Source organism: Cucumis sativus, chromosome 7, assembly GCF_000004075.3.
Source record: "Cucumis sativus cultivar 9930 chromosome 7, Cucumber_9930_V3, whole genome shotgun sequence".
Classification (NCBI taxonomy): Eukaryota; Viridiplantae; Streptophyta; class Magnoliopsida; order Cucurbitales; family Cucurbitaceae; genus Cucumis; species Cucumis sativus.
The window spans coordinates 8,277,675-8,421,853 of NC_026661.2; the positions used below are offsets into that span (position 1 = coordinate 8,277,675).

Genomic DNA, 144,179 nt, shown 5'->3' on the forward strand with positions numbered 1-144,179 from the left:
TAGAACATTATGATGGAATAATTCGAATTGTTCGAATTAGGTAAAGAGAGAGAAACCGACAAATATATCTAATATATTCATCGGTTACAACTTAAGATAGATCTTCATGTTTAAATGTGATTTAAATATGAATATGGATGAGTTTGGAAGCTCGAAATTGATGAAAAAGGTCAAAGAAGTAAAAAGTCAAAATGTTGAATTTTGACTTTGAAAAATCAAACTTTGACTGACTTTATATTCAAATGTGATTTGAATTTTGGAGAAATGAATACGGATTCATGTTTGGGAGGCTGAAATTAGTCGAGACGGACAAAATGGAAAATGACATAACTCATTTATTTATAATTTTTTAATTCTCACAAATATTATGTGAGCTCATGATTAGTTAATTCAGTTTTGTTGGTTTTATGCCTCATCAATTAGGATTAGAATTTGAGTTTTTAGCCATTTGTCCGATTGAAATTCAAACAACTTACGTTGGTATTTTCTTTCTTGTTTTAATATTTCAAGTTTACATAGATATAATTTTAAACGGATTGATATGATATCCAAATCATATAATATTTGCCAAAACAAACTTAACTAGTTAGCATACTAATATATGTCAATCTAAAATTTTATATTATAAGGCGTACCTGTGTATAAGTTTAAAATTTTAATCCATATAGTTCTCAAACTTTGAGTAATATACTTATCAATCAGATCTCAAGTTATGTAGCTAATAATTTGCATCATACATGTTCTATTTCACAAAGTTAATGTAATTATTAGTTACAAATTTTAAATTTTAAGATTTGTCTAATACAATGATTAGTTTTTCAAACAATTTTTATATTATGAAAATTTTAAATTCTACATTGAAAGAGATATATCTAACATGCTTATTAGAGTAAAAATTTAAATATTTTAAATATCTATTTGTCCTAATTTAAAATACTAGGATTAAACTGGTACTAAATTGTAGGAGTGAGTATGATAGACTAAAAAACTAAGTCAATCGACCAATTTATCGAAGTTGGTCGATCGAAGTTGATTTCGAAAAGTTTCAAATCAAGAATTTCTAAAAAGTATTTTCAAATATTAAACTAATCCGTCAAAAATCGACCGACCTCTACTCATCGAAGTCGAGGTCAGTTTGACACTTTACTAAACAAACTATGGTCGATTTAGGGTAGTTTTTTTTTCTTTCAAAAACCGTCTTCCACCAACTAATAATCAACCTTACTAAATTGAATATAATTTTAAAATATTGATACAGTACATAATAAACAAATTATTTTATCACCTAACAAATAGAGCAAATACTTGTTTTAAATCAAAGTGAGGTCACTGACTTTATATTTAAACAGTACGGACATTCATTTATATATTTTATAAAAAAAACACAATATACAGTTGAGGTAAGGTGGGCACGTGCCACTTCCTCTTCTTAGATTCCCCTGTTTTAATGGTCTAATATGCTTCAAAAAAACACATTTACAATTTTTGTTATGTAAAATAAACTAATGTTGCTATTTTTTTCTTTTTAAATATATATATTATATATAGAACATATATAGTATTGAATTTTATGTCCTAAAATTCGTAGATAATATATGTCATTTGTTGACCGTCATTAATAAAATGTTATTTTTTTAATTTCAATAAAGTGTTATTGATTATTAGTTTTGTTTTAATAATCTAAATGTAATCAACTTAAGGGACACAAGTTTCCATAGTTACAATTTTAAACACACCAATATGATATTTATATCACATAATATTTGCTAAAGCGAACTTAACTAGCTAGCATACTAATAGATGTCAATCTAAAATTTTATATTATGGGGCATACTTGTATATAAATTAAAAATTTTAGTCCATAAACTTCTAAATTGATGTCATATATAGTTCTGAAACTTTGAAGCATATATTAGATCAATGAGATTGCAATCTGCATGTCTAATAATTTGTACCATACATGTTTTTTTTATAAAAATATTGAAATTGTTAGAATCTTGATTTGTATGTAAAGAAATACAAAAATTAATGTTCAAGATACAACTTAAAAGGGTATTTGAAAGAGGGAGAGGATTAGAGGAGGAAATGGTTATTTAACCCAATCCATGTTTGGGGGAAATGTAAGGTTAGGGTTTCTAATCCCATTTTGGCTTCTTCTCAACCCAGGTTCACTCTCTCACTTTCCCTTCTTATTCCTTTCTCCACCCGTCCTAGCCCCCTAAATTTCTCTTCTAAATTTATCCCGACTCCCCGAAAGTACTCTTTCCTCGTCATTTTTTGCTTCATCTTTCACTGGTCGAAGGTCAGTTTCTTTTTAACCGTTTTCAAATGCTCTGTCTTGTCCTCCCCTTCCAATAGTTGGTTTCATTTTTATGAACCCAACCAATTTTTTCCCTAAACGCATATTTGGGATATCAAAGGAGCGTTTCGTTGATGGAAGCCTTCGAACGTGTTGCCTTCGAAATGCTTCACCATCCATCTTATTTTGGGTTTTGCTGACTGACTTCTGTTGCGATGATTGAAGCCTCTGAACCCTTACCATGACCCACTTGTATGGCTGCTCGGACAACCCCTTCACAAGCAAATTTCCCTTTGTCGCTCGCCCTTTCCATTGTCGATTGAGGTTGCCTATTAGTGATAAAAATAGATACTACATCCGTTTGGTAGTGTTTGAGCCGAACACGGTAGAGAAGGAGGTGAGTTTTTCTTTATAGTTTTCCATTGTTGATGATGAGGTCCCCACTTTTTTCTTTTTTTTTTGATTCATTATCATTATTTTACCAACATATATTTTTTTAATTGGTGTGAATTTGTATTTTGCTATTTTTTTCATGTTTGATTTAGCTGTCTATATTCTATTTGCCCACTCATAGCTTAGCCATTACTTCTAGTATGTGTATGTTGTGAATATTTGTGCACTTTCCATTGCAGTATACTTCAATATATTTTTTCCCTAGCTAGCCTTCGATGTTTCATTCCCTTCATCTATGTAAATACACACCATGTGCATTGTGTGGCAGGTATACTGCATTTAACTTTGACAAAATTTTCTAGTTATCTAACTTTTCTTTTTCCATATGTTATGTGTTGGCTTTTCCATTATCATCAGTCTATGCTCAAATTTGGTTGTTTAGGGGTCTTCAATGCATCATTACTTCTTACATTTCCCAGCCATATATACTTGTTATGCCATTATGCCTTATGTGTGTTTTCTCCTCGGTTCATCTTCATAGAAACTCTTGATTACTCAATTCTTTGGTATGTATATGCATAAATGTGGTTTGTGTTCCATTGTGTGTTTGGTCTTCACAATCTACTTATGTACTTGTCATTGATTGAAGTTGTGATCCATGTTAGGCCACTTGTTGTTTATTTACATGCATTTTCATGTCACCAATTCCATACTACCCGCCTTTTTCCATTATTGTTCTCCATTCCAATAACTTTTATTTCTCCACATTTTCGACTATTGCATATTTGAAGCCCTTGGTCCATTGTTTATGTTCATTTTCATGCCTTTCATAGCACCACATTTGCTACTACTATATTTTTTAGCATTTTTTCCATATTTTTTGTTCATGTGTACGTCTTTCTTATCATCTAGCATTGCATATTGCATATGTGGTGCTATGAAATGTCTTCACATTTGTTCCACTCCATGAAATTCGATTTCAAATTTTGTGCACCTTTTTTTTCCTCCATCCACCAAGTACGTAGGAATATGTATTAAAATAATGTGTTTTTCCAAACTTATTAGATAAATAATGCTGATTGGAAACTAATTACAAAAATAATGCAGTTTTGGAAGAGAGAAGGTCGAGCATTGAACTTTGACCTTTATTTAAAAAAAAAGGAAGGGGGTGAGTTTTGAGTCTTCAAGACTTGCCCTAATTAAATATATATATATATATTCGAGTCATTTTGCGCAATAGCAGGAAAAACATGTATGGTCAAATCACTTCTTTCCCATGAAGCTTTTCTGTGGGTAGGTTGAGTATTTAAAGCTCCACTTAATTATATATATATATTTATATTATGGCCATTATGCGTAACGACAAGAAGAGTAGACATTCATGCATGGTCAAATCGTTTTTTTCTTGTGAAGAAGGGCGAGTACTCTCTCTTCTCTTTTATATCCTTCCTCTTCATTCTCATCTTACCTCTTGGCCATTCTTCTCCCATTCAGATCATCTTTCACAAAATACTCTCAGCTCTTCTTCTTTAATTCCCATCTTTCACAAATCCTCTCATCCTTCAAATTACCTCTCAATTTTCCTTCCCATTTTCCCTCCAATCCCCATCATATTTTCATCCTTAATATTTAAATCAGGACGTTGGCTGCTCCTCGTTGCAATCAGTCTCAATAGCTTGGCAACTCAACTGGAGAATTGAAAAATGATTAAGAGAGTCGAGTTGTTACATTTTTACCTTTTATTCTTATTTTATTATGATTTTTTGTTTTTTTTATTTGATTCATATCGAGTGTTCGTATTTTTTTATTGGTACATTTTTTAAATATGTCATCATGCATTTTACACACACTCACAAGTCCTCTACTCAGGCTACAACTTTATAGTATTAGGATTGAGGAATGAGTAGTGTTAACCTTCAAGAGATTTCGACTTCCGTGTAGGCACAAGAAAAATGTTCGTTCAGATTAATTCTTTTGTTATTTCTTAAATTAACATTAGAACAAGTTTGAGGGTCTTTCCCTTCTAGAAGTTTAGATGATACAAGACCGTAACATTTTCTATTTGGCATATTTTATCTAAAAGTCAAACGGTCAAAATTATTATTGTTTTTTTTTAAACAAAGTTACATGTTTCTAAAATTTGAAATCATACCATATTTCCTTTATTTTTTTAAAAAAAAGGGGTTAAATCACAATATTTTTTACATTATTTTTTTTAAGGAAAGTTTGATTTTAGTTATTATTTATCTTAGTTTCCTTGAAATTGGTTCTTTGGCTTCGATCATATATAGTTAGGGTAGTATTTACCTTGTAGAAGCACGTGAAAACGGTAACATCCCAAAACTATTAAGATAATTTTTAATTTTATTTTGTTGAAATTGGGTATTAATTGAGATTTGATGTTAGATGAGTTAAGTATTTAAGGAAGAATTGTTAATTATTTGAGAGTTTTGGTTATTAGTTGTTAATTATGCAATTAATTTTCGAAAGAGAAAAAAAAAAATATTTAAGGATAATATAATTATTAAAATGTTATATCGTGATTTTGGTGGAATAAAAAGAGGAAAAGTTGTTTTAATGGGTAATTAAGGTGGAGTGAGCTTTATTTCGAAACGTAAAAAGTGAAAGAAAAATTAATTAAAAGATATAATAATGATATTTATTATTATCATTATTAATAATATTATCATTATTAAATAAGCCTTCTCTCGTTTTACGTGCATCATCTTCTCCACCACATTGATTCTCCTTCACCATTCAACCTTAGTCGCCGCCGCATTGTGCGTCAGGTCACCACCGTTGCGCAATCATCGTCGGGGACACAACTCGCAGCCAGTCATCACTCGTTAGTCGAGATCTACTCGTTGGTTGCCAAATCGAGCATCTCTCATTGTCTTCATAATCACTTGAAACCGGCTGCCCCTCCTTCGTCGAAATTGTCGTCGGCCGTAACCCTCTCCTCCGTCGAAACCATCATGGGTCGTAGCCTCCACTTGCACAGTGTCGCTGGCCATCGTTGCGCTTGACGGTCAAGGACGCAAGCCGAGCTGGTCTTCTTTTCGCAAGCCATACGTCCAAGTTGCGTTAGTCTGAGTCGCGTGATCCACGATCTCTTGCACGAGTCGTCTTTGTTTTTCTGAGCCGCGCGCCCGAGCCGACTACCCTGCCGAGCTGTTCCCTGTTTTAGAGTCACTTTTAGTGAGTTTTGCTTAGTATTGATTGAGTTTGCTACCCCCATTAATTACTTATTTTGTCCCAAATGAATTAAGTTATGGATTTAAGTGGATCTATGTTTGCTTGAAGGATAAGTATAATCGAAGGAATTGAGGCTGTGAATTTTTTCATTTAAGGTTATGTTGGATTCAACTTTAATCTTGGGGTAAGTTTGGATAAGCTTGGTTGCTTAGTTAAACAATAGGGTGATGATTGACAAAAAAATTTAATTTTAATTTTGTTTGTGTTTAGAACTGAGTCTTGGAAGGAGTTGACTGGCAACCAACAAATTATTATCTTTAGCAAATCTCCAGGTAAGAGATTTTCCTATTAGACCCCATTTAGCAAATCTCCAGATATTGGATTTTCCTATTAGACCCCATTTTGGAAGCTGCATGTATGTTTTGTATTATTCAGTAGTGTAGCTAAGGGTGATAAAATATGACTATTTGACATGCCCTTATAAAGGGTTCGTTCGATAATCAGATTATAACTAATGTAAGTACGATTGAGGCATACCATGATTAAATATGTTATGTTTGAGTTATGTTTAATCGAGTTATGATAATGATGTTATGATTTATATGTATAGGCTATAGTGTTATGTTAAGTCTATCTGTTAGAGTCGTACCATATGGGCATCCCTCGGGATCACCACCTATGAATGCTTGTGTGGCTAGTTTTGATGTATGATTTGATGAGATCACTTACAGCCTGACTCTCCTTTAGGGTGATTCAGTCAGATTCATTGAGAGCCGAGATGTGTCTCTACGGGACCACTGGATATCGGGCATTCGAGAGCACAATAGTAAGAGGTACTTTATTATAGGATTCTAACGAGATGTTAACAGACACATAGCGGGATTAATAATGTGTCCTTACTGGGTATAAATTTATACTCATTCTTTTACATGTTTAATTTCTACTGGTAAAGGTAAAGGTAACAAGTTGGCGAATGACAAGAAGGGACCGTGGTTCACCGTAGGGAATAGTTTCAGATTTCTTCCACACTTACAAGTAATTACATTTTGGGCCTCAAACTAGTATTTTAATTAGCTATTTTGATTATTTAATTAATTATTTCATTCTCTTTATATATATTTTACTATTATTTTAACTAAATATTTAAAATGTTTAATTAAATTTTAGTATTTTCTTATTTTTAAAAATAAAAAGTCTATATTTATTTAAATGGTAATGAATCCAACTTAGTAGGAGAGTTGGTCATTTTCTTTACATTTTCTCCAATTAAATAATTTTTTAAAAAAATAATAAAAAGAGTAGTGTTTAAGTCGTAGAGGTACAACAAAAATTTGGAGATAGCATAAACAATTCTTCTCAAGTATCAGTACTATTTGAAAAGGTTTGAAATAATTTTGTATTGCTTGCATTTCTTAGTTGATAAGAATCGACATTTATACAAATTACAAATGAATGAATATGGTAAGAAATTATAATAGAATCAATTTACAATAAATGACAAAATAATAGGAGAAGATTATGGATCTTGAAATATCTCTTAATATCCTCCTTCAAACTGATGACTCAGGTTGAGTCAGTAGTTTGTCTCGAAGATGAAGAAATGTTGGAGACAACAGTGGCTTTGTAAGTATCAGCAAGTTGATTGGTGGAAGATATGTAACGAATGGAGATATCTTTGCGAAGAACTTTTTTCCGAACAAAGTGGTAATCATTCTCAATGTGTTTGGTTCGAGCATGAAATACTGGATTATGAGCTAGAGATATAGCGGAAACATTATCACACCATAATGTTGGTGAGGTCTTGAGAGGAACACATAGATCACAAAGAAGTTGTCGAATCCAGTAAAGATCGACAGTAGTAGTGGCAAGTGAGCGATATTTTGCTTCTGTGGAGGAATAGGATACTGTAGGTTGCTTTTTAGAAGACCAAGTAATTGGATTAGACCCAAGGAAGGCGATGAATCCAGAGGTGAAACGTCAATCAGAAGTGTCACCTGCCCAATCAGAGTAAAAAAAGGTCTGTAGAAAGAACAAACCTTTTTGAAATTTTATTCCAAGGGGTGAAGTACCTCGTAGATATTTGAGGATGCGTTTAACTGCTGAGAAGTGAATGACAATTGGTTTGTGCATAAATTGACTAACACGGTTTACAAAGAACGCAATATAAGGACGAGTAAATGTAAGGTATTGCAAGAAACCAACTAGTTTGTGATAGAGGGATGAATCATTAAAGGGTGGAGCAGTTGTATAAAGATCAAGAGAAGTAGACATGTGTGTGACACAAGATTTTGCAGAGATCATTCCTGATGTGTGAAGAAGGTCACTGAGGTATTTCACCTGGTTAACAAATATGCCATCAGTAGAGGAATGAATTTGAAGACCAAGAAAGTATTTTAAGGGGCCAAGGTCAGATATTTGGAATTCAAGGGCCAATTGGTTTTTGAGAAGAGAGATGTATGAGGAGTCAGGACCAATGACAATGATGTCATCTACATACAAAAGTAAGTAAGTGAGAAGATTTGACTGGTCGAATGAATAACAAAGGTTCAACGGTAGAGGCAACAAAATCCAAAGTAAATAAATAAGATGTAAAGCGTTCAAACCAAGTGCGGGGGGCTTGTTTGAGACCATAAAGACTCTTGTGTAGGAGATACACGTGATTTGGATGTGTTTTATCCTGAAAACCAGTAGGTTGAGACATGTACATAGTTTCTTGGAGAATGCCATGAAGAAAGGCATTTTTTACATCTAATTGGGTTAAGGATCAATTGTATTGAGCAACAAGAGCAAGAATTCTGCGTATGGTAGGTTTCTTAACAACATGATTAAATGTTTCATCAAAATCAAAACCTTGTACCTGGTGATAACCTTTTACAACTAGTCTTGCTTTGTGACGAGCAACAGAGCCATCAGGATTATATTTTGTTCTAAAAACCCATTTACAACCAACAACATTCATAGATGGAAGTTGAGGTACTAAGGACCAAGTACCTTGTGCTTGAAGAGCATTGAATTCCTCACACATCGCAGTTTGCCATTCGAGATACTTTGAGTCTTCTGTGTATGATGTGGGAGTCAAGAGAGCAGATGTGATGTGAAAAGCCTTTGGCTTAAAAATACCTGATTTTGCTCAAGTTTGCATAGCATGAGTGTTTCGAGGAGGAGATGAAACATGTAAGGTGGTTCGGCAACATTTAATTCATTTCCTGTATCGACTATAGATGAAATATTCAAAGACTGATCATTGACATTAATATCCATAAAAGATGAGTGAGTAATGTCAACAACGGGAGGGTGAGGAGGTGGGGTTTGGATATTGAGAATGGAGATAGAATTTGAGGGTGTATGATGTGGAATGTTTACTAAGGTAAGTAATAGGCTTGGATCAGAATTAGATAGATGTTGAGATGGGGAAGAGGTGGTGGAATTTGCATAAGTAAAGATGTTTTCATAAAAGATGATGTGTCGGGAAACTATGGTTTGTTTGGTTAATGGGTTGTAACAAATATAGCCTTTGAAATTGTGAGGATAGCCTAAAAATATGTGTTGTGTGGTTTTGGGTTCAAGTTTGTGTTTGGTGTAAGACTTGAGAAGGGGATAACATGCACATTCAAAAACTTTTAAATGATGCAAATCAAAAGTATAACCAAAAAGCATTTCAAATGGTGATGACATTATAAGTGAGGAAGAAGACATTCAATTAATAAGAAAAAGTGCAGTAGAGAAAGCATAAGGCCAAAATTCAAGAGGAATAGATGAATGAAAAATTAGAGGCATTGCAGTTTCAACGATGTGACGATGTTTACGTTCGGCGACACCGTTTTTTTTTAGGAGTATAAGGACATGATTTTTGGTGAGAAATACCTTTGGAATCAAAAAAGGATTGTAAGATAGTGTTGCAAAATTCACCACCATTATCTGATCGAAAGTTTTTCATTTTTTGAGATATTCGATTTTCAATAAAGGGAACAAATTTTTGAATAATAGATGAAACATCAGATTTGTAAGCAATAGGAAAGAGCCAAGTAAATTTGCTAAAATTGTCAATAAAACTAACATAATATCGATTTTCATTAGAAGAAATTATTGGAGAGGGTCCCTATACATTGCTATGAATAAGATCAAGTGGTGTAAGAGAAGTTGATAAAGACATTGGAAAAGGTAATTTTGTCATGTTTGCTTTTAAACAACTAATGCAATTGCAAGTAGAAATGGAAGAGCACATAGATAGACCAATGCGAGATAAAATAGAATTAAGGATTTTTGAAGCAAGATGACCAAAACGAAAATGCCATAATGACTAATCTTCCTGTTTTGCATGGAAATTAAAAGATTTGGAATGCATGGTAGGTGTGGATAAAGTAGAAGTACTGGGAATAGGATAGAGACCATTGATGCTTTCACCAATATAGAGAGTTCGGCTAGTGACTTTTTCCTGAAAGAGGAACCAATCAGTATCAAAAATAAAAATACAGAAAGTTTAGGAGTGTGGAGTATTTTGGAGAGATTGAAGGTATGAGAGAGAGTTGAGAGTTTACCACTGTTGGTATTTTTAATATGTAAAGGTTGACCATTACCCATGTGATAGTTTCCTCACCATTATAATTGTTGGACAGGTTGAGATTTGCCAACTCATTTGTCATATGAAAATTGCATCCACCGTTAGATAACAAAAAATTATTAGTATTTTCATCAAAGGTTTGAGAATGCATAGAATTTATCGCCATTGCTGATAATTGAGAGGGTGGATGTCAGCCTTGATAAGAGAAATTCATATGATTATAGCAATCGAAAGCCACACATCCTGGATTTTGACACATTTGACAAAAAAACATGGCCATTAGATCCAAAATTTGTTTCAGGCCCAAAATTGGGTCCATGTGAAGGAGAGGACCCAATGATGCCACGTTGGTTGGAATGGAATGGTCTGAAGTTGGATGTTGGGCGAAATGGGCCATGGTTGTTATTAGGCTGAAGTTGATGAGTATTTCCATTTCCACGTGATCCTATATTAAAATTGGAGCGAGATAATTAGGAGGATTTGGGGAAGAATGAAAATTAGGGTTACCGATAGAATGAGAACGTCGTCCTCCTCGTTCACGGCTGCTGCGATGTTGAGATGGTTGGAATGCAACCATGGCTGTGGGAATGGCTTCAATGGCTGAAGTTTTGGCCATAGTTGATTCCTCCAAAATGAGTAGAGTGTGAAGTTCTTCAAGGGAGATGGTGCTGTTGCGGGTTCGAATTGATGTACGAAAGGCATTGAAGGCAGTGGGGAGCCCATTTAGGGTGTGAACGGGAGTCTCTTCATCTTCAAGAGAGACGGATGTGGCGGCAAGTTTATCGACAAGGGCTTTAATACGAGAGGTATATTGTTTAATGATTTCAGAAGGAGTTTTTTTTATGGTGTAGAGTGCTGACCTGAAATCAAGAATGTTAGATCTGGTATTGGAGAGTAGTGTTTCTCTAGAGACAACCACAGTTCTTTAGAGGAGACAGAGCCAACAACGTGGGCAAGGGCAAAAGATGATAAAGTGGCATTTATCAAGGTAATAAGAGCTTTGTCACGGGATAGCCATTGGAGATATTCAGGGTTGATTTCGGGATTAGTGCCAACTATTGACGATGATAAATTTTATGGAGGACAGGGAAGGGAATCATCAATGTGTCCAAAGAGGGAATGGGCTTTGAGAATGGAGGAAACTTGATATTTCCATAAAACATAATTTTTAAAGTCTAGTTGGATAGGTACAAGATTGCAGATGTTGGATAGCAAGAAAAGAGTAGAGGTGGGAACATATGGATTTGGTGAGGATTCGAGGACAGGATTGGAAGATTCAATAGGATCAGATTGTGAGCTAGGAGTGGCCATTGAAATGATATATGAGGTATGTAAATTAATTTAGGGAAGGCTCTAATACCATGAAAAGGTTTGAAATAATTCTGTATTGCTTGCATTTCTCATTTGATAAGAATCAACATTTATACAAATTACAAATGAATGAATATGGTAAAAAATTATAGTAGATTCAATTTACAATAAATGACAAAATAATAGGAGAAGGTTATGGATCTTGAAATATCTCTTAATATAATAAGAGAAGATTATGGATCTTGAAATATCTCCTAATACTATCTAGGTGCCATCTCTCTTTTACATAAAATGATTTAGTGAAACTAAAGATGATTTGGGGGCATTGACACCTCAACGAAGATTTATGTTTTCGAAGAAGTATGGACATATAGGAGTTGATGTACATACCAGTGAATTATTTTGCCTTTAAGAGCCATAATTAATTTTTGGGATCTTAAGAGCCATAATTAATTTTTGGGATCCAGCGTATGGTTATTTCACGTTTGGGTTGTGTGATTTATTGCCAACCATGTAAGAATATCAAGCTATGCTTAGCATGCTTGAAAAAGAAAGTGAAATTGTTTATTTCTTTAACTCTAAGCAAACAACAAAAACTTATAGAAATCGTCCATTCCACAAGAATTCAAAAGCATATAAAAGTTAAGGGTGGAGAAGAGAATGTGCTATTTGAATATCTAATAAAGATGACACAAACTTAAATGAAGACAGAAGTCTTACTCTCTTGGTGTTGTGCATTTATGGAGTGATGATTTTTCCTAAGGCAGTGGGTTCTGTTATTGGGAAAGTGATCATATTATTTCTTGGAATAGAATGAGGAGTCGATCCTATTATACATATATTGGTTGAAACTTTTCGATCCCTTAACTATTGTAGAAATAAAGGGGAAGGAAAATTGAATTGTTGTGTTTCTTTATTATATATTGGGATACACATCATATCAAATTTTCGGTAGAGCTTAGGTGTCCAAGGTTAGATTTTAGTAGCCCATGGAACTTAATACGAAACACAGTTAGTGAGTTTGGTATGACAGTTTGGGACCCAACATATCCAAGGAAGGAGACTTGGGTGTCTTTCTTTGCAAGAATGAGTTTTGAAAATGTCATATGGAAGGCTCAATGGATGCCTTTGAAGGCGGTAATTTATGGATGTAGAAATTTTCATAGTATGCCTTTGTTGGGATCATGAAGATGTGTTAACCATACACCATTGTTAGTTTTGCATCTGATGTGGCTCAAACAGTTTATACCATCAACTCATAATCTACAAGACTCTGACTTTTCATACGATCTTGAAGATTGTTAAGGAAGAAAGCATTAAGTAGTATGTGCATGAAAGTGGATGCGAGGCATGACAGGAAAACAAAAGGAAGAATGTAATAGATACCTTAAGAGAGGTAGTTGAAACGATAGAAGAGACAAGCTTTGAACAACCAAATTAGTGGGTTGAGAAGAGCATAAAATTAGAAGCGAAAAATCGACTGTTAGAGCAAGAAAATGAGAAACTTCGTAAAGAAACAAATCAATGGATGGATCATGTGACTTTTTTGCAAAATGTGCTAAAAAAGCCCCAGAGTTTCTAAGAAATCAAGATAAGTTAAGAAACACTCTTGAGGTGTTAGATAAAGAGATGAGACGAATGAATAAAGCAAATAGAAGCTTGAAAAATGAAAAGACAACATTACAGGCTATAGTAAAGTCAAAAAATGAATATATTAAAGATTTAGAAAATGAAAGGAATATTTTCTCAAGCTTCTCAATGATTTGAATACATCAATTGGATAACGAAAAGCACATATAGTGGAGTTGGAAGCACATAATCATTCTCTATGTTAAACTCTTGATAGCCTACACTTGAAGGTGGTTGAGAACTATGAAGAGTATGAGATACTAAAGAATTATGTTGATTTCTTACACTATTACCTTACTGCATTTCAAAATTCAAGTGAGAGGATAGTGCAAGAATATGAGTTATTGAAGACAGATTACATGCAAATGAAGGTTGATTATGATTTGCAAATGGGAGATTTCCAGGTGCTAGTGGAATGTGTAGATCAGACGATTGAATTTCTCAGAATAGTGTCTAGAAGTGCAAATGATTTTGTAGAATGGATAGTTGATTTAAGGGTTAATTTTTTTTTCAATGCAACCTCATGCATATGATCTAAATAGATTCTTGAAGATGATATGCAAAGAAATTGAACATTTTTGTAAGCCCTCGTTCTTTTCTCCTTTTATTTATTTTAATATTTTCAAAGGTGTGAAGAACAAGTTTAAATCTATTTGTAAATTTACTTATGTATTGAATATGTTTGTTGGAAAAAGTTTAGAATCAATTTTATTTTGGCAATGACTATGAAACTTTATAAGTGATAGGAAAACTAAGATTTTGGCCAAAGTTGAAGTTTTGCTTTTGAGTTGAGGGCATAAATGTCCTTTTCTATTATCTAAATAAAAAGGAAGGAAAAGAAAAGAAAAAGATCTCAACTCTCTCCTTGAAAATCATTCGAAAAACATCAGCCACACCTCTCTTCATTTGCGATTCTTCTTCTTCTCTTCCTCTCCTCCAACCAACGCCACCACCTAGCCATTCTTACGCCATTCAACTTATTGGACGATGAACGACACATCGACACTTCCATCTCCCTCGTACTTCGACCACGACGCATGGCGACAACGCAACTCGTCAACGCCGATATTGACAACCAGCTAAACGCACTGCTGCCAGTCATATACGGTCGTTGTTAGCTAGGTTCCTCGAAGCCCTCACGAGTTGTTTGGGTTACAGATCGACCAGTTGAGCCAAGTTTGCATAAAGTCACCGTGCCGCTCCTCACGTCATTAGCTTGTTAGATTTGTTTTTTGTGGACATATTTGGGCCTTTGGGTGAGTTTATGAGCTTTTCTCAAAGAGTTTCAATTACCCATTGAGTTTTGACTTGATTTTTACATTATCAATTACCTTTTGTTGTTAGATTTAGATTCTTGGGAGATTTTAGCCATTGTCCAGCCCTTAGGAAGCTCAAATTTGAGTCTTTTCGCACAGCTTCCGTAAGATTCAAACTTTTTGGAGTGGGTTTTGAATACCCATTTAATTCTAGTATTAACATTGAATATCTTATGATGTTAGTGAAGGGATAAAAGCCCTATGACAGCGGAAGAATTTAAAGAACCATTATTCAAATTAATTTGAAAATATTAAAATACCAGTATGTTGGCAAAATTTTAGAAACAAAATTCTAAATAAATTCTAAGCATGCTTTTAAAGATAAGATACAAGAACTTACTTTCGATGACGTCTCTTAATTTACAAATCAATCTCCAAATTGGGACACCACCTGTTGGAGACTTTTCTATCCTCTAAGATGAGATTGGTTTGTGGGAACCAATTGGGATGGGAAGAGATATTTGAGGGAAACTCTTTTTGTAGAGAGAAAAGCTTTGACTTTTTTCTCTTAATTAACTTGGCTAAAAAAAACTGTTTTCTTCTAGATATTTATAGCTCTCTTTTCTTCTTGAAATAGGAAAAGGAGTAGGAGAGAATCATGAGATTTTTAATATCAAATCTACTAATTAATTAACAATTAATCAATTAGTTAATAATCAATTAAATCATATTTAATTAATATTTCATTCAAATCTTTTTTGAACAAATATCTATCCAATATTTTATAGATTTATATTAATATAATTAATTAAATCATATTTAATTAATATTTCATTCAAATCTTATTGAATGAATATCTTTTCAATATCTTATATATTTATATTAATATAATTAATTAAAACATATTTAATTAATATTTCCGCAATATCTTATAAATTTAATTAAATCAAATTTAATTAAATGAACTAAATTATTAATTAATTCTCCAATTAATTAATAGCTAAATTAAATATCGTATATTTAATTTAATTAAATTTGAATCATATTCAAATATAAGTTTCTCTCGTAACCAATAATTTTGAAATGAATCAAATTCACATTAAATTAATATTTGAACTTATTCAAATATTTTATCTCTCATAAATTAATTTTGAATCGTATCCAAAATTAAATTAATATAATAAAGTTTCACAAACTTTATATTATAATGTATCAGTATACATTAAACTAATTCTCTAAGTAAATTTGAACATTTCAAATTACAACCAATATAAATAAATCTCATTACCCTTTACGAGCTAGGAAGGGGACCTAATGGACCTACAGATCAGAAGCTACAACGATCTGAGATTAATTGGTTAAACTTATTAATTACATGAATCAATATTCGTTAACTGTGTGTACACTCCACTAAAGACTCATAGCTGAACTTTTCTCACTGTAAATATATTTCTGTGTCCACGGATATAGACCAATAACAGTAAGTTGGTCCTTCACGAGTGTTCGTAACACCACTTGGGTTTACCTTTAATACTTAAATATCAGTGCTCCTCCAATGAACAACCTATTTATAGTTCTACCAATAATCAGAAACCCTCTCGTGCCATAGAGAGGGTAGGATCCTTTGTTCAAGATTTGGAGACACCATTTAAGGGAACACTAATCTACTTACCCTAAAGTAGGGAAGGAGTGAATTTCATCTTGTGTAATTATGTTCCCAACTCTCCACTCGGTCTTGTCTGCAAAATGATAAGCTTATTGAGTCAGCGATCTGGCCACTCTCACCCGTACAAATCAAAGGACAATCCCTCGCGAACAAAAGTTCATAACACACTTAGGATTAAGACTAAGTTACGTAGGTCATCCTAGTGAAATAGAAACCTAACTATTTAACAGAGTTACATATATTGATTATTATTTCGCGATCCGGTCTTATAAAAACTCATTGTATAGGATACCCTCACTCGCATGTCAATTACACGAACGCGATTGATCATTGCGTTTGTATCAAATACAAAGTGAGACATATCAATAGTGTTACTAGGATAAGGTACCTAACCTTATTCCTATACTATAGACCCTTTAAACTGATCTTGAACATTGATCCCTGTACGTCTATACATACTGTTCCAGACTCATTAAACAACTTAGGATGTTATTTTATTGGATTTGAGTTATTAAGACAAAACTAATAATTTAATCAATAACAATTATTACAATAATAACACTTTATTAATAACGGTCAATGAATTATATTTATAAACTACGAGCTTTAGGACATAAATTCCAACAGTTAGTAGCTAGATTTCGAATTTAGAAGGTAGTTAGGGTGTTGTTTGTTGAAGTTGGTGTTTTATTAAGTTCTGGGTAAGGTTTGGAATAGTTTTCACAAACCATTGCTGATTTTTATTTTGGTTTGAATTACACAGAAATAATTAAAATGTAAGGTTAGATTTGTTTGGAAGTTAACTCAATTTCTAACGAGTTTCGTGAAGCTAATAAAGATTGAGAAAATTCTGAGGCTAAGTGAATGATTTATGAAGTAGAAAACATGTCATAGATTTTTCACGTAATTTTGAGAAGCCTCTGGATTTTCGAGTATTCTAGAGTGTACAGATGGAACTAAAAGCCCTACTAGATATGGTTGGAAAGCTTATTCAATTTTCTATAACTTTTATGAAGCACTCGTTAGCCAATTCTGACTGGAAATATGTTTAAATTTAGGAGGAAAATAGAATATTGCAGAGAACGTGATTTTGAAGTTCTTATTTTTCGGGCAATTTATGTAAGTCGTAGAGGATTTCAAATTGAAGATTTTGATATATAGTACATAATTATTTATTAAGTATTGAAAAAGTTATGAGTAGTTGAAGTTAGCCTATTGAAGATGGAAATTTCTGGAAAAGTATGGAATAAAAGACCCATGGAGCTTGAACTAAGTTGGATGCCCATTGGGTTAAGTATTGAGATTTCGAGTCTAAGCCGTATGTAAAAAGTTTAGTCTAATCCTAAGCGCTTTGAAAAAACCATAGACCTTAGAGGTATAAAATGGATTTAGGTGGCCTTATGAGGTATTTTGCAAATAGTTGTAGCCTCGTCTTATGTGAAGACAATGATGAAATCTTAATCTATGTTTCAGGTCAAATTGAAATGAAAAAGTGTATAATCTTGGGGGATCAAGTTATTAAGATGAGTGGTTTATTTTCAAGTATCTTTATTATAAATTGATATTTGTTATTATGCCATGATTGTGAAAACTTTATGAACTATGCGCTAGAAATGTTTTTTTAAATATGATTTTTAGTTTCCATGAACTCTTATATTCTCAAGCATGGTTGAAACCGAATTTATTAATTATGATTTATATGGTAATTGGTTTAAAGAATACTCGATCTGTTATTAAACGTGGATGTTTTGAATGAAAGGTTATTCTTAAAAGATGTATCGATCACTAAGGATTGAAAATGATTTTATAAAATGTGTTTCTGGCCATTTTTGGCTTTTAAACATGAAATATATAAGTCTATGAATGTTGGTGATTTCCCTATGGCTACGTGCATGTATTTTCGTAGCACCACCTATGGTTATCAGGTAGTTCCGAGACTGAAAGAGGTCGTGACCAGAGATCCGAGAACCTGAGCCTAGGTGAGGGAGGATATGGATTGAGGACCATGAGGTGGCTTAAGGCCTAGTTTAACCCATGGTGGATAGCTCCATGTGCACATAGGAATGGATGGATGTTACTGTGGTAGGTGCTAAGTATGCGTAAGCTTCATTTGGCCGCGTGTTTCCTTATGGATATGGATCACGTGTGAGCTATTTCGAGCTGTGTATTTGTTACGTTATCGTGATTGGATTGGATGGAGGTTGTTATTGTGGTAGTTGCTAAGTATGTGCAAGCTTCGTTTGGCTCTGCGTTTCCTTATGGATATGGATCACATGTGAGCTGTTCCGGACCGTGTATTTAGTATGCTATCATGGTTGGATTGGATGGAGGTTACTATCGTGGCGGGTACTAAATATGCATGAGCTTGTTGTGGCGCATGATACTTTGATCATGTGCGAGCTATTCTTGGTCGTATATTTAGTTACCTTGTCATGGTCGGATTGGCTACAAGTTTGTTGGTATTACTTATGAATTATGGCGATATATAATTTTAACATTTTAACTATCATTTCGTTATGGATGACACTTTTAAAGAGTTTGAAAGTATTGCTTTACGAGCTTTTACTTTTAAAAACTTGCCACTCACTGAGTTTTTAGCTCACGTTTTTAAATGTTTTCTCCCCCTAAGTAGTGGTCAAGGACCAAGCTATGGTTGAACTTCCCGTCATACATTGATTGTGAACTCATTGAATATATATACTAAGTTTATTATTACTTCATGAGATAGTTAGATGTAGCGAAAGTGACGCTAAAGAATTGTGTTTTGAGAGGTTCCTTGTTAGACTATGATTATCGTGTATGTAATGTCTAGATTGAATTTTAACTCTGCTTGAAACTTTGGGATAGTCTGGATGTGTGTGTGGTGAGACACACCTTTTATGTAGTTGAAGTCTATTTATATACATTTAGAAGTGGAAATCTCTCCCTTTTCAGGTTTGGCTACCTGAATTTTTAGGGGAGATGTTGTCGAAATTTTTGTAGAATTTCTTAATGTAATTTCTATAAAATTTAAGTTAGAAAATGTAATTTTCAAAAGTGGTTTATCATGCCACAATTTAGGTTAAAGAGGAAAACCTAGATCGGTGTTTGATAATTTTGATCATTTTCATTAGTTGTTTATTTTGCTATTAATAACAATGAGAGTGGTGTTCATTACATTTAGTTTATTTCCAGTTTTAGTTTGATTTTTATTATGTCAAGTTTATATTTTATTTCTTTGGTTTTATTAATGTATTTGAATTCATTATATAATAATAAAAAAAATCTCTCTTTCTCCCTTTCTCTTGATTTCAGAGTTTTTAAAATCATCAAAGGAAAATATAGCTCGTCCTACTCTAATTTTCCATCCTTACAATATGCGACATAAAAATTAAATCGTGGAAGAATATGATAAAGACGTTGATAAAATGAGACAAGAGATTAATAATTTTTGGGAACAAGTTTAAAAAAATAATAGAATTGCTTTCAACTGGAAAAGGAAAAGTTGTCGTAGATACAACACAATCAAGCAATCCGATTCAAGACACTGATAATCCTATTTATGCTTTAGGATTTATGTCGTACCACATGAATGTTCTGCAGTCTCAAACCACTAAACATTATGTTGCTATGGATTCACTCTTTGTTGTTTTACTTCCTCTCCCAGATATAAAACAATTGGAAGCTCAGGCTAAAATTCAAGACATGAGGCAGACAAAATGAAAGTATTCCGGCTAAGCAAAAACTAAATGTTTTGGAAGAAAGGTTGCGAGCAATTGAAGGGACTGACATTTATGGAAATATAGATGCAACAGAATTGTGCTTGGTGCTAGGTTGGATCATTCCAACAAAGTTTAAAGTGCTCGAATTTGATAAATATGATGGATCATCGTGTCCAATGAGTCATCTTATGATGTACTGTAGAAAGATGGCAGCGCATATTGGTAATGATAAATTGTTGATCCATTGCTTTCAGGATAGCTTAATTGGTCCAGCTACTCGATCGTATATTCAATTAGATAATGCACACATTCATGTTTGGAAGGACGTAGCTGATGCATTTCTAAAGCAATACAAACATAATATTGATGTGGCTCCAGATCGTTTATACCTGTAATGGATGGAGAAGAAGAGTTTAGAAAGTTTCAAAGAATATGCTCAACGATGGAGAGATATGTCCGTTGAGGTTCAGCCACCGTTAACGGACAAAGAAATGACATCTATGTTTATGAATACTTTACGGGCCCCGTTCTATGATCGAATGATTGGTAACGCAACAACCAATTTTCTGACATTATTGTTATTGGAGAAAGAATTGAATATGGGACAAAGCATGGGAGGTTAGCAGAGGCTTCAAGTGAGTATGGAGAGTTAAAGAAAGGAACAACATGTAAGAAGAAAGGAAAGGTTTATGCAATTGGTTTCCTAATTCAGGGAACCACAAATAAAATTTTTGGCCAAAGAAAACATGATCATAATTTTCTTTCATATATAAGCAAAGTTTCTCATATCCCTTATAACAACTATGTACAAGCTCACACCTTCTTTAGAATCCCAAACCTTGTTAACTCAAACTCTCCTCGTCCATTTGTACAAGGTCAAGGTAGCAAGACCAACTCAGATACATGGTGATTTGATCAAATTCTCATGACTTATAAAGAACTTTTACCTCAGTTAATTCAAAATTGATAGTTGGCTCCTATTCCATTGAATCCTATATAATCTCCTTATCCAAAATGGTATGATTCAAATGCTCGATGTAATTATCATGATGGAGGAGCGGGACACTCAATTGAAAATTGTTTGGCTTCGAAAAGGAAGGTGCAATCCTTAAATTAATGTTGGATGGTTAAGCTTCAACAAGCTAGTAAGAAGCCAGATGTCAACAACAATCAACTGCTTAAGCATGAAAATTCAAAAGTGAACATTGTGAATTGCCTTGTTGAAAAGTGTAAAAATGAAGTTCATGAGATGATGATGCCTTTGGAAGCACTTTTTAAAGATATTTTTGAAGCAGGATATGTTAGTTATGAATATTTAGACTCCAATATAAGATATGAAGAGTATGATGAAAGCAAACATTGTATATTCCATCAAGGAGTTATAGGTCACGTTGTCCAACAATGCTGCAAATTTAGATCCAAAGTACAACCTATGGATTCAAAGATACTTATAGTACAGAGGACAAGGAAAAGATGAGATGAAAAACAATAAAATATGTACATTAATGGATGAAGTTTTAAATAAAGAAGATTCCTTTTTACCAAGGACTTTGAAAGTCTTTTATCAAGAAAGTCGTAATGAGTCAACTTTCTACAATTCTACACTACTCACAATCCAAGTACTGAGTCTTTTCAAATTTAGGGATCTGAAAATAGTGCCATCGTGGTATGATTGTCAAGTCATTATAGGTCATTCAGTTGATAATACTACAGCAATCAGCGGGATAACTCGAAGTGGAATATGTTACAAATTAGATAATTTAATAACTCCTTCAGGTAGTTTGATACTAGGACAAGAGAGAAAAAATGAGAAAAGAAATGTGAATGAACATTGCAAAGAGTAGGATGTAGAGATGTCTATTATAGCAAAAGATGTAGAATACAAGAAGCCTGTTACAGATGATGAAGCAAACAAATTCTTGAAAATAGTAAAACAAAGTGTGTATAAGATCACAGAGCAAATGCATCACACTTCAGCTCGAATTTCTTTATTAAGTTTTTTAATTCAGAGCCTCAACATAAAGGGCTATTAGATACTTTGAACAAGACACATGTTATACACGACATTTCAGTGGAAAAGGTCAGCAAAATTATTAAAAACATTACATTTTCAAATTTCATAGTCTTCACGGATGATGAAATTCCTCCTAAAGGTTTAAACCATACAAAAGCACTCCATATTCAAGTGAAGTGCAAAGACTACGTGATAGCAAGAGCTTTAGTGGATAATGGTTCAATTCTTAATATAATGCCTAAATCTACACTATTGACGCTTCCAGTGGACATGCCACACATAAAATCAAGTATTATGGTTGTGAGAGTTTTCGATGGGTCACGTAGAGAAGTAATGGGTAACTTTGAATTAACAATCAAAATTGGCTCATGTACTTTCAATATAGTATTTCGAGACATGGAAATAGCACATCCTTACAGTTTTTTATTAAGACATCCTTGGATTCACTCTGCAAGAGTGGTACCATCCACGTTGCATCAGAAATTGAAATTTATTGTTGGGAGTAAGATGATTTTTTTATGGGAAAGGAAGATTTCTTGATAACAAAATCGATATCAACCACATATCGATTTGAGGCAGTGGAGGAAGCATTTGTGTTCTTTTCGCTCTTTCAAAATGATTCATTCAACTATGATGGAAGCAGCTACAAATATAGTAGTAAAGTTGTCACACAAGCCTAAAGTTAAAGTTTATGACCATTGGGGAGATGAAAGGTGAAAGATATTCTTTGAATCAAAACTTAAATACACTTTTAAACACATCGAGCAATGATGGGGGATTTGGTTTGAGCTATAAGTCATCCATATATGATAAGATTAGGTTTCAAGAAGAAAAGAAGAAAAAACGTTTAGCAAAGCTAGAGATGAGGGAGCTAGTTTGATCTAAGTCTAAAATTTATACTTTCAAGACTCTGGGTGTAAGTTACTCATCACATGACTCTGATTCAAAGGATTGTCTATTAATGAAGATGGAGCGTTTATCAATTGCAATAATGGGACAAGAAGCATTATGCATTTGAGGGCGACACAGTTTATGCATGTCCACCTGATTTCGAGCTTAACAATTGAGATATTGTAGATCTACCTACATTTTCAAGAGAATTTAAGGAGTAATGATTAAAATTTTATTTGTTAAATTTATTTAATTTTCGAGTGGCTTTATCCAATAGGGGTGAAATAAAGTTGGGTTGGGTTGTGAGACATTCTCAACCCAGCCCATATTTTTGGGTTATTTGAGTTGACAACCTGAATAATCTGAATTTAGTTTTTAACCCAACCATATGTTATGGGTTGGGTTGTCGGGTTATATAGTTTTTTTTTCATTTCTAGTTTCTAATGGTTATAAAAGTTCAAAAAATTGTTACATTTAAATTTCAAACATACATAATTCAAAATTTCATACAAAAAATTCAAAGTCTATATACCTGATTTTTTTTATTAAATTATATATATATTGTTGGGATTTATGTCTTAAAACTCGTAGATTGTAAATATAATCCATTGACTATTATTAATAAAGTGTTATTATTGTAATAATTGTTATTGTTTAAATTATTAGTTTTGTCTTAATAACCCAAATCCAATAAACCAACATCCTAAGCTGTTTAATGAGCCTTGAATAATATTAGAGACATATAGGGATCAATGTTCATAATCAGTTTAAAGGGTTATAGTATAAGGATAAGGTTGGGTACCTTATCCTGGTAACACTATTGATATTGTGCACTTTGTATTTGCTACAAACACAATGATCCAACGCGTTCGTGTAGTTGACATGTGAGTGAGGGTATCCTATGCAATGAGTTGGCATAAGACTGGACCGCGAATTAGTAACCACTAGATGTAACTCTGTTAACTAGTTAGGTTTCTATTTCACTAGGATGACCTAGGTAACTTAGTCTTAATCCTGAGTGTGTTATAAACTCCTGTTCGCGAGGGATTGTCCTTTGATTTGTACGAGTGAGATGGCTAGATTGTCGACTCAATAAGCTTATCATTTTGGGGACAAGACCGAGTGGAGAGCTGGGAACATAATTACACAAGATGGACTTCATGTGTCTTGAACAAAGTAGATGAGTGTTCCCTTAAATGGTGTCTCCAAATCTTGAACAAAGGATCCTACCCTCTCCATGGCACGAGAGAGGTTTTTGTTTATTGGTAGGACCATAAACATGTTCATTGGAGGAGCACTGATATTTAAGGATTAGAGGTAATCCAGGGGTAAAACGGTAAATTGACCCAAATGGTGTTACGAACACTCGTGAAAGTCTAACTTACTGTTATTGGTCTATATCCGTGGACACAGAAATATATCTACAGTGAGAAGAGTTCAGCTGTGAGTCTTTAGTGGAGTGTACACACAGTTAACGAATATTGATTAATGTGGTTAATGAGTTTAGCCAATTAATCTCAGATCGTTGTAACTTTTGATCTGTAGGTCCCCTTCCTAGGTTGTAAAGGATAATGAGATTTATTTATATTTGTTGTAATTTGAAATGTTCAAATATACCTAGGGAATTAGTTTAATGTATAGTGATGTATTATAATATAAAGTTTGTGAAACTTTATTATAAATTTAATTTTGGATATGATTCAAAATTAATTTATGAGAGATAAAATATTTGAATAAGTTCAAATATTAATGTGAATTAGATTCATATTAAAATTATTGGTTAGGAGAGAAACTTATATTTGAATATGATTCAAATTTAATTTAAGTTAAATATCTTATATTTAACTTATCTATTAATTAATTGAAGAATTAATTAATAATTTAGTTTTATTTAATTAAATTTGGTTTAATTAAATTTATAAAATGATATTGCAGAGATATTAATTAAATATGGTTTAATTAATTATATTAATATAAATCTATAAGATATTAGAGATATATTTTTTCAAATAAGATATTGGAGAGATATTTATTCAAATAAGATTTGAATAAAATATTAATTGAATATAATTTAATTAATTATTAACGAATTGATTAATTGTTAATTAATTAGTAGATTTGATATTAAGAATCTCATGATTCTCTTCTACTCATTTTCCTATTCCAATAGGGAAAAAGAGCTATAAATATCTAAAAGAAAAACAGTTTTCTTTAGCCAAGTTCATTAAGAAAAAAAGCCAAAGCTTTTTCTCTCCGCATAAAGAGTTTCTCTCAAATATCTCTAAACATTTTTCCATCCCAATTGGTCTCCGATGGATGGTGTCCCAATTTGGAGATTGATTTGTAAATTCAGAGATGTCATCAAAAGTAAGTTCTCGTATCTTATCTTTAAAAGCATGCTTTGAATCTATTTAGAATTTTGATTCTAAAATTTTGCCAATGTATCGGTATTTTAAGATTTCCAAATTAATTTGAGAAACGATTTTTTAAATTATTCCACTGCCATAAGACTTTTATCCCTTCATATATATATATATATATATACATGATATTAATTCAGATTGGGTTGGGTTGAACTGAATTTTTCAACCCACCAACCAGAGACCTAACCCAACTCAAAAAAATTAAAATTTTTTAACCCAATCCAACCTATATTTTAACCTAACCCAACCCAACCCATATTTTAATCTAACCCAACTAAACCCTTATAATATAGGTTGGGTAGTTAGGGTTATTCAGGTTCAATCCATATTCTTACACCCCTATTATCCAAGGCCATAGTATTTTGTTTGCTCTACAATATGAATTTATTGTTTTCTTGTTATTAAATGAAATCTTCGCATTTTTCTTTCACTCTTTCTAATTTCTTCTTCTTTATGCTTTCTTTCTTGCATTTGCAAATTAAACAAAAAAGTCCAAACCTTTTCATAGACAATATTCATAAGAATGAAGATGTTTGTAATTCCAGTTATACCCTTCAGACCTTAATATACACTATGGAATCTGAAAAGGAAAATGACGATGAAGATGATGTGGGAACATCCTCAGAACTGTTAAGAATGGTAGAAGAAGAAGATAGGTCCTAGGTCCTTATTAAGAACCAGTTGAAGTAATCAATTTTGGTTCTCAAGAGGAAACAAGAGAGGTAAAAATTGACACATCATTGACTAGTGAAACTTGAAAAAAAATGATAATTTGTTACGTGAGTGGTCAGTTATTTTTCCTTGGAGTTATCGGGATATAATAGGATTAAATACGGATGTTGTAGTACACCGTGTTCTTTTGAAACCATAATGCAACCTAGTGAGACTAAAGCTATGTAACATGAAGCCTGATATATTGATATAAATAAAGGAGAAAGTAGATAAGCAAATTGAAGCAAGATTCCTCACAACCTCCAAATATCCTGAATGGGTGGCAAACATTGTTCCAGTGCCTAAAAAAGACGAAAATGTGAGAATGTGTGGATTATAGAGATTTAAATCGAGCCAATCTAAAAGACAACTTCTATTTACCTTATATCGACATGTTGGTGGATAATATTGCATGATACTCAACTTTCTCCTTCATGGATGATTTTTTGGGATATAATAAAATTAAAATGGTTGAAGAAGATAGAGAAAAAATGGCATTTCCTTTGGTGAACACTCTACTACAAAGTACTGGCTTTTGGTTTGAAAAATGTTGAGGCAACATATCAGCGAGCAACAGCTACACTTTTTCATAATATGATGCATAAGGAAATAAAGTTGTATGTTGATGATATGATTACAAAATCCAAGGCAGGTGAAGATCATACAGCCATACTCCAAAATTTATTTGATCGGTTAAGAAATTATCAATTGAAATTAAATGGAAAATTACCAAAAATAGGCTAAAAATGGAGTAGAAATGAGTTTTAGGATTGATTTTGAAAAAGTAGAGATTTAGGACAAATTTGGAGTGAAATGTCCTAAATACACAATTTAATTTCCCCCTTTCCTTTTCTTCTCTTCAACCTGAAAACAAAACAACATTTAAAAAAAAAAGTAAACTTCAACTCTCCCGCTTTTGAACTCTCTCGCTTCCACACTTCGAGTTTAACTTTGATGCCTCTGGTGAACGTCTCTTCCATCCATTTCTTCTCCACCGCTCTCTGTTTTTAGTTTCAACTTCAACTCTGGTGAACGCTTCTCCACTCCTTTCTGATTTTAACTTCGTTTTCATCGGACCTCTCCATTTCTTCTCAACTCCTCTCCGTTGGCAGTGTCGTATCCATCCTCTTTGAAGTCAAGTGAGTAATAAAATCTGAGTTTTTTTTTATATATATAAATCATTCTTGTTTAAGTTGTCTGCTGAGATATATGAGATGTTTGTTGGACACATTTTAGATATACCATTAAATTTATAGAGAAGAAATGCATATGTCCTACATGCACACACATATAGAGAGCGTGGAAACATGAATTCTGTTTTTAGGAAGAAGAACCATATTGGATGAAGAATCATTTCCACCCACCACAAACTGTAATAATAGATAATTGGATTAATAATCCATTATATTTGTGCATGCTACAAATATATATATATATATATATATATATATATATTACAATTATATATATATATATATATATATATATATATATATATATGTATGTATGTATGTATACATACCTTGGAGTTTAGAACATGAATTCCAGCATATTTGGTATCCCATCTAAACTCAGCAAAGGTACTAGTAGAACATTGTTGAAAGACATTATTATTTTTAGAGTTAATCACATTAATATAATCAAAAGTTGCATTGTTGTTCTCTACTTTGTTGATGTTTTTAGTGATATAGTTCCAATAAAATACAATCTTTGTTGCCTTGTATAACCAAGCAGCTCCCCATATTAATTCGTCCTATGTCAAACCAGTTTATTTAGGATTCATTTGTTAGAGAGAATTTGAAAACAAATGATTTAATGAGTTTTGTTCCTAAACATAAGAATTGTAGGCTTTCCTCCTACTATTAATAATTTTAGTAAAGGTGTTACAATATATGTTTAGGAGTGCAAGCAATTTGATTTAGTAAGCCTCTTATGAACTTGTCAACCTCCTATCACATGTTTATTTAGCATGCCCTTTCACATATTTATTGCTATGGTAAGCCTCTTATGAACTTGTCAACCCCTCCCTAGCAATCATTTTAGTAAAGATGTTACAATATATGTTTATTGGGCTTTAATGTTTTATCTCGCACGTATTAAAATTTCAATAGGAGTTTCAAAATGAGATTGCTACACTTCTTAAACCGTTTAGAATGGTTCTATGCATGTTTAGCAAGTTTATTAGAATGTTTTAATGTTTTATCTTGCACGTATCATAGGAGTTTCAAAATAAGATTGCTACCCTTCCTAAACCGTTTAGAATGGTCCTATGTATGTTTATCAAGTTTATTGAGCCATAATGTTTTATCTCACACCTATCTTGCATGTATCTCGCAACTACCAAAATTTCATTAGGAGTTTCAAAATGAGATTGCTACCCTTCCTAAACTGTTTATAATGGTCATATGCATGTTTTGCTAGTTTATTGGGCTTTAATGTTTTCTCTCGCACCTATCTCGCACTTATCCAAATTTGAATGTATACATGTTTAATAAGTCTCTTATGCAATTATATTTTATTTGTTTCGTTTTTGTTGAGGCTTCAGTATGACTTCGATATCAACTGACGGACCCATGTAAAAGATTGATCCTTCTCATCATGTTCATGCTTTAGTAAGCTCTTTATCTCATTTAGAAAATATTACGCGTAATTGAAACCAAATCAGTAACCTTATTTGGAAATACAAAGTTTAGCCACTTTTTGGATCTTAATATCGTCTTTATTGGGCCACTCATCCACTACTTATTACTAAGGGAGGTGGAAGATGAAGGGAAGGATTATATCAGTTTCATGATAGGGAGAATTCTGTGTACTTTTGGTAGAAGAGAGTTTAACATCATAACGGGTCTATGAAGTTCTCCAACAAAATCTATTCAATTGGTTGGGAATAGTAGGTTGTTGGACAAGTTCTTCGAAGAAAAAAAAGTCTATTTATGTAAATGACTTAGATGACACATTTATGGAATACGAGGAGGATGACGATGACATAGTTAAAAATTAGCTTTAGTATACTTTATAGAGCTGTCATTGTTAGGAAAAGATAGGCTGACTTTGTGGACCAAACATTATTTAGGATTGCAGATGATTGGAACACATTTGACAATTATGATTGGGGAGGGTTAGTTTTTGGACACATGTTTTGTGCCTTAGAACGAGCCTTGGATATGCAACATGCCAAGGGAAAGAAGAAGTCAACTAAGACAAAATATACTATCATGGGATTTTCGCATGCATTACAGGTGTGTTACTTACTACTTGAAACTTATGCACATATTTATATATACATATATCTCGAAACACTTGCTAAACTTGTTTTGTCGAATATGGAATAGGTTTGGGCATATGAGTCTATACCAACCATTACTAGAAACTTTTCACTGGAAAAAATCCAAGGAATTTTTCAGAGACTTGTTCATGTGTCGTCGGTGGTTGGCGAATGAGGTAAGGCCTTTTCTTATTATTTCTATTATTATAATGTTTTCTTTACAGGTTTAGAGTTAATCTACATTCAATGTTTTCTTTTGTTTCTATTAGCATTTGGATGCACTCTTTCTTCTCATTCGCTTCAAGATTAAGACAACCATGATACTTTCTGCTAAAAACTTCACAACTATACACACACTCTTCATGGTTTGTATTCGCAAGCATACTTTATGTTATGAATTTGCTTTTGATATTTGTCTTCTTGTCTTATTGTATTTTGGTCTGACATAAATACATATACATGTGTATTTTTTTCTTTGCAGCGACTATTAGTTGCGAAGTGGCCCGAATAGCAAGAATGTATTAAAGAGAATCGACCGTTTGACTGGAAGGAGGAGTATCGGTTGGTAGACTATGTTGTCGGATCAAAACAAAACTTTCAAGATCCTTGGACAAGTGTTGATTACATTTACTCTTCATTCAATATCCATATCAATCATTAGGTTCTATTATGCTTGGACTTGGTAAGTTGTCAAGTCAAGGTATGGGATTCTCTTGAGTCGCTTACGAGTGTCGAAGAGATGAGAAGCATGTTAATGTCGATTCGAGAGATGGTGCCAAATTTACTAGATACTACTAGATTCTTTGCTAGGAGAGGTGGATCATCAACACACAAGGAACCTTGGCCACTTGTCATTGTTGACTCCATTCCACTGCAACACAACAATAGTGATTGTGGTGTATTTACCATCAAGTATTTTGAATACGAAGCTTCTGGTTTAGATGTAACTACATTAAGTCAAGAAAACATGTCCTACTTTAGAAAACAATTGACATTTCAATTATGGACCAACACTCCTATGTTTTGACTTTTAGTTGCAAAATTTGAAGGAATTTTATATCATATATGTTGCGAACTATGTACATAAATCGATTGATGTAAAGGAATGAGTACCATTGTTATTTTATGGTCTGAAAATTTTATTTTATTCTTTTGGAAAACTTTTCAAGTGTGTAGTATGTACAATCCCATAAATATCATTTGAGATGTGGTTATCTTGCATTTTGATAATATGAAAACTACACAAGTGATTTGTTTTTTGTAGGAGCTACTGCTATGGATTCTGGAAGAAAAGCTTTAGAGCTTCTAAGTTTGGTTAGAGAAAGAAATGGAACCAGCCATAATTCGCCTATTTCCCTGAAGATCATCAAGTACCACATATATTTAAGCTTAATTTGGATGTTTGTTTGTTCTTTCTAGGCGTTGTTTGATAATTAATTTAGCTTTTGATATTGCATTGCAGGAGGTTAAAGTTAATTTAGCTGAGTTTTGGTTGAATCTGAACTGAGTTCGAATCTGAAAAAGATTTCCAAGCAATGGATGTTGGAATTGTCTTTCAAACGGATTCTCGTGTGGATGTTAATGATGTTTTTTAGTAAAAATGTAATCAACGAGGGGATCATGAAATTCAAAGGTTATGTAATTGAAAGTAAGATCATTCAATGGAGAATAAATTTGATTGTATTCATGGATTTCTAATAAGAACTTGTCATGGTCAAGTTGACAATTATCATCAATGATAGACATGAATTCTTCTTTTAAAAAAAAAAATATTATTGTCATCAAATTTATTAACAAATTCTGTGTGGGTTTTTTAGAAATCAAATCATGATAGACATCATTGTCAACAAATTCATCGAGGGATTCATTGTAGATTTCATTAAAATCAAAATCAATTGAAGATGTATCAATCTTAGCAAAGTTATGATAACCATCATTGTTAACAAATTCATTCATAATCAAATCTTCATGTGATAAAGTCTTATGGTCCTGATTATCTAGAGAATTGTCAATCATGTCATTAAAGTTAACAAAATTCTCATGAGAGTTCAAATGAACAAGATCATCATTAAATCCTTCTAAAATCTCAAATTTTAAAATAGGTGCAAATTTAAAGTCAAAATCCAAAGCTAGTTCATCAAATATACCCATGTCATTTTCAGGATGTTTCTCATCATCAAGTTTAGAAACTATTTCTATAAAGTTTGTGTCAAGATTACTTTCAATGTCAATGCCTATGGAAAAATGCTCATCACTAATGTTAATGTTTCTTCTTAGATCATGCTCATTACTAAATGCAAAATCATTGTCTAAAGCATGTTGTTCATGTGTTTCAACATTATCACCAAAGCATGCTCATCATTTATACTAGTAACAAAGCCAAGGAAGATAGAGAGATCATCGTCACTAGGGTCGTTCTTAGCAGCTTCAATTTCAACATGTTCTAAAGTTGCTTGATCAACAATCTCATTGAAATTACCATGCTTTTCTAGTGTCTCTAATGATTCTAAGGTATCAAATGCACTTAATGAAACATGATCACTAGAAGGGTTTACGTCATCTTTATCATTGAAAATTTTTCTACTTTCTAAAGTAACATCGTTCTCATATGCATGGGCAAAAAGTTCATCATTTTCTTCTGTTTCATGAATGTTTGTTGCTAATTGATCGAGCTTATTTTCAATCTCAGATATGGATGCTTTCATGGTTTCTAAGTCATTATTCACGGCTCTAGTTGGACTAAGGGTTTGTTCATTCAACTTAGCTAAGTCATTTCTCATGCTTCCAGTTAAACTAACAGTGTATTCACTCAACTTAGCTAAATTCTTCTCAAAATCAGTTTCAAAACTATCTAAGCTATAAGCAATTCCTGAGATTAATTCTTCTAAATATGTACCTTGTGATGGTGATGAGGGAGAAGAAGTGTATCCAGAGTTGTGAGCGTTGTAACCTCCCATGACACTTACCTCTTTATACATTAGACATTGATTATTTTGGTGGTCTTGGAAGCCATATATTCCACAAGAGACATCTTTGGGAATCTCTTGCACAAGAGAAGTAAAAAGTTTAGTTAGAAAATTAACTTGAAAATTTAGGGAATCTTGTTCCATTCTAAGGTTCAAATGATTCTCTAAGGTATGTTCTTAAAGGTTCTCTAAGAATGGTACAAAAATTCTAGATCTGAGATTCTAAATTTAATGAATTAACTTGATTTTTCTTTGTTTTTTTCTTAGTCTTCTTTCATGCAAGGTTGTGTCTTCTTCATATTCTAGTCTAGGTGCATTGGACAACTTAGTCATGCATTAAAGAAAGCAAAGAAAAAGAAAATATCATGCATTTTTTTTATAACATAGAAAGATTAAAGATCTAATATGCTTTTCTAAAATTACTAATAAATATTGCAAGCAAAGATTCAAGAAATAGTATGTCGTGCCACTCCCCGGCAACGGCGCCATTTTTGACAAGGCGGGAATTGACATGCAAGAAGCAAAAACAATTATGCAAAGAGTAGGTAAGGTCGTTATCAACTAAGGGTACTTACCTAAACGCCTTGACGAAAATTTATTTATAGTTTACCCTTGATTTTACCAAGCAAGCAAGGGTGTCGAACCCAAGGGAGTGATCAATTTTTCCTTGAATGAAATGCTTGGAAATATAGAGATTAGTAACAAAAGGAAGATAAAAGTATTGAAAACAAATTGCGGAAGTTGTACGAGGGAATGAGAAGGGGAGTTTGGTATGCAAAACAACTCACAAAAGAGGGAGATACTAGATATTGAATACCAAGGTGGTAAGTGAGGAATGGGCTTAGGCTTACCTCAAATCTTATCATTGAATCAAAGAAGGTAAGGAAATGGAATTATGCATAGCTTAAAAGAGAATTTGATTCAAGATTTCCTTGCAAGATCAAATTGCTTGATCTCCGAAGGAATTCTTGAATCAAAATTCAAAAACAAGTAAAGAATTTCAAAGGGTTTAGTTTGATCAATTGCAATTTTAACTAAACCCATTATTCTTTTCTTTAAAAGAAAACAAAAAATGGATCAACAACAACTTTATATTCAAGGAATCAAAGAGAAATTAATTTGTGCACAAAAAAGTATGCAATTTAATTCTAAGAATTATCAAAAAACAATTGAAATCCAAAAGAGGCATTATACAATTCTAAAATTGGGAGATAAAATGAAGAATCATGGAAATTTTGTATATAAGCAAGCAAAACAACTAATCTTGCATTAATTGAAATATTAGGGGTAAATTGCTTACAATATTGAACAAAAAAAAAATCATAAAATCAAGAATCAAGATTACAAAATTTAATAAAATCGAATTAAACATCCAACTCTTGATGCAATTTATTGATGGTTCTCTTGCAAGCTACAGAATGCCTACATCTCCATCGCAAACCTTATATATTATTTCTATTTCACCTGCCCTTGTAGAAGATCAACACCTAAAAATCCAACATACGTTTTTCCACACTTCCATGGCAAATGAATAATATTTCTAGCTATAGAATTCAACACCTAAAAAACTAGCATATGCTTTTATACACTTCCATGGCAAACCAACAAAAAAAATTGTTGCAGACTTGCTAACTATAAAATGTCTACTACTCCATGGCAAACCAATAATATTTCTATTTCACCTCAATGCACAATATCCAACACCCAATATACCAACACATTTTTCCACAATTCCATATAGCACTACAACAAATACACATCATCCAACACCCTTTCAACATCCAACATCCACACTTTCATATCCAACATTCAACACCTAATATACCAACACACTTTTCAACACTTCCATATACATTTCAATATCAATAAACACATTAAATGTGACTACTATAAGTGAAAACTCAAAATCTAAAAATAATATGTAAGATCATGATATATTTAAAAACAAAAGTATGTGTACAACAAGCTCCTCCACTAACTAAAGTATATGTACAAGCTAAAACTAAAGTATGTACAACAAATACACATTTTCCACACTTCCATATAGTACTACAACAAAATACACACTGTAGTAAAAAACTACAACACAACACCTACTTCAAAAAGTAGAAAGCTACAAGCAGAAAAAACCCAAAAGTAAAGTATGTACAACAACTAGTTGCTTCACAAACTAAAGTCAACTAGTAACTTATATATTACAAAAAAAAAAAAAATGTAAAATTTTACACAAATTGGGTAACAAAATTGCCCATTTGGTTTGGATCTTGTTAATCTCCTATTGTCAATATGCATTTTTGGTATTGAACTACACAGAAAGAAAGCTACGAAAAGAATGAGTTTAAACCATTTATTTAATTGTAACGTCTTAAAAGTGAAAATAGAAACTTACAAGGCTAATGATGGGAGTACTAGAATTATACACTATTTCATGTATATATTTTTGTACATAATACCCACACCCTACAAAATTCAATTGACGAGGGCATTGCATGTATATAATTTGGATACAAATTATTCTTATGTTTCATTGAAAATAATTATGTGTTAATGCAAATTACCTTTACAGGTTTCCATTTTGGAATTGACTGATAATGTCGTAAATCGTGCTTAGTTTGGCATCTACGTATATTTGGAAACATTAGAATTAGAAGACAATAAAGTGAAATAAGAAGTAAATTGTAAGTATACTTAGATATTTATGACTCCATAAATGTCTTCGTTAACTTTACTTCGAAGAGAGTCTAAGACATAAACACAATTATCTCGAAGATCGATGACATGCAACATCCAACGAAAACTACAATAAATATCATCAATGTGAGTATACATTTAACCTCAATGAAAAAAAAATGTGTTCCTCTTATTTATTTACCCAGTATTATAAAGAATTAGAACTATATGTACCAAGGTAGCCGCTTCTAACTGGTTGGCTAAATTTCTGAATTAAAGATCACAATCCTTGATATGTGACGTAAATTTTGATTGGTCAATAACAAAAAACTTTCTTCCACAGTCATATTCATCCCAAAGATATCTAAGTAAAAGCAACCTTAGTTAAAAAGGAACAAAATAACTATAGCGATAGTATTTGATATAAAGATGAGTAAAAGATGTCTACTTACATAATGTATGCTAGTATGCATATATAACCTATTTCTACCATGCCGTAATAATGGAGCAAGTCCTCACGAGCTTCATAAACGATTTTTTTTACCAAATATTAGCTTGTTCATTGGGATGCGAACCATATCTACATCCTTCATACTGTTCACGACAAGTCCATTTAAGAGCTTAATAGTTCCATTAACATCCGTGTACTTTGAAGAATACACAACATCCTTCGAAGTTCAATGTTCCTACCACAAACAAAGCTCTAAATTTAAAGTACAACTACAAATAATATCAAAACTTCAATAGTGAAAGAAAAACTTACTAGTTTGTCATGAATAAAAAAACAAGCCGACAAGACCATTCAATAATGTTACCCAACACTTTATTTAAAGTCTCTTTCTTGCCCTTCACCGGAATAGGTATACTAAAATTTCCTCCCGTAAGCAAGTCCACCAAAACTTTAACATTGGGATCATCATTGTTATCATCAAATACGGTGGCTATTGCAACGATATTATTAATTGCGCCTATAGCTAATTTGCATGGTGTTCCCTTTACAAGTATTAAAAGCATCGTTAAGAACAATTGAGCTTATAACATTAAAATTTGAAAACTGACAACAGAGTTAATTATCTCCACTCCTTCATTGCTAGGTGTGTTGCCCAACTCCTCATTGGCATTGAGATCTATGCTAACAATTTTGATGGACGATCTCGAGTGATTAAGACTCTTCTTGTAACTTTTGCTTCTTGAGTCATCTTCTTTATGACATATTTCAACTTCAGGACTTATCATTTTCTCTTTCCCTTTCACTATTTTGAAATATTGTGATTGAGAGACAAAACCACCCACGCCTCTGACACGTCCACCGTACTCCTTAGAGCCCAATACTTTAGTCAATATGTCCTCATCTTTATGTGTTGCGACTAATGCATCCTATAAAACAATACAAGTATTTTCATCATCAACTAAGTTAACAAAAGATTATATATTATATATAAGTAAATCATAAGTAAACTTACAATCCGAGAGACACAATCTCGAGTAGCATCATCAAAATAATCATTGTTATTATTTCCTTTCCATGCTTCTTTCCAAAGAGTTGAACGATAGGAAACATCACACGTCATATTCTGTAACCAAATATATATACTTATATAGAATAACATATTAAGATAAATTATTTTATTCAATTAGAAAGACTCACTATTTCGTTGACAAGATTCACATATCCCTTACGAGCAACGTGATGATTGTATACACATTTTGACCTCCTTTCCCTTTGAATACGACTATAATCCTGTAGAAAGCATTAGTTTGTAGTTACATACCAAAAAAATATTAAAGTTAACATGCAATTATATTTATTTACCTCTCATTCTTTAGTTAATCTAGCATCTATAAAGGAGTCCCAATCTTCTTGATTAACATGAGAATAAATTTTAGGAGGAAACTGCAAGCGTTATGGTTGATCCTTAAACAAAAAGTATATACTTCTGAGTGAATGTGGTTTTAAAAGTTCGGTACTTTCTTGATGCAGACATTAGGATAGGATGTTTAGCATTAGGATGTAACTCAAACGACATCTAGACGAGAAAAAAAAACTTATTTAGACTTAAGGAAATCAAACTACATTGTATGAAAAACATAATTATAGAATCCATATCGATATACAATCATAGATTTTATCTTTCAACTCATTCAAAACTTGTTTCCAAGATTTGTATGTGAGAGGATGTTGTCGAATGCACACACCAATGTAAATTTACAGTTTCGTAGAAGTGACTCTTATAGGTTGCCCGTGTTCATTAAATTGAATGGGCAACCATTGCCCATAATTTCTTACTGATGCCAACTTTGACATAGTTGTTGGGCCACGTGGCACGAATGATCTATTTCTTACTTCGAGAATCATTTGCCTTTCATCCTCACTGCTAATATGTGAATTCTCCATCTATGAATCTGCAAAAAACATATATACATTAGTAAGCAAAGTAATGACAACATAGAAATTACAAACTCTAAACATAAATCTATATAAAGAAAAGTAAATGACATACCTTAATAAAAAAATTTATCACAATCAGTACTTATCAACCCATCTACCCTCACAATCATGTCTAATATATGATGAAGTTGTATCATCAATCATGTGGTTTTAAACTCTAGAAGCATATCTCTTATTTCATCTTCAAAGAAATGTTCTTCAATAGTTCTTTGTGGAGATGTTAAATCCACTGATCATTTAGGATTTGAAGAATCATTCACATAGAATACTTGTTTTGCTTAGGAGGCTAAAATAAATGGGTCTGATTTATGCCCAATATGTTTTCAAATCCACAATGGTAAACCCAAGTTCGTCCACTTTGACCCCATTTCTACTATTAACTCAATCACACTTAAATAAAACAAAATATAATCAATGGTAATCAATCTCCCATGTCTCTTGTATTATGCCATAAAATGTCATATCTGACATGACAGGGTTTTTGTCTTTAGAACTAGACACTTGCATTGTAGTGAATATTAAACTAACTTCACTATTTTGAACTCTCCTAATATCATCATGCCTTTTTGTGTGATAGTAATAACCATTGATCATGTAACCAGAATAAGTGGCCACATCTGGAGAAGGTTCGTGAGCTATCCATCTCAAGGAAGGTGTGATGGAATTTTTTGGAACTTTGAGAGCAAGGGCAACCTACAAAATATAATGGATCTGATTAGTTTAGGTCCAAAATAAACATGAAAGTGTATGGTTCTAGTGATTACCCTTGTGGACAAACACTAACTGAATGTGCAATTATGTTCTTTTTTAATCCATTTTTTAGTTCTAGATTTACCAGAGTTAAAGCTTACGCAAACTCTCCATATGTTGTCTGTCATAAATGACAGTTATTAAGTAATTACACAACCAACTTAAGTAATATGAGAATAGATAGGGTTTAAAATGTACTCGATGTATGGTAGAACATCATTTACATTATGAATAATGTAAAGATGAGCTTGATATAACTACTCCTTACTCGGTCTGATAAAAGAAGAATCTAATAATGGTCTATCCACTTTTAAATTCGCTTTTATTACAAATGAGTTTAGTCCAATAGAACCAACCCAGATATAAATTTAGCACAAAACTCTGTAGCCTCTTCAACAATATAATTTTCTCTCATACATCCTTCTGGTCGATTTCTGTTTCGCACATAAGTTTTAATGATGGTGGAAAATACTTCTCTAATAGGCATAGAGTGACAACTACATCTTCCTACATTCCTTTTAATTGTGATGAATCAATTGTCTTCTTACACATAGCATTAAAGAAGAAGCATAGTCGGACAATTACAAGTCTTACATGTTTCAGTAAAATACCACAAATTGTCTCAGGTAGCAACTATTGCATAAGAACGTGATGGTTATGAGATTTGTCCATAGAGTTCCAAATCTGTGAGTGACACTAAACTTTGAATGTTTGATGAAAAGCCTTTAGGTACTTTAAGTTCAAATAGTGTCTTACAAAAACTCATTTTCTCTGCTCGAGATAATATATAGCATGTTGGGATCTTTTTCTCCTCTACTTAATTTTATCTTTTGTTTTACAAAGAATATCAAGCAATGTGCCAATGAGATTTGCACACACATTTTTTTCAATGTGTATCACGTCTAAACAATGTCGAACATCAATGTACTTCCAATATTCTAATTAAAAAAATTAACTTCTTCCAGTAAGTACTCGAAGAACTCGCTTTACTATTCTTTTCCTTCATAGTTTCTTATCAAATGAATATTTGTACTTACTTGTTTGTACAAGAATTTCGTTCCCACTCAATAGTTCTGGAGCAGATCCTAATTCTTGTGCACCATTGAAAACTTTTTTCTGTTTCCTATGTGAATGATGACGTGGTAGAAACTTACGAGGTTTAATCATATGCCATCTTTCTTCCTTTTAGCAAATAAACGGATGAAGTATTCTCCCCACAAATTGGACATGCATGATATCCTTTGACCATACAAACACACAAGTTCCATATGCAAGAAAATATTAATGGGCCATAATAAAATAGCTTTGAACATGAAACATTGATCTAGATATACATCGTAACATTCCACTCCATCATGCCAAATTTTTTTCAAATCATCAACTAACGGAGCTAAATAAATATCTATTTCATTTATCGGTTGTTTGAAACCAGATATTAGTGCAATCAACATAAACAAAATTTGCTTCATACATAACCATGGAGGTAGGTTCTATGTCACTAACATCACTGGCCAACAGCTATATCTACTACTAAGATCTCCATGCGTATTGACCCCATCTATGGAAAGAGTAAGACGTAGATTTCTAGGTTCTAACCCAAACTCTGGACACAAATTGTCTATTTTTTTTCACTATAATGCATCTTTGAGATGTTGTAATAAACCATTCATTTCTGTTTTTCTGGCATTTCATGTCAATAATATTGATGTTTCTGTGCTTTGAAACATTTATTTCTCTTTTTCTGGCATGTCATGGCTTTCACCGGAACATTCTTAACCTCCTTCAAATTCTTTGGAACCTTCCATCTTGACATACCATAAGAGGGGCATACATTTGCATTAGAGAGTTCTTTCCTAAACAAACAACAATCATTCCTACATGCATGAATCTTCTCGTACTTCATTCCAAGAGTACACAAATTTTTTTTTGCTTCATAGGTCGTAGGGATTTCATTAGGAGTAGATACGATGTCACAAATTAATTATAACAACTCAGTGAAACTCTTATCACTCCATCCAAATTTAGCTTGTATAACTTTACCAAGGTAGACATCTTGGTAAATTTTTTACAATTAGAATATAATGGTTTCTTGGCATCATCTAGTAGTTCCTCAAAATTTTCTGACTTGTCATCAAAATAATTGTGTGCAACCCCAAACATTCCAATTGTGTCATCAACATCATCCTTATCAATTTATTCTCTTGCACTACTAAAGAGACTTTCATTGTTTCTCTTCATTGGTAGTGATTCACCATGAAAAATCTATACTTAATAACTTTGATCGATGTCGTTAAAAAAAAAAAGTGATCTCTAATTGTATTCACTTAAAAAGTCTTTGCATTTACGCACTCTAAACAAGAACAAGTCATAACATTCGACGTCTTTGAATGTTTCAACCCATTTTTAATAAACATCTCAACTCCAAAAGCATAATCAGTTGACATTCTATTCTTTTTCATCCATGACTTATCCATATTATATAAGGATGCAACTTAATCTACAAAAAAAAGTATAAAAAAATACACAACAAGGAGTAATTAAGTAATCAAACTTGTGAACTTAACTATAATCAACAATAATAACTAAAAAGTTATAATCAATGAAAATTTTTATATACACCCGAACAACAAAACAATTAAAATAAAGCAAGACTATTGAAAAAGCACATATGAAAAAGAAATTAAATTCTTACCCACTTCCAAAAGCGTACTAACAAGTTCTATATACACCCAAACAAACTAAAAGTTCTATATACACTCAAATAACTATAAAACTCACGATCTTATCACTCAATCAACTACCAATCAAATCTCAAATTAAAACCATCCACAAAAACCAAACACAAAATTCTAACTATCATTATGACATATAACTCCAATTAAATGAAGCAATTAGTTTGGTTTTCTTTTACCAAAAATTTGAGATGGGTTAAAAAATCCTCCCGCACGCCTAAATACGAACAACATATACCAAGTACCAACTATATCTACAGATTAAAAGACCAAATCAACAACTATAAAAGAAACTCTAATTAAATACAAAAAGTGCATATGCACTCATCTACATGAGTATATATATTCTCATCGCACAATCAATTGAAATATCTCAAAAAATATATATTATATTCCAAGATTTTGTAATTAAGCACAAACCAATTCAATAATTACAAATCAAAATTTCAAAGATAAATACAAGAAATGGATAAACAAATAAATAAAAGTATGAATTTAATTTTCAAGGATTATGAATCATTACCTCTCCTTAGGCTTATCTAAGAATCTCTTAAGCAACTTCTTCCTTGCAATTGAAAGATTTGTCGAGAAAACAATACAAATTAGCATAGAATGTCAAAGTAAACAAAACCATTCAAAGTAATATACATAAAAGGTATAAGAGTTTAAAATTTTTAAAAGCTACAAACTAATGGGTTCACGGGTTTCTCACCAAATGGGTATCTCATCGAATATGGGTATCTCATCGAATCTGGGTATCTTATCGAATCTGGGTATCTCACTGACACACTTCACCGGAGAGAAAAATATTTCTGATGATGGTGGTGAGAGTTGGGCACGAACAGACTGTGCACGATGGTGGTGAAAGTTGGGCAAGAACGTGGATGAAGGTTTTCAATGGTGGTGGCGAGCACAACATGAAAGAGATGAGGGTTCTGACGTTGGGGAAGAGTCGAGCGTGAAAGAGACAAGGGTTTCGACTTAGTGGTGACGAGAAGATCGTGAAAAATATGAGGATAGTGGCGAGGGTTGGGCACGAGCTGAGTACGACAGACGTTGTGGTGGTGGCAACAACGACTGTTTGGAGAAGAGAAGGAAGAGTAGTGTGAGATTTTGAGAAATGAAGAAGAAAAATCGTGAAGGAACGGGATGATTTGGAAAAAGTAAGAGATGTTTTTTTTAAAAAAAATTAAAAATAATAATAACTAATAAATTAAAAAGTAAAATGGGCATTAATGTCGTTTTTTAAAATGCAAATGATTAATATCGATTTTAAACCGACATTAAACCTTTTTTCATTAATGTTGGTTTAAAATCGACATTAATCATCCACATTTTAAAAAAACGACATCGTTGTCCATTTCTCACTTTTTTTACCTGACATTAAAGGCCATAATTCTTCTAGTGAATGAGGATTGTGAAGAAGCTTTCAATAAAATTAAGTAGTATTTGTAGAGCCACCTGTATTGATACCTCCATTTCCAAGGCAACCTTTAATCATATACTTGACAATATTATAAGGTTCTATGGATGGTCTAGGACAACATGATTTATGAGGGAAGAAAGAACATGTTATTTATTATTTGAGCAAAAACTTCACCCATTATGATTATAAATACTCAATGTTAGAGCAAACTTGTTGTGCTTTGGTATGGATTGCTCATCGTTTGAGGCAATATATGTTATACCATACAACATGACTTATTTAAGAAATGGATCCAATAAAATACACCTTTTAGAAATAGTCATTATCTGAGAGGATTGCAAAATGACAAGTTTTCCTGTTAGAATATGATATTTTCTATGTTACCCAAAAGGTAATAAAGGAAAGCACACTTGTTGATCATTTAACTACCCAACCAGTACCAGATTATGAGCCTATGAAAGTTGATTTTCCAGATGAAAACATATTTCTAGTTGAAAAGGATACTACAGATTATGAGACATGGACTATGTTGTTCGATGGTGCCTCAGATGAGTTAGGACATGGGATTGGAGTTGTACTAATTTCTCCATAAAGAAAAGTCTTCCTCGTAACAGCCAAGTTATGTTTTGAATGCACTCACAATATCGCTAAATATGAAGCTTACATTATGGGACTTCAAGCATGATGCAACATGAGTATTAAAAATTTGAAAGTTTTGGGTGACTCGATGCTAGTAATACATCAAGTCAAGGAAGAATGGGAAACAAGAGATGCTAAATTGTTGCCTCACAGCCAATACGTTACAAAACAATCTCAAAATTTTGAGAAAATTTCATTTGATCATGTTCATAGGGAGGACAATCGAATGGTAGGTGCATTAGCCACCCTAGCAATGATTTTTTATCTTAATATTGAGTGTGAACTTTAACCAATCCAAATTACAAAGCGAGATGCACCGGCATATTGCATGAATATTGAAAAGGATAATAAGCCATCAAGAAGTACATAAAGTGTAGAGAATATCCATATAGAGCTTTAAAGAATGACAACACACAATAAGAAGGTTGGCTATGAACTTTTTTTAAATGGTGAAGTTCTTCATAAAAGAAATTATGATATGATGCTCATTCGGTGTGTTGATGTAGAAGAAGCAAAACAAATTATAATAAAAATTCATGAAGGAATATGTGGAACACATACTAATGGACATATGATGGCTAGATAAATACTTAGATCTGATTATTATTAGACAGCAATGAAATCAGACTGCATAAAATTTGCAAGGGAATGTAAAAATTGTCAAATTTATATGGATAAGATCCATGCAGCAACATCTTTATTGCATGTCTTTTCAACACCCTAACCATTTTCTTTGTGGGGAATGGATGTTATTGGACTCATTCATCCTATAGGCTCAAATGGTCATCGTTTTATTCTTATGGCCTTTGATTAAGGATAATGCCAAGAACCTTAATAACAAAATTATGGATGAACTTTGTGAGCAATTTAAGATCAATCATAGAAATTCAACTTCATACTGCCCAAAGATGAATGAGGTCGTTGAGGCAGCCAACAAAAATATTAAAAGAATAATTGAGAAAATGACAACAACATACAAAGATTGGCATGAGATCTGTCGTTTTCGCTCCATGGATATCACACCTCAATTCGTACTTCAACAAGGGCAACACCATTTTCTTTGGTTTATGGTATGGAAGATGTCCTACCTTTAGAAGTTGAGATACCTTCATTGAGGGTTCTCATGGAAGCTAAGTTAGATGAAGCTGAATGGATATGATGTCGTTATGAGCAATTGTATTTCGTTGAAGAAAAACGATTGGCAGCATTAAGTCATGGAAAACTTTACCAAAGAAGACTAATGCAAGCATACAATAAAAATGTGCATCCTTGAAGCTTTCGAGAAGGAGATTTGGTGTTTAAAATGATACTTCCATTTCAAAAGAATCATCGAGGAAAATGGACTCCTAATAATGAATGTTCGTTCGTAGTGAAAAACAAACTTTTTCAGGAGGAGATTTGCTTTTAACGAATATGGATGACGTTGAGTTAAAAAATCAAGTGAATTTAGATTATGTTCGAAAATATTATGCATGAGGCATTTTCTTATAAGTTTTGTAGTGTTGAAAGAGGTCAAGGGTATTGCTAGAAAATTTACATTTAGTTCTTAGAATGTTATTTCCATATGTGTCAACTTTTCCTTACTTCCTCTCTTTGTACTCCTATTTCAAGCATCGTTGTTGTCTTGTCATTTGCTATTAATTATATTTATCAAACATTTGTATATTTGTCAATTCTTTCTTTTATCATTTCTAAAATGTCATCAAATTATAGTAAGCATTCTTTATCCATCAGTTTATTATTCTATTTGTTGTTAATTAACAAGGATTCAGTATAACTTATTGTATTTGCAAACCAAGTAAAAGCTATGATTTCTTTTGTTAAGAATTAAGGAAATATAGGTGTATCCAGACAAATTTCTCCATGATTGCAAATTGCCACAATTGGAAATCTACATCCTAAAAGGATTCACGTTTTGTGAATAGCAAGACTAAAATAACATTGAGTCTTTACAACATAGTGCAATCTTTCGCAGTTTTGTTCTATCCTATGACCATGGTGATAATTGTAAATAGGATTGGTAAAATGTAGTAGTGAGCTATTTAATTCTTTGAAAATCACAATATTTTATTTTCAAATTAACATAGTCCAAAAGTAGGATGAGTCCATTTTTTTTTTTATCAAACCTAGCCCTAAAGCTAAGGTTATTGATGATAGAACTAATTCATGCACAGCGGAAAAAGAATCGAATTTCTACCCTAATTGCCACAATTAACATGTAACCATAAACTAATCAAATTAGGGTTTTAAGAAGTATTACCTTTGAAGCTTTCAAAAGGTTTGATGTCTTCTTACCAATTCTACCCGAGACCACCACTAGTACTCAACTGCTATCCTCTAGACAAAGAACCGGGTTGTGGGACCCAATTTTGGTGTAGAAAGTAATGGAGATAAAATGAGATTGGAAGCTTTCTTTTTTCTTTTGTTGAGATTATGAAAATGATAAAAGAGGCAAAAGTCCTTCAACATTTGAAAACATCTCTATTTATAGCCTAATTACATGCAAAAATGCATGCAATTCAATTGCCAAATCTCAACACCTAATATTCCACTAACAATTAGTGGAACTTAGTGGGCTAGGTGTCTATATCTCATATAGCCACATATCCCACTAAGAGTTAGTGGGATTATCCAACAAAATGTTGGATTTTCCCACTAACTTAGTCCAAGGGTAAAATGGTCATTAGATTTTTCTAGTCAAAAGTCAATATTTTGACTTTTTACCATTTTGTCCGTCTTGACTAATTCCAACCTCCCCAGCATGAATCCGCATTCATTTTTCCAAAATTCAAATCACATTTGAATATAAGGCCGGTCAAAGTTTGACTTTTCAAAGTCAAAAGTCAACATTTTGACTTTTTACTATTTTTGACCAATTCCGAGCTTCTTAGTATGAATCCGCATTCATACTTATAGTATGTAGAACATAAAGCTCTATTTCTAATTAGAAGACCGACGACTATATCACTATATTTGTCGGTTTCCCTTTCTTCTCCCAATTCGAACAATTCGACTTATTTCATCACACTGTTCTAAGTTTAATCCATATGAGCTAGCAGAGGAACCTAATGGACCTATAGATCATGGGCTCCAACGATTCAAGATTAACTAGCTAAACTCTTTTTAAACCGAGTTAATCAACATTCGTTAACTAACGGGTCATTCCACTAAAGTCCCGTAGTTGCACTCCCCTCACTATAGATATATTTGTGTCCATTTGATAAAACCATAATCAGTAAGTTAATCCTTCACAGGTTGCTCGTAACCTTGGCTGGGTCAAAATACCGTTTTACCCCCAAGATTACATCTTGCTCCTTAAGTCCCACTAATCCACTATTGAACAATTGGTTTAAGGTTCAACCTATAAACTTAATCCCTCTCGGGCCAATGAGAGGGTGGGGCCCCTTGTTCAAGACTTGGATTCAGTGCTTAAGAGAGCAACCTATCTACTAACCCTAAAGCGGGTAGGAGTGAATTCCATCTTGTACCCTATGTTCCCAGCTATCCACCCGATCTTACCCCTGAAATGGGAGGCTTATTGGGCCAACGCTGATGAGCTGCCCTCACCTATGCAGATCTAAGGATAATCTCGTATGAACAGGAGTTCATAGTTAACTCAGGATTAAGACTAAGTTACCTAGGTCATCAATAATTGAGATAGTCAGTTTTAAACAGTAAACGGTGTTATAACGTAAAAATGACTAATTCATGGTTCAGTCTTATGTAAACATTTTACATAGGATGCCCCCACTTTCATGTCTCTACATGAACGATTAGGATCACCTCGTTTGTACTACAAAGTGGGCCGCATCCACAGTTTCTCTAAATAAGGCGCCCAACCTTTATTTCATATACTATAGACTATTTAGGCTATATACTCGAACTTGATCCACGTTTATGTTTACACATAAAGTTCAAGTTTATTCAAAAAATAGCCTTGGAACTTGATTTATTGGATTTAAGATTATAATATTTCATTTCTCAATAACAACTTTATTGAACAGAATATGATTTACAAACTACGAGTTTTAGGACAAAAAATTCCAACAATTGATGTCTTTTTCAATTTCATTAAATTGATCCCAGATCTGAAGTTGAGGTCAAAGCATGTCTATCTGATCCATTATTTATCAAACCTAGTCATAGAGCCCAGATTGATGACTTTTCAAATTTTGTTAAATCAAGCCCAAATATGAAGTTGAGGCTGAAGCCTGTCTATTAGGTCTTTTTTTTTTTTTTTTTTTATCAGACTAGTCCTTGAGCTAAGTATGATGTTTCAAATTTGATTAAATCGAGCCCAGATCTAAAGCTAAGGTCAAAGCTTGTCTATCAGGTATTTTCTTTTTTAATCAAACCTAGTCGTGGAGCTAAGGTTGATTTCATTTCAAATTTGGTTAAATTGAGCGGAGATCTGAAGCTAAAGATAAAACCTATCTATTAGGTCCATTATTTATCAAACCTAGCCTTTGAGCTAAGGTTGATATTATTCTCATTTGATTTTTTTCTCTAAAAATTAAAAAATATCGGTCCAAATACCTTATCTATTTCCTTTGTCTACCTTCACATATTTTTAGGATGGACAAAGGGGAGCAAGTTGTAGATACAACATTTTGTCCCATTTTTTATTTTATTTTTATAAAAGAAAATTGGTTTTGAATTTATTTAAATTTTAAATTCAACTTTAAATAAAAAAAATTAAAAAACGTTTTTCCTTTCCTATTATCCTCAGCCAATTCCCCACGTTTTTTTTTTTCCCTTTCCCTTCGTTACCACTCTCCCACCCTCCCACTTTCTCCACTACACGCTCAGAACGATACTCTACCTTTCCCACTCTAGAAAAACGATCAAATATTGGCCTTATAAAAACAAAGGAATAGATTTTCTTTGGAGTTTTTTCTTTTCTTTACGGTAAAAAGGTAGATTTTCTTTTTAGTGAAGGTACTTTGGAAGAATTTAAAAGGGTACATTGAGATTTTTTAGAAAAGAGTACATTGTCAATTGGGAGGATTGAAAAAGAAGAAGGAAACTTTTCATCTTCAAAGGCTTTTTTTTTATGGGGTAGTTGCAAATTTAGCAATTAGATTCAAAATAATTAAGTATATAGCAACATTTTAAAAAATTTGCAAATATAGCAAAATTTGTCAAATTCTATCAATGATATAAGTTTATCAACGATAGACAATGTTGCAAATATTGGTCTATCACTGATAGACCATACGAAGTGTATCAGCGATACAAGTCTATCAATGATAGTTTTGCTATATTTGCAATTTTTTTTAAATTTTGCTATATTCTTAATTATTATTGCTGAAATGGTTATCCATTCCAATTTCCTTTTTTTTTTTTTTATGATTTTCCTTTCTTTTCTTTCCAAATCGAATGTTCCTATCATTAATTCCAATGAATTTGGTGATTATTTCCGATGAATTTGGTGATTAATTCTGATGAATTTGGTGATTAATTCCGATGAATTTGGTGATTAACTCAAATGAATTGGGTGATTATTGTGTATTTGTGGCTTTTGAATTTATTTGATTTAAGTCAGACTAGTTTACAGTGCTTTAAATTTATTAGATTTAAGCCAATTGAGTTTACTTTGTGATAACACGCAGAAATGTCCGTTATTATAGCCCTTTGTATTAGAATAATAAGGTCAAAAACACATAAAAAGATGATCAGAACTCGTAACCTATGTTGTAAACACACAAGTATTTAGAAATATAACTTACATAGGTATCATGCCTGTTTTACGTGATTATCATGTTTAAATGCAGGATAAGTGGACAAGAAAGGAGCAAATCGCAAAGAACACCTTGCGCATAAGTCACGCAATGGGAACTCACCTGGCGAATAACACCTTCAGGCAAGGAACAATGTCATCACGTGCGGAAAGCTCACTACAAGACAAGAATGGTAGTTGGAATGATTTGACGTCCTAAGACCAAAAATGGTGCTAACAAGATCAGAGGAACAAAAGTTTTCCACCCAAAGTTGCCTATAAAAGCACTTCATCTTCCCCAAGACAAGGAGAGCGACGTCTGAACGAACTGCCACACACACAAAAGAGCTTGAATGAGCGAAAACCTAGAGAGCCAATGGCAAGGATTAGCCTAACCACCAGATGTACAATACTTCTTCATCTTTTCTGATCAGAGTGTAACACAAAAGCTTATATTTTGAAAGGAGAAGAGTCATCCCCCATTTCCCCATAACTTATGTTTTAGCCGACTCTTCTTTCCATCCATTTTTGCATTTCTGTGTAATATATGTTGTTCATATTGTACGATGACCTAAGACCTACATTATTTATATATATATTACATGTTTATACCTTTTCAATCCATCATTTCTTGACTTTTCACTTGTTAATGTGTTATTAGTAGTTAGGTTTGTGTTAAGTTCTTGATAAGGAGTCTAGCTTATACAACTTATCGCATTAGTTGGGCTATATTCATCACTTGACCAGTGATAATCGCTAACTTCCCGAGAGGACAAGTAGCAAGGATAAAGTTGATGCGCGCAAGGAGAATTTTGGTAATAAACCCTATCTTAGTGAGATAACTTTCAACTTTTATATCCCGAAAGGCGAATAAGTGCGGACATCAGACACTGAGAGGTTGTTGTCGTCCTTAAACGAGAAGTTCTATAAGTGTTATAAGTGAAGCCTTCTAGATATATCTGGTCTAATCAAGCACAGTCATTTGCATCCTGAAACGTGTGCAAGTGTGGCGTCTAAACACTTTGAGAGAAGGCTACCTTAAATCATGACCTTATTACGCAATTTATACCGTATCGAGGTTCTGGCGTTATTTAATTGCCTAATAGTGTGTAAACTTTCTTTTCTTTTTTTCTCGCATGTAAGTTAGTTCACTTAATCTTCCGTTTTATCAAACTTTACCCCCCTGTGCATGAGTCTCTAGGTGAGTGGAAATAACTTTCGTTTTATTTTATACATATTCTTTTACCATAACCAGCATAATGCTTGAAGGATGAGTAACACCCTAGAACTAATATCTTGAAACAATTTCACATATTCGACCCTAGATCACCCTAGGTAAACCTATGTTTCGCTTGCACTTGGGAAAGCAACAAAAAAACTTAGATTCAACGATGACTTAAGCTTCACACGATAAAAAGGTACATAGTGAGCCCATTATGCTATGATCATGATCCATAGCGTGTCGCTTAGAATGAACCACACAATACAGAAAGACATGGTGAGCACACTTAGTTGATGTGTATTGTAGTTGCATTACACATATGTTAAATTACTAAGACTAAGTCTAAAGTAACATTTGTGTATTGTTCCAACAAGAGAACAACACACATACACACACCCAACCAACAACACAAATACACAGACCCAACCACTATGGCACTTATTTTATTAGATTTAGGGTTTATTAGGCTTTTAATTTGATTAGATTTAGGGTTTAATTTAGCTTTTGTTGAATTGGATGTTCATCAATTTTGTGGTGTGAATGATTTACTTTTTACTTTAATTTGACTTTTGTTACGTTTTTTTTGCTGCTTATTAAATATGTTGCCAATATAATTGGTCATGTATTTATTTAATTAAGCACCTGTATTACATTTATTTCACCACTGTGTTACATCATTTTGTATTTATTTTACCACTGTCTTATATCATTATGTATTAATGTCACCATTGTGTTGTACCATTTTGTATTTATTTCATAATTCTAATTTATTTCACCACCTTTCTATTTCATTGTGGATTATATCACGCCATTGTATTTATTTCGCAACCTTTTCACAACCTGTTTATTTCATTATAGATATGGTATTTTGTCCTTTTTCTTTTATTTTTTTATATATTCATTTATTTACTTTACTTTATTTTTATAAAAGAAATTTGAATTTGAATTTAATTTTTATTTAAAAAGCAAAAGAACTAGAACAGAAAAATATATTTCCTCTCCCTATTTTCTCTCAACCACTCCCTCCATACACTTCTCCAAATTTTCTCTCCCAATGATCTATTTTTCCCTATCCCTCATCAACACTTCTCCACTTCCTCTACCTTCTGCACTTTTTTGTTTTGAGAGAGGTAGATTTTTTTACTGTAAAAAAAAAATCTTTCCATTTGTTGTCATTTGGGATGAAAAGACAGGAATAATTTTTTTATCCAAAATCAAAAGTATTTTTCCTTTCTTTTTCAAATTGGATGATTTGGATTATGATGGATTATGATGGAACTCGTAGCCAAATCCAACTGAGAATTCTATCTTATTGATTTAATGTAGCAGAACGTACAATCCTATGTTCCCTCTCTCCCAAGAAATAACAGAAAGATTCAATAACTCAAAAAAAATAAAGCCTACCCCTCCCTCTCCTAACAAACTTATTTATATGTCTAACTAACCTAACCTTACCCAACCAATTACTCACATATCCCTCCCTCTCCTAACAAACTTATTCACACGTGTCTCCCCCCTTAACAAACTTATTTCCCCTCCTCCGGTATTGATATAATATTGGGGGTCTAACATTACTCACCTTCTCCAAATTCACCTTGTCCTCAAGGTGAAAATCTGGAAAACGCTGCTTCAACTCCTCATATAGTTCCCAAGTTGCCTCATGTTGTGGAAGACCCTTCCATTGCACTAACACATCCCAATCTCCCGCTTTGTTTTTTGAATAACTATAAACCTCCTCGGGAGTATCCCTCCATTCATGATTTTCTGTTAAACAGGGAACATCATGCTTATCTTCCTTGTGCTCTCCCAACACCTTTTTTAGCTGTGATACATGAAATATCGGGTGTATGGTCGAATTCTCTGGTAATTCCAGCTTGTAAGCCACCGGGCCAATTTTAGCTATCACCTTGTACGGTCCAAAGAATTTAGGAGAAAGTTTTTCATTTCTTTTTCTTCTGATAGTCACTTGTCGGTATGGTCTTATCTTCAATAATACCAAATCTCCAACCTGGTAATGAACCTCCCTTCTCTTGGTATTGGCATATTTCTTCATCTTGTCCTGTGCTACTCTCAAGTGTTCACGTATGGCTCCTAACACCACATCTCTTTCTTTCAGCTGCTCCTCTAACATAGAGTTAGTAGTGTCCCTCTCTCCATAGTATATCAAGGGAGGTGGTAAACGCCCGTACATAACCTGAAACGGTGTGACTCCAAGTGCACGCTAATATGTAGTGTTATACCAATATTCTGCCCACGGTACCCATTTAACCCATTCCTTAGGCTTTTCTCCACAAAAGCAACGCAAGAATGTCTCCACTCCACGGTTAACAACTTCTGTTTGACCATCCGTTTGTGGATGATATGTTGTGCTGTGGTTCAATTTTGTTCCTGCCACGCGAAATAATTCCCTCCAAAAGTGACTTAAAAACACCTTGTCTCTATCTGAAACAATGGATTTGGGATATCCATGTAGCCGCACGACTTCCTTCACAAATATTTCAGCTACCGTCTTTGCTGTATATGGATGTTTCATAGGGATGAAGTGCCCATATTTGCTGAATCGATCAACCACTACCAATAATACTTCATACCCTGCTGCTTTAGGTAATCCCTCTACAAAGTCCATTGAAATATCCTCCCATACTCGAGTGGGTACCTCTAACGGAGTTAACAGTCCAGCTGGTGATAGTGCCAAGGTCTTCTTTCTTTGGCATATCATGCACTCTTCGCAATACTTCTTCACTTCCTGCTTCATTCCTTCCCAATGTAGCTCCGCAGCCATCCTTTTGTATGTCCTTAAGAACCCCGAGTGACCCCCAAACACCGAGTCATGATAAATGTGTAAGATGGTAGGAATCAACTTAGATGTTTTAGATAACTCTATTCGATCCTTGTACATCAGCAGTCCCTGTTTGATTGAATATCTTCCCTCCTCCAACTCATCGGTCTCCCTCAATTTCTGCATAACATTCTTCAGCCTCTCGTCTTGTGCCACTTTTGCCTTGATGACTTCGATATCGATCAACTTAGGGCCTGTCAACTGATTCAAGTGTACTGTCGGTGGTATTCTTGACAGTGCATCCGCGACTTTATTCTCTAACCCCGGTTTATACACCACCTCAAAGGAATATCCCAGAAGTTTGGATATCCACTTCTGATATTGAGGCTGTATCACTCTCTGTTCCAGCAGAAACTTCAAAGAACGTTGATCAGTCTTGACTAGAAAGCTCTTCCCCAACAAATATGGACGCCACCTTTGCACTGCCATTACTACTGCCATCAACTCTCTCTCATATACAGGTTTGACTTTATCCCGTACTGCCAGTGTATGACTATAATACGCAATTGGACGTTGGTTCTGGATTAATACAGCCCCCAACCCTAATTCAGAAGCGTCAGTTTCTATTTCAAAGGGCATATTGAAATTAGGTAGAGCTAACACTGGAAGAGTCATCATGGCTTGTTTCAGCCTATTGAATGCTTCATGAACCTCCCTCGTCCATTTAAATCCTCCTATCTTCAATAGTTGTGTCAAAGGGGCTGCAACTGTCCCATAATTCTGGACAAACTTGCGATAATATCCTGTCAGACCAAGGAACCCCCTTACTTCCCTTACGTTAACAAGAACGGGCCACTCCGTTATTGCCCTGATCTTCTCAGGATCCACCTCAACTCCATCTCCTGAAATAATATGTCCTAAGTAGTCCACCCGGGACTGTGCAAAGTTACATTTCTTCCTGTTTGCATAGAGTTCATTCCTCCTTAATACTTCTAATGTTGATCTCAAATGACTCAGATGATCTTTCAACCCCTAGCTGTAGATCAAAATGTCATCAAAGAACACTAAGACGAACTTTCTTAGGTAAGGTCTGAATATATTATTCATCAAGGATTGAAAAGTGGATGGTGCATTAGTCAACCCGAACGGCATTACCAAAAACTCATAGTGACCCTCATGAGTTTTGAATGCTGTCTTTTCAATGTCATCAGTACTCATTCTAATTTGATGATACCCTGATTTTAGATCAATCTTCGTAAAAACCGTGGCTTCATTCAACTCATCAAACAACTCCTCAATCACTGGGATTGGGAACTTGTATGGTACGGTAACATTATTCAAGGCCCTGTAATCTACACAAAAACGCCAGCTTCCATCTTTCTTCCTTACCAATAATACTGGACTGGAATACGGGCTTGTGCTTGGCCGTATTACTCCTGATGCTAGCATTTCTTCTACCAGTCTCTTCATTTCTGCCTTCTGTTGATATGCATACCTATAGGGTCGTACATTCACTGGATCGCTTCCCTTCTTTAGATGAATCTGGTGTTCTATTACTCTTCGTGGTGGCAAAGTTTCGGGCCACTCAAAGACATCTTCGAAGCTTTTCAGCACTGCTGCTACTGACTCCTCTACAGTCAAGACTTCATCATTCGAGTTATCCCTTTCTAAGGCTTCCCTTCTTTCTAAAGCTCTGCATTCGACCAAATATCCTTGGTCCTCGTCTCCCCAAGATTTCATAAGGGTCTTTAAGCTGACTCTTGCCTTTGTTAGACTGGGGTCTCCCTTTATAACAATCTTCTCTCCGTGGTGAGTAAACGTCAGAATCAAGTTTTTCCAGTCTACTTCGGTTATACCAAGAGAGTATAACCATTGCATTCCCAAAATTGCGTCCACGCTTCCTAGCTCCAGTGGCAAGAAATCATCAATAACTCTCCATTCCCCAATTTTCATTTCTATGGCTTCACAAATTCCCTTCCCTTTTATGGCTGTTCCCGAGCCTTGACTCCATAATTTGTAGTACTCTTCGTGCTTATCTGCAGTTCCTCCACCAAGCTTTCAGAAATGAAGTTATGTGTAGCTCTGCAATCTACTAATACAATGATCTCCCTTCCTCGTAATCTTCCCTTCACCTTCATAGTTCCTGGATTAGATAATCCCACGACTGAGTTTACCGACAACTCCACCACAGTCTGCTCTTCTTGGAGAACTTCAGCCCCATTTAACTCTTTCTGTTCTGCCTTCTCTTCTTCAACGATTTCATATTCCTTATTATCCCCCATCACTACCAACATACGTAACTCCCTCTGCTCCTTCATCTTACACTTGTGGTCATGAGAGTATTTCTCATTGCAACGAAAACAGAGTCCTCTCTCTTTTCGTGATTGAAATTCGACATCAGACAGTCTTTTCGTTGGACCTGTTTTCCGTGCCTCTTCGCCAGCCGTTCCTCTCAACGTGACAGTTCTCATCGGCCAGTTCCAATTTCCCTTACTTTCTCCAGAATTCCCAGCTGTGCTGGTTTTGCTTCCAGAATTGCTCAGTTTCGTTCCCGAATAACCCGAGAGGTTTGCTTCTCGTCTAATATCCTCTCTATTTTCTACTTTCTGCGCGATCCTCATCATTTGTGATAACCCTCGAGGCTCACAGAAATCCATCTCGGCCTGTATCCAGGGCTTCAATCCTGACATGAACGTCTCTTCCACCACTTTATCGGCCAGATCCAACAGAGGTGCTACTAATTTGTCAAACAGGTTTCGGTATTCTTCCACTGTAGTCGTCTGTTGAATGCGCAAGAACCGACCGTATAAAGATCCTTCCCTTGTTGATCGAAATCGAATAAACACTCTTTCTTTTAGATTTGACCAATCAGCGAATTTATCCCGTTCTTCTTGAGACCGATACCAATTCAGTGCGGGTCCTTAGAAGCTAATCGTTGCCACGGTCATCTTTTCGTAATCAGTTAGCTTATGAATTTGGAAATACCTTTCGGCGCGAAACAACCATGAATCTAGATCATCTCCATTGAAGATTGGCATCTCCACCTTTTTGAATTTGTTGCGGTCACTGTTAGCGTCTTCACTCAATTTTATTTCCTCCTGCTTCGGTTCGTTTTCGCGAATAGAAGTCCCTTCGTCGTCATCGTTGTTCTTCACCGGAGTACCCCGCATTGATATCTCGGTAAGCCTTTCGTTCATCATGGACCTCTCTAAGGCGGCCGACTCCATGAATCGTAACATCATTTGGTTCTGTTTTTCCATGTTTTTCGATATTTCGGTCAACGTTTTTTCGACAATTGGCATTTTACTCAACTCCTTCTTGATGTTTTGAATTTCCTGGTCATACGACTCCATCTTCTCTTCCAACCGAGTTTGCGCCATCTTTGTTTACTTCTTCCAAGATCACGCTCTGATACCAATTTGATGGAACTCGTAGCCAAATCCAACTGAGAATTCTATCTTATTGATTTAATGTAGCAGAACGTACAATCCTCTGTTTCCCTCTCTCCCAAGAAATAACAGAAAGATTCAATAACTCAAAAAAAATAAAGCCTACCCCTCCCTCTCCTAACAAACTTATTTATATGTCTAACTAACCTAACCTTACCCAACCAATTACTCACATATCCCTCCCTCCCCTAACAAACTTATTCACACGTGTCTCCCCCCTTAACAAACTTATTTCCCCTCCTCCGGTATTGATATAATATTGGGGGTCTAACAGATTACTGTGTATTTGTCATTTTAATTTTGTTTAGACATGGTTTCAAATTTATTTAGGCCCCATTTACTATGCTTCAAGTTCTTTTTTTAGATTTATGCCAATATAAGTACTGTGGATTCAAATTTTTTATCTTTAAATTCATTAAAATCACTTCATGTTTATTTGTTTGGCATCCTGTATTATTTATTTATTTGTTTGGCATGTACGTTATTTGTTTTTCTATTTGTGTTATTTATCTCACTGTATTATTTTATGTCATAGCATGCTTGCACATTATTTTATTTCACACCCTGCCTCCATATTATTTTATTTCATAGCCTGCTGCATATTATTTTATTTCACAGTTGTTGAATAGCAAAATTTCAACCAATTAAATTTCACTATGTCATCACACCAAACATTATGATAATTATAAATTGTTTGGGTTTAGGTAATTAAGTTTTATCCTAACAAACTCAATTTCAGACCCTAAATATAAAAATTGGGCCCAAGTCTAAGTTCAATAGTCAAATGAGTCCAAGCCCAAGCCTAGCAGTCAAATGAGCCCAAGCTCTAGCCCATCAAGCAAATGGGCCCAAGCACACCTAAAATCCATGAAAATTCTCTATAAATAAAGACATTTCAATTTATTTTAGGGATCTTTAGTTGAAGGAAGAATTGAAGTTTTGAAGAATTGAATACTCAAACTTCTAAAAATCTCTCAAGACACGCAAGTTCTTATCAACTTCGTGATCAACATCTTCTGAAATACTGAAGACTAGGAAGATTAAACTTTTCTTGAATTCCAGGAGATCGAAGCTCAAATTGACTTGCAACTACAACATCCTGATGACTGAAGATCAAGAAGTTTTAACTTTAACTTGTATTAGAGAGAAAACATCAAATGAGTAAAAATTAACGATTGTATCCACAACACCATATAAATCAATCTACAAAGTTCAATTCCATAAATTACATTTTCTTTGAAAATTTCATGTGAACAACTTGGCATACCCAGTGAGACCGTCTCTACCTTTCATCTCTTTATCTTTCTGAAGAACATCTAAAGAAATCACGACATCTCATGGCAACACTTCCAAAGCGCTAAGTGACATCAACAAGCAGCCTTACTAGCAGCCACCCAAGAAAAACTGAATCATCTGAAGATATGTCATCCTTTGAACTCACAAAGAATATTTGGGAACAAATGTCCAAGCCACAAAAAGATGGAATTGTAATTAAAGAAAATCTTGTAATTAATATAATCTATGGAGATACATTATAATATAAAGTTTATATTTTAATTAAAATTTATTGTAAGAATTTAATTTTAAATATGATTCAAAATTAATTTACTAGATAATAAAATATTTCAATGAGTTTAAATATTAATTTAATGTGAATTAAATTCTTAACACCATAGGTTCAAATTTAATATGTACATGACACATTAAAACTATAGGTTAGGTGAGAAATTTACATTTGAATATAATTCGAATTTAGATTAAATTAAATATAAGATATTTAATTTAGTAATTAATTATTGAAGAATTAATTAATAGTTTAGTTTTATTTTAGGTACATTTTTAAAAGTAGCAAAATAAATTAAAATATTTACAAGCTATAACAAAATTTTGATTATATCACTGATAGTCTTCTATCACTATAGCATATCAATGTGATAGAATTTGCTATAGGTTGTAGATATTTTGTAAAATTTGCTACTTTTGAAAATTTCTCTTTATTTTATTTAATTAAATAAATTAAACTAAAACTATAAGTTATTTAAGAAATATTCATTTAAAAATGATTTAAATGAAATATTAATTAAATTTATAATTTAATTAATTGTTTAATTTAATGTAAATTAATTAATTATTTGAAATATTAATTTAAATTAAATTACATTAATACGAAATGTGGATGGTTCTCCCACGTAATCCAGAAACCTCTCTAACTCCCTCTCTTCAAAATGAAAAAGCAGGAGGCAAGAGTGCGACAGAAAGGAAGAAGTGTTTCCGAAAAGAAAAAGGACTTTCGTGTATTCTCAAAGAAAACAAATATAATTCTCTATGCAATATTCTCATTCAAATTTTGGTTTCCATAAACCAAAATGGAGGTTTAAAATGGTTGTACTTGAAATTTGGCGTTTCACAAATACATAGACTTCAACATATGTAAGTGTTCATTTTCTATGTAATTTATTATTTTTTTTTTTGTAAAAGCATGCTTAGCTTTTATATTATAGTAAATTAGTTTATCTATTATTTTTCTAATTTACTATTATTTTTAAGTTTTCAATTAAATTTGAGTTATTGGTTTTGTTTAATTCGCCCACTCCGTAGGGCTTTTATCCTTTTAATTAGTATCCGAACCATCTCAATTTGTAATCGAAAATTTTAGAAATTTGCATTAGTTTGGTGAGATCTCTACATGCTATGTGAATGTGGTTTTGCAATTGAATGTTTTCTGTAAAACTTGGCCATAGATTTATTGATATGATCAAAATATAAAGATCCTTGCTTTTTTGGACTTTTTTTTTATTGTAAATCTTGTAATTTAAAGTTAAATCTTGATTTGGGAAATTTTTCTAAGAAATTTGACACTAAATTCACCCCAAACGGACCACGAAAATGTCTCTAATTCGACTACACAGAAATTGAGGCAAGAAAAAATAAGTTCAGTGGTGCATCTAAAAGTTGAAGAAAGGTCGACGCCATGCTACCGTTAATAAGCACTCGGAGGGAGGCGTCACTCTACGGCTCAAATAGCTATCGACTTTGCACTGTTCGCTCGAGGTCAACTTGGTTCAGTGTGGTTTGGCTTCGGTTGGCTTCAGTTTGGCATCTAGTGCGCAATTCAACTTGGTTTTGGACCAATTCTTGAATTTTTTTTTATCGGTTTCAAGATTTTTGGGCTCGATTTGAAGCTTTTTGAAGGTTTGAAACTTTGGAAGCTGTTTTATGATATTTTTAAGGTTAATTTTCATAAATATAAAAACACACCAAAATATTTATGGTCCGTGTAACAAAATAAAAAAGCATATGATATTTCCATAAATTCCAGATTTTTCCTTGAATATTGCAGACAATTTTTCATTTCTTTTTCTTCTTCTTCTTTGTGATTTATTCATCTCCTCTTCATATTATTAATTTTTTTGTATTATTACTTATTCTTCTTCATACTCTCACTCGTTCTTGTTTGTGATTTCTTCATTTCCTCTTCTAGAATTTCTTCCTTCTTCATCATCTCTAATATTTTTTTCTTTTTTTGTTGAATGAAAATTTTGAGAAAGAAATATTTATTACTATTTTATTCAAAGCTTGTATTCTCACATTGCTTAGATAGCAATGTGGAAGTCTCCTTGTATACTCATTGATCCATTCATGGGTTTGGACTCTTAGGGCACCCAAGTTTTGGAAGGAGGGAGGAGATAGGCAAATGTAGATATGTTTGATCGGTCAGTCGAGAGTGACATGCAATGGACAGGAATAATGAAATAATATATATATATATATATATATATATATATTTGCTCAAACATTTTCTTTGTTAAGATTTTTGTTTGACTTTTGACTCTCCAAAACCAAAACTTTTATATAATTAATTGGTATAATTGGTTTTTATTTTCTAAATTAATTGATATAATCATTTTGGTTTTCTAAATTAATTGGTCATTAAACTTGTGATCGTTGGTTGCCTTTGTCTCCCCACTTCAATATATACAGTCTCATTCTTCACATAAAAAAAACACAAAAAAATCTCACGATTTCATACTTGCCCAAGATAAAATCACTTTCTGTATACCGAGCAACAAAGTGTCTTCCTGAGTGTGTGAATTCCAATTTGTTTCAGTGCAAAACTAATTGAAGACCGATGCTATTCTATCTTGGGAACGACGAGACTATCAAATTGTTTGTAAAAAGAGAGTAGAGTTGCGAAACATCTTAAAGAGAGCGTGATCCGCGACTCAACCATCTACTAACCTATTTTCTGTTTTGCAATTTTCGTTGGACCAGATGATTTAATCATTTGCTGTTATGATCAGTAGGCAAGATTATTTGGTGAACAGACCAGGAGAGATATCGCACCTTACATGAGATACAAGACGAAGTGCAACAATTTTAAGATGTTTTCTTTCTATTGCGATGGTTGGATCATTCCAAGGTGATATGATGTCATCTGATCTCAATCGTCCTTTCTGCTTTGAAGGAGCGCACTTCAAGAGATGGAAACAAAAGATGTTTTTTCTCACGTTGAAAATGGTTGTTGCCACATGTACCACTAAGAAACCAAAAGTTCCAAAGACAATTCCAAGTGAGGAAAAAATCAAGAATCTTACCATTTGGATAGAAACCAATTTCATTTGTAAGAATTTAATTCTTAATGGACTTACTAATGAGTTGTATGACTATTACAGTACCATGTCTACTGTGAAAGAAGTATGGGACGCGTTATAAAAGAAGTATGATATTGAGGAAGCGGGATCGAAGAAGTATGCAGTGAGCTGATACCTGTGATATCAAATGACAGATGATAGATCCGTGGAGGCTCAATCACTTGAAATTCAGAAGATATCACATGAAATTATAAACAAAGGTATGATGCTACAATCAATTTCAAGTTTCAGTTATTATTGACAAATTGCCTCCTCTGTGGAAAGATTTCAAGAACACTCTAAGGCACAAAACCAAGGAGTACTCGCTGGAAATCCTTATCACAAGATTAAGGATAGAGGAGGAGGTGAACACGATTCTTAGAAAGAAACCTACCGCAATTCTGAAATCGAATATGAAGCCGAAAGGGAACAAGATGAAACGTGGATCTAACAAGCAGAACAATTCGCATAAACTCCAGTCCAGAAGTAGAGTACAAATTGTTTGTTATAAATAAAATAAGCCTAGACACTTAACTAGGAATTGTAGAAACATGATTCGTCTTGATACACAGGTGAACCTGGTAGTAGAAGATTTAGTAGCTATGATCACAAAAGTTGATGTTATTGAGGGGTCTAAAGGTTGGTGGCTAGACACTAGTGCATCTTGTCATGTATGTCATGACCTTAGTAAGTTTAGAAAATATAATAAAATTAAGGATAAGAATATCCTTCTGGGAGATCATCACACAACAAAGGTGGTCATGTTAAAGAAGTAGAATTGAAATTCACATATGGCAAGACGCTTGTGCTGAAGGAAGTTTTGTATACTCTAAAAATTTGCAAGAATTTGGTCTCCGGATACATCCTCAACAAGGCTGGCTTTATACAAACCATAAGATCATACTTGTTTACTTTAACTAAAAATAATGTATTTGTGGGAAAGGGTTACGCTACGGATGGCATGTTTAAGTTGAACTTGAAAATTAATAAGAAATTATCTTCTGCTTATATGTTGTCTACTTTTAATGTTTGGCATGCTAGACTTTGTCATGTTAACAAAAGACTAATTAACAACATGAGTAGGTTGAATCTTATTCTTAAGCTATCTTTGCATGAATTTGAGAAATGCACATGTTGTAATCAAGCTAAGATAACAAAGACTTTGCATAAGTCTGTAAATAGAGTAACAGAGCATTTAGAATGAATTCATTCTAATCGATGTGAATTTGATGACATGTTAACTAGGAATAATAAAATGTATGTAATATCCTTTATAGATGATTGTTTCGACTATACTTTTATTTACCTACTTAAAAATAAAAGTGATGTCTTAGACGTGTTTAAGGTGTTTGTAACTAAATTAGAAAATCAGTTTAACAAAAGAATTAAGAGACTTCATAGTGACAAAGGAACTGAATATGATTCAGTTGCCTTCAATGAGTTTTATAACTCAAAAGGAATAATACACAAAACAACTGCACCTTATTCTCCTAAAATGAATGGAAAAGCATAAAGGAACAATAGAACTCTAATTGAGTTAGTAGTTGCTATCTTACTTAAATCAAGAGCAGCACCATCTTGGTAGGGTGAGATAATTAAAACTGTTAATTATGTCCTTAATAGGATTCCTAAATCAAACAGTAAAACTTCACCATACGAAGTCCTTAAGAATAAAACATCAAACTTGTCTTATCTTAAAACTTGGGGTTGTCTAGTCTATGTTAGAATACCTTATCTAAAAAGAAGAAAACTAGCTAGCAGAGCCTATGTGTCTTCATAGGATACGCTGAAAATAGTAAAGCCTATAGGTTTATGGCTTAGAGAACAAAGTAATCATAAAATCAAACGACACAAGTTTTTTCGAGCATAGATTTCCTTTTAAATCTAGAAATGGTGAGGACTTTAATAGTCAATCTAGTGGGGGCTCATGTTCAAATAGTTTACCTTCAATTAGGATCCAAACCCAAGATAAGGAAGTAGATATTAAACCTAGAAAAAGCAAGAGAGTTAGAACCATTAAAGACTTTGGAGAATACTTTGAAAAGCATAGAAGATCCAAAAGATCTAATAGAAGCCTTATCCTTAGTAGATGTCAACTTATAGAAAGAAGTTATCAATGATGAAATAGACTCTTTTGAATCCAATAGAACTTGGCACCTAGTTGACCTACCCCTGGCTACAAAGCAATAGGTTGCAAATGGATTTTAAGAAAGAAACTCAAACTGGATAATCAGCAGATAAGTATAAGGCTGGACTAGTAGCGAAAGGATGCATGCAGAAAAAAACATAGATTTCTTTGACATATTCTCCCCATTCACTAGAATCACCTCAATTAGAGTGTTGATTTTTACACAGCTGTCCAATCTCTTAATACATCAGATGGATGTTAAAACTACCTTTCTAAATGATTATTTAGAAGAAGAGATTTATGTGGAACAACCTGAAGGTTTCATAGTTCATGGTCAAGAATCCAAAGTTTGTAAACTAGAAAAATCCCTCTAAGACCTAAAGTAAGCTCCTAAGCAATGGCATGAAAAGTTTGACAACTTAATCACGTCCAAAGGATTCAATGTAAATGAGAATGACAAATGTATCTATTATAAGACTGAAGATAGGTTATACAATGGACTATCATATGCTTATACGTAGATGACATGTTAATCTTCAGATAAAACTTGCACGTCATATATGATGAAAAATCAATGTTGGGTGCAAACTTTGACATGAAAGACTTAGGAGAAGCTAATGTAGTCCTAGTTAGGCATCAAAATTACATAAGTAAAAATGGAATTTCCTTATATCAAATCTTATTACATAGAAAAGTTCTAAAGAAGTACAACTACTTCGAAAGTAAACCAACTTGTACACCTTATGACTCTAGTGTTAAATTGTTCAAAAACACAGGTGACAATGATAACCAATCCAAGTACACTAGTATTATAGGTAGTTTGAGGTATGTTCTTGATTGTACAAGACCAGACAGAGCTTACATTGTAGGATTACTGTGTAGGTTTACCAGCAGACCTAGTCTAGAACACTGGAATGCTAGTAATGAGATATCTTAAGAAAACACAAAATCTAGACCCTAAACTCGTTAGAGAATTTCTCACTACAGGTGCAGTGATAGTGGATTATGTACGATCTGATAACAACTTGGTTGATCCTTTGACGAAAGGATTGGCAAGAGAGAAGGTTTTTAAATCCTAAAAAAGAATGAAACTCAAGCCTATTGAAATTTGAATTACTGTGAGCTAAACCTAACTTGAAAGACTGAAGATCCCAAGAAACACGTTCAATGGGAAATAACTGATCACAAGTAAAATGACGAGAATCATGCTAAATTATTAAGAGTTCTATTCTTATGATTCAGTGATTAACATGACATTCTGAAGCGTATGAGAAGGTTGAACTTGGTTCTTAATGAGATATATACTTGATATCAAGTAGGGTGTCTAGCTATAAGAGTACTCTCGATAGGTTCACCTTCGTGAATGTGGAAGTGAGAGCCGCTTCCTATGGAATTCTAGACAAATTTCTAGAGTGTTCACTAAATTGGGATATACGTGCAAGGCCATGAAACATTGACTATTTTAAAACTTTACTCGAATAATGTTTTGTGTGCAATTGCGTTAGAAGTAAATTTCAAAACTACAAGTTACTTTACAATAATCTAAACTATTGTCACTACGTAAAGGTTCAAGTCGACACCTTTACTCAGCACAATATTATAAAGATATACACTATTCAATGAAAATGTTTTAAAAAAATTTCTAGTGGGGGACTGATAGTAAAAAAATTTCAAGTGAGGGATTGCTGAATGGAAAATTTGAGAAAGAAATATTTATTATTGTTTCAAAACTTGCATTCCCACATTACTTCAATGTGAAAGTCTCCTCATATACTCATTCATCCATTCATGGGTTTGGGCCCTTAGGACACCCAAGTTTTGGAAGGAGGGAGGAGATAGGTAAATGTAGATATGTTCGGTCAGCCGTGCATGGCATAGCGTGACATGGAGAGGAGGAATAAAATAATATTATATATATTTTTGCTAAAACATTTTCTTTGTTAATGATTTTTCTTTGACTTTTGACTTTTCAAAATCAAAACTTTTATATAATTAATTGGTATAATTAGTTTTTATTTTCTAAATTAATTAATATAATCGTTTTGATTTTCTAAATTAATTGGTCATTAAACTTGTGACTGTTGGTTGCCTCTGCCTCCCCACTTTTATACATATAATCTCATTATTCACCTAAAAAACACAGAAAAATCTCCCGATTTCATACTCTTCCAAGATAAAATTACTTTATGTATACAGACAACAGAGTGTCCTCTTGAGTGTTTGTGAATTTTAATTGGTTTCGATACAAAACTAATTGAAGATTGATATTGTTTTATCTTGGGGATGATGTGACTATCAAACTGTTTGCACAAAAAGAGCAGAGCCATGAAACGTCTTAAAGAGAGCGTGATTCGCAACTTAGTTATCTACGAACTTGTTTTTGGTTTTGCAATTTCTTTTCGACTAGACGATTTATTCATTTGCTATTATGATCAGTATGCAAGATTATTTGACAAACTAACCCGAAGAGGTCTCGTACCTTATGTGAGATACAAGGTGAAGTGCAACAACATTTTCACTTCTTCAAATTTTCACTTGGTAAACGATTTTTTTCATCTCTCATATATTTTTCTTTCAAATCTAAATGATCGTGTACCAAGATCTAAACGATCTTGGTTCAAGATTCGTACCAAATATAAAAGATCTTGGTATAGATCTTGAATAAAAATTGTTTAGATCATCTTGAAACACGATATCGTGTACCAAAGCTAAACGATATTGGTACAAAATCTTGTACTAAATATAAACGATCTTGTTTCACGTTCATGATCATGAACCAAGAACGTTTAGAATTAGTACAAAATCATGTACGTACCAAGATTGTGTACATATTTGAACGATGGTGTATCATTTACTACACAATTATGTATCATGATCGTCTAGCAGAGGAATTACACGCGCGTATGTGGCTAGTGTTGATACTACTTACACGATCATGTATCATTTTCTACATGATCGCGTATCATGATCATTTAGAAAAAGAATTACATGTGCGTGTGTAGTCGATTAATCACGTGTTGACTAGGGTATTTTTGGTATTTCTCATTGTAGACCTATGAGCTTTTTCGTTTTCAAAATTGATTTATACCGCGTGAATATTTTTCCGGTTTGTAATATTTTTAAAAAAAACCCTATTTTTAAAAGCTTAAATATTGTAAATTTTGCTTTATTTTATGATATGGGTCAATTTTACAGGTTCAATTGTTATTTAAATAGTTTATGGATGTCATAAGTTATTTAATATATGTTGATATGTTAATAAATATATGAAATTGGATAAGTTATTTAATGTCTTGGGTATGTTTGAATGAATTTTTTATTGATTTTTTTTTATATAAAAAAAAGTGTGTGTTTGAATGATTTTTGTTGAATTTAATAAAGAAAAAAAGAGAAAGAAGGGAGAAAGGGGAAGATATTAAAGATATGTAATCTTTTTATCCCATTTATGTTGCCACATCATCATTTAATATGTTAAATTTAATAATGTTTTAGTAGTGAGACATTTTAAATCCATTGTTGAAAACTCAGTGAACAACAACCAATTTTTTGAAGCAAAATTTTAGCAACACATGAGTGTGCATGTAAAGTTTTGTTGGGTAAATACATTATTGAAACCTATTACTAAGTAAGAAACAACCCAACCGTCATACCTATACTCATTTTCCTATTACTTTTAGCCTCGTTTCATGGGTTGAGGTGATCATTCTTGTAATGCAAAAGTGGGTTTAATTAGATTAATAGACCTTAAAAAAATAGATTGAAACATGTTGGTTGGAAACTATACTTGGAAAAATGAAGCATTATTTTGTCGTATGTTGGAACCCGCTATAGGAATAAAACATTTGAATTTTGACAATAACGATGAAAATAATTGTCAAAATGCATCTCTTTAATAAACACATTTATTACATATCAGTTTTTATCAAACATCCTTCACACGTGTTACATGCATGCCTCGTTACTATAGACTAGAGAGTTTGAATTCTACTTTGAATGTACGATTATATTTTCTTTTCATTTTTAAAATATATATTATTTTTTAATAAATTAGGCAAATGGCCTATAAAATATGATAGTACCTGCAATTATTCTTTGAAATTTTACGTTATTTAAATTTGAGCTCTTCAACTCTCAAATAAAACATTCAATTTTAAGAATTAAAGACCCATTTAGATTGACAAGAAAAAAAATGAATTTTCAAAAATTTATTTTTATTTAAACATTTTTTATAAAAAATAAAAGGTTTAAAATCCTTAAAAACTATTTTAAGTGGTTGTACTTGGAAAGTAAAAAACTTTTAAAAATTAAACTAAAACTAAACACACCCAGTAAAACCTAAACCCCAAACTATTTTGGTGGGGTGATTTTCATCCTTCTTCCCTACCAATGGGAGCTCAGCTCAAATACAAACAGAAATTTGTGCTTTTTCTTTTGATTGAGAAAAGTGAGGAGAGAACTTTTGGTTGAAAATTGTTATTTATCGCTTAAAATGTTTTCTAGAGGACAAAAGTAAACTCCTTTTTAACACCTTTCTTACATTCCACATTTTGATTTGATGTCCCACAGTGAACAATCTAATATATCTGTATTTAATTAGCCTTCAATTTTAAAGTGCACCGTTTTTCATTTTGAGTAAATGGCTATAGTTGAGAGACTCAATTTCATAATCTTTTGAAGGTCCACTTTGAGACATATTAACAATAAAGTAGTTAGACTGTTATTTTCTATTGTATTAGTTGTATTAGTTAATTTGTTAGACAGTTATTAGTTGTATTAGTTAATCTGTTAGACAGTTATTAGTTGCTGCCAAGCATCTATAAATACCAAGCTTGGTTGATGTAAATATTTTTCACATACAGAAATAAAAGGAATTTACTGCAGTCAGTAAGTTTTCTCCTAAATTCAGCTTCCTCTGTTATGGTATCAGAGCTATTTCCGCAAGGAAGAGTTGCAGAATAAAACCCAAACGTCCTTTACCCTCGTGCAGTCTACAGTAATGACGACACCTGAGAGTTCGACGTCCGACAGCTCCAACCGCTCAGTTCCGATTACCTCTTCTAATCTTGACGTCCAACTAAATCCCTTCATGCTTCATCATTCCATCACTCCAACCACCAACCTTGTTTCTACACCATTGGCAGGATCGAATAACTACTCATCATGGAGTAGAGCAATGATGCTGGCCTTATCTGGAAAGAACAAAGTTGGGTTCATCACCGGCCTGATCAAGAAACCTTCAGAAGGTAATCTATTATCCGCTTGGAGATGCAACAATGATGTGATAGCTTCTTGGATTATCAACTCTATTTCAAAAGAGATAGCAGCAAGCCTCGTTTTAATGGAAACATAAAGGAGATGTGGGATGAATTGAAAGAAAGGTATAAACAGTCCAATGGACCTCACATATACCAGTTACAAAAGGACCTAGTAACCACTACACAAGGAAGTTTATCAGTTGAAATATACTATGCAAAAATCACCACTATATGGCAGGAACTTGTGGAATATCGTCCTATGGATGAATGCACTTGTGAAAGATCAAAGAAAATGGTCGATTTCTTGAATGCATAATTCGTAATGACCTTTCTCATGGGATTAAATGAATCCTATTTGCAAATTAGAGCCCAAATTTTGTTGATTGATCCTTTACCTCCCATATATAGAGTCTTTTCTCTAATCATCCAAGAAGAAAGACAAATATCCATTGGATCTTCACCCTCCATTGAGAGCATCACATTGATGGCTAACTCTGAAAGAAGATTTTCTTCTGATAAATCCAAGAGGAAAGATACAAGACCTATATGCTCCAACTGTGGCTATAAAGGACACACTGCTGACAAATGCTACAAGTTACATGGCTACCCATCCGGATATAGACTTGCCAACAGCAATAATTCTGTCCATCAAAGACAGAACAACACAATCCAAGATGGAAATGACAAAGTGACAGAAGTTTCTAAGAGCAATCAATCTGCCTTTTTTGCTAGTCTCAATAGTGATCAATATACACAGCTTCTGGGCATGCTTCAAACTCATCTCAACACACCTCAAAATGGTGAGAATTTAAAAATTGAGACTACACACATAGCAGGTACTTGCCTCTCTAACTCACTCAATGACCCCTTAACATGGATCATTGACTCAGGTGCTTCCTCACATATTTGCCATGACAAGTTTATGTTTACAAATCTCTATAGCGCCTAGAATATGTTTGTTATTTTGCTCACTAAGACTCGTCTAAAGGTTGAGCATATAGGAGATGTTTTCGTATCAAATGATCTAGTCCTGAAAGATGTACTTTATATTCCTGACTTCAAGTATAACCTGCTGTCAGTAAGTACTCTCCTCAAGGATAGACAAATTTGTCATATCATTTGCTGATTCTAATTGTCTTATTCAGAACAAGTGGCTTTCGAAAACGATTGGGAAGGCTGAATTAACTAATGGGCTCTACCTACTCAAAATGAAAAATGAAAGAGTTAATTGCATTCAGCACACTGCACTAATGTGTAAAGTCTCGGCCTCTATGTGGCATAAACGGATGGGACATCCCTCTATCAGCAGAATAAAGGAGTTAGCTAAGATGATAGAAATTTCTGACTTTCCAAATTGTAAAGAAGTCTGCCATATTTGTCCCTTAGCTAAACAAAGACGTCTCTCTTTTCCTATATTGAATAATATTGCTGAAAATGTATTTCATCTTATACATTGTGACATATGGGGTCCTTTCAAAACCCCAACAATAGCTAAAGTACTTCTAAAAGGTTACGTTGAACCTAAAGTACTTCTAAAAGGTTATGTTGAAACTCTTCTAGGCTTCCATGTAAAAAGGTTGTGATGACATCCATCTGTTCTAATTCAAGGTCTTCACAAGCAACAATAGCTAGGAGTACTCTTACTGAAGTGTGCTTTACAACTGGAGAAATTTTTTTTGTATAGTCTACTCCCTCTTTCTATTTAAAACTCTTGACAACTAATCTTGTTTTGAATTTCACCTTCTCATTATTTTCTCCTGAGAACTTCTTATTGTAGACCCATTTACAAGGGATAACTCCTTTGTTAAAAGGTCTATAAGTCAACTCCCATGTTTCATTCTTATGTAGAGAATTAATCTCACCTTTCATAGTTGTAAGTGTTGAGCAAGAAATTTCGGCCAATTAAATTTTGTCATGTCATCACAATAAAATAGTGGTGATTATAATTTGATTGGATTTTGGGTAATCAATTTTCCTCATAGCCAACTCAATGCAAGCCCCTGATGAAAAATCGGGCCAAACAATGGGTTCTGAGCCCGCTAAGAAAATGAGCTCAAGTCCAAGCCCAACAAGCAAATGGGCCCAACTCCTCCTAAATCCCATGAAATTTCTCTATAAATAGAGACTCTTGCCATTCATTTTGAGGGGTCTTTGGTTGAAGGAAGAATTGAAGCTCTAAAGTACTGAAGCTCTAAAGAATTGAAGATTCAAACTTCTACAAGCTCTCAAGATGTGCAAGTTATCAACCTCGAGATCAACAACTTCTGAAAGATTGAAAACTTGGAAGATTAAACTTTCCTTGAATTCCAAAAGATCGAAGTTCAAATCGACTTGCAACAACATCCTGAAGATCGAAGATCAAGAAGTTTTAAGCTTTAACTTGTATTCAAGAGAAAGCATCAAAGGAGTAAATACTAGAGATTGTATTCACAATATTCATCAATATACAAAGTTCAATTCCATGAAATACATTTCTTCGAAATCTCGTGTGAACAGTTTGGCACGCCTAGTGGGACAATCTCTACCTTTCATCTCTTTCTCTTTTAAAGAACATCTAAAGAAATCATGACATCTCAAGGCAACACTTCCAAAGCTTCAGGCGACATCGACAAGCAGCCAAATACTTGCAGCCACTCAAGGGAGACTCAATCATATGAGGAAATGCCATCCTTTGAGGTCGCAAAGAACATTTGGGAGCAACTGTTGAAACCACCAAAAGGATAAATTATAATCAAAGAAAATCTTGGGATTGACGAACAAATGTACTCCTGTGAACGCTCGAATGAAGAGATGCCTCATCCAAATATCATGTCAGTTATGGTGACTGACGTGGATACAAGTGAAGACAGAATGTCTAAGTTTGAAAAGAAGATCAACATGCTCATGAAGGTCGTTGAAGAAAAGGATAATGAGATTGCATCTCTCGAGAATCACATCAAATGTCGTGATGCTGCTGAATCAAGCCATACACATAATGTCAAAAATACTGACAAAGAGAAAACAATTATGCAGGAAAGTCATCCACAAAATTCGACTTCAATTGCATCGCTGTCTATTCAGCAGTTGTAGGACATGATTGCAAACTCCATCAAAACTCAATATGGTGGACCTGCTCAAACTCTCTCTTTGTATTCCAAACCATATACGAAAGGGTCGACAATCTCATAATGTCGAATGGATACCAGCCACCCAAGTTCCAACAGTTTGATGGAAACGACAACCCAAAACAACACATTGCTCACTTCATTAAAACATGTGAAACTGCTGGTACACGAGGAGATTTTTTGGTAAAACAGTTTGTTCGAACTCTCAAAGGAAATGTCTTCGACAGGTACATCGACCTGGAACATGAATCCGTTGACAGTTGGGAGAAACTTGAGGGGACTTTCTCAATCGCTTCTACAGCACCTAACGTATTGTCAGCATGATGGAGTTGACAAATACCAAACAACAGAAGGGGGAGCTAGTCATCGACTACATAAACCGATGGAGAGCTCTAAGCCTGGATTGCAAAGACAGGCTCACAGAAATGTCTGTAGTTGAGATGTGCACCCAAGGCATGCATTGGGAACTTCTCTATATTTTGCAGGGGATAAAACCACGCATGTTTGAAGAGTTGGTGACACGTGCCCATGATATGGAACTAAGTATCACACGCAGAGGAGCAAAAGATTTCTTGGTTCCAAAAATGAGGAGTAACAAGAATGAAATTGATGACAATAAAATGATTGCAAATAGTGTCATAAATGAGTCTAGGTTGTTCATGCAACCCTTTGAAATCTTTTCTAAAAGAAAAGAAACAAAAATTGAAGGAAAGCATGATAGCGAGGAAAAACAACGCCCAACTCTTAAAGAAAGACAAGAAAAAATTTATCCATTTCCTAAATCTGATGTTGCAGACATGTTAGAGCAGCTGCTAGAGAAGTAGCTTATTCAATTGCCAGAATGCAAATGACTGGAACAAGCAGGAAAAATAGATGATCTTAACTACTGTAAGTACCATCGGATCATTACCCATCCTGTTGGAAAGTGATTCATATTGAAAGAGTTGGTTCATGAAAAGAAGATCGAGCTGGATATTGATGAATTAGCTAAGATGAATCATGTTGCGGTTAAGATGACTTCAAGTGTTCCACCATCAACACAACTTTATGATGATAAAAAAAAAAAAGCTTAATTAAGTTTAGGACTTTTGAACCTACAGTTGTCCAATTCCAACAAAGGATCGTGATGAAAAACTCCCAAAATAAAGAAAAGCCTGTTGAAGATGATGATGAAGGATGGATAGTTATGACTCGTTGAAAAAGAAGACAACTAAATTGCATTCAAAAGGAATCATCATTCCGTCAAAAGCATGCGAAAGGAAACATCTTGCATGAAAAGAAAAGAAAAAGAAACAAGAAGATGTGGAAGCCTAAGTATGTCAAAGGAAAAGATGAGGACTTCTTTCGGCTTCGGCGGTCGATAACTTTGAGAGAATTCTTCCCAAGAAGCTTCCTTGATGTTCATCCCAAGAAAGTTTTAGAAGTCACTGCATGTCATGTTGTCAGTATAACAGAAGTCGACAAAAATTATGCATCTTCTGAAGAAATCGACAATTCAAATGAAATTAAGCAAATGGCATCTGTCTTTGATCGTATCAAGCCTTTAGCTACTCGATCTTTAGTCTTTCAAAGATTGAGTATGGCCACGAAAGAAGAAGAAAATCATTGTCCAACATCTTCTTTCACTTGAACTTCAGCTTTCAAAAGGCTAAGTATCTCCACATCGAAGAAAGATCAACCTTCAACATCTGTTTTTGATCGACTAAATATGACAAGCGATCGACATGAAAAAGAGATGAAAACTTTGAAGGTAAAATCACTTCATGAAGAAAACAATGTCGAGAAGATACACAGTCGTGTCTCATCACGCATGAAAAGGAAGTTATATGTTGACATAAACACAGATGGTCCCTTGATCATGAAGCCAAGACTTATTATATTCATCATTTCTACAAATGAAGAAGGTGAACAAATATTTGATGAAAATATAAGTTGTTAAATGTGCAAAACTCCTTATCGCAAGAGTCTAAACTGCATGATGCTCCTAGTCCACAAGAGCTTAAAAGGTGAATGACAAAAAAAAAAAAAAAAAACTCAGTTGAACTACGTTATAACTTGATCCCTATGTTATAAAAATGGTACGTAAGCAGCTTAAAGTTTACTTTAAGTTCAATCGCACGAAAAAAAAAGGTATTATGTTTCACCGTGATGATGTAATCTCAATAGAGAATGAAATTCATGAGGAATTACAACAGAAAAGAAAGGGGCAGTCAAATTAACAAGCTCTAGCTTTTCTCTCAAGTGTTGTGGCTAAGAGCAAAGTATCGTCTTCTCTCACGTGTTGCAGCAGTTGTCCTCATCTTCATCTTCCCACGTGTTACAGTCGATAGGATCTTCATCTTCTCACATATGTTGCAGTCGAGAGGATTCATCTTCATCTTCTTCGACTTGTTGCAACTGAGAGGATTTATCTCCATCTTCTTTGACGTGTTGTAGCAGCCATCATCGTCTGTATCTTCGACGTGTTACAGCAACTGTCATCATCTTCATCTTCTCACAAGTGTTTCAATCGAGAGGATTTATCTTCATTCTCACATATGTTACAGCCAAGAGGATTCATTGTCATCTTCTTCGACGTGTTGCAACAGCTGTCATCATCTTCATTCTCACATATGTTGCAGCCAAGAGGATTCATCTTCATCTTTTTTGACGTGTTGCATCTGAGGGGATTCATCTTCATCTTCTTCGATGTATTGCAGCCGGGAGGATTCATCTCCATCTTCTTCAACGTGTTGCAGCATCCGTCATCATTTGCATCTTTGACCTGTTGCAGCAACCGTCATCATTTGCATCTTAAACGTATTGCAGCAACCGTCATCATTTGCATCTTCTCACAGGTGTTACAGCTGAGAGGATTCATCTTCATTCTCACATACGTTGCACTCGAAAGGATTCATCTCCATCTTTTTCAACGTGTTGCAGCAGCTGTCATCATCTACATCTTTGACATGTTGCATCCATCATCATTTGCATCTCCAACGTGCAATCTTCATCTGCTTCTTTAACGTGTTGTAGTGGTCATCATTTGCATCTTCGACGTGCCATAACCGATAAGATCTTCATCTCCATCTTCGATGTGTCGCAACCGAGAGAATCATCAACAACATATTCATCTTCAATGTGTTGCAAAAGAAGCAGTGAGCGCCATGATCAAGTTAGATCGTCTACCATGTATAAACCCAAGAAGTTGTAGTAGCAGTGGGCGCCATGATAGAGTTGTATCGTCTATCATGTACAAACCCAAGAAGTCGCACCAACAGTTGGTGTCATGATAGAGTTGCATCGTCTATCATGTACAAACCCATGAAGCCAAGATGCTTGCATATAGCCTTTAAGGAATGGCTGAAAAAAAAAATCAAAGTGAAAGTCAGTTTTTAAAAAAATAGTTAAGAAAAAAATAGTATTTGAAAAAAAAGAGAATAAAACAAAAAGAAAAATAGAAAGATAGAAAGAAAGAAAAAAAAAGTTAAAAATATATTTGAAAAAGACAAAAGAAAAAAATAGAAAAAAACAAAATAAGAAAAAAAAAACAAAAGGAAAAGAAAAAATTTTAAAAATAGAGAGAAAATAACTTGAATTAAAAAAAAAATTCTTCTTTTCTTTGAGCTGCTTGTCGCTACGTGTTCGAGACAACGTGGAGCGGTCGACGTCCTCAAAAGAGTTTCTTTATTTTTTATAACAAAAAAGGGAGTCGCCACCAATCCTTTTTTTAGGGTGTGATTGGACACCAAAAATAAGTAAATAAGTTTTTTTAAAAAAAAAATTTGTCTACGAAAAATAGAGTTGGGTTCAGGAGTCATCTGTGTACGGAGAATGTATTAGCACCCCGTAGCACCCATTTAGAAAATGGTGGCCAAACTTAAAGGCTTGAACAAATAAAAAAAAATTTAATTATGTCTTATTTCCTTGCTCATCACTCTCATATTTGAAACAATGGTCCCATAAAATAAGTAGAATAGTATTCCATTAATTAGACTATATTGAGAAAAATTCTCCACCTCAAGAAAATGAGAAATTATTGCAATTTCTCAAAATCTATCATAGGATAGTCTTCGAACAATTTTTTTAAAACAAAATTGATTAAATTCATTTTTCATGAGATCAAATCTTGGACTCCCAAAGATATCAATCCCTTACCTCAAGAATCTAGAAATAACGGACTCTCAGAAAGTTCTAGATTCCGTCTTAGGATTTTTTTGGCGAAATAGGAATGAGTTATTAAAGAAAATGTTAATTAGGAAAACTTATGAAATATATATTTTTTTTAAAGAAAATTTAAAATGATTGTTTTAAAGTAAAATTTTTTAAATGGTTAAAAGAAAATTTAAGAGAGACTTCAAATTTAGGGTCAATAAGAAATAATGCACAAATGGAATCAAATATATCACACGATGGATTAAGCAAGTAAGATAAGATTTTATTTTTTAAAAAATATTGGAAATCGATCTTGGACTCCAAAAGAACTGATTTCCTCGCTTCAAGAATTTAGAAATAACGGACTCCCATATATATTTTTGGATGATAAAATGTAAAGATAAATATGATATAAAAAAATAATTGATGCAAAATACCATGATAACATTGTAAAGTGTAAAAAGTATTCCTAAATTTAATACTACATGATAATAATTATTATGCATGCAAGGAAAATAAGTTAAAATAAAAATACATAGAAACCGTAGACAACAAAAATAAATAAATAATAAAGGGGAAAGAAAAAAAAGAAATAAAGGAATGAAGAAATAAAAGAAAAAGTGAAAAGAATTTTTTTTAAAAAAAAAAGTGTGGCGGCAAATTATAATAATAATAATAAAAAAAAAACAGTAATTATATAAATAAACTAATAATAATAGGTTTTAAGTATATATAAAAAGTAATAATCATTTTTAAAAGAGAAAAAAAAATTAAAAAACAATAATATAAAAAAATGTCAATAACAAATAATAGATATATTAATAATAATAAAAAAAAAAAGATATAAGAAACTTAAATATAAATGCGTAATCTTCTTATTTTTTTATATATTTTTTTAAAATAATAAAGATCAATGTTTTTTAAAAAGTCTTGTGACTTTTTCTTTTTCTCTATTTTTTAGAAAGAAGAAAAAGACCAGTTTTTTTATTAAAAAAATTGAAAGTAAAAGAAAGCAAAAAAATCTATATATTTCTTTTTCTTTATCTCTATCTTTAAAGAAAAAAAGAAAAAAAAATCAAATCCCAAATAAAATTACTTGTGGTTGAGGTGTGGATCCTTGGGAGAGTAAATCTCTACCACATGCAACCTTTCACAAAGTCTATTTTAATTAGATCTGATGCTAAAGAGAAGTAAAAAAAAAAAAAAACAAAAAAAAAACATAAAAAAGTGAAGATACTAATGTTATGAAATAAAATAAACTAACTTTTGCAGAAGTTTATCTTCCAAATGGTAGAGATTTTCTAAAAAAATTTCTCTAAACGTTCTCTATAGACTTTTTTGTAAAAAACAAAAAATTTCTTCTCCCCTTTCTAAATGACAAGAGTCCCTATTTCTTGATGGGTGTACCACAAATTAGGAAAAGATAATAAAAACAAAATCAAAATTTGATATTATATTAAGAACGTAAATTTTAATTTTTCCTAAAATGAAATAAATGAAATATTATGGGATTTTGTAAAAATAAAAATTATTTACTTTTTCTTAAAATGAAATAAATGAAATATCACGGAATTTTGTAAAAGTAAAAATGATTTATTTTTTCCTAAAATAAAATAATTTACTTAAAACAAATTAATTTCTTTTTTCCTAAAATGAGTTAAAAAGAAGATTTTATTTATTTATTTATTTTTAAAATGAGTTAAAGAGAGTTTATTAATTTCTTTTTTTTTAAAAAAAATGAATACAAATAAGTCGAGTGTGGTATTATTAAAGTGATTTTCCTTTTTGTTTCTTAAAATAAATAACAAATATTATTATATAAAAAATTCTCTTTTCTTTTTTAAGAAAATGATAAAAATATGTAGGATAAAATTAGGTGGCTACACTGCTACCATTCAAAAAAAAAAAAAAATTTCATGTCTCTTAAATTGTAAAAGGAATGATTTTTGTTCTCAACATGCTTCCCTATTTATATTTATAGGGTAGGAAATGTGTCAAATCTTCATTTTCTTCCCCAACTTCTCAACAAAATTGAAATTGTTAAGATTGGGTTAGGAGTTGGGATTAGTTCCTAATTTAAATAATAATAACAAATAAATTTAAAAGATTTAAAATATATATATCTTTTAATTTTTTTTCTTCTAATTAAATCCATGATTAAAAAAATTTGGAGAACAAAATCCTAATCATTTTGTTTTTCTTCTAATTCACGCTAATTCAATTTTTTTAAAAAAAAAAATTAGCAAAGTTTTCAGTAAGTCATTCATTCTTTTCATCACCATTTAATGCTTCTCCGAAGCTGCTAGGTTCTTCGTTATCATCTTCTAGGGAGTGTTTAGAAATGCAATCAGCCCTTGTATATCTTGATGGTGGTCTAGTTGTTCTTCTTTCTCTATCTCTTATTTGAAGAAAATCTTCTAGATTTTCTACTTGTCTATCTATTCTGTTTTTTAAGGTACTTGGAACATCTGTTGGTTGTGGTTGGTCATCAATATTCACTGAATCTTTATGATATTGATAAATTTTGACATAGGAACTAGGAGTATGATTTTGCACTTCTGTTTGCTTGCTTGTTTAAGAGTTCTTGTAAAACTCATTTTCTTTGAAAATCATATCTCTACTAATCAAGCTTTTGTTTGAAGTAAATTCCCAACACTTGTATCCTTTCACTCCTTCGGGATACCCTATGAACATACATTTTAAGGCTCTAGGTTGCACCTTACTTTGCTTAGTATGTACATAGGTTATCCCATCCGAAGGTTTTCAAATTTGATAAGTCGGGTGGTGTACCTCTCCACATTTCTTTAGGGGTCTTCATGTTAATAGAAATGTTAGGACTTCTATTAATAGTGTATGTTGCAGTGGTTAAAGCTTTTGCCCAAAAGGCTTCAGTAATTTTGGCTTCTGATAGCATATACATCTAACCCTTTCCATCAGTGTTCTATTCATTCTTTTTGCAACTTCATTCTGTTGTGGAGTATATGCTATTGTCCTTTGTCTAGTAATTCCACACTCATCACAACGAGAGTTAAAATTGTTGCCTAGAAATTCTAGGCCATTATCAGCTCTAAAATATTTCACCTCTCTTTCAGTTTGAGTTTCAACTCTAGCCTTTCAAGTTTTAAAACATCCAAAGGTTTGATCTTTAGGTTTAAGCAAATAAGTCCATACTTTTCTAGAATAGTCATCTATTAAAGATAAAAAGTTCATGAAGTCTCCCCAAGATGTTATTTTAGATGGTCCCCAAAGATCTCCATGGACATAGTCAAGAATGGCCTTTGTAGTATGTTCTCCTTTAGTGAACATCATTCTTTTGGACTTTCCATACACACAATGCTCATAGAAACTGAGTCTTTTTGGTCCTCTTGCTTGAATTAGGCCTTGCTTCATGAGCTCATTCAAACCTTTCTCACTAATGTGTGAGAATCTTCTATGCCATAGTTCCATCTCAACATTCTTTTATGTTTCTGACAATAGGACATATTTGGGTTGAGCAACTCTTTTCAGCACATAGAGGCCATCTAAATTCTTTTATGTTTTTGACAATAGGACATATTTGGGTTGAGCAACTCTTTTCAACACATAGAGGCCATCTATTTTCTTTCCAATTAGGACACTTCTGCCTTCTTTTTCTATCTTCAAGGTTTCTTTTTCTCCGGTAAATGTACAACCCTGATCATCAAGCATTCCTAGTGAAATTAGGTTTCTTTTGAGTTTTGGAACATGTCTAACATCTCTCAAAAGAACCTCTTTGTTTTTTGTTAATCTTAATAGTACTGAGCCTCTTCCAATGATTTCACATTCATTGTTATTACCCATGTAGACTGAGTATCCTTCCTCTGATTTGTAATCAACAAATCAGCTCTTCTTGGAAGTCATATGGTAGGTACAACCTGAGTCTAAAACCCAGTCTCCCTCCTCAGTTTCAATTTCCATGGCCTTTTTATTTGCAGCAGCAAGTACCTCAGTATATTCATAAGGCTCTTCTCCAGCATGTCCTTGATATCTGCCATGTTCTCTCATCCTCTTTGAGTCATCTCTTCAGTGATCTCTATGTCTGCTTGATTCTTCTCTTCCATATGACTTAAATTTTCGACTATCATCTCTTCTATTGTATCTTCCTCTTTTTGGACAGTTTTTCTTGAAATGTCCTTCTTTGTCACAGATGAAACATTTCAATATGGGTCTATCTCTGTAGTTTTTGTGGTTTTTATTAAAAGAATTCTTCTTGAACTGATTCTTCCCCTTAGAGAAAAGGGACTCAGCACTCCACCATTCTTTCCCTCTAATTGAAGTTCTAGCTCTTTGTTTTTTAAGGCAGTAATGACAGCATCTACTGAAATTGATTCTCTTCCATATTTCAAAGTTGCATCATGTAAAGAATTTATTAAGATGGCAGCCTCGCTCTCGATCCCAAGTTTTTCTCCCGATTGATTGAAGTCATTTGTCAATTTCTTGAATTCATCCAAGTTCTCATTAAGAGTCTTGGACTGATTCATTTTGAAAGAAAAGAGTCTCTACCTCACATAAAGTTTGCTTGGTAGATCTTTCTTGTCATAAAGAGTCTTTAGTTTCTCCCATATCTAATATGCTGTATTTTCATTGATAACTTGACTTAGCACATTATCTGTGATATTAAGAATTAGGATTTCATAAGTTGTCTCCTCCATGCTTTGCTTTTCTACTTCAGTCACTGCGTTGCTGATAATTTCTCTGGGCTTGTATAACCTTTAATGCCTTTTAAGAACTCAAAATCGCTTGAATTCTTTCTGCCCATAGAGTAAAATCTCCTCCTCCATTAAACCTTTCTATTTCGAACTTTGTTGTAACCATTGTAGAACTTTTTAGAAAAAGAAAATTCAAGAACTAGGCTCTGATAACAATTGTAGAAAAAGATAAAAGCACTTTTCTTTCTCCTTTGTTTAATTATTTATCTTTTCAAAGTAGTATTTATTGCATAAGGGACAGTTGGCCGTCCTTTTTCTCTCTCCTTTTGGGACTTTGCAAAAGAGGCAAAGGTAAGTTACTTCTCCTCTTCCTTCATTCTTTTGTCGTGCAAAACGTCTTTGATCCTTTTCTTTTCATTCAAGCTTTGTTGTTTTTTCTGGAATCAACATACAGGATCAATAATGAAACTGCAAAGTGCTTTTAGAGAGAGTGAAGAGAAAACAAAGGGATCGTAATACAGAGATTTTAGAGTGGTTCGGTAAAATCACCTACAACCACTTTGAAGACTATCAGCTTTATTTCCTTTCTCTTTTGCAGAAATTACAAGATGAATAACACACAGATAAGTGTTTTAGTCTCTCTTCTTTTGAAGTGTAGAAAATTATTAAAAATTAGTTAGCAATTAACCATAACTAATTTTTAACTTCTTGAACTGTTTTGAACAGATCCAACAAACGGAAGTTGAGTTCAAAGCTCTAACATACTTACAGGAAAAATAGCTATGCTACGCCAAATTGTCAAAGTTATCAGAAATTTTCAGGGGAAAATCTCTAAGAAAACTTTTAAAAAAACATTCATTATTTGTCATATTTCTTAAAAAGATGAACAAGTTAGTCAACTTTTCTGGATTTATTAGAAGTTACCGAGATCTTATGTAAAGTTTAAACGAGCAAGTTCTAAGAAATGATGATAACCAGATCTCTCAAAAATTGACCAAATCAAGCTTTTGGAAAATGTTGGCATAGCATGGATTATTTTTCTTCCCATATATATATTTGTGACCAATGGTGGTATTTGGAGATAATGTAGGGGGTAATCTTTGAGAGTTTGGAAGTAAGATATGATCTTGGGTTGGGTATGAGGAGTTTATGAGCTATATAAATTGAACCCTTGGAGCTAAGGTTTACAAAATGTATAGCTTTTTTTGGGGACTTTTGGGAAGAAGATAAATTTTGTAATAAGGGGTATATTAGACTTTTCGAAATTTGTGGGACCCTCGCCTCTCCTATTTTTAAAATCCGAATTTACAAATTTGTCCCAATATTTAAAACCCCAGTAGGACAATTTAAAATAAAAGAGACAAAATCTAATTTATTATCTTGCATGCAAAATATAAAGACAAAGCACTATTGAATATTGGAATAAAGATGAAAAAAAGCAACAATTTTTGTAATACACGAAGATGTAGAATAACCACATTTTACCCAATTTTTCCAGCAGAAGCTCTTCCTCATCATTCTCCCCCATCTTAATATTTTTTAAGACACAACTCCTTTTGTATGTTTTCTTTAAACAAACCCCTATTTTGCCATACACGTATGTATGAATCATAATTCCCTATAGTAAGTATCTTGATCTTGATCGGCTAACTTAATACAAGCTTAACCTCTAATTTACATATCTTTTGAAAATAGCAAACTTCATACAAGCTTAACCTCTAATTTACATATCTTTTGAAAATAGCAAGTATCTTTCTTTGACTAAAAGAAAAAAGTAATCATTTTTATTTATGCTTTTTTTTGTTATAAATAAACAAATAAATATTATAAATGTTTCGAAAGCTATTTGAGTAGTTATTAAATATTTGAACTTTTTTCAAATCTGACTTATTCTCAAAATTAAACCCTTGAAAAGTTAGACCAAACACATCCTAACTTAACAAAAAAATATATATACACAAAAATGAGAATAAAAAAACGGTAGTATCTATAAACCTTTAAACCTACCATCCCATATTCTACATCACAATTGTACTCGGTAAGCAATACTAGTGCCTACAAACTCTTGAAAACTAACAATTCAACTGATAAAGAAGATAAAGTTAATATAAGTAACGGATCAGGTTTGACACAAACCGAAAGGGTCTTGGTAAGAAAACAAAAATATCCTATATATGTGTGTATATTGAAGTACTAACGATAAGACTCGGGAGAGCCAAAATCAGAAGACAAAGGTGAAATGCGTTGTTCATGATCTTCCACTACCTTCACTACTTCCTCTATCTTTTCCAGAGCCTCGACCATGGTTGGCCTTCCTTCAGGGTAATGAGAGACACAATCTAAGGCAATAAGCAGAATAGAAAACGCCCATTTTTCAGCATTTCGAGCAACTTCTTCGTCGAAAACTTCACACGTCCATTCTTCTCTTACCTTGGCTCTGACCCATTTGGGGAGATTGATGCCATCTTTTGCTACCATTTTTCCTGTTAGTAATTCAAGTAATATGATTCCAAAGCTATATACATCGGCTTTCTCAGATAGCTTTTTCTCCGGGGCTGTATACCCCTTGGAGGAAAGAAGATGAACTCTCTTAGCGTCTAGAAACTTTGTGATCCCATATTCGCTGATTTTTGGTTCATTGTTTTCGTTCAAAAGAATGTTCGAAAGTTTTAAATTCCCATGTGGAATGGAGCCATGTGTATTTGATCTTTGGTATATAAAACCCACACCCTTTGCTATTCCACATGCTATGGATAGTCTAATTCTCCATGGGAATTTTTGCTTTCCTTCAATACAACCTGCAGATAACCCATAAGTCAATCAATGAATCTTGGTGAACAATCTTTTCACAAGTGAATTCAATGAATTTACAATAAATATTTGCTCACTTTTAGCTTACACAATTATTTGGTTTCAGAGTAAGTTGTATAGAAAAGCGTCAAGTCAAGGAGTAGAACCTCTATTATTTGTTCATGTGTTGAAAGTTTCGCAACTAGAGCATACTGCACTTTGGCTAATAAAAAGCTAATTTCAGACCAATAAAACTAATTAACCTCTTCACAAATCTGTATAAGGTTTGATCTAGGTAATTCGTATAGTTTTTCTTAACACTCGGGATTGTTAAATTTTACTTTAACACAGGTGAAAATGGCTATGTTTTGTAGAATTAGAAAAGCTTTAAGAAGGGTCTTGCAATCTTTACTTACTCTCAAGCATTTCATGCAGACTTCCACGTCGCTGGTACTTGTAGATCAGTAGTTTCTCATCCTTTGCTGAATAATAACCCACAAGTGGCAAAATATTCGGGTGCCGCAAGTTTCCTATTAGCATCATGGTTTTACGAAATTCATCAAAGTTTATCTGCATTTTCCTCAATGTTTTGACAGCATAATATTGGCTTTTTAACCTAACCTTGAAAAGACTAGTGCAGATATCCAAACTTTGTAAATCTGCTGTTGCTTCAAGAAGGTCCTCCACTTTGAATTGTTCATCTTCTTCATTAAAGAACATGAGTTCTTGCTGGCCTTGAAGGGATTCATCTGGTTTATCTACCTCACTAGACATGGCTGATAGAGCAGCAATAGGAGACTTCTGAAGGGCCTTATCAAATATCTCTTTTTTAAGTGCTAACTTTGAAGTCCTCTTGCATACTAGGAGTGACAATATTAAAAAGGTTGCAGATCCAACGATAATGATTATCAACAACATTAACTTCTTGGAGCCAAGCCAGTGTGCTCCCCCACCACTATCAGACTTACTACTTTGTGAGCTAGACGGGACGGGTGTCACAGCTTTTACACTGGGATTGATGATGTCTCGCCGAGCCACCCATGATCTAAGAGACTTTCTATGCATCAACTCCTTGAATTGAGGTGAGGTGGTAGTAAAGTGATTGTTATAAATGTCTATTCTCCTAAGGTGTTTGAGTTTTGTCAGAACAAAAGGTAACTCTCCACTCAAATTGTTGTTGCTAAGATTCAAGTGAATCAACCTTGTACAGCATACAATTGAATTAGGAATGTTACCTTGGATGTTGTTTTTAGCCAAGTTAAGAACTCTTAGACTAGAAAGCTTGCAGATAGAATCTGCATCAATTCTGCCACTGAGGTTCGATTTCTCAAACCTGATTTCAACAACAGCACCCTGAGGGCTATATTTTACACCTTTCAACTTACTCAAGTGCAGATGTTGCGTTGTTTCGTTCGTGCCAATCCCAAGCATGTCTTGTGGGTCAATGGCTTTGATAAAGCTAAGAAAAGCTTCAGATGCTGATAAACCACCATCAGAACAAGCTGTGAATAATGGAACATATACTGCTGCAGACATCAACCACAACAGAAGCAAAAATGAAACCATACATCTATGCATCTTTAGTCTTTAGAAGACTTGAAATATTTTCAACAGAGCATGATGAGACACAAAGATGATGAATACAAATGTAGTCTATACTATCCAAAGATTTAGGTATTATTCTCTACAACATGTGAGATTACCAATGCGGCTATACCCAGGATATTCAGCACTAAAACGTTAACTTCTATGTGATAATGAAATCATCAAAAGCAATTCACACCATCAGATTCAATGCCCTAAACGCTAATTAGTCTCTACCACATCAATTGAGAAATTAGATGCCTTGAGATTACCTATTACACAACACGTATTCTGATATATCACCATCAATTCAAAATCTACTATTAATTTATAGTTTCAATGGATATTCGCAATAATTAATTGATGGAAAACTTTCGATTAGTTGATCTGTAAGACCAAACTACTCACAACATTGAATTTCTACCATCTTCACCGCCTCGATCGAAACGTAACATGCGTACCTGTGTTTTCTTCCGTACTCTCACAGAACCCCTCCAGTCCAGACCTCGGTTACGAATTGGAGCGTTTGGCATTCAGAGTTCGTAGTCGTCGTTCTTCACCGTCCGACGGCGTCACGACCGGACTTTCGTGAACGGCCGCCCAATTATGGCGGGGACATCGTTGAAGTTTCTCATCTTCAATTGTTTCCATGGTGCTTCTATCCCGTGTTTCTGTTCGGATATTCGGTTTATTCACCCCGCCGGGGCCAGATATCGAGTTCCGAAATTTGTGTGGACAACCCATTCAGCTAACCTAATTTTCGAAATGATCCCCTTTGAATAAAAAAAACGTCAATTCATCCTCCGTTTACATCTTAATAATACCAGATTATGAATTTTGCACTCACCATTATTGTCTTTCGCTCTCGAGTGATGTGATCGATTTTCAGAGTAGACACGATTTGACAATCTTTCTAGAAATAAAAATGAATAATTACATTAACCCTAAACAAACAAACAATCGTGTTATCTTTGAACTGAGCTTCATTTCAATGGTGATGAGTTCTTCACAACAGTGTTCTGTTGAACGGAGTTTCCAAAACCCAATAGGCTTTTACACAACCGTCTTTAATAATTGTCTTCCATTTCTAGGTGTTTGTAGGAGTGTCCAGAAAAGGTATGAAACGAGCATTAGGCAAAACTGTGTTTGTAGAGTGAGAGTTTGAAATCAAAGATGAGTGAGATAGAAGGTTACAATAGAGAAGGAATATAAAAGGATGTAAAGCGAGAAGTAGTGAGAGACTTCGAACGAGCTAGAGACATGTTAGCAAGCGAGAGACTTCGAACTATGTTTAGTTTATGTTATCTGAGAATCACAAATTTTATTTTGGTTTGCAGATGACACAAAAGTGTTACTTATTTGATACTGAGAGAATTCTGATGAAAACCAAAGTTAGTATATTGGAGGTGAGCTGACAGAAACTATTGTGCATATAACATTAAAGTATGAAGAACTTGTTGCTCGCATCTATATAAATACAAATGTCATTATGCAGGTTTTGACGTAGTAACAAGAGTTAAATATAAGCTTTCACTTGGAAGCCCCTATGCAGTACATAAAGAATGATAATGACATTGCCTATTATGCCATCAATAGAAAATATTGTCTATTATGTCTAACAATAAAAAAAAAAAAAAAAATCAAGCATAGTCCTTGTTCACTATCAAATGTATTGAGGAGAATCGTAAGTGGAGCTTATGTGTTGTGAAACTACCAAGGTGATATGTTTAAGATCACAAAGTATACGAGTTCACACAAGTGTTCTATTGGAATTTTGAATCATGACAATAGACAAACAATTGTTGAGGTAATAGACTAGTTGATCAAAGAATAGCATTTGAAATGTACCTCTTCAAAGCAGAATGAATAGTTGAGATCGATGGACAAAATGTTAGCCTCTAAATCTTTTTAAAATTGCTGAAACAGCTACACTCGAATGAAAATTTCAACATCTAGCAACAAATAAATATTATTATTTTACACCTCACCTTACCTGACTAGATGACTAATAACGACGCGTGTGTAGGGATATCAACAAATCCACATTTGTCTATCTTTTCACCCCTTCTAAGACATTGGTACCCCTTGGGACACAAACCCACGACTCAAGGTAAAGGATATTTAAGGTGGCTTTTATTTACTAATCTTAGGAATGCGAGAATCTCATTTTAGAATGAAATAATATACATATGTATTTTAAATAATTTTTTCATTACTTACCCTCATCATTCACATTTTAGCCTTTCTCAATCAAAGTTATGTTGGTTAGTACATAAATTTCATGAGTTGATGTTATTGTTTTTCATTGAGACCACTGATGAAAAAAATATTTGGCTCATTTCTATCACCCCTAGAAATAACATCTTTTGCTCGTGTATCAATATTCTTTTTTGTGGGTGTGTTTTTAAAGGTTGTTTCTTAATAGATTTGTTGAACACTCGTGAATATTTGAAGTCTAGTATGATCTGACTCAAAAAAGTAGAAATTTAACATCATCGTCGTCCATTAATCAGATTGGTGTAGACTCATAATTCAACTTATATTTCATTCTCATTATAATTGTGAACCACAAATTAACTTTTTTGTAAAATCCTATACACGATCTCTCAATTCACTATGTTTCAATGTGCTCCACATTATGATACCATTCAAACTGAGCTTTTCTATAGCATTGTTCCTTATTATCCCATGAAAGAATAGAAGCTTCTAGTCCATCCTTAAAAAAATGATACAAAAAATATATAAACCCTAGAACTTGTTTTTCTTTAAACATACTTTATAATTATACTAGAATTATTATTGCTGTTGTAGTTAAAGAATTGTTGTTGAGTAGTGTGGTGATTAAAAGATAAGAAAGAAAGAAAGAGAGAAATCAAGTTAAGTTAAAAGAAAAAAAGAGAATGTTTAAATAATATATGAACGCCAAGGGTTGTTTGATAAGTGACTAGGCGACAAGGAAGAATTTGGACAATGCCATCCTGCATCCAAGGAGCATGGGTGTTGACATCAAGTGGGCGACCAAGGGTCATTGTATGTCCAACCCAAGTCATGTGGTTGTGAGACCCGTATCTTAATAAAATGGTCATTTTGGAATATAAGAAGTTTAGAGTAAAGGAGTTTGAAGAGTTTTTTAGGATTTAGGCATTCTGATGCTAGAAGTTGAGTTAAGGCTACGCGAAGTAAAGAATAAGGTGAGCAAGACTAGCCAAGTGATTAAGGATGACTAATCTATTTTGAAGATTAGTATAAAGAGAAACGAATTGACAGTAAAGGGGGATTATGCAAAGATCATTGGTGTTATTCTACTAAGAAGAAGAAGTATTAAGCGAGAAGAAGAGACCTGAAGTTAAGCGTTCTGAAGGAAAACTTAGTGTAGAAAGTGATTTTTCAACTGTTTCATGTTTTCAAAGCTTCCTTATGAACTTCTCGTTCATTTGTAACACTTCTTCATGTCTAATGTTTATGAAAGAATGATTATTTTAAAGAAAGCTCTTAGGTGAAGTAAAGTTTTATACGTGATGAATGTATTGTATTGTATGTTATGTTTGCTATAAACCATTAGTCTATCCTATCAATGAAGCTAACTATTATGTGCACATAAGGTGTAAAGGAAACCATGTAGAAAAAAATTGCATGGTGGAGTGAAGCTAGCCAATGCATAAATGGAGCGTGTTGAGCTTAGTGGCCTAAGCAATAGGGAGTGAACTAGGATATTCTCCAAGGGATGTTGTTGATGAAAATGACATCACAATAGTCTATCAGAGGGAATGGTTTGTGTTCTCTGTGAAAGGAAGATGGAAAATACTGTGTGTTTAACGTTTTATAAATATGATGTTGACGCCATGTTTGTGAAAGTGAATTGTTTACCCAAAAAGGTTTTCAAACTATCACTCACTAAGTCTTTGACTTATGTTTTAGGTTTTTCCTCCCTAAGTGATCAGGTGTTTCGACCAAGTAAAGGAAGGATAAGACGAGTTACTACGCGTGGAAGCTGAGCAAGCGATCTAAGCTCTTTTACCTTGCATTTCTTGTAAATAGGAAATTATTTTGTTTTATAGAAGCCTTGTACTAAAAGAACTACATCTCAATTTTGTGGGAGCGAGGCAAGGCATTTAAGTTTAACTCATTGTAATGAGGAATTAAGGAAAGTGTAATTATAGAACGCTTGGTTCAAGTAATAAAAAATGGTTTGTTACAATTGCAGTTTATTAATATTTTTCCACTGCATGATAAAGTCTAAGTTTAAGGATTTAATTGAGCGTTCTGGTGATTCATTTGAAGTATCAGAGCTGGTCAAGTCACGTAACGTGTCGCATTGCGAGTTAAAGGACACATGCAGGATGGAGTGTGACTGATAACTCGTAGAAATATAAGTTATTATAGCCTTTTAAGTAAAACAATGAAATCAGAATGCGAGACAAAAGTGTCAAAACACGTAGTCTTCATCACAAAATTCATAAAGATAAGAGAATTATAGCTTATATAAGTCTCCATTCCTGCTTCACCATGCTTTTAGGGCTTTGTCACAAGATTATGAAGAAAAGGAGTATAGTGAATCACAATAGGGACACGTACAAGAACTAACCAATCGGAAGTTGCCTGGCAACTAACATCACCAAGCGACATGCCACATCATCACGTGAAGAAGGTTCACTAGAAGATAAGGAGGGTAGTTGGAGTTGATGCGACTTGACAATGTGGCGCTAACATGCATAGAAAAACAATCAGCTTTTTGCCAAAAGTAGCCTATATAAAGCCTTCACTCCACCCTGAAAGAATAGGCCAAAAGTCTAATTAATGGACCATGGAGGTCTGAATTGACCAAAATAGAGAGACGGCTCCATGAGCGTTGGTGGAAGAGACTAGCTTCTTCATCTTCTATAAGAGTCTTCCTTCTCTACCTCTTCACCTGTCAACCTTTGAGAGAGAGCTTCAAGAGAGACTAGGGAGAGAAACCATCATCCTCGTCCTCCTTACTTATAAAAGAGCCAAGGAATGCATTTTCGTGCATTCTATGGCTCGACTCCTTTCCTCACTTTCCATTTTTATACTTTCGCTGTAATGTTTGACTTTTAAATACTTTCATGATCGAAAGGCCTACATTAATCAATACATTACAGTTTTATATACTCTTAGTCTTCCATTTCTTTACCATTCATTTTGTTGATGTGTTTTATGTAGTTTAAGTTTATGTTTGGTACTTGATAAGGATGCTTTAGTTATAAGTCTCATCGTGTTTAGTTGAGCTTCACTTAAGTGCTTGGCGATTGTTGGCCACCAAATGCTTGAGAGAGTAAGTAGCAAGGACATGACTAAACATGCACAAGAAGGAGGTTGGAAACAAGCTCATTGCTCGCGTTTTGACTTCAATCATTTGTGTCCGGAAAGGAGAACAAGTGTGGTGTTTAGGCACCGAGATGCCGCTCACCTAAAATAGAGAGTCAATATGATGCTTATGAATAAGGAAGTTCAAAGTATATTGCTTGATTTACCTTTACCTTTTATATCCTGAAAGGAGAACAAGTGTGGTGTTTAGGTGTCGAGAGGTTGCTTGCCTTAAATATAAGATGGTCAAGATATATATATTGCATAAGGGCTAGGTTGCATAGCTTAGATTAATAAGACTTTTCTTCATCTCTCCTTAAACAAGTTAGTTAATTTTCCACAATTACACTATTTCACGACACCTTTTGCAGAATCTCTAGTGTAGATAGTAGTTTTAATACACACGTACACACTTACTTCATATTGTACACATATTCTATACCGCTTAAATGAAGAGTAGACATTGTAAGTAAAGCTTCATAGAAATTCGGGCCTGAAGAAAATGACTTTCGAGGGACGTAACATTTTGATTTCTTCGTACAGAAAGCGGTAGATTCTAGAGTTTATTGGGTATAAAAATTGGGTTCATTTTGTATATTAGATATATTGAAGATATTCAATTAAATGGGCAAACAAACGAAAATGCATTTTTGAATGTGGTATATTATAGGGATTATTGAGGTTTCGAGAGTGAAGATGACATTCGATTGCTGTTACATTTTGATATTTTCCTACAAAAACTGGATATGAACATTAGGTTCATTGGGTATATTTTAGATGTTTGCTTTGTAGACCAAAATAAAAAATGTACTTCTGGCCGTGACATAAAAACGAATTTTCATTAGGTTATAAAAACGAATACTCTACAAATGAAATTACCTTTTTATGTCATTATGTTCATTGGGTATGTTCTGAATAAAATCTAATATTTATTGAAATTTGAAGTATATATTGTATAAACATCTATATATGTCGTTAATAGAAAATGGTGCGAAGGAGTGAAAAAAGTAAGAGTTCAAGGAGGAAACATATGAAATCTAACCAGGATTAACCAATAAGGATAGACGATAGTGAGGTATGTTGTGGACTTTTGTGCTGTAATTATAAGAGTATGTTATATATTTGGTTACAGTCGTTTAACAATATATAATATGTATATATGTCGTAGGATGAAAAAATATATGAACACAACCAAATGGATTTTGAACCAATTCAAACAGTATATCCTGGAGAGGATGAATACGATTTGAGAGGACCAACAGGAACACAAATTGTAGTGTACAAAGAACGGAAAGATGAACCTGATGTAGTATTTGAAACGTCTAAAACAAAATGCATATGCATGAAGGACAAGATAATTTATTTGTGAGTATATTATATATATAATGTAGTATATATTATAAGATGTGAGTTAATGGTTATATTACATTGTTTTAAAGATGAATGATGGAGATTGAGCTTCGGACGTACATTCCAAAGATATGTTAGAGTCTGATGAGGTATACTTATGTTTAGTATTGAAGATACTTGAAAACAATTATAAGGTTATATGTATATTTTATTGTGCAGGACAATATACCCATTGCAAAAAGGCGTTTGTTCAAAGATAAGTCGAGTAAAGAAAAGAAAAAAGAATCTGAAATGGTATGTGTGTTAATGTATTTTTCTAAAAATAAATTTTACAGAAATATAATGTATATTTGATAATATGAAATGTAGGTATCAAGGAAGAGAAAGAGAGTTGGAAATGTGAAAAATAAAAGAAGATAATAAGAAAAAACAAAGTGAAAAGAAAAAGATGGTGAAAGAAGAAATGTCTAAAAGAACAAAGGTATATAAGCTTAGATGGTTTGCCTCATTGGCTAATCTTTGTCCAGGTTTTGGTGAAAGTTGGGGTTTTCTCAGTAGTAGTTTGAAAATGAAAAATTGACTCAGCGTAGCTGTTTCAAATAACTATGTACGTAGTTTAAGTGCAGAGTGTCACTTGTCTGTTGTTTCTAAAGTCGGTTATCTATGTTGTCTATATGCAGGTAAACAAACCTTCAGTTATCTTCATTGATGAAATTGATGCCTTGGCAACTAGGTATTCAGACATTGAACTTCTTTGTTTTATTTTAGTTAATAGATTACATTTAATATATCACACTATATGACATGTTATCTTGTGCAATGGCCAGTGTCTATCATTTGGGCTTGGGGTTCACGCCCCCATGTTGAGAACTTTATAACTTGGTTGAAATCTCTCTAAAAGTTAGTGGGGTCTCAACATCCCATATTATTGGATATTAGATTCCATTTATTCTGTTAATTTATTTTCATGTCTTTTCTTTTAAGCAACAACCAAAAGACCAGAATAACTATTTTCATCTATATTCATTCTTATAAATACTATCATGTCTCAGGCGTCAGGGAATTTTCAAGGAATCTACAGATAATCTCTACAATGCCTCTACCCAAGAGAGGGAAACCACATTGAACCAACTTCTTACAGAGCTTGATGGATTTGATACTGGAAAGGGTGTTATATTTTTAGCTGCCACGAATAGAAGAGATCTGTTAGATCCTGCGCTTCTTTTAACTCTTTAAATTGTTGTTATTAATAACATTTTTTTTATTGTTATTGTTTCATAAATCTAAAGTTCATAAAAAAATGGAAAATAACAGTCGTTCCATGGGGATAATGAAAAGGTACCAAATATTAAATTTATGTATACTATTACAAATATAAATATCATTGTATATATAAAGTATTCATTACATGATATTTTAATATAACCTATCTTTACAGGGTGAACCATTGATATTGAAAAATGTAAAATGATATCGTGTTAAAAAACTTAGTATCTATGCAAGCATAGATGTTATTACGGATATTATAAGGAAACTCAATAATGAACAAATAGAAACATTTAGAAAATCAACATTTGGTAGTTTCCTAAACCTAAAAATGTCAAAATTCCAAAACCAATTGTTGTACCACATTATAAGACGTCAATGTACATTGACTAAAGTGATAAATTGCAGTTCAACTTTAAAGGAACTTCAGTCAAATTTAGTATTAGGGAATTCGAAACAATAACAAGATTAAATTGCGGCCCACTGCCTACTTTAGATATTTCTAAGGTGAAGGAATTTTTTTTGACAAAATACTTCAAGAATGAAGACCCTATTCCTATATCAAGGGTATCTTCACTGTTTAATGAAGGGTATCTTCACTGTTTAATGATTCAAGAAAATTGAAGGAGAAAGACAAAGTAAAGATGACTAAAATATATTTCCTTGAGAACTTTTTACTTGGTATCCTTGAACATCGCAGAACAACGGAGATAGATATATAGGCCTTACCGCGACGTCTTGTATATCAACGTTGCGAAAAGCTGAATATTTAATTTCTTTTTAGACGTTCTACAACGCTCTCCAAAATACCTCACGAAAAGTTAACACAGAAACGAAACATTTTCATCTTCTGCAACGTGGGTATCCTTGAACATCACAGAACATGAAGAAAGAAACGTAGCATTTCACCTTCCCGCGACGTGTGTCAGATACACGTCGCGGAAAGTGAAACGTAATAAATTTGTTTTTCCACTTTCCGCAATGTGGAACGGTAGACGTCGCGAAAAGTCCAAACATTAAATTCAAATCCACATTTTCTACGACGTTGGTGTCCTTGAACGTCGCGAAAAGGTAACAAAGAAACATAACGTTTCAAGTTTCCGCAACGTGTGTCAAAGGCACGTCGTGGAAAGTGAAACGTAATAAGTTTGTTTTCCACTTTTCGTGATGTGGTTGTCCTTGAACGTCGCAAAATGTTGACAAAGGAACATAACGTTTCAAGTTTTCGCGACGTGTGTCAGAGGCACGTTGCGGAAAGTGAAACGTAATAAATTTGTTTTCCACTTTTCGCGATGTCAACAACTTTCGAGTCACGAAAACGTACTTTTTGCGACGTTTTCAAAGATGTTGCGGAAAGTCTTGACTATTTCTAACCCAGATTTCATTCGGAAGAGAAGGTAAGTGAGAAAAAAAATGGAGAAATCGAGAGAGAAAGTGAGAGAGTTGTTGTTGCCATCCATTGTCGCCGGACCGCCACTGTCGCCGTCGTCGTTGCCAGCCGCCGTCTTGAGGTAATTTTTTTGTATTTTTTTTTGCATTTAGGTTTAGGGTTTAAGGTGTATGTGTATAGGTGTTATGTGTATATTTAATGTGTATTGTATATGTATGTGTTAGTATAATTTTATGTGTGTGTATGTGTTATGTGTATGTATATTTATTGTTTATGTGTTAGAATAATTTTATGTGTGTGTATGTGTTATGTGTATGTATACTTATATTTAGGTATATGTTTATTTTTTTTATGTGTTATGTGTATATGTTTAAGGTGTGTATATGTATATATAGGTTTAATTTTATGTGTTATATGTATATTTAAAGTGTAATGTATATGTATGTATATATTTTTTTATTGCAATTAGAAAATTAATAAATAATGTATGAATTTAGATGAAATTTGAATATGTTTAGGGCTGTAAATATGAATTTCAATACTGAATTTGATATTCAATATGAATTTCATATTGGAATTGCATTTGAATTTCAATTTCAAATGTAATTTAAAATTTTAAAATATTGTTAATCAACGTAACCTAAAATGAAATATGTATAAAACTAATATAACATATTTATTTGTTAGGCTTTTTAATAAGATGGACAAGAGTTGTATGAAAATTAGGGATAAGTTTTATGTTGAGTACAAAGAAGAAGTTTTTCAGTTTTTAGAGGTCACAAAACATCACACACAACAGAGGTTAGAGATCTCAAAGCGAGACTTGACAACATTAACCGAATGCTCAAGAACAACGCATGAGGGAGGAGGAGCAAGATCGACAAATTGCGGACCAAGCACGGCAAATTGAAGAGATGAAGAAGATGCTTGAGGAGATGAGTCGTGCACAAAGAGGCCCGTGATCATTTGGGTACGCACTTTTCAATATTTAATTTGTTTAACTTTCCATATGTGATATTCTAATAATGCTTTTATGTTATTTGTAGGTTTGACGTCCACTACACTAGAGCATTAGATCTTAAGTTTTTTTTTTTTATGTAATGATTTGAATTATGTAATTAATTTCTTGTATCGAACCTATTTAATTTATCATTTGAGTACGTAATGAATCATCCTTTCATTTCAATCAGTTTACTACAAATTTTATTACATCGAGTAAACCAATGAATAAATAATAATAATAATAAAATTAAAAAACAAAAAAAAAATCTTTTGCGACATAGACGTCACGGAAGGCTTATGCAATGTCGACGTCATAAAAGCTTTTCGCAACGTCTGTGTCACAAAAGTCGCCCGCGACGTCTGCGTCACAAAAGCCGTCCACGACGTATTGGGACCGCACGTGGGGGAAATATTCTACGACGTGGTAGCGAGCTACGTCGCAGAAAGTATCTCCGACAGATGTTTTGCGACGTTGCTGCCAACGTTATGTGTCGCATCACGATAGCTTTTCGCGATGTTGTTTTGTGTTTTCAGCAACGTTGGGGAATAGCGAGTTTATTATAGTGATTCTATGCGAAAAGAGTGGACGAAAGGAATATTTGCATGCTTAATTGGGTTGTTGACAACCACCAAGAATGGAAGGAACTTGCAGCGAAGGTCTTCAACAATGAGCAAGTATGTTCTTTATACTAGTATATTTTATATTTACAATGAATGTTATATATATAGGTATGCTTATTCTGTATTGTTTTCAATATGTCATACATGCAACAATTTGAATTCAATCCTATGTTTCCTGAAGAAGATTTCGTGGAACAAACAGTGTTTGAAGAAAATAAAACAACAGAGGAAACAGAAAATGTTTTTGAAAAAGGAAAATGCTCGAGACAAGCTGAGCGTTCGACTGTTGAAGACTTGCTGAGCATAATTATGGCTAGTAATAAAGCACTGAACAATAAGATGAACATACTGATTGTTAAGGTTGAAGAGATAACAAAATTGTTCAAAGATAAAAACAGTCAAACAGTGTAACAAAATGACAACAGAGAGAGGGATGACAAAGATGAGAATCATTGAAGGTGCAATGAGAAAAATAATGGTGAAGAAAATGTATCGGAGCAAAAAGCGAGTGAAAAAAAAGGACAAGAGGTATTTTTTTTAATATATCAACATATGGTTGAACTTTATTATTTGATTAGAACAATGTTTGATGTATATAATACATAATAGTTATAATGATCAGCAGGATGGACAATGGAAATGAAAATAAAAGACAACAGGTATATTTGAAAGTTAAGTAGATGTGTCAATAGTTTATTATGTACAATAATTCATTGTTGCTCTATGTATTAGTTACTGAATATCATGATGATAAGGTTCGGGATGAACAAAATGATTTTGTGGATGATATTGTATATAGTACAACTTTACTCAAAGAAGTAGATGAAATTGAAAAGGAAACAATCAAATTGAAGGTAAGTGCATTTGTAAATGTAGATATTAACTTTTAATCAATATGATGTGTGAAAATATTACTTCTTTTTAATTTGATTGGCATAGAAGAAAAAAATGGAAAAGGCATTGAATCATCAAACTGTTGTTGTGAAAAGTCCTACAATGGTTGTACGTATATGTTTAATGATTTAAATATGTATGACATAATATATAAAATATACCGTACTGAGAAATGATTGTGATAACAGGCTCGAAGAAGAGATATATTTGCTTATAAGCAAGCTGTTAGGAGAGCATGAGGAGAGGAAATATACATTCTAGGATAATGAGATCTCCATTCACAACAAAATTTGGATTTGCGGAGCCAAAAGAGAAAAAAATAGAGATTAGTAGTCAATGGTATGAAGGTCCTAGTTTCATATTATTATCACAAGGACTTTAGTATTTTTCACTTATCTAGGATAGATTTAATGTCTAAGGTTAGGTGCTGAAGTAAAACTTAAATTTAAATATTCATTTTGATGTACTTTTGAGTATGATTAGTTTTTATGTTGCTGGTATTATGGAAAAACTGAAACATTAAATACGTATATTATTTATGTTCTTATATGGTGTTCATTGTTCATGGAATTTCTTGAGATATGATTTGAATGTTCAGTGTAAATCTTAAAAGTACATTTTCAATAAGTTGTAATTCTTATAAGTGATGGTCTGTTTTTTAGATTTAATGGAATGTTATAGCAATGTTATAAAATTTTGATTACGTTATAACAATGTCTTTTTCATGAGTATATTTGTCATGATGTGAAGTATATAATTATGTAGACTTCTTACATAAGTGTCGCGACGTGATCGCTACGTGGAGCAGCCGACCTCCCTGTTTATTTAATTTTTAAATATTTTTGGAGTCGCCACCAATCATATTAAGGTGTGATTGGTCACCCATAAAAGAAAAAAATGGTCTAGAGATTTAAGTTCGGGAGTCAATTGTGTGTAGTGAAATTGTTAGCACCCTACAACACCCACAAAATGGTTACCCAAATTTATCTTTTAAATTAAATATAGGGGGTCACAAAATAAATATTTTATTTAGGTTTTGTTTAAATGTCTCATGTTTATCAATTCATATCGAAGAAAGTAAAACCTAAACATGAATTGATAATTATGGGTGGCATAGAAGCCATTAGAAAAATGAAGTTTATTTTTGTTTTAAAAGATTTTGATTCACCTTAAATATTAAGATACCAAAACTTGATATTTTAATATCTATCATAGGTGTTCAATGAGAAATTTCATGTATCTAAGAATTAATAAATTCATGGAAAACACTACTCAGTCTCATTTAAAATATGAAATGTGTTTATTTAAAAACAATCTATTAATTAAATTTCAAACGGAAAATTTTTATATATTCATGGATTTTAAATTATAAAATTCATAAAAAACAATATTTTTTCTTCAATTTACATTTTTATATTTAAATTGAAAAATGAATAATAACAATGACAAAACATTATGAAATTTGAAAAATACTTGAAGGGTAATATGCTGAGATAAAATAAATGCATTGATAATATAAGCAATATGCAAAATGTACAAGATAATTAATTAATACAACACATGCAAGATAATTAATTAATTCAAAATTATGCAAAATAATTAATTAATGCAGGATGCAAAATAATTGATTAATGCATAATGCGAAATAATTAACTAATGACTAATTAAACGAGGATGCCAAATGGATATCAAATAATAATTAATAGTTGAATGCCAGAGTAGGTTTAACGCAATATGCAAATAAATAATCACAGCCAAATGAATATCAAATAATTATAGCAAGATGCATACTGATTAATTAATTAATACATAATGCAAATAATTAGAATGAGTGAGTGAAAAACGTCACAGACAGGTTGCTAATTAATTAATATGCCAAATAGGAAATGGGTGTTGCCAAATACAGAATGTTAATTATATCATGGATAATTATTAACATGGATACTAGATGGATATCATTAATTATTAAGGCAGTATGCCATATGGATAAAGTAATTAACAAAGACAGTAAAATGGATGCCAATGAAGAATGTGTATTACCAAATACACGATGCTAATTAATTAATTATGCATAATTATTAAGGCGAGATGCCATATGGATATAAGTAATTTACACCGACGATAAAATGAGTGTTAATGAAGAATGAGTATTACCAAATATAGGATGCTAATTAATTAATTATGCATAGGATGCCATAGGGATATAAGTAATTAACACAGACGATAAAATGGATGTCAATGAAGAATGAGTATTACCAAATACAATATGCTAATTAATTGATTATGCATAATTATTAAGACAAGATGTCATAGAGATATAAGTAATTGATGCATAATGAAAAATAGGATGCCTAGTAATTAAAAAGAAATTAACACAGAATATGATGCCCAATAATTAAAAAGAAATTAACACAAAATGGAAAGTAAGATGCCTAGTAATTAAAAAGAAATTAACACATAAAGGATGTCTAGTAATTAAAAAGAAATTAACACTGAATGGAAAGTAGGATGCTCAATAATTAAAAAGATGCAAATAATTAAATTAGCATGCAAATGACTGTAAAATGATTAACACAACAGTTACTAATTAAAGTAGTATCATCAAGCATGAATATAAAAAAAAACTTACCGTCTGCCCTTAAATGCCAAATGTTATTTCTTGATCCTCTTCCACTCTTCACATCTTCCTAAATCCCCAAATAATAAAAAATTCTCTTTTTTTTCTCCATTTTTAAATCTTCTCCTTCTCTTTTTATAGGGCAAGGTCCATTGTTTTTTAGATAATGAAGTGAAGTGCAGACTACAGAGAAACTTGAAGAAAGTGGGAGAGTAGGAGAAAGTGATAGAGTGATGACATAAGAAAAAGGGATGGTTGAGAAAAAATAGAAAGGGAAACAACCCTTTTATCTTTATTTTTATTATTTATTTGTAAATGTATTTTTTATTATTTTTTTGTTTTAAAATATAAATTTAAAATTCAAATCCAAATTCAAATTATTTTTTTTTCTTTTATAATAAATAAATAAATATATGACAAAATACGGTATCTACAACATGAACACACAAAATTTAATGATCATAAACAATGTTGTGATTCATGAGTAATATTGTATGGAGTAACCTATAGTTTATGATAAATTATAGTAGTACAACAAATGAAAAATGATATAAACATTTGAAAATAAATATATTAATTTCAAAACTAACTTAAGAATAAACGTAATTAAAGTTCAAAAGAATATTAGGTATTTCAAATATCAAAAACCAATGATAACCCTAGCTAGATAAGGAAAACTTGCAGCGCTTTCTGTTATTCTCACAACATTCACAACGACCACATTTTATGCGTCTCTTGAACTTCATTTTAAAAGAAATTCTAATATTCTTGAGTCTACCAACTGGACGTTTTACATTAGGTGGGAGGATGACAATGGATGAAACATCATCAGGTATTTGCCAATGTTAGTGATCACCTGAAGTGTTTATTAGTCCTCTATAAATTGAACTCAATGTGCTGTTCAAATAATAATGTGAAACATATGGCTTTATTGACAAATGTTTCATGATAAAAACAGCACATGCATGGGCACAAGGTATTTGCAATATATCTCACATCCTACAAGTACAGATCTTAGAAAGCAAGTACACAACATATTGAGATGTGTCATGGATGACTTGGTATTTCATTTTGTTGACTGGATTGACCTACATAGGTAATTAAGTATAAAAAATAATTAGGTATATAAATAATAATACAAAGTATATATAAACATTTTTTATTTCGTAGAAAATTAAAGTATACCTTCATAGATCGATTACTTTCAATTTGTTCCCTTATAATACTTTTAACTGTTTTTGTAAAATCTGTAACTTGATAGTCTGCTTTATTTCTACACTAAAAAAACCATCTCTCCAACATTATTCTCAATAACTCAAGCATTGAACATATTGGCAACTCCCTAGCCTTGATAATTGCATTATTCAGACTCTCAGATATGTTAGTAGTCATTACATTATATCTACTAAGGGGTGAGTAGGCATGAAATCACCTAGCAAATTCAATCGATTGTAACTTCTCACGTATACCAGATGCATTTGATTCCAACAAACGAATTTGTTGTTCAAAATCAACAACATTGTAAGTCTTGCCACAAGCATGGAACACAGTATCGACTATTGATCTATACTTCAACTTTAAGTTCCTAAGTAAATGAACCAAACACATGCAATGTAGAATATTAGGGAATACTACCTCTATCGCTTTGCATGTACTCTTGTATCGGTCAGATACTATGACAATGTCATTCCTACCACTAATGATATGCTTAAGTTGATTGCAAAACCACGTCCAAGAGGAATCATTCTCAGAATCCACCACACAAAAAGCTAGTGATAATATTTGATCATTGGCATCAGGACTTGAAACAGATAAAAGAGTACTCGTACTTATTCCTCATGTTTGTCCCATCAATAGATATGACTGGACAACAGTGTTGCCAACCAGCAATAGAAGCAGATAATGTCATAAAGAAATATAGAAATCTACCATTGGCATCAACTTGGTATTCAACAATATAACCTACGAACATAAAAAATATTAACATGAAAGATGATAAATATATTACATATACGGTGATGTATATTTTTAATATACCTGGATTGTTAGAATGTAACATGTAAGCAAATTTTTCTGCCATCTTGTAGGATTCTTCGGAAGAACTTCTAATCTCATCCAACGCAGGCTCAGGTACACGTCATGCTTTTTGGTAAGATATGCGTAAATCATGTTCAACACGAACAAAATACACTTTATCTTTAGGACTGGACAATCATGAATCAACTAAACTAATTTTGTTCTTTATCCAAGTCCTTAATAACCGTAAAGGTAGCTTGTCTATGATCTGTAAGTGAAACGTCTACTGAATATGTGTGTTCAGAATCAAACCTAGTAAGAACCCATATGGTCCTATCACAATGACCATTTGCAATCTTCAATTATGCACCGCAAAATCAATACTTCCTTGTTTGATTTCAAAGTAACGTATTGAAAATTATCTCTAATAGCAATGGCTTGAACGAACTTTTTCAATAAAGATTTGGTTGAAAACATGTCCTGGATTTTTAGTAAAAAGTTGGAATCTATCTTAGACATATTTATGGTTCCAAAAAAATGACCTTCATCTGAATGGATTTGAGTTTGAAATGAACTTAAAGACGATGAACCCAAAGAAATAGCTAAAAGGCCAACACAATGAACAATAAGGGCAATATGTTGTTCAACGTTCGGTGTTATTATATAGTAAACTCATTTAACATCGTTGTCATTCTTTATTGCCATATATTTCTTATGACATTCTATAGGAGCTAAGCAAAGGTACATATCAAAATTGTTCATATCAATAAAACTAACTATCTTGAATTTAAGAACATTGGACAATTCAATATATGACAATGTTCAACTACTATTTCAGACACACTAAAACTAACATAATTGTTTGTTTCGTTGAAAAAACCATCGAAGTAAACTGCAATATTGGTCATCCTAACACAAAAATATTATAGTATATGTTATTATATAATATAATTGTCAATAAGATGTAGTATATATATATAATAAAACATCATACTGATAAATTTAAAAACTATTATAATAGAAAATAAGATGTATATATATAATAAATGAAATATACAACTTATTCTGTTTTGCAAGAATATTAAAAAATCAGAATGATTGTAATAATATGTGATATATATTTAATAAATCACATCAGAAAACGATTAAACCTCACAGGTATATAGTTAATTTTCTTCACTGTTATAATCATGTAGTATACAGTATAATAATGACGGAAAACATACTGTAAATTATTTGTATTTTATATATGTGTACTTGAAATATATGGAATGAAGAATAATGACAACAATTGAAAAAGAATACTAACTAGAAGTTTACTGCGAACAAAAGCAAACAAAAAAAATTCGACCAAATATGAAAAGATGAACACCAGTATTGAAGGCTAGGAAATCTACGGAAAATAGTAAGGTTAATGTGAAGGATGTTGAAAGATGAAGAAAATAGTGAAGAAAATTAGATGTTTATTAATGAAAGGTTAGAAGGTTAACGAACGGTTGCCAGTGACGAAATCAATGGAAAATTGTAAGGTTAACGTTAAGGTTGCTGGCGACGATTGAAAATTGGATGGAGTTTGGTGATGGAGATGAAATAAATTCCACGATTATAATAAATTAATTTCAATAAATTTTCATATTGGATTATATTTTGTATTATACTTCACTGAAAAAATATAGTCAATAAATTAACATAATAATAACACACATGTGTATAAGAAATTAATTAATATCACAATCAATTGAAAGTAATTTTAACAAGGATATAATTTTAAAATTATTACAAATATAATATATAATTTATAATTATTATAAGGTTATTATTCTCCAAAATTTATACAAATTTCTATTTTAGAAAATAATTTATACTTTAACACATTTGTAAAAATTGGTAGTCAACTTAGATTTTTTTGTCTAAATTTTCCTATTCACTAACGATTAAGGTTTGCAGTCGGTTTTACAAGTATGATATTAGCAATTCCCATTAACTTTTGTTATATTTAAATCCAAAAAAAGGTGTGAATGAAATTTATCTACTCTTGCAAGTGTCTAGGTTAGCTAGCATATGCATATAACAATTTTGATTGGATACCCATGTTGGTCTTAATATATTTAGTTACCAAATAAACTCACAAGATTTTACGTCCTTCCTTTAGTAACCAAAGAAACTCACAAGATTTTATGTCATACTGTTAGTTGGATCATTATAACATAAACTGAGGATTGTTAGTTAATTATATAGATACGGTAAAGTTATCTAGACTTGCTAGCATGTGTTCAAATTTAATTCACAACGTTATTAACTTGTGTTTATTTCTCAATTCTGTGTTTGTATTACCTTTTAAAGTGTTTGAATTTGTAAAAAAATATTTTATTTTTCATTTCATGTTTGTATTACCTTTTAAAATGTTTAAATTTGAAAAAAAAAAATTACTTTACAAAATTTGTGTTTGGTAACTTTTTTTTTTCAAAATGTAATTTTAAAAAATGAGATAGAAAAATAATTAATTTAAAAAAGCATTCCAAATCAAAGTTTAAAAAGTAGGTTTTTAAACAACTTTACGTATATAATACTTTATAAAAAGATTTAATCAAACATATAAGTATTTAAATTTTAAACTAATTTTAAAATTATTTAAAGAAAGTGTTTATAAGAATATGTATTCTTAACAAATGTATTTTTGAAAAACTTTTTTTAATGCGCTCTAATCATGTTTAGGGTTTTTAACAAAAGAAAAAAAAGACCTAAAATTGTACATCATATTACAAAATTGAGCTAAATTTCTAAAATTTTTGAGAAATGTCCTAAATGGACTAATATTTTACACAAATATATGGTCCAAATGACCAATTTACTTATCTTTATTATTAATAATATATTAAAAAATAGAAAAAAGAAAAGTCGATCATAATTAAGATTTGCATTTATTAGATATGCTATGTACATATGGTAAGTGATTAATTTTGTTATGGTAATATTATAATAAAAATTGTCCATTAATTTTTTTTCTTTTTGTGATTTTGTTCAAAAATTCTCCCCTCTCAATTTCTCTCTCACTTTTCAATCTCTCTCTGCCCATTTTTCTTTCGTTTTGCATCTTTTATATATTTCACATAATTATAGTATATATTGAATAATACGGTGTATATTTTATTAATGAAAAGTTCTTATATCAATTTGTTTATGTATTTTATTTAAATATTCATTTACTACAGTCAACACGATCGTTTAAAGTATATTATTTACCTACACGATAGTCTATTCTTGCATTGTAATGATGATTATCATCTTTTACTTTTTATTCTTTTATTGTGTGGTAGATGTATATCTTTGTCTATCTATTTCTTTCTTTCACTATTGAATACTTAGTTTACTTTCTTACCTAATCCTATTTTCATTCTATAAAATACAGTGTCTAATCCTATAGTTGTTTTATATGGAGGTCAATAGAATGGATATGATGTCTATGAGAATTATTCAGTTGCTGGAATTATGTAGTTGTCCGAATCGACTTTAATTGTTTAGTTGGTTTAATATATTGCATGTTCAAGCATTAGATATGTAGAATTTCACCTAGTAGCTACATCTAAAGAAACAAGAGCCTTACACTGGATTTTTTCTTGCTTCACACATGCTTTAAAATTTTCCATTCTCTTAGGTGATGATCGTACATATCTCACAGCATTACGAACACTAGCAATAGAGTTATGCATATCTTTAAATTCATCATTTACAATAAGATTAATTATAAGAGCACAACACCTCATATGTAATAGTTCTCCATCTAAAACAATGGATTTCCAACTTTTAAGTCTTCTCTTAACATATGAAATAGCCACATTGTTGGAACTTGCATTATCAACAATGTTCGTAAAGATTTTGTCAATCCCCCACTCCAACAAATAACTTTCAATTGTCTTCTCAATAGTCTCCCCTTTATGATTAGCAACTTGACAAAAACTCAAAATCTTCTTATGGTAAAACCCATTTGGAATCAACGAAATGTGCCGTGATGACCATGTAGTTCACTTTGTTGTGAAGTCTAAGTGCTCGTAGTAAGACAAATTCTTTGAGAGCTTTTAAGTGAAAAATATGATTTCAATTTTTTCTTCTCTTCAAGATATAGTTTATATATATCTCTAGCAATTATTGTTACTCTCGATAGAACATCAAACCTAGGACACGCAATACTACAAAAGTGTCTAAAACATTCGATTTCAACAAATCTGAATGACAACTCATTCATAATTATCATCTTAGCACATGCTAGTCTACATGATGGTTGACTAAATAATGTAGTCACAAAATTACTAGCATTTGCTCCCTTCCCATCATTTGTAGGTATAAGAGTTAAAGTGGTTTGTCCTTTATTTTCTTCTCTATACGGATACTTGTTTAAATTGATTTCTTAAATTCTTCCACAAAGTGCTAGTTCCACAACTATTACTATCACATGCATAATCCTTGCCACAATAGTTACATTTGCCCCTAACTCCATCGTTAGAACTCACTTTCATTTTCGTGAAATGATCCCACACGGAAGAAGTTTGTTTGTTAGGTCTCTTTCTTTTGGATTTGGGAGGTAGAGGTGATACATATTTTGTAGTTTGACTTGTATTAGGAGGAGGAGGAAATGGAGGAGGCGTTTCATTATTACCGGTAGCACTCAGTTGCTGACTTTATTTTATAATTATCAAATTTCTAACAAAATTTCACTCTTCAATTTAATTAAATAAACACAAAAAAATATTTAATAAAATTCAAATTCAATAACACTCAAAATCCAAATCCAATAATTAATTAAATATTCAACCCACAAATATCTAATTAATTTTAATTCCATGAAACTATAAATTCTAAATCAAATATCTTGTGATTGTCTAGTCTGTTGAACCCCATAACCCATTTTTGTTTTGGTCTCCATTTCTTTTCTTTTAATTATTATTTTGCATTATCTTGATGTATGATATAATTGACATTCACCGTTTAACTGCATTCTAAATAATAATAATTTTTTTTTGTATTTCATTATGTTTCAATGCTATTATGTTCATCATCGTTTGTTTAGTTCGCTTGTTAACAATACACAATTTCTCAATATTGTACTTACAACATCAAAATTTTAAAATATATATATAATTTCTATTGATCAAGAAATTTCAGCTAATTAAATTCTGTCACGTCATCATAACAAACATTGTGATAATTATAATTTAATTGGGTTTGGGTAATCAAGTTTTTTTATATCCAATCTAATTCAAGCCTCTGATGTAAAAAACGGGGCTAAAGAAATAATGGACCCAAGCCCAAATCAAATAGAAAAATGGGCTCAAGCCCAACAAGTAAATGGGTTCAAGCCCAAGTCCACCAAACAAAATGGGCCCAAGCCCAAGCCCAACTAAAGCCCATAGAAATTTTCTATAAATAGAGACATTCTCATTCATTTAAAGGATCTTTGGTTGAAAGAAAGAATTGAAACTCTGAAGAATTGAAGACTCAAACTTATAAAAACGCTCTCAAGACGTGTAAGTTCTTATTAACTTCGAGAGATGATCATCTTCTGAAAGATTGAAAACTTGGAAGATAGAAAACTTGGAAGATTTCTTATTAAATTCGAGAGATCATCATCTTCTGAAAGATTGAAAACTTGGAAGATAGAAAACTTGGAAGATCAAAAACTTGGAAGATCAAACTTTCCTTGAATTCCAGAAGATTGAAGTTCAAATAGACTTGCAACTACACTTCGAAAATAAAAAAGTTGTAAGTTTTAATTTGTATTTGAGAGTAAGCATCAATTGAGTAAATATTAGAGACTGTATCCACTATTCAAATCAATATACAAAATTCAATTTTACAAATTATATTTATTGGAAAAACTTGTGTGAACAATTTATTTCGCATGTAACGCATCAATTAATTTATTGGCATGAAAAGCTTGCGTACTAAACGTTCAAAATTGACATTGTATTTACGAAAACTAATGGAACATGTTTTTCGATAAAGTTCCAAATTTCTATAAAGTAAAATTACGAATATTTGTGTATTAGATTTACAATATGATTTTTTTTTTAAAAAAAAATACAAGAGTACAAATTTTTAAATAATAATAATAATAATATAATTTTTTCATAATTCTTTCCCTAAACAAAGATTATCATAATCCTCTCGTAATCATTTCTCATTTCTACATATAAATCTTCCAAACAAAGATTATCTCAATCTCCTTATAATCCTCCTACTTAATTCTTCCCCCCAAACAAGAATTATCATAATCCTTTCGTTTTCTTAATCATTTCCTCTTCATAATCCTCCATTTTTCATAATCCTTTCACCCTTATTCTTTCCCTTCCCCCAAATGGCCCCTTAGATTCGGCTACATGATATTGTATCAATATCGTTTAGATTTGATACACAATCGTGTAACCAAATTTAAATGATTGTGTACAAAAATCCTAATGATTTTTGTTCAAGATTGTGTGCTAAGATTTTTTATATTTAGTACACGATCTTGAACCAAATAACACTTTACAATAATAGAAGATTTATGATGGATTGAAAATTACGATTTAAAAAAATATAGAAAAAATGGAAAAAGAAGAAGAGGATAAAGATGGAGATTTCAAAAAATATATATATAAAAGAAAAATTGAAGATGAAAATGAAAAGAAAAATAGGAAAAAAGAGATGAAAAAGAACAAATGTGAAATATTGATAAAAGTAACAGCTTCATACATTTTTTTTTAAATTTTTTTGTTAGATATACAGTAAATAGGTGGATGTTTTTGTTATATTTATGAATTTTTTTTGTTTATTAAAAATAGAAGGTCTCAGGAATTGTGATGGGTAATTTGGTACCACTAACACCAAATCCTTTAGAATGCCGCTTTTATCATGCCACGTCGTCCTTTTTCAGTTTTGTTTCGCGCCAACCGCAATTCTTCAAGACGGCACATCTCCTTTCGAAACGACACCGTTCGCCTCACGTTATTATTCATTCCTTAAAGAAAAGAAAACTAAACATCAGGAAACCCGAGAGATTCTCTGTCTCTCTGTTTAGGGTTTTTCGGTATATTCTCTTTCTCTCTTATCCGTTTCCTTTCCTTCTAAAATGGCTTCTCTCTCCCTCTTCTCTTTCTCTCCCACTCTTCACTCTCACTTTCCATCTTCTTCCGATTTCTATTTACCTTCCCAATTCCTACTCACTTCTTCGTTTGGTAGTCGGAGTAGGAGGAGGAATGTGCCTCGGTTTGTCGTCCGGTCTACTCACTCCAGTGCTGCCATTCTTAAGCCCAAACGGAGGTCGAGATTTGGTCGGACTTTGTCCCCTTTTGATAGCGATGAAGATGGGTATGATGTGGATGAGTTTAGCAGTGATGGGGATGATGATGATGCTTGGCCGGATAATGTGAGTTCTGAATTCCCTTTGTTTTGGTTTTCTTTATGTTCTTGTGCTTTCTGGTTGATTGAATGTGGGTTTGTGATTTTGTTTATTTTTTCATTTTCATTGTTGGGAAGTGGTTGAATTGATTGTTTTTGTGATGAGAAACTTGACTGTTCAGTGATAAGCGAAGAGTAGATAAAAGAAGTATTTGAAACTGTCGTTACACTGAATTCAGATAACATAGTTCTGGCCATGGATAACCAATGGAGTGCATGAATTTTTTATATCTTGTTTTGACTGGGTAATGAAAAGAGAAGTTCGAGGAAATTTTAGCTTTCGTTTTCATGTTATTGCTTCATTTCTGTTGGGGTTTTTCATAGAGGATTCCTTGGTTTTTTTTTCTTTTTTTTTCTTTTTTTTTGGTTTTAGTTCTTTATGCATTCTGCAGACGGTCATTGAGAATCTCAACTTTTTACTGTCTGTGCACTGTGGGATTTTCATCTTCTAGGGTGATTTCTCGGATGTTGAATATGATGCCAAAAGAAAGAGAGCCAAGTTACAAAGCAAAACCAGAAATAACAACTCACAGCGAGGTTATCTTTTGTTGTTTATATAATCATTCTCCTAAAGGAGCGATCAATTTACTCAGCATACTCTTCTTGTGCAGATAACGTGAGACATCCCAGAGAAAGCAGGGGTATAAAATCCTCAAATGATGGAAAGAGTTTTAAAGTTAAGAGTAACCACCTTGATTTTCAAGATATCACAAATGATACTGTAAAACATGACTTCAATATTGATGAGGAAGTTTGTTCTACCAATACAGGCAGGAAAGGAAAGGTGGGTTCGTAAGTTTCCAACATTATTAACACTTTCAGGTTGCTTAAGTGAATGTTGAATTTACGTGTGTTTCCATTGATTCAGGTGATGACCAAGAAGTCCATGGAAATTAGATTTCCTCGTCTGGCAGAAGAAATAGATTTGGACGAGAAATGGTTTCCTCTGCTTAATTATCTTACAACATTTGGGCTCAAGGAATCACATTTTCTCCAAATGTATGAGAGACACATGCCTTCTCTTCAAATAAATGTTTATTCTGCTCAAGAAAGACTAGAATACTTGTTAAGTGTTGGTGTCAAACAAAGGGATGTTCGAAGAATACTCTTGAGACAGCCCCAAATTCTGGAGTACACAGTAGAGAACAATTTGAAATCCCATGTTGCTTTCTTACTTAGTTTGGGAATCCCAACTTCCAGAGTGGGGCAGATCATTGCTGCTGCTCCATCTCTATTTTCTTATAGTGTTGAGAATTCATTAAAACCCACTGTCCGATACTTGGTTGAGGAAGTTGGCATCCAGGAAAAGGACCTGGGTAAAGTTGTGCAACTGAGTCCTCAAATTCTGGTTCAACGGATTGATACTTCATGGAACACCAGATATATGTTTCTTTCAAAAGAAATTGGAGCTCCTCGAGATAATGTAGTGAAGATGGTAACTAAACATCCTCAACTCCTCCATTATAGCATCAACGATGGTTTACTACCCAGGATCAATTTCCTTAGAAGTATTGGAATGCGAAATTCAGAGATCTTGAAAGTCTTAACTAGCCTTACACAGGTAATTTGCGTTTGTTTCTATTTTAGTCAGTATGTTCTCAGAAAAATATATACCCTCATGGAAATGGTTGTATTCTTCTTGCCTCGTAAACTTTTTCTTGCTGTAAGAGGTTGTATTCTTTACATTTGTTTGTTGCCTCGTCATCTTGGCTGCAAGCTTCGAATGCTTTTAGTACTTTCTTCATAAATTATATTCTTGTCTTATGTCCCTTAACCAGATCTGTTGATACTACAGGTCTTTTCTCTGTCTCTGGAGGATAATTTGAAGCCCAAATACATGTATCTGATCAATGAACTCCGTAATGAAGTGAAATCACTGACCAAGTATCCCATGTATCTAAGCTTGTCCTTGGATCAGAGAATTCGACCTCGACACCGGTTCCTAGTTTCTCTTAAGAAAGCACCCAAGGGTCCGTTCCCTTTAAGTTCCTTTGTTCCAACTGATGAATGCTTTTGTGAGCAGTGGGCTGAAACCAGCCTAGATAAGTATCTTGAATTTAGGAAGAGATTACTATTGAAGGAGTTTGCGGAGAAATATGAAAGAAGACGATAACATAATTATCGTATTACTCCAAAGTGAAATGACTTGATTGCACCTCGGGGTTCTTCCATCTACTAACTTGAAGTGAAGGTATGGCGTGAATGTTCTGGTTGCGATGCAGGGCGTTTATGAACATAAATTTTGCCATTCTTTTGTCGTTCTGGTAGCCATACTCAGATTATGAACTACTCCAGTTTAGAGTTCAATGACAGCTGAAATTCTTTGGCAAGACTAGAGATGGAATTCTTACCTGCCATGTCTCTGCATGGTCATTCAAAAGGTGGTGAGCTATTAGCAGTCGCATGCTCTCACTGAAAGGTCTCGTTTGAAACTTATAACAGAACTCTTTGTAAATCTTTTGAAAGATTGGGGGAGAAGCATTGTATAATGAGCATACATATTCCAGGTGATTTGGTCTTTCTGTGTCCTGAAAGTTGTAATCGATACCAATTTTGGTTCTTAAATATTGTAATTGACAAAAATTTTGGCCTTTCACAAGCGGGAATTCACTGTTTTTTCTTCTTTCAAAACCTTTTTTTTTCTTATCGCTTGCTCTGCCACCTCGAGCCATTGTATGAACATGCAGGAGGTGTTCTTACCTAAGCGTGTGTAGACCAGGAGAGAGCACTTGAACATTTTCAATTGTAGTATATTCACTGTATGAAATAGAGTTTGACTGAACCTTGATGGACGGAGAAGCTGCTCCTCCATCAGTGATAATAAGGTATACAGATACTTGGGTTACACAGGTTATTTATTTATTTATTTATATTATTATTGTTTTTCTTTTTTTTGACAAACAACAATTCTATTAATAGATATTAATCCTTTTACAAGTTACAAGATTTAGACTCACAACGGAGAATTGGCCCAACTTATCAATCAATCTTAGCCCGTGAAAGAGGGCCAATTGTCACGTGGTTAGAGTCTGAAGCTAACCAGCCGTGCGACACTTGGCTTGACTATCTCGTCCTTGTAGCCAAGTAAGCCTTTAGCAAAGTTAGTGCACCAAGCACTATGAGCAAAATACAAGAGATTTGGCAACGGAAGATATTTAGTGCAACAAAGGTACTTAGAAAACCCAAAGGGTTAAGCACGAGAGTGATGGAGATAATGTAGACAAGGTGTTTGACAAAATGTCAAAGATGGCCTTTATTATACAATTTGAGGACTTGGAGGTTCTTACTTACAAATGAACCCATTTGGGCCGACATTCTAGCCTAAAACCGCTTTACAAGGTCGGCAAAATTATTCTAAAAGGGTCCCGAGCGTGCAGGGTGTGGGAGTCACTGGGCACGTCTAGGAGGTTCTAGAGGCTTATGGGGGCGTCTGGTGTCACGGACATATTTTTCCAAAGTGTGTTTACCTTTGGTTATATGCTCTGATTACCCCCAGTTTATCTCATCTTTAATTTGTATAACTAGTTTATGTGTTTACTTTCCATTCTAGGTCATAAAGCTTGGGTGTGACGTTTTGGCATTTTCATATGCAAGCCTGCCAGAGAAGAAAATGTTCAAAATGTACTATAGGGGAGGCATACCAGTTGAATCCCCGCCTAACCATTAGTTGTACTCTTTGCAAGCAACCCTTTTTCCTTGCAACTGAGAGTCTTTAATGCTTATTGTAACGTCTATTTCAATATATTTCTTTCTTTCCCGCGTTTTATAAATAAAATTTCCCTAAAACGCGAAGGAAGGTTACGACATACATCGACGTTACCCACAACTCTTGGATTTTGATCGGCTGACTTGTTCGTGAGTTAGAACAAGTGCCGCACAATCGTCCGTCTCGAGGTTGAAACGCTACGATTGTGACAAGTGGTATCAGAGCCAAAGTTGGCCGAGTGAGTTTGGACAAAAATAAAATGTCGACTGTAAAACGAGCAAGCAAGACCCATGAAGAACGGTTGGTGGAGATCGAAGAGCAGATGCTCCACCTGATGGAAGTTCCTGGTTCCATCCGATTGATGGAAGAACGGCTTGAGGAAGTTTCCGAGAGAGCCGATGCTGTTGACGTGGTGTCCGGTCGCCTGGACGGATTACCCATACAAGATTTGTTGGCTAGAGTTGACATGCTAGAGTCACGAATCCAAAGAATTGGAAATGTTTCCTACGAGCGTGGGGACAGTTCATCGGGCTCCGTTGCCCGAATGGAGGAGCGAGTTATGGAGCTAGATAACTCTCAAAAGGATATAATGGAAATGATAAATGGCATGTCTGAGGACTTTCGAGCCACCTTGGATGTCGTTAGAAATGAAATTGTGGAGGTGAACACGAAGGTGAACCTTACGATGCGAGCGTTGGCCAATCAAGCTCCAGCTAGAGGAGCAATTACAGTTAGCAAGATAAAGATTCCAGAACCCAAGCCCTTCTGTGGGGCAAGAGATGCAAAGGCATTGGAAAACTTTATCTTCGATATTGAGCAGTACTTCAAAGCCACGAGTACTAATGTGGAAGAAGCCAAAGTGACATTGGCGACCATGCATCTATCTGAAGATGCCAAGTTGTGGTGGAGATCCCGGTATGTGGACATGCAAGAGGGGCGTTGCACAATAGATACGTGGGACAGTTTAAAGAGAGAACTCCGCTCGCAGTTTTTCCCCGAAAATGTCGACGTTCTGGCTCGACGGAAGCTGCGAGAATTAAAACACACTGGAACTATTCGGGAGTATGTGAGGGAATTCGCGGGGCTGATGTTAGATGTATCCGACATGACCGAAAAGGATAAAATTTTCAGCTTTGTTGAAGGGTTGAAGCCGTGGGCAAGGACTAAGTTATACGAACAGAGAGTTCAAGACCTCGCGTCAGCCTATGCAATAGCGGAGCGTTTGTTCGATCTCTCTGATGACACTCAAGAGACGAGGAGTCGTCAAAGCTCTTCACCTGGAAGAGACAGGAACGGCCAATCGAATTCCCCCAAGACTACCGGTGAAAATGGAAGTCCCAGTAGAGATCGCAAGCCTTCTCAATCTAATACGAGGGACACCTGGAGAAGACGTGATAATCCAAACACGTCGAATCGTCCTATCAGTTGCTATATATGTAATGGACCTCATCGGGCAAGGGAATGTCCGGATAAAGCTGCCTTCTATGCCTTTCAGGCCTCGTTAGCTGCAGACTCAGATGATGTGTCGTGTCAACCAGAGGAGGAAGTTGGGCAGGAAGACAGAGTTCAGAATGTTAGAGTAGGAGCCATAAGACTCTTGTCGTCCCTTCAAAAGAGAGCGGGGGAGACGGGTGGTCGTACTAAAGGGGGCCTAATATATGTTGACACATGGATCAACCGAAAGCATGCAAAGAGCACTATGGTTGACTCCGGTGCCACTCATAATTTTATAACGGTGGCCGAAGCCAGACGACTAAACCTTCATTGGAAGAAGGATATGGGGAAAATGAAGGCCGTGAATTCTACAGCTCTACCTGTCGTTGGGATAGTGAAACGGGCAGTGATACAATTGGGAGGATGGAGCGGCTTCGTTGATTTTGTGGTTGTAGGCATGGATGACTTTGATGTAGTTCTCGGAATGGAATTCCTTCTCGAACATCAAGTGATCATAATGCCTGCAGCCAAGTGTCTGGTGATCACGAGCTCTAAACCCACCGTTGTGCAGACGAACCTTAGGCAACCCAAAGGACTGAGAACGATCTCAGCCATGCAACTGAGAGAGGGCCGTATTCGAGAAGACACAAGGTGTGTCGTGGAGAAATATGGGGATGGGAAACGTGATAGTTTGCCCATGTCAGCGTCGCCTACGAAAAATAGTCATCGTATGGCGCAGTCAGAGTCACCTGGACTCCGGAGACAGTCAAGGAGACTGTCAGGTGCAGGATTCACTAGTCCTGCAAAAGACCCGTATCAAGAACAAGACTTCTTACGGGAGGAAGAGAATGGACGGTTGGGTGTCGACAACCGTGTCCTGAAGCAAGCCCCGAGGCAAGGGCCAACTCTTGGATCCGCGAGCGTGACCCAACCTATTGAATCTTACGCTGAGGCGTGTAGTCATGCGTTAAGTGGTGTCCTACTGCAGAATAGACACCTTATCGCATCTGAGAGTCAGAAGAAGAGTGCCACCGAGGGCAATCATACAGTGTTTGAAGAAGAAATGCTGGCCATAACACACGGTCTGAGGGATGGGAGACAGGGTTCCCATAAATCAAGTGACGGAAGTCCAACAATGAGTGTTGGTGACGGACAATATGTATTGTCACCTCCTGTTGATTTTCCCTGCATGAGGAAGGAGCCTCAGACTCGTAACATTGCAAAGAAGTGGAAGCGTGGATCAGACACTGTTCGAGCCAATTTGGAGAAAGTCTCGAAGCGGCTGAGAAGATGGGCAGATAGGAAGCATCGCCCCCTGGACCTTCATGTGGAAGGTCAGGACATCGTGACGCCGCGACTTGAACTGATGCGGTTTCTGAAGATACGAAGATCTTCACCTCGTGAGAGCACACGAGGAATCAACAGAAGTTGAAGAAGAAGACCCATGGGGAGGATACACAAGTTCGTGATGAAGCAGAAGAGCCTCCTCATGGAAGAAGCCTGTGGAAGACGTACCAAGACCGTGAAGCGTGGAGGCAGAAGATCGAAGGATTCCAGCTTTGCCAGTCGACGGGGACGTCAACTGTTTAAGTGGGAGAGTGTGTCACAGACATATTTTTCCAAAGTGTGTTTACCTTTGGTTATATGCTCCGATTACCCCCAGTTTATCCCATCTTTAATTTGCATAACTAGTTTAGGTGTTTACTTTCCATTCTAGGTCATAAAGCTTGGGTGTGACGTTTCGGCATTTTCATATGCAAGCCTGCCAGAGAAGAAAATGTTCAAAATGTACTATAGGGGAGGCATACCGGTTGAATCCCCGCCCAAGCATTAGTTGTACTCTTTGCAAGCAACCATTTTTCCTTGCAACTGACAGTCTTTAATGCTTATTGTAACGTCTATTTCAATGTATTTCTTTCTTTCCCGCGTTTTATAAATAAAATTTTCCTAAAACGCGAAGGAAGGTTACAACATACATCGACGTTACCCACAACTCTTGGATTTTGATCGGCTGACTTGTTCGTGAGTTAGAACAAGTGTCGCACAATCGTCCGTCTCGAGGTTGAAACGCTACGATTGTGACATTTGGCGTGCGCGGGCCTTCCAAAGCCTTCCGCGCGCGCGTCTCCGTCTTTGCGTGTGCTGGGTGTCACGGACATATTTTTCCCAAGCGTGTTTACCTTTGGTTATATGCTTCGATCACCCCTAGTTTATCTCATCTATAATTCTCATAACTAGTTTAGACATTTGCTTTTCATTCTAGGTCATAAAGCTTGTGTGTGACGTTTCGGCATTTTCTTATGCAAGTCTACCAGAGCTGAAAATGTTCAAAATGTAAATTAGGGGAGACATATTAGTTGAATCTCCGTCCAATCATTAGTTGTACTCTTTGCAAGCAACCATTTTTCCTTGCGATTGACAGTCTTTAACGCTTATTATAATGCTTATTATAACGCCTATTTCAATGTATTTTTTTCTTTCCCTTGTTTTATAAATAAAATTTCCCTTAAATGCAAAAGAAGGTTCGGAGGAATTGAATTCCCATAGCTGAAGCGTGTGAACGCCGTGCAAAAGAATTTCAATTTGAAACACAGAGAGAGAAAACACCTAAACATGCTCCTATGGAGGATTATGGAGGATAAGAAGAAAGAAAACTAACCTTTGTAGAACCTCCCAAGAAGTCTCGAACTTTCGAATGAACACCACGAGCAACACCACATAATCTTCCTTGTTATCCTCAAGATAAAAAAATAAAAAATACATCTAGAGTTTATGGGGCTTCTGTGCTTTTTGTTTTGTTTTAAAAGGAAAATTAATTTGCAGAGATTCTTTTATTTTTTATTTTTTGATTTTGATAGATTGTATATGTCACCTCCCTTCTATATCTTAACCAAAAGATATGAAGAGAGATGGAGAGGGAAGTTATCAAAATAACTTCATCCCTATCCCATCACGTAGAATATTAATATAAATATAATATTAATATATCTTGAGAGTTATTCTTTTATTTAAATTAATATTAATATAAATATAATATAAATTCAAATTATATTATATCTTATATAATATTAATTTTATATTATATCTTACGTAATATTAATTTTACATTATATCATATATAATATAACCAATTGTTTAGATCTTTTCACATGATCTATAATTCTAATATCGAATTCATATTAATTTTTAATCTATAGTTTATGTATGAATCTTATTCATATTATTATTATTTGAATCATATTCAAATATTAACTTCTTTCATAAAAATTTTATATTATAATGTATCAAATACATTGTATTAATTGTATCATATACAATTTATTCCCTTTAATCAATTTGAACAATTCAAATTAAACCAAAATAAATTTGATTCTCATTTATCTTTATTGAGCTAACAAGGGGACCTTATGGACCTACAGATTAAAGCTCAAATGATGTGAGATTAATTAATTAAACTTTTTAATTAAATTAATCACTATTCATTAACTATCGGTCATTCCACTAAAGACCAATAGTTGCTCTTCTTACTGTAGATATATTTTTGTGTCCACTAGATATAACCAATCAACAGTGCAATGACACTTCACAAATTGCTCATAAGTACAACTAGGCCAAAAATTACCGTTTTGCCCCTGTAGTTACATCTAACTCCTTAAGTACCACCAATCCCTCTAATGAACAATAGTTATAGTTCCACTATAACTAAACTCCTCTCGAGCCAAGAGAGGGTGTGACGCCACATTGTTCAAGCCTTGGAATCAGTCCTTAAGAGAGCAATTTCTCTACTTACTCTATCTATAGAGAATGAGTGAATTCTTTCTTGTGTAGTTGTGTTTCCAGCTCCCTAATCAACCGAATCCTCAAAATGGTAGGCTTATTGAGTCGGCGATATAGGCCACTCTCACCCATGCAAATCAAAGAACTGCCTTCATAGGCATGAGTTCACAACTCACTCAAGATTTAGGTCAAGTCACCTATGGTCATCTTGGTGAAATGTAGTCTTAACTAGTAACGGTGTTAATAAGAGAGACTATTCATTTTGTGGTCCGATTTTATACAAACTCTTTGTATATAATACCCCTGCTCTAATGTCTCGACATGAATGATTAGGATCAAATCATTTGTAGCACTTTACAACAATTGTAACAACTACAAAGCATGTCGTATTCGTAGTGTCACAGAATAAGGTATCCAACCTTATCCATATACTACAGACCATTTAGGTTATCATTTAAACATGATCCACTTGCATGTCTCCACATACATTTTTAGGTTATATAAGATAACCTTGCATGTTAGTTTATTGGTTTTATGGGTTAGTGCAACTAAATGTCAAATAAAATAACACACTTTATTTTATTAGATAAATAAAATGTTTGTATAATATATACAATTACAAACTACAAAACCACAAGTTTTAGGGCATCAATCCCAACAAGGTTACGACATACGTCGACGTTACCCACAACTCTTGGATTTTGATCGGCTGACTTGTTCATCGAGTTAGAACAAGTGCTGCACAATCGTCCGTCTCGAGGTTAAAACGCTACGATTGTGACAAGTGGTATCAGAGCCGAATTGGCTAAGTGACAGTTCAGACAAAAGATGTCGACTGTGAAACGAATGGGTAAGATCCATGAATAACGATTGGTGGGGATCGAAGAGTAGATGCTCCACCTGATGGAAGTTCCTAATTCCATTCGATTTCTCGAAGAGCGACTTGAGGAAGTTGCCAAGAGAGTCGATGTTGATGATGCGGTGTCCAGTCGTTTGGACGGATTACCCTTGCAAGATTTGTTGGCTAGAGTTGACACATTAGAGTCACAAATCAGAAGAATTGAAAATATTACCTACGAACGTGGGGACAGTTCATCGGGCTCTATTGCCCGATTGGAGGAACGAGTTATTGAGCTAGATAACTCTCATAAAAATATGATGGAAGTGATAAACGACATGATAGAGGATTTTCGAGCTACCCTCGATGTCGCTAGAAACGAAATCGTAGAGATGCACATGAAGGTCAACCTTACGATGCGAGCGTTGGCGAATCAAGCTCTTGCTGGAGGAGCAATTACACTCGGCAAGATAAAGATTCCAAAACCCAAACCCTTATGTGGGGCAAGAGATGCAAAGGCACTGGAAAACTTTATCTTTGACATTGAGCAGTACTTCAAAGCCACAAATACTAGTGCAGAAGAGGCCAAAGTGACATTGGCGACCATGCATCTGTCCGAAGATGCAAAGTTGTGGTGGATATCTCGGTATGTGGACATTTAGGAAGGACGTTGCTGTTGGAATTTTTTGTCCTAAAACTCGTAGTTTGTAAATCATATTCTGTTCAATAAAGTTGTTTATTGAGAAATTAAAAATTATAATCTTAAATCCAATAAATCAAGTTCCAAGGCTATTTTTGAATAAACTTGAACTTTATGTGTAAACATAAACGTGGATCAAGTTCGAGTATATAGCCTAAATAGTCTATAGTATATGAAATAAAGGTTGGACGCCTTATTTAGAGAAACTATGGATGCGGCCCACTTTGTTAGTACAAACGAGGTGATCCTAATCGTTCATGTAGAGACATGAAAAGTGGGGGCATCCTATGTAAAATGTTTACATAAGACTGAACCATGAATTAGTCTTTTTTACGTTATAACACCGTTTACTGTTTAAAACTGACTATCCCAATTATTGATGACCTAGGTAACTTAGTCTTAATCCTGAGTTAACTATGAACTCCTGTTCACACAAGATTATCCTTAGATCTGCATAGGTGAGGGCAGCTCATCAGCGTTGGCCTCCCATTTCAGGGGTAAGATCGGGTGGATAGTTGGGAACATAGGGTACAAGATGGAATTCACTCCTAACCCGCTTTAGGGTTAGTAGATAGGTTGTTCTCTTGAGCACTGAATCCAAGTCTTGAACAAGGGGCCCCACCCTCTCATTGGCCCGAGAGGGATTAAGTTTAAAGGTTGAACCTTAAACCAATTGTTTAATAGTGGATTAGTAGGACTTAAGGAGCAAGAAAGGGAAACCGACAAATATAGTGATATAGTCGTCGGTCTTCTAATTAGAAATAGAGCTTTTATGTTTTACATACTATAAGTATGAATGCGGATTCATACTAAGAAGCTCGGAATTGATGGAATTGGTCAAAAATAGTAAAAAGTCAAAATGTTGACTTTTTGACTTTGAAAACTCAAACTTTGACTGGCCTTATATTCAAATGTGATTTGAATTTTGTAAAAATGAATGCGGATTCATGCTCGTGAGGTTGGAATTAGTCAAGACGGACAAAATGGTAAAAAGTCAAAATATTGACTTTTGACTAAGAAAAGTCAAAGTTTGACTTTTGACTAGAAATATCTAATGACCATTTTACCCTTGGACTAAGTTAGTGGGAAAATCCAACATTTTGTTGGATAATCCCACTAACTCTTAGTGGGATATGTGGCTATATGAGATATAGACACCCAGCCCACTAAGTTCCACTAATTGTTAGTGGCATGCATTTTTGCATGTAATTAGGTTATAAATAGAGGTGTTTTCAAATTTTGAAATTTTTTTGCCTCTTTTATCATTTTCATCATCTCAACAAAAGAAAAAAAAATCTTCCAATCCCATTTTATCTCAATTACTTTCTACACCAAAATTGGGTCCCACAACCCGGTTCTTTGTCTAGAGGATAGCAGTTGAGTACTAGTGGTGGTCTCGGTTAGAATTGGTAAGAAGATATCAAACCTTTTGAAAGCTTCAAAGGTAATATTTCTTAAAACCCTAATTTGATTTGTTTATGGTTACATGTTAATTGTGGCAATTAGGGTAGAAATTCGATTCTTTTTCCGCTGTGCATGACTTAGTTCTATCATGTGGTATCAGAGAATGCTTCATTTTTACCCAATTGCATGTGGTGGATTCATATTTATTAGATAAATTTTGGTTTGAACTAAAATGGATATATTATGATTTTGGCTCTAGATTAAGTGTTTTTGTCCTAATGATTGTAATTAGCCTTGTTAATGGCTTATTTTTATTGTTGCAAAGTGTTTGTAATTTTTTTAAAAAATAAAAAAGTCATTAGAGTTGAAGTTAGGCTGTAACTGGTTCAACCGGGTGAGAGAATTGAAAAAAAATGAAGAAAAGGTCACAGACCCGAAAACCCGGCCTTGACCCGCTTCGCGACCCGCCTGCGTCCGCACGCGCCCGCGGCCCGCGCGCCCGACCCGTGTGCACCTGGGCCTGTTTAGATAATTGGGCCGGTTCAAGCCAATAAATTTGGTTTTTGAGCCGGTTCAAGCGGTTTCAGTTGGTTTTTTAGCCGGTTCAAAGTTTTTGGGAGTGGTTTTGTACTACACCAAAAATTAATTATGTAATAATTTAGTACTTAGCTTAATTTAGGAGCCAAAAATCAGTCCATTTTAGGGTGTTTTTTTTTATTTATGCATGTGATGTATGATTAAATTACTTTAAATTTGTATGTGCATTTTGAATGTCATATAGATTTAAAATCCCACCATAGGTTAACATGTTCATGCATTAAAATGTATGATATAAAGGTTATATTGTATTATGCATGTATGCATGTTAATTGATTAATATGGAAATTAATTAATATGATTAATTAATTAAGTTATTCTTGATTAAATATGATTTAATCAAATTAATATTAATTATTGTTTGATTTAATTTAATTAAATATGATTTAATTAAATTAAAAATTAAATATGATTTAATTAAAGTTAAATAAATTAAAATCCATATTAATTGATTGTTTTTTATAAGGTTATATATTGATAAAATGATTGATTAAGTCTAAAAGTTTTTATAAGTGTTATAAAATAAATTAGACTTTTAAAATCAATAACAAAGATTAAATGCATGCTCACTTAGGTTAAACATATCTTCCATTTTTCATAGAAATAGGTCGATATCTTGTAAAACTTGGTTACAAAAGGCTCACCTGGTTCAATCTTGTCAACAAGTCAGATAAGATGACTAAGGTTGGAGGTTCTTAAGTTGACGGTTTACGGAACACCTCCTACCTGGAGATCGTAATCAGTTCTTGAGCCTAGTTAACCTAGTTTTATGAGCATTCGTGAGAGGTGTGAGGTAATAAAAATGGTTTATCACCTAGACATCATAGGTTAAAATCCTGTATAATGGTTATACTTGGATGTTTTATCTAGACTTAAGATTTGTTTAAGTTAGCCTAAATATAAATCTTGAAGCTTGGATTACCCTATTTTTTTCTTTAGAACACTTCAACTAGAGAAAAATAATGTATTTTAGCTCTAGTGTCCCTAAGAGTTCACACCGTGAGGTCCATGCAGGGCTTTGTGCCGTGCATAGGAGCGGCCTCCCTTCGGAGAGTGTTTGCATGGATCAAAATCAAGGTGAATAGGGGAAGTAGTTCATAGTAAGTGGGTGAGGGATTTGTGGCAGCACATCCCACGGTCTCTTCCATTAGGTCGCACCGTGAGATTTCTATAATATGCCTGCTTGTCTGCCCTGGAGCGACGTTCCCTTCGGAGGGTTGTATTATAGGATTCGGAACACCGCGAACTCCAAACTTGGATAGGATTTCTTAGATTAGTTTTCATAAATGATTCTAATCTATGAAATCTGAAAATGGTGGGTAACACTTACAAGAATTACTAAGTTGTTAGTATATTCTTGACTAAAGTAGCGATAACTAAGTGCTATAAAGAATAAAGCAGTTATTCTTGAGATAGCATCTAGTCAAGATTGTCTTGGTTCAAAGGAGGAATAATCAACTACCCTTCGGAGAAGGTTGTTCTAAACCTTTGAAATATTGTTGCAAAATACAAATAATGAAAGGGTACATTATTAGTAATTGCTAAATTAGATTGGATATTTTTTATGATTATAGTTTTTTCCTAAAAAGAATATGTTTGTTTTTCAGCATGAATAGCTCAATAGTTCAACTTTTAGCTTCCGAAAAACTTAATGGCGATAATTATGCGGCTTGGAAATCAAATCTTAACACAATACTAGTGGTTGACGATTTAAGATTTGTCTTAACTGAGGAATGTCCTCAAAACCCTGCCTCTAATGCTAACCGAACTAGTCGGGATGCATATGATCGATGGATAAAAGCTAATGAAAAAGCCCGTGTCTACATTCTTGCCAGCATGTCTGATGTATTGGCAAAGAAACATGAATCCTTAGCCACGGCTAAAGAGATTATGGATTCATTAAGGGGAATGTTTGGGCAACCAGAATGGTCCTTAAGACACGAGGCAGTCAAATACATTTACACTAAGCGTATGAAGGAAGGGACCTCTGTTAGAGAACATGTTCTGGACATGATGATGCACTTCAACATCGCTGAAGTGAATGGTGGTCCCATCGAAGAGGTTAATCAAGTTAGTTTTATCTTAGAGTCTCTTCCGAAGAGCTTCATTCCATTCCAAACGAATGCGTCTTTGAACAAGATAGAATTTAACTTGACAACCCTTCTGAATGAACTCCAGCGATTCCAAAACCTAACTATGGGTAAAGGAAAACAAGTGGAAGCAAATGTTGCTACCACAAAAAGAAAATTTATAAGAGGATCGTCCTCTAAAACCAAAGCTGGACCCTCAAAACCTAATGCTCAAATAAAAAAGAAGGGAAAGGGAAAGACTCCCAAACAGAACAAGGGTAAGAAAGCTGCAGAAAAAGGTAAGTGTTACCATTGTGGCCAAAACGGGCACTGGTTAAGAAACTGCCCAAAATACCTTGCAGAAAAAAAGGCAGAGAAGGAAACACAAGGTAAATATGATTTACTAGTTGTAGAAACATGTTTAGTGGAATATGAAAATTGTACCTGGATACTAGATTCAGGAGCCACTAACCATATTTGCTTCTCATTTCAGGAAAATAGTTCTTGGAAAAAGCTTTCAGAAGGCGAGATCACTCTCAAGGTTGGAACAGGAGAGATGGTCTCAGCTTCAGCAGTGGGAGATTTAAAGTTGTTTTTTAGAGATAGATATGTCATACTTAAGAATGTCTTATATGTACCTCAAATGAAAAGAAATTTAATATCTATCTCTTGTATTTTGGAACAAATGTATAGAATATCTTTTGAAATTAATGAAGCGTTCGTTTTCTATAAAGGTATTCTAGTTTGTTCTGCTATACTTGAAGACAACTTATATAAGTTAAGACCAACTAGAGCAAATTTTGTCTTAAATACTGAAATATTCAGAACAGCTGAAACTCAGAATAAAAGACAAAAAGTTTCTTCTAATGCCTATTTATGGCACTTAAGACTTGGTCACATAAATCTCAATAGGATTGGGAGATTGGTTAAAAGTGGGCTTCTAAGTCCGTTAGAAGATAACTCTTTACCTCCTTGTGAATCTTGTCTTGAAGGAAAAATGACCAAGAGATCTTTTACTGGAAAAGGTCTAAGAGCCAAAGGACCCTTAGAGCTCGTACATCCGGACCTTTGTGGACCAATGAATGTCTTAAACTTCATTCAAGGTATGGTCATATTTACCTAATACATCATAAGTCTAATAGTCTTGAAAAGTTCAAAGAATATAAGGCTGAAGTAGAAAACGAATTAGGTAAAACAATAAAAATACTTCGATCAGATCGAGGTGGAGAGTATATGGACTTACGATTCCGAGACTATTTAATAGAAAATGGAATCCAGTCACAACTCTCTGCACCTAGTACACCTCAACAGAACGGTGTATCAGAAAGAAGAAACCGGACCTTGTTAGACATGGTTCGCTCTATGATGAGTTTTTCTCAGATGTCAGATTCTTTTTGGGGATATGCTTTAGAAACAGCTGCTTATATTTTGAATAATGTTCCCTCTAAAAGTGTTTCAGAAACACCTTATGAGCTATGGAAAGGGCGTAAAGGCAGTTTACGTCATTTTAGAATTTGGGGTTGTCCAGCACACGTGTTGGTACAAAATCCAAAGAAATTGGAACATCGTTCAAAATTATGCTTTTTTATAGGTTATCCAAAAGAATCAAGAGGTGGTTTGTTTTATGATCCTCAAGAAAATAAAATATTTGTGTCAACAAATGCCACATTCTTAGAGGAAGACCACATCAGGGATCATCAACCTCGTAGTAAACTAGTATTAAAAGAAATTTCCAAAAGTGCTATAGATAAACCTAGTTCATCCACTAAGGTAGTTGATAAGACTAGGAAATCTGGTCAATCACATCCTTCTCAACAGTTGAGAGAGCCTCGACGTAGTGGGAGGGTTGTTCATCAGCCTGATCGCTATTTGGGTTTAATTGAAACTCAAGTCGTCATACCTGACGATGGCATAGAGGATCCATTAACCTATAAACAGGCAATGAAAGATGTAGATCGTGACCAATGGATCAAAGCCATGGACCTCGAAATGGAGTCTATGTACTTTAATTCTGTCTGGACTCTAGTAGATCAACCAAATGACGTAAAACCTATTGGTTGTAAATGGATCTACAAGAGAAAACGAGACCATGCCGGTAAAGTACAGACTTTCAAGGCTCGACTTGTGGCAAAGGGTTATACCCAGAGAGAGGGAGTAGACTATGAGGAAACTTTCTCTCCTGTTGCCATGTTAAAGTCAATTAGAATACTCTTATCCATCGCCACTTTTTATGATTATGAAATTTGGCAGATGGATGTCAAGACAGCTTTTTTGAATGGTAATCTTGAAGAGAGTATCTATATGTCTCAACCAGAGGGGTTTATAGAACAAGATCAAGAACAAAAGGTTTGTAAGCTTAAAAAATCCATTTATGGATTAAAACAAGCTTCTAGATCCTGGAATATAAGATTTGATACTGCGATCAAATCTTATGGCTTTGAACAAAATGTTGACGAGCCTTGTGTTTACAAAAAGGTCGTCAATTCCATTATAGCATTTTTAGTCTTATATGTAGATGATATTCTACTTATTGGAAATGACGTAGGATATCTTACTGATATCAAGAAATGGCTAGCTATGCAATTTCAAATGAAAGATCTGGGAGATGCACAATACGTTCTCGGAATCCAAATTGTTCGAAACCGTAAGAACAAAACACTAGCCATGTCTCAAGCATCTTACATAGACAAAATGTTGTCTAGATATAAAATGCAGAATTCCAAAAAGGGTCTGCTGCCGTACAGATATGGAATTCATTTGTCAAAGGAACAATGTCCTAAGACACCTCAAGAAGTTGAGGATATGAGAAATATTCCCTATGCTTCCGCTGTTGGAAGTTTAATGTATGCAATGTTATGTACTAGACCTGACATTTGCTACTCAGTAGGGATGGTCAGTAGGTATCAATCCAATCCTGGACGTGATCACTGGACAGCCGTTAAAAACATTCTAAAATATCTTCGAAGAACAAAAGACTACATGCTCATGTATGGTACAAAGGATCTGATCCTTACTGGATACACTGATTCAGATTTCCAAACTGATAAAGATGCTAGAAAGTCTACATCAGGATCAGTATTTACTCTAAATGGAGGAGCAGTAGTTTGGAGAAGCATAAAGCAAACTTGTATAGCTGATTCCACAATGGAAGCTGAATACGTAGCGGCTTGTGAAGCAGCAAAAGAAGCAGTATGGCTAAGAAAATTCTTGACAGATTTGGAAGTCGTTCCAAATATGCATCTACCAATCACTTTATACTGTGACAACAGTGGTGCAGTTGCAAATTCAAGAGAACCTAGAAGCCATAAAAGAGGAAAGCATATTGAACGCAAGTACCATCTTATCAGGGAAATTGTACATCGTGGTGACGTTGTAGTAACCCAGATTTCTTCTCAGCAAAACATTGCTGATCCTTTTACAAAAGCTCTCACGGCTAAAGTGTTTGAGGGTCACCTACACAGTTTAGGTCTACGATGTTTGTAAACTAGGACAAGTGGGAGACTTATTGGCCATGTGCCCTAGTTTCATATATATTCTCTCACACCACATCTCTCATACCACTAGGAATTTTAGTCCAAGTGGGAGTTTGTTGGAATTTTTTGTCCTAAAACTCGTAGTTTGTAAATCATATTCTGTTCAATAAAGTTGTTATTGAGAAATTAAATATTATAATCTTAAATCCAATAAATCAAGTTCCAAGGCTATTTTTGAATAAACTTGAACTTTATGTGTAAACATAAACGTGGATCAAGTTCGAGTATATAGCCTAAATAGTCTATAGTATATGAAATAAAGGTTGGGCGCCTTATTTAGAGAAACTATGGATGCGGCCCACTTTGTAGTACAAACGAGGTGATCCTAATCGTTCATGTAGAGACATGAAAGTGGGGGCATCCTATGTAAAATGTTTACATAAGACTGAACCATGAATTAGTCATTTTTACGTTATAACACCGTTTACTGTTTAAAACTGACTATCTCAATTATTGATGACCTAGGTAACTTAGTCTTAATCCTGAGTTAACTATGAACTCCTGTTCACATGAGATTATCCTTAGATCTGCATAGGTGAGGGCAGCTCATCAGCGTTGGCCCAATAAGCCTCCCATTTCAGGGGTAAGATCGGGTGGATAGCTGGGAACATAGGGTACAAGATGGAATTCACTCCTACCCGCTTTAGGGTTAGTAGATAGGTTGTTCTCTTAAGCACTGAATCCAAGTCTTGAACAAGGGGCCCCACCCTCTCATTGGCCCGAGAGGGATTAAGTTTATAGGTTGAACCTTAAACCAATTGTTCAATAGTGGATTAGTGGGACTTAAGGAGCAAGATGTAATCTTGGGGGTAAAACGGTATTTTGACCCAGCCAAGGTTACGAGCAACCTGTGAAGGATTAACTTACTGATTATGGTTTTATCAAATGGACACAAATATATCTATAGTGAGGGGAGTGCAACTACGGGACTTTAGTGGAATGACCCGTTAGTTAACGAATGTTGATTAACTCGGTTTAAAAGAGTTTAGCTAGTTAATCTTGAATCGTTGGAGCCCATGATCTATAGGTCCATTAGGTTCCTCTGCTAGCTCATATGGATTAAACTTAGAACAGTGTGATGAAATAAGTCGAATTGTTCGAATTGGGAGAAGAAAGAGAAACCGACAAATATAGAGATATAGTCGTCGGTCTTCTAATTAGAAATAGAGCTTTATGTTTTACATACTATAAGTATGAATGCGGATTCATACTAAGAAGCTCGGAATTGATGGAATTGGTCAAAAATAGTAAAAAGTCAAAATGTTGACTTTTGACTTTGAAAAGTCAAACTTTGACCGGCCTTATATTCAAATGTGATTTGAATTTTGGAAAAATGAATGCGGATTCATGCTCGGGAGGTTGGAATTAGTCAAGACGGACAAAATGGTAAAAAGTCAAAATATTGACTTTTGACTTAGAAAAGTCAAAGTTTGACTTTTGACTAGAAATATCTAATGACCATTTTACCCTTGGACTAAGTTAGTGGGAAAATCCAACATTTTGTTGGATAATCCCACTAACTCTTAGTGGGTTTAGTGGTCTCGGGGTTTTAGGGTTTGGGGGTTGAGGGTTGGGTTTAGGGGTTTTGGGTTTCGTTCGAGGTTTTGGGGTTTGGGGGTTGGGGGGTTTGGGAGTTGGGGATTGGAAGGTTTGGCAGTTGGGTTTAGGGGTTTTGGGTTTCGAGGTTTCAAGGTTTGTGGTTTTGGGGTTTTCGATTTCGAGTTTAGGGTTCGAGGTTCAAGGTGCGAGGTACGGGGTTCATGATTCGGGATTTGGAGTTAAGGGTACTTTAGGGTTTAGTTTTTATGATTTTGAGTTTGGATTTCAGGATTGGGGTTTGGGGTTCGGAGTTCGTGGTTTGGGGTTTATGGATTAAGGGTTAAAGTTTAGGATTTATGGTTTACGGTTTTAGGTTTTTGAGGGTTTAAGGTTTAAGGTTTCAGGTGCATGGATCGGTTTGGGGTGTAGCGTTTGGAATTTCAGGGTTTAGGGTTTAGGATTTAGGTTAGATTTATAGGGTTGTGTGTTATTAGATTCTGAGACGATGACCAATAATAATCAAAGTTTGATACCCATAATAAGAAGCTCAATTTTTCAAATGAATCCACAATACAAAATGAATAGATATTCCTTAAATAATAGAAATTGTTATCTCCACCAGCAAAGTTTGAAGTTAGGATTACATGTTTCGAATTTCGAGTTTCAGGGATTAGGGGTTTTGTGGTTGGTGGTTGGGGGTTTGGAGGTTTGGAGGTTTGGGGGTTGGGTTTCGAGGTTTGTGGTTTTGAGGTTTCAGGTTTCGTGTTCAGGGTTCGAGGTGCGAGGTTCGAGGTTAAGGGTACTTTAGGGTTTAGTGTTTAGGATTTTAGGGTTCTGGTTTCGAGATTGGGGATTTGGGTTTGGGGTTCAAGGTTCGTGGTTTGGGGTACTTTAGGGTTTATGGTTTAGGGGTTAAAGTTTAGGATTTATTGTCTACGGCTTTAGGTTTTTAGGGGTTTAAGGTTTAGTGTTTTAGGTTTCAAGGTTTAGGGTGCATGGATCGGTTTGGGGTTCGTGATTTCGAGTTTCTGGGTAGAGCGTTTGGGGTTTCAAGTTTTAGGTTTCGGGGTTTTGGGGGTTTTTGGGTTTTTGGGTTTGGGGGTTGGGTTAGAGGTTTTAGGTTTCGAGGTTTAGACTTTTCGAGGTTTCGAGGTTTGTGGTTTTGGGGTTCGAGGACTACAGAGGATTGAGGCTAACCACCAATCAGAATGAAAAATGAAAACAAATTATATTATAAACATTCTCAAATCTAATCCATGATAAAATAATAAAAGTTTGAAAAAGTAGCACCACTCAACAAATAAAAACAACAAAATTTTGTGGGAAATTGTCTGTATGGCCAAAAACAATATTCCAAAAGTTCTTCAATGCTAAAAAGAAAGAGGATAAAGAAGATAATAAACATTAAACTGGAGAGTATCATTTCCTGTACCATCCAACGTGTAGCTAATAGAGTGACACATCGATAAGAGTATAAATAAAATTGAAAACTAAGAGTGCTCAGTTTTACCTTGACCGTGCAAATGGTCTATCTTTCTCGAGTTCTAACTCCATAAGTTTAGCTTCTACTTCTCGGTTTTTAGCTAAGCCCATGCCCCATTCCAACTTTATCTCCTGTGACCGGAGACCAGCATCACAAGCAGCCACAGTGAGATTTGATAAAAGCATTGATAAGAACTATAACTTCTGAGAAGTACATAGTTTAAAGTAGAATTTTAATTTAAATCTTAACTCTTGAATACCACCCTAAGACTTCAATACTATACTTTAATTCAACCAACCACTAATAAACATAGAACAAGAAATTGGAACAAGTCTGAATTATTAATATCACAAAGCCTAAATATTAGAATTATCAATATGAAAAAAGATGAAACAAGTCTCAACTCAAGATAGCTAGTTTTTAGAAGCTTTAAGTTGGTAGCTTTTCAACATAGTCAACAAAACATGAAGCATACCTAAAGAAAGAGAAAGTCTCATGCTATTAAATTAATTGAAACCAACAACAACAACAAAAAATCAGCTTGATTAAACAAGTTCTTAATAATCTTTTGATTGAGCCAAACATGCTAAACCACACCATTCATCTAAACTAGTCAAAAGCAAACAACCCAAATGCTGAATTTCATTTTGATTCGTCCTAACATGTATATACATCTAAACATGAAACTAAAACTTCCCAATTTTGCATAAGCTTAAAAAAGACATGAATTTAAGATAATTAAAAAAGTTATCTAAGGTACCCAAAGGATCGCTTCTTTTTTTAATATTATTATTATTGAAAAAGTTAACTACCTGCAGGAGGAACCTCTTCAATAAAAAGTTCTGCACCAAGATCACCTCTGACAACCATTGCCTAAAATGAAAATAAATAATGTTCTTCAATTAGCAACAAAACCCCAGACTACCAACAAAATTGAAAACCTTTGAATGAAATTTAACATTAACGAAGCTATAAAAAAATTCAAACAATTACCCCATCAGAAGCTGTAATAATTGAATGCAAATTTGGTATGGAGTATACACTTTCTATATTTACAATCACGTTCATATCAACATCACAGCCTGTAGAGTCAGATAAGTTAATAAGTTTGTAGTAGAACAGACTAGCAGAAATGCAGCATCCAAATTGTCTTTATAAGCACAACATAAAGATCTGAAGCTATTTACTCTTGAGATATTTCAACTCATGAACTAGTTTGTTGTCAACTCCAAATTTAATATCATCCAAATCATTCTCAGCAAGATGTAGACAACAAATTCATTGAGTCACAGACAAAAAAATAAATTTACTTATAGAAAAATCCCGAAAAGAAGAAACTTCACGAAAAGGTGAAATCTATAGGATATGCTTATTCAATCCAACCAATAATTGAAGGAAGTGTAGCACTTTTCCCTCAAACATTTAAATGTCTCATGGACTTGAGCTCTCCTCCATCAATAACTTCACATAAGACAGAATCTTCTGTCTTAGACTTCACCATCAACGACATCATTCCACCTCTAATGGATTTAAATAGCCAATGTTTGTGCAAGCCATGAGATAATTAGAAAAAAAGAAAGCACATGCAATGTAACATACATAAAAAAATAATAATAAACATTATACATCATCTAAGATAGCAATAAGGAAATACTAAAGAACTTGGGCATCACAGAGGTATGGGTGTGGGTGTGGGTGTGGGAGGGAGATCAAACCATTTGCTATAGTCAATCCATCCAGTGAAAAAAGTCAATATGTCGTTTCCCTTGGCTAAAACCATTTGCTATAATCTGGCTCATTTAGAACTTATTTGAAAGTTCATTGCTGTGATATATATATACACATATGTCCTTTATTATAATTTTACATGGTCTCTAGGGTTTAGTTTATTCTCTATATAAATATGTAACATTGCTTTGACTCAAACATAATAAGACAGATACTTCTCTGAATTCTAGATTACATGGTATCAGAGCCATTACGGTTTCGAATGGCCATTAGCTTCCTCCTCCATTAGGTTTGAGTTTAGGTTACCTTCCGCTGACCATTTGTCGACACCGCCCATACCATAAGAAGCACCACCTCCGTCCGCCCAAGTCTGTCTTCGCCGATCGCCGGAAAACACCGCGTGTGACCGTCACGCGCCACTAGAATCATCGTCGCCTTCACCCACGCGTCGACGCGTGAGAAGTCTGATTTGTCTTTCGTCTTCTGGGCTTGTCTCGAACCATTGTTTCCTGTCAGTATGTACCATTGGGTTTATCAAATAACATTTGGGTTTGACGAAAACTGAAGGTTACACGATTGGTTTTGGGTCTTTTTCCAATTTTACAGCTGTTTGGATCGATTTTCTCTTTGTTCGTGTGGACTACAATCAACGTATGACTTCAATATGGCCGACATAAAAAATTTGGTAGTCTCCAACGTTATTCCCTTGGCCTCTAAGATCACAGAACATAAGTTAAATGGATCCAATTATTACGATTGGCGTCGGACAATTTTATTTTATTTGAGAAGTACTGGATATGGATGATCATATGACTGAAGATCCCCCAAAAGATGCAAAGCAGAAGAAGGATTGGCTTCGTGATGATGCCCGTTTATATCTTCAGATCAAGAATTCAATTGAGAGTGAGATAATTGGATTGGTTGATCACTGTGAGTCTGTTAAAGAACTTTTGGAATTTTTGGATTTTCTATACTCAGGTAAAGAGCAAGTGCATAGAATGTTTGAAGTTTGTATGCAATTTTTTCGTGCAGAACAGAAAGCTGAGTCTGTCACCTGCTACTTTATGCGGCTTAAGAAGATCATTGCCGAGCTTGGCTTGTTGTTACCTTTAGTCCTGATGTTAAAGTTCAACAAGTTCAACGAGAGAAGATGGCTGTTATGATTTTCCTGAATGGACTCTTACCTGAATTTGGAATGGCAAAGACACAGATTCTCTCTAACTCCAAGATTCCATCATTAGATGATGCCTTCACTCGAGTCCTTCGCATTGAAAGCTCTCTGACTAATGTGTCTATTCCTCAACCCAGTAGTGCTCTCTTTAGCAAGAACAATAACCCTCGGGCACCTCAGAGGAATAGTACTGATCATCGAAAACCAGAGTCTGTAGAGATTGTTTGTAACTACTGTCGTAAGCCAGGCCATATGAAACGTGATTGTCGAAAATTGCTATATAAGAATAGTCAACGATCTCAACATGCTCAGATAGCCTCCACATGTGATATACCAGAGGCGTCAGTTACTATTTTTGCAAATGAGTTTGCTAAGTTTCAGAATTACCAAGAGTCATTACAAGCGTCATCTTCCTCTACTCCGATTGCATCCACTGTTACCCCAGGTAATTCTCACCTATTTTCTAGACCGTTGTCCCCTGCCCCTTTTCCATCGGTTACATTGGCCGATGGCTCCACAACTTCTGTTCTTGGCTCTGACACTATTCACCTTACTCCATCCTTTTCTCTCTCTTCTGTGTTACATTTGCCTAACTTATCCTTTAATTTAATTTCTACTAGTCAACTTACTCATGACCTAAATTGTGTTGTCATGTTCTTTTCTGGTTATTGCTTGTTTTAGGATCGTGTGACGAAGAAGATTATTGGTAGAGGATATGAGTCAGGAGGCCTTTATCTCTTTGATCATCAAGATATCGCAAGCTGTGGCGTGTCCTGTCGTTCCCTCTCCTTTTGAAGTCCATTGTCATTTAGATCATCCATCTTTGTTTGTGTTGAAGAAACTTTATCCAGAATTTAGGTCTTTGTCCTCTTTAAATTGTGATTTGTGTCAATTTGCGAAATTTCATCGTCTTAGTTCGAGTCCTCGAGTCGATAAACGAGCAATTGCTCCATTTGAGTTAGTTCATTATGATATTTGGGGATCATGTCCAGTTGTATCTCAAACAGGCTTTTGTTATTTTGTTACTTTTGTTGACGATCATTCTCGTCTAACTTGGTTATATTTAATGAAAAATCGTTCTGAGTTATTATCTCATTTTTGTGCCTTTCATATTGAAATAAACAACCAGTTTAATGTCTCTATCAAAACTTTGCGTACTGATAATGCGGGTGAATATTTTTCTCATTCTCTTGGCTCTTACTTGTGTGAAAATGGCATTATTCATCAGTCTTCCTGTGCTAACACTCCATCTCAAAATGGTGTTGCAGAGCGGAAAAATAGGCATTTACTTGAAACTGCCCGTGCTTTATCCTTTCAAATGTATGTTTCAAAAACCTTTTGTGTAGATGCTGTCTCTACAGCTTGTTTTTTGATTAATAGGATGCCTTCCTCTGTTCTTAATGGTAAGATTCCCTACCGTGTTCTTTTTCCTACCAAGCATTTGTTTCCTATTGCTCCTAAGATATTTGGTTGTGTCTGTTTTGTTTGTGACGTTCGTCCTCATCATACTAAGTTAGATCCCAAATCCTTGAAGTGTATCTTCTTGGGTTATTCACGTATTCAAAAGGGTTATCGTTGTTATTGTCCTACCCTTAAAAGGTATCTGGTTTCGCGTGATGTTGTTTTTTTTTAGGATACACCCTTTACTTCATCACCATCGAGTTCGTGTCAGGGGGAGGATGACAATCTTTTTATATATGAGGTTACCTCTCCCACACCATCCTTGTCTACTGATGTGCCTTCTTCCCGCCCGTTGATTTCTCAAGTCTACTCCCGACGACCTCCACCACAACCTTCAGACTCATGTCCTCCATCAATGCTTCCTTCATCATGTGATCCAGAGCCAAGTGATGATCTTCCCATTGCTCTTCGCAAAGGTAAACGCAAGTGTACTTACCCCGTTTCTTCCTTTATTTCCTATCACCAGTTATCTCCCTCCACATATGCGTTTATTACGTCTCTTGAGTCCACATCTATTCCTAACTCTGTTCATGAAGCTTTGTCTCATCATGGCTGGCAAAATGCAATGATTGAGGAGATGACTGCTTTAGATGATAATGGTACTTGGGATTTGGTATCTCGTCCTGCAGGAAAGAAGGCCATTGGTTGTAAATGGGTGTTTGTTGTCAAGATGAATCCTGATGGAGCAGTGGCTCAATTAAAGGCTCGCCTTGTTGCCAAAGGTTATGCTCAAATCTATGGAACTGATTATTTAGATACAATGTCTATTTTTCCATTTGAATTTTTCCTACATCTATTAAGTTCCAAATATGTTTTTGAGTCATTGGAAATTACTTTTTATATTACAAAATCACTTTTAAAAGTAGACACAAACAAAGGTTAATATGGCTAATGGAACAATAACCTACAAATTTGTAGGTACTCTACCCTACAAATTAAATTCACAATTCTTGCAACAATGCTTTTGACTTCATTTATATCAAGATATTGATGTCACACCAGTGATACTAATAACAAGAAACAAAACCAAGAATCAATAGTTTCATCATTTTTTCTTTTCTCTTGGGCATTGCCGGTCTCATTCTAAAGTGATTTTCCTTAGCCAAAACAACAATGAAATCAAATCACAGTTACTATGAAAATGTTAGTGTAAAGTACGAAGCATTCTTCTTCATTTTTGGTTGATCCATTCTCCATTGTACTCAATGGAAAATTAAATAAAATTATGGAACTGTTTCTTCATCCATTTCCAATAAACCCAGTAAAGAAATCACTCAGAACAACAAAAAAATGATACTAAATATATAGCAACTTTGAACAAGAAAACATGTTTTTGAATTGAATCTTTCCCTTAGCCAATATCAAAGTTTTAATACAGTCGAAGAACACTTTTAACAAAACATTTATTAATAAAAATCAACTTTGTTAACTAGTTTCTAAAAACACTCTCAAATATGCCTTCCATAACCAGGTTTAAGTTTTGAAGAAAAATGACTAATGGGCTGGGATACTCATGCCATGGAGTGGCAAAAAAGAGGCTGAGCTTTGTATTTGAAGTATCATGTTGGTGAAGACATGTAAAAGGTCTTATGAACATTTCAATGTAACTCTTTTGTCTCTTGAGTACTATAGCTTTAGACTAATGATTATTTTCCAGTTTGTCTCTACACGAAAGACCAGTTTGTCCATTTCTACTTTAATTGTCAGCCTTCCAAGCTTGTCAAATACATCAGTTTTTAAGATTTATTACACTTAACACTTAAATATATATATTACACTTAACACTTAAACACACATATTTCAAAGATTGATTCCAAAACGAAAATGAGAAATGAATGAAACTCAAATCAAAATAGAGAAATAGAGAGTGGAGGTGAAAATAACCAGAAAATTTACAATAATGCTATGGAGGAAAAGAAGATAAGTGACTGAAGGAAATGAGGACTCAGGGAAAAGACTCCTATTGGAAGAAGGAACTAAGTTACCATTTTGAAATTTCAAGAAAGAAACTGATGGATCTGAAATGGGTGTATGTATCTCTATTAGCAACCCAAACTACTGTTTGAACAGAGATTTTATTATACCAAATGCTTATGTAATACTTGGATGAAGAAGATGAAGATTTCATGAGTAGAAAAAAAAAAAAGAGAAATATGAAGGAAACAGAAATGATGTGGGGGGACACTGAAGAAACAGATCCAAAAACATGCAGTACTATGAACTGCAAGAACAAGCAATCTCTTAAGCTAGAAAAAGAAGAAACATGAAAAACCAAGGATGTAATTATTTATACCTCATCTGTATGACGTAAATCGTCGGAGAAGAAGGAAGATGAAGACAAACCCTTCAAGTCCAAAACTTTAGACAGCATGATGGAACTGAAAAAGAACAAATCCCAAAATAAAGAAAGAAAACTCAAAGAAGCTCCATAAAAAAGGACGCCAAAAATTGCAACCCCACTCCTTCAGAAGGCAATTCAAAAACTTCCCTGGAGCCTATAAAAATCTACAGGTCGAGCAAAACATTTCATGAGTAGAGAAAAAATAAAAGAAATCAAATTACAAAACGAAGAATCATTTATTAAACTAACTTAAACACCACAATTCATATTTTTTTAGGGTTACCCATTGTGCACCCACCAAATCATTCTTAAGAGATTTAAGTTTAACAGTAAAGACCAGAGATGGATCAAACTGTTACACCATTGTTAAAAAGAAGAAAAGAAGGCCCATAAAAAGGAAGCTATTAAGGAAGATATTTCATTGTTGGCAAAGAGCATTGAAAGGCTGGGTGTGCAGGCTGGACAGCAACAGCAGCAACAACGAACTTTCATGAAATATACTTAAGGAATGATTAAGGGAAAGACAACATGGGAAGAAGTTCCAGAAGGTTCGTCCAACAAGAAAGAAACTATGATTGATGTCAGTGATTCATTTGTGATGGGAGGAAAATCGGAAGAAAAATACACCAAGTTGGAAGGAGAAGAATCTGCAGGGGATCGAAGCAAATTCAAGAAAATTGACATGCCAGTTTTCGCGGGTATTGCCCGGATTCTTGGTTATTTGGAGTAGAACGTTATTTTCAGATACACAAACTTACTGAGTCAGAGAAGATGACGGTGCAGCCTTGGATTGGTATAGATCTCACGAAGACCGTGAACCGTTTGTTAATTGGGAAGATTTAAAGAGAAGACTTATTATTCGATTTCGATCAGACCGTGAGGGATCAATATTGGGCAGATTTTTAACGATAAAACAAGACACTACAGTGGATGAATACAGAATTTTTTTTGATAAATTGGTGGCACCTTTGCCTTTTCTGCATAAGACAGTTATAGAAGAGACATTTATGAATGGTTTGAAACCTTGGATTAAGACAAAATTGGAATGTTGGGAACCTGTTGGGCTTGCTCAAATGATGAAATTGGCCCAGAAAATTGAGAACCGAGAGGTGATAAGGGTGAATCTGACTTAAAATGTGCAGGGGATGATAAAACCCAGGTTTCTACTTCTTTAAATACTCAATTTCATGTAGTTTCCAATGACAATAAGTCAGAAGGTACTGTTCCAGTAAGGGCTATCACACTTCGAGGGGCTGCAGAAATTAATTGACGGGAAGGACCACCAAGACGACTTTTTGTGATGCTGAGTTTCAAGCCAGACGTGAGAAAGGGATCTGCTTTTGTTGTGAGGAAAAATTTTGTGCAGGCCATAGATGTAAGGTGAAGGATCAGAAGGAACTCAGAGTGTTAGTTGTTCAAGCAAATGGGGAGGAATTGGAAGTAGTGGAAGAGGATGATCGTATAGAGGAACTTGAGGTAAAAGCTATTGAACTTGGTATAGAATAAAAAGAACCAGTGATAGAATTGTCATTAACTTCATGGAACACCGGATTAAATGCGATATCAAGTGCTGCTTAATTATCACACCACAATTTTGCTGGTGTGGTGATTTCAAATCCCAACTCAACAATAGTCAAAAAGTTGATATATCCAAATCAATTTGATATATCCAATTCACACAAAAACTGTGCAATTGCTCTATATTTTTTATTATGCACTTGAATGTGACACCACATTTTGTTTCTTACTTTTCCAAGACATCAAATTGCCACCAACAAAAACAAAATATCCTGAAGTTGATCTTTTGTCTTCTTTAGATTTTACCAATTAACATCTGAGAAATATTCAATATTAGTATGACTATAATCCTTATATAATAAAACCATGCCCGAGAGCAGCCTTCAGATAACACTGAATCATTCCAAAGCAGCTGAATGATCAACTTTAGGGCATGACATATACTGGCTCATAATACTTACTAAATAGGCTATGTCGAGTCGAGTCACTGGAAGGTAATTAAGTTTTCCCTCTAACCTCCTACATCTTTCAAGATCTTTCAACAATTCTCCATCTTTTGTGAGCTATAAGTTAGGCATCGTTGGGGTACTACATGGCTTAGCCCCTACCTTCCATGTTTCAGTCAACAAGTCCATATTTTCTCTGTGATAATAGTATTGCTTTCTTGCCTGTTTTTACCTCAAATTCCTAGGAGGTATTTCAACATGCTCAAATCTTTTATTTGGAATTGGCAATAGAGAAAAGTCTTCAAGGACTGGATATCTAAAGAATCATCACCAACAACCACAGTTGCATCAACATATACTACTATTAGGATCACCCCACTCTCGGATCTTTTAAAAAAGTTTGAATGATCTAACGGGCTCTTTTGCATTCCAAAACTTTCGATCACCTTAATAAATTTGCCAAACCAAGCCCGTGGACTACGTTTTAGTCCATCTAAAGATTTACAAAGGCGACACGCCTTTCCATTCTTCCCCTGAGCAACAAACCCTAGTGGTTGCTCCATATACACCCCTTCTTGAGGATCACCATGAAGAAATGTGTAAGGACCCTAGATAGAAAAATAGTGGATTATTAGGAAAGATGGAAGAAGACTCGACCGCAGTTGAGAGAGGGACTTGGGAGCAAGCACTTAAATGGGCTGCTAATTGCAAACTTGAGGTGGATGAGAGGGGTTTCCATGGACATGGGAGCATATGCAGAAATGGATTGTGGATTGCAAGGCAGAAAGAATACAGAGGAGTGCTAAAACAATACATCAAAAGCTTTCTGAAGGGCTGCAAAGAGATAAAGAAAGAGCGGAGAAGAAACTAGAAGAGATTAAAGTTGAAGAAAAACAAAAATGGAACAATGACTTGAAGATGAAGGAATCGAAGAACGACCATGAAAAAGATGAAGGGAGGAGGAAGCCAAATCTAACTGTGTATTCCCATGGCCGACGACTAAGGGTGAGGTGGTCGGAGACAAACACTTGGTGGAAATGGAAACACCGAACAGAGAAGGCGGAAGCATGGGAAAGGAGGCAAACACTATGGATGAGAAGGAAGGCAAAGAAACGATTGAGGAAGCGATCATTGATACTTGGTGGTAGTGAAGAAAACAAAAAGAAGAATCAAACAGTACATGTGTGGAACAAGTCGACCTGGATACGATCTGTGAAAATAGAAGAAACGGCTCATTGGAGTGGCAACATTGAGAGGCTGATCATATATATAGGCCAAGATTTTGTTGAGGTACGTTACTTTCCTTGCCTTTCTTTTGTGGCATGCGAGTTATATCAAAGTAGGGAAGGGATGAGGAAGCTAGGCAATGAAGAAGATGAACAAAGGAATTTCGAAGGTCATCGGAGTAAGATAGAATGGGTAACGACAAGGAAGAAAATGGCAATGGAATTAGTACAGGGATCATGGAGAGGCTGGCGAATGGAAACATATTGGGTCGTGACAGAAAATCGAGGCGGGGATGAACAGAAACCGCGGCGGAGGAAAGATTCTGAGTCGGTCACCGGTGGCCAAAAAAGAAGAAGATGGATTGTCGAAAAGTCCAGTTACAGGAAGAGGAGATGGAGACAGGGTGCGTTGGAGGTAGTCGACCTAAGGCACAAAGGGAGTTTGTCGGAACGCGGATAGCAACGAGGCTGCAAGTGAGATCGGAAATTGTCGGGAAGAATGCTTTGATATTTGCAGAGGGAGTGAGCAGCTACGGACAAAAAAAATTCAGAAAGGAGGGGGAAGATTTCTTGAAGAAAAACGATTCTTCAACCCACGTGAAGCGTCAGACGTTAAGGCGAAAAATTAGAGACAATAGTAGTTATGATTTGTTTAGTGGGCTGAAATTAAATGAAAAGGGCCAGATTTTCTCAAATGGGCTTGGCTTAGGTGGAGAAATTGGGGATCAAATTCCTAATAAATGGCCAGGAAAACAAAGTGGAGGCTAGGAGAAGGATTGGCACATGCAAACCTCAATGGTTAAAGTATATCACGTGGGATGGAAATTAGGGAAAGAATTTAATCAAAAGTGGGCCAAAATGTTGCTTTTTGGGCTGATTGCAAAAGTAAGGGATGAGGCCCATTATACCTCAAAGAAAAATAAATTGATGGCTTTATCTAAGGAAGTGGAAATCCTATTGGAATATGGATGGTGGGCCAAACATGAGATGATAACAAAGAAATACAGCCTTCATAAAGAAAGAAAGGAAATTAATGTGCTTGAATTTGCTAAATTCATTGAGACCCATTTGTTAGTGTGGCTGAAATGTAACTTGAAAATGGATAGGAATTGCCTGAAGCTCATTGGTAATTCTAAGAAAGATGGTGTATGGGCCGTGAAATTGATTTGGGGATGGGGTCATAAAGTTAATTGTGGGCTTAGCCCATTAGAGAGGAAGAGCTTCAAATTAAAATGCAAGTGGCATGGAATTAGGCTCAGGGAATGGCAGTTGGTTAATTGGGATCACTTTCCGTGTGAGAAGAATGAAGATTGGGGAAGTTCTTGGAGTCTAAAGGGTTGGATGCATGCAAGTGTAATTATTACAACCCAATAGAATTTCAAGGCAAAGCTGAATAAAATTTCTTCCGAGATGGCAGGGGTATGGTAGAGAGTTCAAGGTTTGTAGTTTGTAAGCACACCTTGAGGACAAGGTGTCTTCGAAGGGCGGAGTAATGTAAGGACCCTAGATAGAAAAATAGTGGATTATTAGGAGAAAATGAAAATGGTTGTTAGTAAGGTCATATAGTAAATAGATGGTGGGTTAGGTCTTTTTGTTATAAATAGTGGGAGAGGGGTTGGAGAGGGGTGAAGAATTTTGAGAAAGTTTTCCTTGTAAGGGAACCTTAGGAGAGTCTAACCCTCTCAAAAGGCTAGGGTTACTTGTTACTTGTTACTAAGATCTTCTAATATATATTTCATGTGTAGATGTTTTTTAAGTATTCTTGAGTTCATCTTTTCTTCTTGAGGTAATCCTTGTTAGGTGGGATCCTAACAAAATGCACTTTTAATATCAAGCTGATGTAAAAAAGTTGGAAACAAATATTGAACCTCTCCTCTCCTCTCACCCACCCTCTTCTCTCTTTATTTCGGCCACACCTTCTCACGGTGACGTCGCCGACAATGCCAAACCCAGGGAGTTACAACTCCATCTTTTTCAGAAATGGAAGTCAAAAGTTGAAAAATGGTAGACACTTTCTACGATATCTAGTTCGAAAAGTGGAGGTTCAATATTGAAGATGTAGACTTCCAAAAAATCCTCACTTTATCCAAGATCCAATTAGAGTGGTTCATTGATTCAATAGATGTTCTTGTAAAAGAACCAAACTGGAAGTTTTTCAACAAATATGCGAGTGATGAAACCGAAACAACAAAGCTATCCAAATTCCGAACCCCATCTGATTGGTTTATGAGGTGTGTTGCTCGAAACTTCTCTAGAATACAATCCTTCATCCATCTACTCAGGAGAAACCAGACAAGGTTGGGTCTCCTTCCTCAATATGATCAGGTCCTTTTTATTGACTCATAATTACACCTCGTTTTCAAAAAAAATATCAAGCTGATGTAAAGGCCAGTGACTGATTGAAGTTAGTGAAATAAACAACCTCACAAATGTCATTTTTACTACTGGAGAAAAAGTATCAGAATAGTTAACGCCATGTTTGTGCGTAGCCTTTCACTACAAGGTGTACTTTTAATTGAGCGACAAAACCATCAGGATTAACTTTAATTGTAACCACCCATTTGCAACTGATATACTTTTTTCGTGCAGGGAGAGAAACTAAATCTCAAGTACAATTATCATCTAAAGTAATCATCTCCTCCACCATTGCAACACACCAACCAAGATGAGAATAGGCTTAATGATACAAACTCTAATGATGCAATGAAAGAACATGTAGAAGACGACTAATGGTTATATGAAACAGAAGAGGAAATAAGATGAGCACACTTAAGTTTACCTTTACGAAGAGCAATAGGAAGATCATCACTCATTTCTGGATCCAATGACGAAGAAGCCTTAGGGGTAGGGCATGGAATTGAAGAAGGTTGTCGTCGATCATAGACTTCAGTGATGGGTTGACAAATAGAAGTAAACACACGTGAAGATGAACCACAAAGAGGATTAGAAGGAGAGATAACATTGTAGACAAAGAAATCATCCTTTGACTCTTGATACTCCCTCGACTCATATTCGAAAAGAAAGAAGGTGTGGAATAAAAGGAGGAATGTTCAAAGAACACGAGAATAACCAAAAAGATATATTTTAAGGTCTTTGGATCCAACTTTGTATGTTGAGGCCGAACATCTTGGACAAAGCAAGTATAACCAATTATTTTGGGTGGAATGAGAAACAAATGTTGTTTGGGGCATAAGATACAAAAAGGTATCTCACCCTTAAAAATGGAAGAGGGCATGCAATTTATTAAGAAACAGGCTATGGAAACATCAGCCCAAAAAGAAATTGGAAAATTCATTTGAAACATTAAGACTCTAGTGGTTTAAAAAAGATGACGATTCTTTCATTTTTCAAACCCACTGACTTCATGAAATTAATAAATAGAAGTGTGAAAGTAACATAGACATGAATATATAAGCTAGAGCAAAGGCATGACTACTATACCTGACTACCATTACATAGCGCTAAAAGAAATTGTAATTTTCTTTTTCATTTAATATGTAATTTGACGTAATAGTAATAGTAATTCCTCTTTCAAACAACCACTTTTTTTTTTCAACAAAGAGGACAAGGCTTATGATCCCTAAATCGTTAGCAATTAAGATGCAGCAAATAAGGTAGTTAAGATGCAGAAAATAAGAAAACACCCCAAATCACTACAGTGCATAACAAATCTATCACATAAGCACAAAGATAAATACTGAGAGTATTAGTTGAAACTTAGCAAACACAAACAGGGCAAACTATTATTTAGCGTGCTAGTTTAAATATATATCTAAACTAAACTACACAAGTATTTGATGTAATTCAAAGCTGGAATTAATTTCTCTCTTTTATTCAAGAATCTATTCTATCATTCTCAATAGGAGAATGATTATTTATAGCTGTGAGTGTTGGTTGAGTGTAACTAATCAGTTATTGTAACTGATTAGTTTGGAAATAACAGCTACCAACAGCTATTAACAGAAGAAACAGCTACTAACAAAAACAGTTGAAAACGGAAATAACAGCTACTAACAAAGATAGTTAGTGACTGTGTGATTGCACTGTTTATAATTGCGTCATTCCATCCTCCCGAGATTGTACTCGACCACGAGTGCATTAGTCAGCAAGCTGGAAGTCGTCTGGGGCATGATAGGGCTTCAAGTCTGCGATATTGAATACCGAATGGATGTGCATATCTGGGAGAAGTTCGACCTTAAAAGCATTATCTCCATATTTTTCTGTAATGCGAAATGGGCCGATCTGTCTATCCTTCAGCTTGTTGTACGTTCCAGTGGGGAATCTGTTTTTTCTTAGGTGTACCATTACTAAGTCCCCTTTGGAGAAAACAGTTTGTCTCCTCGTCTGCTGCTTTCTTATAGGAATTAGTGGATTGGACAAGGTGGTCATGAACTTCCTTGTGTAGTTTTTCGATATCCTCTGCCATGGTTTCGGCCTCTTTGTGACTTTCCACAGTAACAGGGAGGGATGCGAGGTCAAATGTTAACCTCGGTCGTTTAGTGTATACGACTTCAAAGGGGCATTTGTCAGTCGATCGGTTCTTCATGTTGTTGAAGGCAAACTCTGCTTGTGCGAGGGACAAATCCCACTGTTTAGGTTTAGAGCCACTGAGGCAGCGTATCAAGTTACTCCAGTGTTCTGTTGGTTACTTCAGTCTGTCCGTCGGTCTGAGGGTGAGCTGTTGTGCTATACTTCAGCGTTGTATCAAACTTTCTCCACAGGGTCTTCCAGAAATGGCTTAGGAACTTGACATCCCTATCGGAGACTATGGTCTTAGGTACTCCATGTAATCGGGTGATCTCCTTGAAGAATAGGTTAGCTATGTATACAGCATCATTCGTTCTCTTGCAAGCGATGAAGTGAGCCATTTTGCTGAATCGGTCA

General features: G+C 34.1%; 5 protein-coding genes and 2 long non-coding RNA genes across 23 annotated transcripts; 4 read left to right on the plus strand and 3 right to left on the minus strand.

Moving 5' to 3' along the window:
- The first annotated feature begins 2,076 nt into the window (after positions 1-2,076).
- LOC101207447 lies at positions 2,077-31,051 on the plus strand. Of its 13 annotated transcripts, none has more exons than XR_004218143.1 (11): positions 2,077-2,696; positions 3,800-6,071; positions 6,158-6,219; positions 6,635-6,720; positions 6,840-6,922; positions 28,596-28,662; positions 29,124-29,289; positions 29,383-29,491; positions 29,585-29,680; positions 29,797-30,685; positions 30,778-31,051. XR_004218143.1 is itself a non-coding variant. In XM_031888670.1 (5 exons), exons 1-4 carry the CDS (start codon positions 2,541-2,543, stop codon positions 29,488-29,490), a joined length of 516 nt encoding a protein of 171 aa, XP_031744530.1. In that variant the 5' UTR covers positions 2,088-2,540; the 3' UTR covers position 29,491; positions 29,797-30,475. The 13 variants fall into 13 exon arrangements, 1 of the variants encoding a protein (XP_031744530.1); XR_004218140.1 differs by having other exon boundaries at positions 2,079-2,696; positions 3,800-5,890; positions 5,996-6,071; positions 28,596-29,289; XR_004218144.1 differs by lacking the exon at positions 28,596-28,662.
- A 4,876-nt stretch (positions 31,052-35,927) lies between these two features.
- Positions 35,928-37,048, minus strand: LOC116405053. The gene is made up of 2 exons (XM_031888605.1): positions 36,415-37,048; positions 35,928-36,328 (listed from the first exon to the last, which is right to left on the minus strand). Exons 1-2 carry the CDS (start codon positions 36,559-36,561, stop codon positions 35,984-35,986), a joined length of 492 nt encoding a protein of 163 aa, XP_031744465.1. The 5' UTR covers positions 36,562-37,048; the 3' UTR covers positions 35,928-35,983.
- A 630-nt stretch (positions 37,049-37,678) lies between these two features.
- Positions 37,679-42,023, minus strand: LOC116405054. Its single transcript, XR_004218109.1, has 3 exons — positions 41,595-42,023; positions 41,406-41,447; positions 37,679-38,093 (listed from the first exon to the last, which is right to left on the minus strand). It is a non-coding gene; the product is annotated as an uncharacterized LOC116405054 (long non-coding RNA).
- Positions 42,024-60,281: 18,258 nt separating this feature from the next.
- LOC116405288 lies at positions 60,282-61,755 on the plus strand. The gene is made up of 2 exons (XR_004218445.1): positions 60,282-60,686; positions 60,790-61,755. It is a non-coding gene; the product is annotated as an uncharacterized LOC116405288 (long non-coding RNA).
- A 6,116-nt stretch (positions 61,756-67,871) lies between these two features.
- LOC116405242 lies at positions 67,872-68,446 on the plus strand. The gene is made up of 2 exons (XM_031889203.1): positions 67,872-68,118; positions 68,193-68,446. The coding sequence occupies exons 1-2, from the start codon at positions 67,872-67,874 to the stop codon at positions 68,444-68,446; spliced, it is 501 nt and encodes a 166-aa protein (XP_031745063.1).
- A 13,553-nt stretch (positions 68,447-81,999) lies between these two features.
- On the minus strand, positions 82,000-85,761 carry LOC101208348 (probable leucine-rich repeat receptor-like protein kinase At1g68400). 5 transcript variants are annotated; one of them, XM_031889437.1, is made up of 3 exons: positions 85,257-85,761; positions 83,242-85,182; positions 82,000-82,833 (listed from the first exon to the last, which is right to left on the minus strand). In XM_031889437.1, the coding sequence occupies exons 2-3, from the start codon at positions 84,401-84,403 to the stop codon at positions 82,229-82,231; spliced, it is 1,767 nt and encodes a 588-aa protein (XP_031745297.1). In that variant the 5' UTR covers positions 84,404-85,182; positions 85,257-85,761; the 3' UTR covers positions 82,000-82,228. The 5 variants fall into 5 exon arrangements, with proteins under 5 accessions (XP_031745297.1, XP_031745299.1, XP_031745298.1 ...); XM_031889439.1 differs by having other exon boundaries at positions 83,242-84,303; positions 84,871-85,758; XM_031889438.1 differs by having other exon boundaries at positions 83,242-84,348; positions 84,871-85,758.
- A 22,146-nt stretch (positions 85,762-107,907) lies between these two features.
- Positions 107,908-111,156, plus strand: LOC101207692 (transcription termination factor MTERF9, chloroplastic). Its single transcript, XM_004151339.3, has 5 exons — positions 107,908-108,292; positions 108,777-108,861; positions 108,936-109,108; positions 109,193-109,885; positions 110,120-111,156. The coding sequence occupies exons 1-5, from the start codon at positions 107,996-107,998 to the stop codon at positions 110,435-110,437; spliced, it is 1,566 nt and encodes a 521-aa protein (XP_004151387.1). The 5' UTR covers positions 107,908-107,995; the 3' UTR covers positions 110,438-111,156.
- Positions 111,157-144,179: the final 33,023 nt, after the last annotated feature.

Excerpts from the sequence above, each read along its gene's own strand:
- LOC101207447 (XM_031888670.1), top strand. The coding sequence starts at position 2,541 with ATGACCCACTTGTATGGCTGCTCGGACAACCCCTTCACAAGCAAATTT. Across the intron at positions 2,697-6,634 it reads CGAACACGGTAGAGAAGGAG|GGTGATTCAGTCAGATTCAT; the intron begins GTGAGTTTTTCT and ends ACTCTCCTTTAG. Across the intron at positions 29,290-29,382 it reads GATTTTCGCATGCATTACAG|GTTTGGGCATATGAGTCTAT; the intron begins GTGTGTTACTTA and ends AATATGGAATAG.
- LOC116405053 (XM_031888605.1), bottom strand. The coding sequence starts at position 36,561 with ATGTTATTCTATATAAGTATATATATTTGGTTACAGAATATGACGTGT. Across the intron at positions 36,329-36,414 it reads GAGATTGTGTCTCTCGGATT|GATGCATTAGTCGCAACACA; the intron begins GTAAGTTTACTT and ends ATTGTTTTATAG.
- LOC116405242 (XM_031889203.1), top strand. The coding sequence starts at position 67,872 with ATGACGACACCTGAGAGTTCGACGTCCGACAGCTCCAACCGCTCAGTT. Across the intron at positions 68,119-68,192 it reads GATCAAGAAACCTTCAGAAG|ATAGCAGCAAGCCTCGTTTT; the intron begins GTAATCTATTAT and ends ATTTCAAAAGAG.
- LOC101208348 (XM_031889437.1), bottom strand. The coding sequence starts at position 84,403 with ATGCATAGATGTATGGTTTCATTTTTGCTTCTGTTGTGGTTGATGTCT. Across the intron at positions 82,834-83,241 it reads TCTGCATGAAATGCTTGAGA|GTTGTATTGAAGGAAAGCAA; the intron begins GTAAGTAAAGAT and ends GGTTATCTGCAG.
- LOC101207692 (XM_004151339.3), top strand. The coding sequence starts at position 107,996 with ATGGCTTCTCTCTCCCTCTTCTCTTTCTCTCCCACTCTTCACTCTCAC. Across the intron at positions 108,293-108,776 it reads ATGATGCTTGGCCGGATAAT|GGTGATTTCTCGGATGTTGA; the intron begins GTGAGTTCTGAA and ends TTCATCTTCTAG. Across the intron at positions 109,109-109,192 it reads ATACAGGCAGGAAAGGAAAG|GTGATGACCAAGAAGTCCAT; the intron begins GTGGGTTCGTAA and ends CCATTGATTCAG.